General features: G+C 31.1%; 8 protein-coding genes across 11 annotated transcripts; 5 read left to right on the top strand and 3 right to left on the bottom strand.

Annotated features, from left to right (window-relative positions):
* Positions 1–373: 373 nt before the first annotated feature.
* Positions 374–45,231, top strand: LOC135952133 (uncharacterized). Of its 2 annotated transcripts, none has more exons than XM_065501937.1 (9): positions 374–703; positions 36,870–39,095; positions 41,627–41,904; positions 42,004–42,129; positions 42,207–42,351; positions 42,430–42,570; positions 42,638–42,857; positions 43,120–43,503; positions 43,575–45,231. In XM_065501937.1, the coding sequence occupies exons 2-9, from the start codon at positions 36,936–36,938 to the stop codon at positions 44,144–44,146; spliced, it is 4,026 nt and encodes a 1,341-aa protein (XP_065358009.1). In that variant the 5' UTR covers positions 374–703; positions 36,870–36,935; the 3' UTR covers positions 44,147–45,231. The 2 variants fall into 2 exon arrangements, with proteins under 2 accessions (XP_065358009.1, XP_065358008.1); XM_065501936.1 differs by having other exon boundaries at positions 375–703; positions 42,946–43,503.
* A 2,792-nt stretch (positions 45,232–48,023) lies between these two features.
* Positions 48,024–58,427, top strand: Alg7 (Alg7 dolichyl-phosphate N-acetylglucosaminephosphotransferase). The gene is made up of 4 exons (XM_065502042.1): positions 48,024–48,294; positions 48,363–48,718; positions 48,795–49,029; positions 57,739–58,427. The coding sequence occupies exons 1-4, from the start codon at positions 48,149–48,151 to the stop codon at positions 58,226–58,228; spliced, it is 1,227 nt and encodes a 408-aa protein (XP_065358114.1). The 5' UTR covers positions 48,024–48,148; the 3' UTR covers positions 58,229–58,427.
* Mgat3 (beta-1,4-mannosyl-glycoprotein 4-beta-N-acetylglucosaminyltransferase) lies at positions 50,682–52,986 on the top strand. Its single transcript, XM_065500499.1, has one exon. It carries the CDS (start codon positions 51,051–51,053, stop codon positions 52,710–52,712), a length of 1,662 nt encoding a protein of 553 aa, XP_065356571.1. The 5' UTR covers positions 50,682–51,050; the 3' UTR covers positions 52,713–52,986.
* On the bottom strand, positions 58,334–59,679 carry Rsph1 (Radial spoke head protein 1). Its single transcript, XM_065502043.1, has 3 exons — positions 59,552–59,679; positions 59,333–59,498; positions 58,334–59,271 (listed from the first exon to the last, which is right to left on the bottom strand). Exons 1-3 carry the CDS (start codon positions 59,621–59,623, stop codon positions 58,460–58,462), a joined length of 1,050 nt encoding a protein of 349 aa, XP_065358115.1. The 5' UTR covers positions 59,624–59,679; the 3' UTR covers positions 58,334–58,459.
* An 8,549-nt stretch (positions 59,680–68,228) lies between these two features.
* Positions 68,229–79,264, bottom strand: Sfmbt (Scm-related gene containing four mbt domains). 3 transcript variants are annotated; one of them, XM_065502040.1, is made up of 10 exons: positions 79,129–79,264; positions 76,455–76,708; positions 74,983–75,922; positions 72,545–73,480; positions 71,395–71,838; positions 71,071–71,320; positions 70,816–71,005; positions 70,417–70,756; positions 69,920–70,326; positions 68,229–68,886 (listed from the first exon to the last, which is right to left on the bottom strand). In XM_065502040.1, exons 2-10 carry the CDS (start codon positions 76,590–76,592, stop codon positions 68,560–68,562), a joined length of 3,972 nt encoding a protein of 1,323 aa, XP_065358112.1. In that variant the 5' UTR covers positions 76,593–76,708; positions 79,129–79,264; the 3' UTR covers positions 68,229–68,559. The 3 variants fall into 3 exon arrangements, with proteins under 3 accessions (XP_065358112.1, XP_065358111.1, XP_065358113.1); XM_065502039.1 differs by having other exon boundaries at positions 69,920–70,344; positions 79,129–79,262; XM_065502041.1 differs by having other exon boundaries at positions 70,016–70,344; positions 79,129–79,262.
* A 2,837-nt stretch (positions 79,265–82,101) lies between these two features.
* IntS14 (integrator complex subunit 14) lies at positions 82,102–84,306 on the top strand. Its single transcript, XM_065500945.1, has 2 exons — positions 82,102–82,687; positions 82,750–84,306. Exons 1-2 carry the CDS (start codon positions 82,135–82,137, stop codon positions 83,985–83,987), a joined length of 1,791 nt encoding a protein of 596 aa, XP_065357017.1. The 5' UTR covers positions 82,102–82,134; the 3' UTR covers positions 83,988–84,306.
* Positions 84,307–85,243: 937 nt separating this feature from the next.
* Positions 85,244–86,292, top strand: LOC135950040 (uncharacterized). Its single transcript, XM_065499528.1, has 2 exons — positions 85,244–85,715; positions 85,852–86,292. The coding sequence occupies exons 1-2, from the start codon at positions 85,311–85,313 to the stop codon at positions 86,014–86,016; spliced, it is 570 nt and encodes a 189-aa protein (XP_065355600.1). The 5' UTR covers positions 85,244–85,310; the 3' UTR covers positions 86,017–86,292.
* Positions 86,176–89,468, bottom strand: Plap (phospholipase A2 activator protein). The gene is made up of 7 exons (XM_065499527.1): positions 88,348–89,468; positions 88,090–88,276; positions 87,812–88,014; positions 87,460–87,623; positions 87,315–87,390; positions 87,038–87,180; positions 86,176–86,920 (listed from the first exon to the last, which is right to left on the bottom strand). The coding sequence occupies exons 1-7, from the start codon at positions 89,373–89,375 to the stop codon at positions 86,355–86,357; spliced, it is 2,367 nt and encodes a 788-aa protein (XP_065355599.1). The 5' UTR covers positions 89,376–89,468; the 3' UTR covers positions 86,176–86,354.
* Positions 89,469–121,896: the final 32,428 nt, after the last annotated feature.

Raw genomic sequence — 121,896 nt, 5'->3', positions numbered from 1 at the left:
TTCAATAAATATTTGTTTCCATTTTTTTAAATTTTAGTTTTAGTTATTTTTAGTTTTACTTTTATTCATTATTTAATTTTAAAATTATTGTATTAATCGTATATGGCCCAATGGGCTCGATTATTTAAATAAAGAATGAAATGGAATTATTTTGTGTTGTTTTGTAACAAAAAGTTATACATATTGCTAATTTAATGACTTTCGGGAGAAAAAATAACAAGAAACCCTATTTCTATAATTTGAAAAATACAAGCCTGCAGTGTTTATCGATAATACTCCAACAAGAATATTATGTTATCGATAGTATTTACTTTGGCCAGTAATCAACAAATTACCTTAACAAATTTTTTCATTTCTCCTTCACACAATAATTTTCATTTTCATCGCTTAAATTTCTTGAGTTTTTGTGCTGCTGCTAGAAAATTTGTGAAAAATATTATACAAAAAAAAAAGAAAATAGGAAAAAATTTAAAAAATACATAAAATTATTAAAGAAAATAACAACAGCATAAATCAAACCAAAAAATAAAATCATAAGAAAAATTTATAAAGCAAAGCTTAAAAATTTTAAATCAATTTTTAATTTTTCTTATACATAACACAAATTGTGCAAATAATAAGCAAAAAAATAAAAATAACTGGAAAGAAAAAATAATAAAGCAACTTGAACAGCAAAAAAATCGTAGTGATGGCGAAAAAATTGGTAAGTAGTTTAATGCAAAAAATGTGTAAAATAAAAATAAAGTAACAGAACGAAAAATTCCAAGATATAAACATTTTTAGACTTTTACGTTAAGTATAAGTATATATTTTTTAAGTTAAGATACTTTAAAAACTTAAGAAGTTGCCAAGGATACAAAGGTTTCCATAAGGTTTCTTTATAAATTTATTGTATGTGTTTGCAAACGAGGCACTTGGAAAAAAACAAGAACAAGACATGTACATATAATTTTTTTTTATTATAATTAAGAAAATATGAAAAAGAAATCACAGTAATACCACCAACCAACCATTGCAATGGTTATACTACAAAGTTAATGGAGTAAGAGGAGAAGAAGGAGGCAGATTTTTATTCTTGTGTAAATTTGTGCTGTCTGAGAAGTGTCTGTATGTAGGTACATATATTTTTTTTCAGCTTCATTCTTTTTTATTGGTTCATGATGTTTTGCACTCTGCTTTTATCAGTTTTATATACATATATGTATGTATATAATTTGTTGTTGTTGATTATTATTATGCCGATGTGTTTGCTGACGGGGTCTGTCTGCAAAAAAAAACTACAAAAAATTTGCAAATATTTCTACAATGTTCCAAATAACAATTAACTTAACTCTTACATATGTCAAATTCATATGGGTGGCTCTGGTTAATACCTATTTAAAGTGTTATTTTTAGTTTATACCTAACAATCTCACAATTATAAGTAAATTGAAATTAAATTTTACATTTTCATGAGTTTGCTACTTAAAAATTCATATCAAGTAGAATTTTTAATATTTTTAAATTCTGAAATCGTGACACATTTCACTCTTTTGGTTTTACAAACTAGTTTCGAGCATTGTAGAATAAGCAAGGTACAATTATTAGATAGTATGTTCTCAATTATACATTCCCTATAACGTCAAACAAAAGAAAATTAAAAAATATAAAAAGGAAATGCCAAAAAAAAATAATTGAATTAAAATTTTTATTACAAAAATTTACTAACAATTGAAGAAAAACTATATTTTTTTAATAAGTGTTTATAATTTCAGTTAAAACGTAACAAATTTAAAAAATATCGCGGTAACAAATTAAAAAAAGTGAAGTGATTAAATACATAGTTTGACGTTTTAGGGGTGAACATTGGAAACTCTCTCTAATAATTGTACCTGGTAACTGATTGTACCATGGTTTCGAGTAAAATTATATTTTAATCTTGTTTGTTTAACAAAACCTATTCATAATTATAGAAATTTATAATTTATTTACTTATTTGCATACCTATTAGTTTTACTATTTTCCAATATTTTGTTTATGTTTTGAATTAAAAATTTCCACAAATAGTAAAAACTAGCAAAAAAGAAGAGTATGATGGTACTAAGTGCATCAAATAGTATTCGGACGGGGAAGTTCTGGGGCCGAATTTCCTCATTCGATATCGAGTAAATTCGATCGTAATTTTCTTATTTGAGATTACGGCATTCGATATATTTAGTACATTTTTTTTTTTTTTGTTATAATTACGATATCGAAATTATTTTTCGATACGATAGTTCATTCGATCACGAATGCGGTAATTCGGCCCTTGGAGTATAAGGCTCCACTTCATTCTAAGTACTTTTTAACAGGTACTGCAACATGTGTCCGAGCGTTGTCATGATGGAATATTACGGTTTTATGTCTGGCCTCTTTCATATTCTGGGCGTTTTTCGGCCAATGCTCGCTTCAATCATAGCAGTTGCGTTCCGTACAGATTGCCTGTGATAGTCTGGTCAGCTCCCGCCAAATACTGAGAATTACCTTACGCTTCGGGTTATCGTAATGAATCGATTCGGCTGGTTGGCCGGGCTTCACATAAGATCTCTTACGCTTCGGGTTATCGAAATGGATCCATTTCATCGCAAGTAATGATTCGGTGGAAAAAATTATTTTCTTTTTTAGAGTTCAATCATTATTACGGACATGTAAAATCGCCTTACAAGGTCTCTCTGCTTCAATTATTACGCACCCATAATTTTGAGTCCGTATTGATCTAAAATTTCCCATGGATTTTCTATGGAGTACACCTATAGGGTGTGCTCAGGGTTTTTGTCGAGCTGGAATGTCCTAACAAGGGCCATATTTTCCTCAGCATATGGATACATAATTTCGTTTCAAATGGATGTGTACCAAATCCATTCATACTATCTTTTATGAAATTTATTGGACACATACATACCTCGTTGAAAAAGAGGCTACACACCATAATAATGCCACCGCCCAACTTTACTGTCTTATTTGTGTACTTGGTCTCTTTCCTTTCGGCCATCTTACGAATGTAAGATTGGATTTGACGTGCGTCTAACAGTTCGATAACTAATTTCCAATTTTAAATTATTGTTAACCTACCGGGGATGTAATTTTTGGGAATTTATTATTGGGCGATTATGGATGGCAATGGCAATTTCATTTGCGTTGTCAGAGGGCAACCAGTAATTAGTGGCAACAGAAAATGATAGCTGTAAGTTGCCATCTGTAATAGCATTTTGAAATTGACAACGTAACTTCAGTTCGATTTCCATCCATAATAGAACCATTAAATTCTCTTACTATGTCTTGGAGTAGTACGTGTGTAAAATATTCCATCTTTTAATTATTTATTGACCTATCATAATCCTAACTAAAACTATATTTAATATGTAGTTATATTCACGCAAAATATAAACACAAAACATGAACTTAATATAAATAAACAAATTTTCATTCATTAAAAACAAAAAGTTCATTGAACTCTAGTATACCATGTTCAATCTATTATCAATAGTAAATGTTTTTATTAATATTTTATTTATTTTGAAAATATAAAAATATACTACAAAATTATTTAGTATTCCTCAAAACTTGTGTAATAATTTTTAAATATTATTTTAATTAATATAGGCAAAACAATAGTAAAACACCATTTATTGTAAAAATTTTTAAATATTGCAATAAAACAAAGATAATTCTGTTTTGAAATAAATGATAAAATAACCATGTCTTGCATTCTATTCCCCCAACATTGCAAGGTCTAGGTACCCAGAACTGTTTTACTTTATTGTTTTTCCATCTTACAGCTAGGATTGATCATGTGGCAATTGAGAGCCTTTAACGCCGCCTGATTATCAACACAAGACCACCAGAAAGTGTCCATCTACACTATGTAAATATCAGAGCTGGTGCCTTTTTCTATATTTGATCCCTTAGTAAATACTAGGTATGTCATTCGAATAAAATTTATTTGAATAATCGGGGAACAAATATATTTTTTATTCGAATGAATACATTTTTTGAATTTCAATAATTGTCGGATAAATTTATTTTCAATTTAAAATTAAAAAAAATTTATTATTTAAATTAAAAAAATGACAAATCTATTTCAATTCCAAGTTGGACATTGGAAAATTAATGTATTTCTACCCTTCCTTGACATATTCTGGTAAATGGCCAACTTTATCAAGGCGAATGTCACGCGGCGGCATCGGAGCAGACATTGGGCGATGACGTTTCTCAACAATTTCAACTTCGAGACCTTTCGTTGTGACTTTATGTGGATATGACTACGGCCGAGTGACAAATTTAAAAGGTCAACACCTCCCATGTATTTGTTATGTTCCTGAAGTATGTTTGGATATGGAATGCATTCCATTACCTTTTTATTTTTATTATATCGCTCAATGGTTGGTGCATTCTCAGGCGTTTGACTATCGGCCAAAATATATGGCTTCATTCCAACCATTGTTTATGCCATATTTACAATCTTATTGTCATTCCATGAAACTGTTGTGACGTCGATTTCATGAAACATTCCCACGCATTCTTCGCAATCACCTCTATTGGGAATTTCTGTGGCCGGAATAAATTTCAAACGAATAGCAAAATCCAGAATCATCGCACATAAGAAACAATTTGTCAACCCATGGGTTCAGTGTATTGTTTCATATAGTGTTTAATCTTTGTCTCACAATTTTTTTCATCAACACACAATCTTGCTCGTTTTGCTACATTGTGAAAGTAACCGTTCAATGCCGCAATTATCGTACGTATTTTGTACAGACGATCGTAGCCTGGATCGTATAGCTGCATCAATATCGAAATCTGGGTCATAATCACTGTCGTCAGAAGAAAAATCATAATCATCTTCACATTCCGACCACGCAACAGAATTAACAAACTCGCAAAGCTCTTCTGTTCTAAAATCACGAATTTTAATCGACATTTCTAATCGATAAAAATTCGTAAGGGACCAACCTAAAATTTTAAAAAATCCACTAAAATAAAATAAAAATTATTATTTTAAACACTCACAATAGCTTCTAGGCACTATAAAGATCTCGGAAATATTTTTTAAAATTAAATTTTACGTATTTAACACCAAATTATTTTTCTGAAAGTACGCAATTTCGCAAAAGTTGTTTTTTTCGAGGTTCCGACACCTTACTGAACATGAGTCAAATAAAGTCTGTTTCAAGTGGCAATCGGCGCAAACTGTGGCGCTCGTATCAAGAAATATCCTTAAAGTCTCAGTGGGAAGTTTAGACAAAAATCGTTGAACAAAATTTTAATTTTTTTGGTTGGGTCCTGGCGGTACCAGTGGGATATTAAGGGTTAAGAAACTTGCAGGCACCATACTGCTGAAACTACATGTCTGTATTACTACTGACTTCCAATTGAGGCACGAAAAAGTTAGTAACCATGTCTCTATACCGCTCACCATTGTTATTTGTAAAGACATATGGACCAATGAATCCACTGGCCCATAAAGCATATCAAACAATGAGTTTATCTGGATGTAATGGTGTTTCGACAATGGCTTGAGGATAATCATCGCTCCAAATGCGACAATTTCCAAATCACTCCATACTGAACAAATTTTTAAAATTAAATTCTGGGGCGTTGTTTCCTTCGGCCCATTTACAAAATGTAAAGGTAGGGTCACACATGACAAATATTTGACGAAAAAGACGGAAATAAAATATATTTGAATTCTTTTATTTCAAAAACTTATTTTACTTAGGATGATTCAAAACAATAAATTTAGTTTTATTTCATTTGATGCTGTTTGATCTTACAAATCACTTGTAAGAGTAAACACGTCAAACAAAATTTGTGCAAAAAAGGGGTTACGCTTTTTTGAGTAAATATTTGACATGTATCCCCTACCTTAAGGCTTGAACGATGATCGAGAGACTTCAATTTATGTACGATTTGAAGCACGCAAACCAATATCCTTATTCAAAATCTTCCATAAAGTGGATGGACACAAGTTTAATTGTGGGGCATAATACCGATTCACACATTTGGATCATCATCAACACTACGCGGCACATCATCAATCGCTTGTTCTGTGCGCATGTAAGGCATCTTTTGAAATGCAAATTATCGTTAAGAGTAGACATATTGCTAAAACGATCCTTTGTTTATTGACCTAATATCTCCGATGGACGATTATGAGCGCCATAAAATGCATGTGATCCCCGATGTGTTTGTCAAATTGAAAGAGAATTTTCAAAATAAATTTGAACAATCTGAAAACGTTGCTATGGGTATGGGTCGTAAGTCTATTAATGACAAATTACCAGAAGAAAACAAGTGAGAACTATCACAGAAAACAGTGCTGTCAATTTATTCATATACCCGAGGTACCCCTGGTGATTAAAATACAAATTGAAAATTTAAACTCAACGAAACCTGCTCTATAGCGATGGGAAATTCTATGTGAGCTGATGCTATATAAAATTAAAAAAATAATTTTGTAAACCGCAATAACTTTTGGACCACCTACACGCCAACAAATTTTACCCGCTAAAATACTTCTTTTTGTATATACTTGATGAGCTAAGAAAAAAATGTACTCAAGTTTAAACAAAATTGTGTTTTTGTCCATATCTAAGATTTTGCAAAAACTTTTTGAATTTAGCCCTTATGACGTTTATAAACAGCTGTTTATTTTTTTTATAGTTTGTTGACAATCACATAATTATCTATTATTTTGCATAAATAATCTTAATATGTCGTCATAGTTTGGCAGAAAGGCTCTGTTTTGCCATTTCTAAAATTTCTGCCAGTCTGTTACTTAAAATATTATTGTAGTTAAACAAATTTACTATTGATTGTATAACAGTTAGTTGTACATACTCTGTATGTATATATTACTTTTGTTGTCATATGTTTAATGTATGTTTGTATGTATGAATCTTGTATTTTGTTTGAGATGCTTTTCTTAATCAAAGTAAATTGTCTTTTTTATTTTCAATCTAAATGTGTACTTTTAAGCTTTTATTTTATTTTTTTGAATATACTGAATTGCTCCCTATATGCTGAGCCCAACAATGTTTGTTCATAGAGACCATTTAAATTCAATGTCACCTACCAAACCAAACCACCCAGCAGCTAAGTACTGCAAAAAAAATCTTTATATTGCTGTTGAGGAAGGTTGCATAACACATTGTATTTTTATGGTGGTTTTTATATTTTCATTCATAATATTTTTTCTCTATCTTTCCTTCTCTCTCGTTCAGTCTTAATTTTTGTTTGTTTGTTATAACAAAAACTAGTGCTTAACTTTGTCTCAAAAAAATATGTTAGTAAAAACTATGAAAACAAATATGTAGTAATAATAAAATAAAGTTTGATTGTACTTGTACTTTTGCTCCTATCAGTTTAGTCATTGCGTACGTTTAGATTAATTGGAAGATAGCAATATATGTATTGCCATATAGTATATGTATGAACATTAGGATGGCCTCTTTTGTATGGAGGAAAAATAAGCTGTCGATGTTCCCAACTAAAATGAAAGTTTAGTTTGTTTGAGGAGATCATTTCACAAAATGTTTGTCCTGGGTTCAGTATTTGGTGAGCTGGACTCTAGGAAACATATGAAATATATATTGAAACTCATACAAAATCTTAGAAAAAATCTCAACTTTTATTTGAATTTTTCGAAACTTTTTTTCTCTCCTATCTGATGTTAGTAGCTATACGTTCAAGAAAATCACAATATGGATAATAAAATAAGCGTATATTCAGTCAGAGCTTCGAATTATTGGGCGTATGACTTAAAAATGCGGGGCAATGCTCACTTCAAACGAATCAGTTGCGTTCGGTAAAGGTTCGCTGTGTTGGTCTGGTCAGTTTTTAGTAGCTCATAATAGATAGGACCCTATTCCCTATTTTTCTAAACGACCTTCTTCGTCAGACTTCCAATCCTATCTATTCTTTTGCAGATGAAAGCAATATTTACCATTCATATTCATTCAATTACAGACCAAGCCTGTCGGAGATTGGAGGCAAAACATGAATGATTCCCTTAATCTGACAATCTATGAATCGTGCGAATAGGGTCGCTTTCAAGGTTGCATGTTGACACGAAAACGAACGATATACCATGTCGCTTCATCTGTATTTATGGGTGGTGTAAATATTGTGGAATCAGACGCTCTTTATGTTCTGGACATGAGAATACAATGTGATGTCCGCTGGTCTAAAGTGTGTCGAAAGAAGCATTCAAGTGTCTCGGATTTCTGAAATGGTGTTGGAATTACTTTATTCCATCTGATCTCCTCACGCCTTACACCACCTATATCGATATGCCACACTACAGAGAATTTCGTGCTTTAGCCGTACTGTACGTATGTGGAACAAACTTTCCGCTGAAGTCTTTCCTATCATTTTCAATTTAGAAAAGTTCAAATAGAATGTCCACAAACACTATTTCCTCTTTCCTCCCTTCCATAACCTATATTCCTAGTTACAACACAATGCTTTGCATAAGTAGCGGTCATCCCCTGAGTGCTGATGCAAGAAGAAAAAAATACAGAGCATTACCTTAGCGCCGGCTGGTTGGTCTGGCTTCACATACTCTCTCTTACGTTTCGGGTTATCGTAATGGATCCATTTTTCATCGCAAGTAATGATTCGGTGGAAAAAAATGTTTTCTTTTATAGCGTTCAAGCAACATTTCGGACATGCAAAATCTTCTTTCAAGGTATCCCCGTTTTACTTTTGGATGAATTCTGCTGCTCGCAAATGTTTTGAAATTGCTGCTCAGGTTGCTCCCAATAATTTTGCAAGCGTTGGTTGAGTTTTACAACAATCTTCATGGAGTAATGCCTCTAATTCTTGGTCTTCAAACTTTTTTGGCTGGCCTGGGCGATCTTTGTCTTCCGTGTCAAAATCATCACTTCTGAACCTCACAAACCATCTCTCGCATGTTGAAACCGATGGAACACTTTCACCATAAGCTTTGGTTTGCAATCGGTGTTTTTTTTTCAAATTAAACTTCCTGCTTATGACGCTTTGTTGGTACAAAATTCGACATTTTCGAAGCAAAAAAAACATTGTTGTTTGCACTATAATGTTCAATAACTAAGTGAGAATAAATGACAGATAAGCAATTTAAGTCATACACCCAAAAATAAAATTCGAACTAGATTGAATTTCGAAAAACAGAAAACACGTTTCGATGAAATTTTATGAGGTTTATAACATATTAATTTAAACTAATTATTTTAAATAGACGACTTAGAAGAGAATTTCTTCAGATACGGAATTGAAAGCGCAGTTCAAATACCTTCCATATGATACCAATATTTCATGTTCACTTTGCTAGAAATATGAAAAACTACAGAAACCAGGACGAACATTTTGAGAAACGGTATCTTAAAATGAAAATTGTGAAAACATATACAAACATTTGTTGGGTCTACCCTAATGTACCTATGTATGTATTTCAACGACGTTGCTGTGACGCCTGATTTGGCTTACAAACATACACAACTTTTAAACCGCACTACATACTTATTTGTTTTGTTATTATTTATTTTTTTTTTACGGAGATAAAGAAATCGTATTTGTAGTTTTTTTATAGCAAAATATTCGATGCTGATAATGTTGGCACTTAAATTTAATTTAGAATATACTTATGATAATGTTGTGTGGAAAAAGGCTTTAACATTTTGTAGTGAATAAAAAAACTAGACTTTAATTACGTATGAGGCATAGTACACATTAAACGGAAGTTTATTTTTTTTCTTCTATTTAACCCTTTTCTCTTATTTGGGTTAAACTAATTAAAGTTTTGGAAGAGGCACAAAATGGTGACATAGTTACAGATTTGTATCAGTTAATTTTTGTAAAAATAATAATTCAACTTCCAAAAATAATAAATCCTTCCCCAACCGATCTTTCCACTGCACAATAACCTCTATAAGCTATGATGGAAAATTCGATGTTCTGAAATGCACCAAATGTTTTGTAATTTCTACGGTCCATGAAACAATCCAGATCTTGGACCATTACAACGCTAATTGTTGCTGACTTGTCCAAAGCCTTTGACACAGTCGTTCACTTCATGTTGATATACGACATCATGAATTCTACTCTTCCCAGATCCGAATTGAACGATTTTCGAATATTTAAAATGCAATAAAATGTTTGTTTCTGAATCCTTTTTAATATAATTGAATTTTTTTTTTAAAATCTCACAAATTAGATTTTTTAAATTTTTATAAAATGCTGTTGATGTCCGGGCATGATAATTCAGACTGATTGAAGTCCGTTGGACTAAACTAATATTTCAAGTGTTGAAAGCAGCATACAAATATCTTGGATTTTGTAAAACCGAGCTACCGAATACATTTTCTGTTGGATTCCATGCTACAGTTTTGTTGGTCAACCACAACATTGATATTTAATTTTTTTTAATCTGCAATGTACGTACGTCAAGGACATTTCTCATTTAAATGACGTATAAATGTCAATTATTGAAGATGTCGTGTTTACTTTCAGTTGCTTGTTTTTAGTAAACATAAGATAGTTATTGCTGTTGTGGCAGCAGCTGCAAAGTTGTAAATTAGTTAGCAATCAAAATAATTAACCGAGTCAATTACTTATTAAACTTGTTGCAACAGCTGTTGAAAGTTTGGCAGAAACTGGTAAAATTTCTGAGAACTTTTGATTGTGCTAGCAAGTTCGACATGAAAGAAAAAATGCTTTAACTTTAAGAAAATATTCATTTAGGGATAACGCACAATTTGACAATCAAAGATACTCACTTCCAATGGAATTATTCTAAAAAAAAACCGTATAAATAGTCATTGATGTGAGCATAAGCTAGATTCTACATAGTAAAGATTTTATAAACAAATATAAATCATTGTCTTCCGCGAAAGTGAGAGCATACACAATTTGATTGAAGTGCCAGAGGCATTTTGAATAAACATAGATGACAACTAGATATATACCCAGCAGTTAAGCAAGTAGTCAATGTATCCCTTATATACAGTAATTGTCACTAATGTCTGATCATTTCGTTAACTCCAATTTAAATATTTTGGGTCATTTGACACATAGTATGTGTTCTTTGTAGTGCAGAGATATGTCAATTAGTTACTTTATACATCCCAAGTAATCTTTAAATGTTTATTTTGTACTGCACTTTTTTGTGAGTAATTCGTACAAACTGGTTTTATATAAATTGTATGATATACAGTGGTTGACAAAACAATGGAAACTTTTCCAAATATTTCATTAGAGGCCTAAAATCTGAAATAATTTTTTAAAAAAATTTAAAATTTTTGTAGTATTTTATTTGTATACTTTTATTAACTTAATTTAACAAAAAACAAAGGACATAATTAATTAAATTCTAAAAATGAGAAAACAAAATTAAAAGATTTCTTTATTACGGCATTGACAAAACAATGGAAACTTAGGTATTATTTTAACAAATATGGTCTAAACTTTGCAATAACTCAATATTTTGTTGGGTATCCTTTTTTTTATAACTGCTACACATCGACGATGCATTGAACCAATTAAAGAGTCAATGGTCTCCTTTGAAATATTTTGCCATTCCCTTATAACCGCCTCCGATAAATCTTCCTTCCTGGTGTAATTTTGGGTCCTTATTTTACGATCTACAATTTCCAATAGATTTTCTATGGGATTGAGATCTGGCAATTGGGCAGGCCACTTCAAAACACGTACCTCGTTGGATTGTAACCACTCGGTTACAACCCTAGAGGTGTGTTTCGGGTCGTTGTAGTGTTGGAATCTCCAAACTAGGGGCATATTTTCCTCAGCGTATGGATACATAACATCGTTAAATATGGTTCTGTCATGGTATCTTTTATAATATGAATTGGGCCCATACCTTGCCCTGAAAAACATCCCCATACCATAAACTTTACAGTCTTATTTGTGTACTTTGGATCTAATTTTTTTCCCTTTGGTCGTCTTACAAATGTTCTCCATCACTGCCTCTTAAATTGTATTTGGATTCGTCGGAAAAGAGGACAGTATTCCATTTCGGTATCGACCAGTTTAAATGATCCCTAGCAAATTGTAGACGAGCAGAACGGTTCTTTTTAGAAATGATTGTTTTTTTCGCAGGACGATAGCAACCAAGACCAGCCTCATTTGCCCTGCGATTAACTGTTCGGGTACTTATTACTAATTTTAGGCTATTAACAACCTCTCGAGGATTTATTTTTGGGAATTTCTTGAACTCTCTCGCTATTAAATTATCTTGACTAGAAGTAGTCTTACGAGGTCTTCCACCTAAATGTTGAGGTTTTACAGAACAGGTCTCACGAAATTTCTTTATAATTTTTGAAAATGCTGATTTATTTATTGAATATTTGTCACAGATACTTTTTTGTTTTAAACCAGCTTTAAAATCGTTAATTATTTTATTTTTTAAGTCTTCACAAATCTTAACTTTAGCCATTTTCGTTAATTTTGAAGAAAAGCAATTATGAGAAAAACTTAGAAAAAGAAATTGTGAAAAATTACCAGAATTTAAAAATAAAATAACTGTAAACAGGATGCTTTTTACATCGTTCTTTTAAAAATTATTTTCGTTCTACACTTCCTTCTTGCAGAAGTTTAAAAGTTTGCATTGTTTTGTCAGTAGCGAAATAGTGAATATTTTTAATTTTGTTCCCTTTTTTCAGAATATAATTAATTATGTTGTTTGTTTTTCAGTTAATTTATATAAATAAAATTATACAAATAAAATACTAAAAAAAAATTTTATTTTAAAAAAAATATTTTAAATTTTGGGCTACATATGGAATATTTGGAAAAGTTTCCATTGTTTTGTCAACCACTGTAATTCTCATACAGTTTATTTTCGTCTTGCTTAAGTATACTGACATCCCTTGAAACCTAAGTCTTAGTCAATTGTCACTTTAGTGTCTCTAAGTAACCTAGAGTGTAGCCATTTTAACATTTATTTTGTACAGCACATTATAATGTAGTTATTTTACCCACCAGAAGTAATCCATTGGAGAGTTGTCGGAGGAAGGATTCTTTACAAGCAATCGGTTATTGGACTTTTTATGATATGTCTTTTTAAATGACAATTAGCACCCGTACATTTTAATACAACTCGTTCTATAGCTGCTCAAGTAACCAGTTAGGTAGCTAGTAAAGTAACTGACTCTATATAACCGGTATGTGAATCCAATGGGTTGACTACTTTGGTTCAGCTATCATACATTCTCATTGTAATTAATAAGGGTCAATTGACTCCCTGCTTAGGACATGCACGTGTTAAAATAACTAGTCACGTAACTACTTATGTAAGTGATAGATAAAATCACTATTTCGGGACAGTCTCCAAGAACTGCTGGGTAGGTAGGTAACTGAGAGCCAAAAACCTAATTCATGCGAATGTATTGGCATGTATGAAAATAAAGTAATTTTGTTTTATTTTTTATTGACATTTCTCTCTCCTTCCCTTATATGTATTTATTCTATGACACAAAACAACGAACTAATGCCGTCAAACTGTGTTTTATTTTTTTAATATTTTAATTTTTCTTTTTGAATACATTTTTCATATGACTACATTTTCTGGATTTTCCTGAGTTTTATTAAAATCGCAGAAAATTGTTACACATAGAGAAAACAGTCTTGATTGTGATAACCGAATCATTCAGTCTTTATGACCGAATTTTTCTGTTGTCATCACAACGTTTTCTCTGTGTAGTTTCCATTTTATTTATCTAAATTTTATTAAAACTTTTTAACACTTTGTTGTTAAATGTACTGCTATTATTGAAAATCATGCATATTTATTTGTTAATTATTGTAGATTTATACATAATATAATACTTAAATATGTATTGCAATAAATGGTTTTGTTTACATTTTTATCTGTGTATTTTTTGTATTTATATAAATGGGAGAAGAAAGGGAAATCACTTAAATTGTTAACAGACAAATAAATAATCAACATTTATTAATAAAGAAACCTGTTCCATATTAGAAGTTATTTATTATTCATATAACCAAAAGAAAAAGAAGAATATACACATATTATAAATTCGTCATTGTGTAGAAATGTAGATTTGCTATGTCTTGTATTGTCTGTATGCTTGCCGGTAGTACAAGTACGATTTCTACAATTGAAAATGTTTTTTTTTATGACTGGATTTGACTTGTCCTAAGGCTAAATATTAAGATCCAACACAACGGGACTCCAAAAGCAATTTGTTCTGTTAAGGAAAAATAAAAATATTAACCGAATGATAAACATGCGGGTAGAATCAGATTCCCCTTCAATGAGTATTATCCCGATTTTCAGGATGTGAAATGATCATGTCAATGCAATAAGGAATATAGTTGGAAATGTAATTCATCAATGATTCGTTTTAAATATCCCTTTTGGTGGAATTATTTGACCTTGTATTATTCATAATGAATTTACAAATTAGGACTTTTTTTTTCTCCATATTTCCCATGTAAGATTGCACTCCTTGTTATTGGAGTATCGTGGCTCTTCATGTACTACAGACTGTTGTAATTTTTGTATCAGTTTCGTTAAACGGTTGTTGTTCTTGCTGAGTAAATGATTGGTATGATGTAGCGGGTCCAAGGATACATGTAGGATGTTGCCATAAGATCCAGCCTATTGTTATTTTTGCATTGTGTCAGTTTCGTTAATCGGTTGTTGTTCCAACTAAGTAGATGATTGGTCTGCTGTAGCTGGTCTAGGATAATGGTGCTGCCATCTGTCGTTGCCTAGAAACAACGCCCTCTTTGTATTTGGTGTACTGGTGGGGAACCTTGCTAATTTAATTCTTCGATTCCTTTTCTCAGGGGGTGGCGGGTTGCCTGACCTTTATCATGATGTTATCCTCTTTTCCAGGGGGAGGGGTGGTCAGTTGTCTTCTTGGATGGATTGTTTTAGAGGGGGGTTAATTTTAAAAACTCGAAAACCATGATGAAAATTTTTCGTCTCTGCCAGGGATCGAACCTGGGGTGCTTGGTTTTGTAGGCAAGCACTTTAACCACTACACCATGCCGCCACACAATTAGGACTTATGCCTAGAATAAGTCTCATCATGAACTGTCAGGTCGATTTTGGAAGTCTGAACACCCGAACTCAACTCGAAATAAAACATTTTCGAAATTCAACGATTTATAATATAAACCCCTGAGTTTTATACAATGAATACACGACCGCACGATCCTGTAATAGGAGGTGAAACAAACGTCTTGATTTTTGTAGCACTGCTCTAAATATTTCCAAGGAGCTCCAAAGTGTCTTGCACTTCTTTCAAAACTTATTCCATTTAGTTTTGGTAATAACTTCTCTTGATGTATTATATACACAGAAAGAAAAAAGCACTTCTAAATTTAAGTTTATTTTACTCAAATTTAGCCAGAATTGTACTTAAAAATTTAAGTACGATTCATACTCATTTGTACTTAGAATACGTATAAACGGGATTGATTAAAAAAATCAAGCGGAAATTTTCTTAAAACAAGAACGAAATTCTTGAATTAAGTAAGAAAATATTGTTTTAAGTACAAGTGAGAAGTTAAATCAAGTAGTTAATTCTTAAACTTCAAATTAAGAGTAAGATAACTAGAAATAAGAAAAAAATTCTTATATTGATCCATAATAGAAAAAGAGCGGTATAAAATTTACTCTCTGAGCTGTTCTCAAAGTAATTTTCTACTCGCACTGTAGGTTAGTTGCATGAATTAACAAGCAATTTTATTAGTCTGTGTTGTGCGTTCCGTGAAAAAATATGAGTGAGGCAGAAATGGTTCCGGACAAAGAAGACACCCTCCTGCTCCAGCTTCTACTCTATAGAGTATTGTCAGAGTAGATATAGATGGAATATCATAGAACAAGTTTAGGTTTGATTCAGGGATATCGCAATTCCAACCTCAATATTTGCCATTCTCATTTATTCAATTATAAGCCAGTCATTTAGAGATTGGGGAAAAGATTGTTGTGGATGGGATATCATAGAGCAAGTTTAAGATTGATTTAGGGATATCGCAATCTTCCAACCTCAAGTATTCTTTTGCAGATGACTGCAACATTTGCCATTCCCATTCAATCAATTATAAGCCATTCTTTGGGGAAGAACAAAAATGAAAGATTAAGCCTATTAGAATCTTGTGAGAATTTATGAATAGAGACAATTATAAAGCTCATGACATCCATTTACACGATGTCTGGTTAGGTGCTAACTAATAGTTATACTGTCGTTTAAAATTATTTTTGTATGAAAACTGTCAGTATAACTATTAGTTAACACATAACCAGTCTTCGTGTTACTGGGGGTGAGTGGTATAAAGTAATCAGAAGCTCTTGGTATGAGAATTCAGGGTCCAAGTTACGTAAAAACCATATGATCTTCTTAGTATTTAGACCATCTTTATCGGACCAAAAATTAAAAAGAACTCTTAGGTATGGGAGAGTGCTTTAAAATCTATTTCAAAGATTCTTGCTAGCGTATAATAAAAGTTAAAGGTGGGGTATTGTACTTCATTGATATATTTCAACATCGTCGCAATGTGGGTTGTGTTTCACTATTATCAATACTATGAGTATAATAGATAGACCATCGCTATTTGGTTTCTATGTTCATAATTCTTTCAATACTATAATGGAATATGCTCTGCTTAAGTTAGGAAACATGTGGCCGATACCCACAATCGTCAACAAGATCTCACATTTTTGAGGTCGGCTACACAACGTATATGGATGAAAATTCCTTTCAAAAAATGCTCTGCTTGAGTTGAGATCACTCCTTCAGAGATGGTCCAAGAAAAATGTTTGTGCATTTGAATTTGACTTCCAAGAATTTATCTGTTACGATAGAATAACTGTTGGGGTGTGGTTTCGAACCTGAGTGAAAGTCTAGCCTTTGTGTTTCAAATATTTGACAACATATATAAACTTCCTTATAGTTTCCAGTTCCAGAAGCTAGCCAGCTTATAAACCTACATACTTTATTATTTTTTTTAAACTAACTAAGACTGCGAAGCTTTTAGCTTGTCTCTAGATCAGTGGTGCCCGAACACATACCATCAAAGCTTTGGTTGTGTTGGTAAAACAGCGGAGAATTTGATTTGATTTTGTTCTGTGAGATGAAATCAAAGCAATAAACACATGATCATTATAAGAACAGCGGAGAATTTGATTTGATTTTGTTCTCTGAGATGAAAACAAAGCAACAAACACATGATCATTATAAGAAAACGCACAGGTAAGCTTATAGTGTATGTGTATCAAAGTAACGTCAGCAGAATTTTCTTGCCCTATTACGCGTGCTAGGGAATTGTGATTTTGGGCACCACTGCTCTAGATACACCCAGAGTCTCTGGCGAGAATCGAACCAGCAACCCACAGATTGATAACGGGGCACCCAAACTGGATTACTGAACGAAGAACCAGAAAATTGTTCTAAAACAACAAGTAATGCAAATAGTAGCGAGCATGATTATTAAGTACTACATACAGAAAGTTGTTCAAATTAAACATGTAATTAAAGTTTTTCTTTAAAACCGTCAACATAAGTTTTGTAACCAAATTCTTCGATTGAACAATAGTTTCTCTTTTTACCAATAAATATTAATTTACAAAACTTTAAAATAAATTCCTTTTAGACATTTTTCAATTTATTTAAATTTAGTTCATATTACTCTTTAAAATAACAATTAATTTAAAACTCATACAATGTTCAAAGCTATGTGAAAAAAATAATAGTTTTTTAAGCAAACAAAATACTAAAAATATACAAATTAAACAAATATATATAAATAAATAATAGTAATTATAAAACTATCACTCCATATAAAGTGCACTTGTATGTAGAAATGTAGCTACAATGTATTCAACCCATAATTAATGCAAGATACCAATACTCTTGCCGCTGACTGCCTTCCAAAAACAAACAAGTATTTGAAAAAAATAAAGCAGACAAAAAGTAGATAAATAAAAATAAACAAAAACTACAAAAAAAAGGTGCGACAAAAATAAGTCAATAATTAAATTAGTTTGAAAGCTTTAAAAACTACAAAATAAAATACAAAATATAAAGAATAAAGAATAACAAACACCACAGCAACCAAGAATCATTCATACAAAATATTGAATGTTGTTTTTATGTGTAAATGAAATGACGTGCTATATGCCGAATGTCTTTTTAACTGTCAGTCAGTCAGCCACTCAGCCTTCGTGTCCTTTAGCAGCCAGTCTTGTGTATAATTTAACTAAAAACCTAGTAACTAACCAAAGTACAAATCTATCCATCCATTTAGCCCATTCATACGTCCGTCATTCTGCTGTTTGGTAGTCATCAATTTGAACGTGGTAATACCAATAAACGTAAAATGGCAATTACTACTCGTACCCCCATAATACAATACATACGTTTGAGTACAACTTTGGTGATGTGGCGTTATTCCATCACCATTATTTGTTAAAGGAAAATAATACATAAAAATAATAGAAAAACATGCATGAGAAATTAAATACTAAATATGAAACGTGGTTGGTCTAATAAGTTTCAAAGCAATTGAAATTTGTGGAATAAATACAATGAAAACAGAATATGCAGCGGCACGAATAAATCTAAGCATACAAATAAACAATTTGAAAATAAAACGCAACAGTTGCATTCAATGATGACCCGTTTGTTGCGCTCTCTAAGCTATTTCAATTTCTAGGATGTTGTCATTTCCTGGAAACCATAATCAGTGTTATTGTGTAAGGCTTTCGCGTTTTACGACATACACAGTTTCGTAATAGATTAAAGAAACAGGGGGGTTACTCTCTATTGCGATGCGAAAGAAAAATGGTATAAGTTTTGATATTTCATTTTGTCATTCTTCACTATTGTTTATTTTGTGGTGCCTGTGTTGCTTCTTTATGCGAAATCGTTTACGTAGATGACTCAGAGTACCAAATTGTATTCTTATCGCATTTACATTTCGTATCGAAATTGCTTTCGCACCGCAATAGAGAGCAACCCCCCAGTTTGCATATTGTTTTAATCTAGTACGAAACTGTCGATGTCGTAAAACGCCAATACCTTACGCAATAAAAGGCTGCTTATTAGACAAGGTGGGTTAGTAAATAAATGCATTCGAGAAGCCATATCGATCTTATTAGGTTGGAGTTGAGATCCTTGATTGATGAAAGGCTTTCCACGTAGATATTAATTGTCGACGTTTGGAGATCTAATTCTCAGATTCTTGACCTAAAGGGCAAGTTCATCAGAGAAAATTACCGTGCCCGTTTACGTCTTGAGACGTCGGTGTAGATTTAGATCACGTGCCGATGAAGCACACCGAGCTTATGGTGAATGTGTTTCATGCTTTTTAAAGTGGTGATTTTGACACGGAAGACAAAGACCGCCCAGGCCAGCCAAAAAAGTTTGAAGACCAAGAATTGTAGACATTTCACCATGAAGATTATTGTCAAACTCAACAAGAGCATGCAAAATCATTGGAAGCTACTCAATCAGCAATTTCAAAACTTTTGCAAGCAGCAGGATTCATCCAAAAGCATGGACATTGAGTTCCATACGATTTGAAACTGAGAGACCTTGAAAGACGATTTTGTATGTCTGTAATGTTGCTTGAACGCTATAAAAGAAAATTATTTTTACACCGAAACTTTACTTGCGATGATAAATGAATGCATTACGATAACCCGAAGCGTAAGAGATCGTATGTGACATCAAAGCCAAATATCCATGGCGCTAAGGTAATGCTCAATATTCCATCATGACAACGCTCGATCACATTTTGCAATACCTTTTAAAAAGTATTTAGAATGAAGTGGTTGGGAATTTTTGCCTCATCCGCTTTATAGTCCAGACCTTGCCCAGTCCAAATACTATTTGTTTCGATCGATGCAGAACGCTTTGGAACAGAGTATCCGATAGTGGCTTGATTCGTTCTGAGCAAAAATGAGCAAAGCCATATATCCATGGCGCAAAGGTAATTCTCTCTGTATTTGGAACATATCTATATATCAGCTGCTGAAATCTTGCCAGACCATCACAGGGAACCTATACCGAACACAACTGATTCGTTAAAGCGAGCATTGGCCGAAAAACGCCCAAAACATGAACCCGTAATATTCCATCATGACAACGCTAGGCCAATTGTTGCAATATCTGTTAAAAACTATTTAGAAATAAGTTGTTGGGAAGTTTTTCCTCAACCAATTTATAGTCCAGGCCGTGCCTTGTCCGACTAATATTTGTTTAGATCAATGCAGAACACTCTCTCAGGAATACGCTTCACTTTGGAACACAGTATCCGAAATGGGCTTGATTCGTTCTTGGCCTCAGAAGATGAGCAGTTCTTTTGGCTCGGAATCCATATGTTGCCAGAAAGATGGGAGAAGGTCACATCTAATGGCCAATACTTTGAATAAATTTATGTTGTACAAATGTTTCAAAATAAAAGCTAAAATATATTTTTTAAAATCGACTTCACTCTAGATTACTTGATTCACTAAACTATAAAATCATTTTCGAAGTCAATTTTAAGAGTAATATGTAAATTAACTTTGTCAGATAATATTAGTGGTTAGTAAAGTGGCTATAAATGTAATTAGGCTTTTGAAATGACTATTTGATCTAATGATAATACACCACCATTATATATTTTTTAATGAGTAAAATGGTTTATCACTAAATTGAAATGATAATAAAAAATTTGAACATATTACACTTCACACTACAAAGAGACTCTTAAGTGATAATTCACTCTTCAATAGATAACTTATAGAAGGCTAAAAAACTACTTTCTAAAGTACAGTAAACTTCAACCTAGATTACTTAGAGACACTAAAGTGCCGAGTGTCTTCAAACTAGATTACCTGGGATGTATAAAGTAACCTATTTACATACTCTGCACTATAAAGATTAGCTAAGTATCAAATATGTAATCCTAAATTACATAAATTAGAGTCAGCCAAGTGATCACACATTAGAGACAATTACTGTCTATAAGGGATACATTGACTACTTGTATAACTGCTGAAATTTTCAAACATTTAACACCCTACCTACGGATAATCGAGTGTCTATGTGTCTACTACTATGTTGTTTTCTATTAATTTTATTGTTTATAGTGCGTTTGTGGGCGTTTTTTTTATCGTGAAGCTAGATTTGTTGAAAATAGAGGAAGAAAAAACACGATATATCAAACAAACGTATATTCTTTTTGTGTACGTTTGTATGTATGTACACCTAACGACGGCAAAAAGTTTCCTTCCACTTAAGTATTTATTGTATTTATAATGAATTGTATTATACAAGTTTCATTTCATAAAAATCAATTTCTTTTATAACATTTTGTTTACTTTATTGTACATAACACAGGTTTTTTTTTCAAAATAAAAGTTAAACAATTAAAAAAATACTACATTTAATTAAATGAGCAATTGTAACAATGTGCTACATAGTTATAGTTATGTATGCAAAATACGATGGTTACTATGAAAGTTTTTGCAAACATTTAACAAACATTTGGAAGTTTATAAACTGTAAACAAATTACCATATTTGCTAGATTCTTACATTGAAATGTTATCGGCATACGTTATAAGTCCAAACAAAGTTGTTCATATCCTTTTTACCGGTTTGTGCCCATTTTCAATACCAAACATTTGTGATTAGCGGAGAATATTTGGGGAAAATGTCATCACCCTAGGCACTTCAACAGAGAGACGGACGATCATGGCTAGATATTCTTAGAATATTCCAGAATATATTGGGTGTATGACTTAAAAGTGAGCATTTTTTTCAAATTGTTAGACCGCTTTCACACTAGGCAATTTAGTTGCGCAAGTCTCTTGTGTTTGTAGATGCCAGAGGTAATGTCGGGTTAAGGAGAAGAACATTTTACATGCTGTTTTGTTGTTGGGCAAGAGAATTTCGATCCAAAAGAACTGCTCATCTTTTGAGGCCAAGATCGAATCAAGCCAATATCGGATACTCTGTTCCGAAGTGAAGCGTATCCAAGAGAGAGCGTTCTGCTTCGATAGAAACAAATGGTATTCTGACGGGGCATGGTCTGGTCTATAAAGCGGTTGAGGCAAAACTTCCCAACCACTTCATTCTAAATACTGTGTAAAAGATATTGCAGAATGTGGTAGAACGTTGTAATGATGGAATAATACGGTTTCATGTCTGGGCGCATATTTTGGGCGTTTTTCGGTCGAAGTTCGCTTCAAACTAATCAGTTGCGTTCGGTATAGGTTCCCTGTGATGGTCTGGCCAGATTTCAGCAGCTCATAAGAGATCCCTTTTGCTCCCACCAAATACAGAGCATTAACTTAGCTCCATGGATATTTTGCTTTGATGTCGCATACGATCTCTTATGCTTCGGGTTATTGTAATGAATCCATTTTTCATCGCATGTAATGATTCGGTGCAAAAATGATTTTCTTTTATAGCGTTCAAGCATCATTTCGGACATGCAAAATCGTCTTTCAAAGTCTCTGAGCTTCAATTCGTTTGGTATCCAATTTACCTGCTTTTGTATGAATCCTGCTGCTTGCAAACGTTTTGAAATTGCTGATTGAGTAGCTCCCAATGATTTTGCAAGATCTTGTTGAGTTTGACAATACTCTTCATGTAATAATGCCTCCAATTCTTGGTCTTAAAACCTTTTTGGCCGACCTGGGCGATCTTTGTCTTCCATGTTAAGATCGGCTGGTTGGCCGGACATCACATACGATCTCTTACGCTTCGGGTTATTGTAATGGATCTATTTTTCATCGCAAGTAATGATTCAGTGCAAAAATGGTTTTCTTTTATAGCGTTCAAGCAGCATTTCAGACATACAAAATTGTCTTTCAAGGTTTCACGGCTTCAATTCGTTTGGTAAACAATTTCCCTGCTTTTGGATAAATCCTACTGTTTGCAAACGTTTTGAAATTGCTGATTGAGTTTGACAATAATCTTCATGTAGAAATGCCTCCAATTCTGGGTCTTAAAACCTTTTTGGCTGACCTGGGCTATCTTTGTCTTCTATGTTAAGATCGCCAATGCTAAGCCGCACAAACTATCGCACGTTGAAACCGATAAAACACATTCGCCGTAAGCTTCGGTGTGCTTCAGCGGCACTTTTTTCAATTTAAAGAAGTAAAGCAAATCTTCCCGCATATAACGCTTTGTTGGTTCAAAATTCGACATTTTCGAAGCAAATAAAAACTTTGGTTTACACTATAATTTTCAATAACTAATGGTGTTTTCTTTTCTGACACAAAATGTTGCCTATTTATTTTGTACCATTTATTAAATGTTACCCATACCCTCATAATGTGTTGCATTTTTAACGATCACAATAGAACAAAAATCATTACCATTTATGCACTTCTCTTTTATGTAGCATCTAAATATTATAAAACTATACTTTTTGCTTACATAAAAAGTGGTGCATTTCTAACCCTTTGATAAAATTGAGGGTGAAATATGTTGCATATATTCAGGGTTTTAGGGTAACATTGTTAGAAAAGAACACGACCAAACTACATTTTTTCAGAAAAGAACACAATGAAGGGTAAAAGGCAGAATAAATGCATCATTTATGCCAGAAAAGAAAACACCATAAGTGGGAATAAATGAAACATATGTACCCTTTAAAATTGCATATAAGTTATTAAAAACAACCTGCCCTGGTTATAAATGATAATTCGTTATAACCGGTGTATGTAAGTTATCAGCGAACTCCACCATATTTAATCATTCTATTCCCCTCCCCAGCTCTCATTTTCCGCCATTAATAGCAATAGTTAAAAGTACATTTTCTAAAATGCAATTACTTTTTCCTGTCGTTGATTGTCTCGTCCGAATGTTTATAAATCTCTTCTCAATTGTAATTAGAGCAACGAATAAAGTAATTATAATTATGTGTTCACATTGATGAAGCAAATTCCTTATTGTTTTCAAAATAAATTAGCTTTTTTTTGTAATTATATATTTGCAGTTAATTAAAAGTTCATTTGTTCACTGTCTGAGTTGTATATACCCACTGCTAGTGGGTACAAACATTTATGCATAGTCTATGATGGTCTTGTGTGCAGCATCTCAAAGTTGTAAACACTCGTTGGTACATTTCCCTCAAGTATTGTTTTTAATTTGTTATGGAATTTATAGAATATTTTAATACTCATAGTTTGTTAGTTAGTTTCATTATGGTGTATTAAAGTTTGTGCATTATTTTAGTGGCATTGAAATACATACTACGAGTATTTGATTTAGCAATTAAATACTTTAACCTTCAGCAATGAGGTGTGAATAGTATGAGTTTCTATGTGTTATTTAAAGAGAAAATTTAAAAATTACTTCAAAATTCTATTCTAAAATATATAATTTCAAATAGAATTAATTGAAAGCTACTTACTAGTTTACAATATGTTCTTATTTAATAGTGTCTTATCATTTTGCATGTCTCAACATTTATAATTAAATGGAATTGTATTATCATTTCTCAAAATGACTAGCATTTTTATCGAAAAAGTAATAAATTGATTAAAATATATAAAAATAGTGAAGGCTGACGTTAACAGACATGGAAATGGAGAAATACATGATTACATCAGAAACATCGATCGATTTCAAAATCAATTTTGATCAATCTCCAAAAAATTTACAACCCAATGAAGACAAATCAAAAATAGTTTAAAATAATAGATACTTATTTCCAATTTTTGAGATAAATATTTGTTTTCACTCTTTCCCAGTTTAATGTTAATTACGACCCAATACCATTCGATATGGGAGACCTTTGATATAGTCCTTGAATATAGTTGTATTTTCGTTAAGTTCCTTCCCAGGTTTATATCTAATTCTATACGCATAGAGCATTGCGTATAGAATTAAAAGCTGGAAAATCTTCTCCCTTAATTCATTATTATTTATTCACCTGGTCTAGATTTTGTTTGATGTCTATTTTTAGTAAAAGAACACACTTTCTGTTTTACGTTTCCTAAGGATTTCTAATCTTCTTTTCTACTTATTCACTCCTATCGGCAGTAACATGTGAAATTTTTCCATTTCCCTCGAAGGGAAAATTGCTATCGTGATATTCCCATGAACTTTTCACTCACAATAGTTAATTTTGTTCGTAACAGCTGTTTATTTTTTTTTTACAAAATTCCATATAAAATTTCATAACATGGGGAATTTTTTCACGTGAACAAAGTTCATGAACAAAAAATGGGAAAAGGGAACATATTTCATGTGAAATATTCACCCCCATCGTTAAAAAACATGTGAAATTTATATTCCCATGAAATATCCATTTCCCACGAAGGCAAAATTGCTATCGTAATATTCCCCTGAACTTTTCATTCACAATAGTTGATTTTGTTCTCAACAGATGTTTTTATACACTTCGCCTTCGTGAGAAGGGTATATATAAGTTTGTCATTCCGTTTCTAATTTCCACAATATAATTTTCCGACCCTATGAAGTATATTCTGGATCCTTATAGATATCGGAGTCGATTAAGCCATGTCTGTCTGCCTGTTGAAATCAATTTTCTGAAGACCCCAGAAATCTTCAATAATTCTGTCATACATGCTTTCGAGAAGTTTCCTATTTAAAATCAGCAAAATCGGTCCACAAATGGCTGAGATATAAGGAAAAAACCAGGACAACCTCGATTTTTTTTTTACCTATTTTTGACCTATATCTGGATTACTAATACATTAATTAAAGACCTTTGCAACGACGTATAAGACCATTGCAAGTTGGACCTACAATGGGTCAAAATCGGGAAAAATATTTTTTAACCCAAAAAAAAAAATTTTTAATTTTTTTAAATTTAAAAAAAAAAAATTTAAATTTTTTTAAATTTAAAAAAAAAATTTTAAATTTTTTTAAATTTAAAAAAAAAAATTTTTTTATTTACAATTTTTATTTTGAAGTATAATTTGTTGAAGGGTATAAAGATTTGGCACAGCCTAAAAATATTTATAATTTTTATTTTGAAGTATAATTTGGTGAAAGGTGTAAAGATTGGGTACAGCCGAATATAGCTCTCTTACTTGCTTGTCCATCTTAAAATTTCACAACATGGTGAATTTTTTCACGTGAACAAAATTTATGAACGAAAAATGGAAAAAGGGAACATATTTCATGTGAAATATTGATTCGCGATAGGGGTGATTATGTTCTCTATATGCTTAGATTTTTTCGTTCAGTGTACATATATTAAAAAAAATTAAACACAAAAGTTGTCACTAACATATTATTAAGTACAATAAACATGTACATAATGTTATGATGATTCACCATAAATTCATTTCAAATACATAGTAGTTTTGAACTTAATATTTAACTTTAAAATTAGTTTTTTTAAAAAACAAATATGTCCACTTAGTCTGCAAAAAAATGTAGCCATGTACGTGTGTATTTTTGTAATTAAAACTTCTAATTTTCACACATTTTATAAATGGATGGAAGTTGTTTTCCATTTGTTTTCATTTTCGTTTTCAAAGTTATTTATGTTTTCTTAGTTTTGAACTTTTTCCAAATTTATTGTTTCTTTTAACGGTTCTGCTTAAAAGCAAACAAAGTTTTGCCATTTCACTTTAAATACACATTTGCAGAAGTATTTTCTAATTTTGCAAATTATTTCGACATTCACCTGCATCTACGTCATAGTATTATTTCCGTTTATTTTATTATTGTTATTTTTTGTTTCTGGGTACTTACTTTTTTTTTTTAACATTTCTTTTAAAGCTCTTAAAATAAATATATTTGAGCAGTGGATAGTTTTTATTCTTTTTTATTTTGTTTACTAAAATAAAACAAAATAGTTTTTCTTTGTTTTCTTTAATTTTTTGTTTACAATTCGTTACTCGTTACTGCTCTTTATTGGGAAATGAAAAACATGAAAGTAAATGTTTTGTTAAGCATTAAATATAAACAGAATTTTCGATATCCTTAATATTAAGAAGTTAAAATAATCGATTTGACTCGTGTTAACTGAGACACGTGTTAACTATAGCGGGGACAGCAATACACATGATTATTGTGGGATGTGTGGAATGTGGAGGAGCTAGAGACAATAGAGCATATTTTATGCAGCTGTCCTAGATTACACTGTCATAAAGAAAGTGGCTAGGTGATAGATTCTACTATGAACTAGAGGACCAGGCTTTATCAGGGAATAGGTTGGCTATTAAAAGACAGTCTAATGAAAATTCCTATCTATTACCTATTTTGATTTATGGTCTTTACTTCAGATTGGAATTTTGTTTCGTTTTCAAACCTTACTTTTTATACCCTTCACCTTCGTGAGAAGGGTATATATAAGTTTATCATTCAGTTTGTAATTTCTACATTTTTCATTTCCGACCCTATAAAATATATATATTCTGGATCCTTATAGATAGCGGAGTCAATTAAGCCATGTCTGTCTCTTGAAATCAACTTTTCGAAGCCCCCAAATAACTTACATACACGATTCATACATCAATCACCCCTATCGCGAATCAATATTCCACATGAAATATGTTCCCTTTTCCTTTTTTCGTTCATCAACTTTGTTCAAGTGAAAAAATTCCCCATGTTGTGGAATTTTTAGATGGAATTTTGTAAACAATAAACAGCTGTTACGAACAAAATCAACTATTGTGAATGAAGAGTTCATGGGGATTTCACGATAGCAATTTTCCCTTGGAGGGAAATAGATATTTCATATGAACAAAATTTCACATGTTATTGCCGATAGGGGTGAATATCTCCGGAATTCTTCCGGCTCGGTTGCTAGTTAAAATCGAGAAAATCCACAAATGGCTGAGATATAAGGGACAACCTCGATTTTTGACCTATATCTGGATTACTAAGTCATTAATATAGACAATAGGCATATCTAATGATAGATATTTCAAAGACCTTTGCAATGACGTATATAAGACCATAGTAAGTTGGACCTACAATGAGTCAAAATCGGAAAAAATATTTTTTAACCCGAATTTTTTTTTTCAGAAAAATTTTTGTTCGCTAAATTTAAAAAACTAAATTTAAAAAACAAAAAAAAATTTAAAAAATTTTAAAAAAGAACTCAAAAAAAATTTTTTTACAAAAAATTTAAAAAAATTAATTTTGTTTACCTAAAAATATTTAAAAATTTTATTTTCAAGTATAATTTGATGAAGGGTATGTAAGATTCGGCACAGCCGAATATAGCTCTCTTAATTAATGATGACTTGAATGATATAATAAAGAATTAATTCTATAAAGAATGAATTATCAAAGGAATGAATACAATAAGTTTGAAGTAATAAAGAATTAAGCCTATGAATTAATTCGCAATGAATTCTTTAATAGAATGGTTAAGAGATAAAATTATCAGCCCAATTATGAATAAAAATTCCCTGGGAGTTTTTTCCCTTTTCTCATTTTTCCTATTCAAATTCAATGGGAAAAAACTCCCGGGGAACAAACCCCCGCGGAATTTTTTATTAATAATTGGGCTGTATATTTGTTTTTTAAATATTCATTATCAAATCTGAAATGAAATATGTCCTCCTCTACGATTCGTTCATACATCATTTTGCAATTGGACCACCAGTTTAGAAGATTCAGATTTTTAAGATTGACCGCACTGTGCGATAGCCGGTTCTATGCACCGGAATGACTCAAGTTCACTCAACTTAGCAACCACTGCTGCTACAACAACGAACCTTAATATTATGTGGAACCGCGCAAATTACATTAGTTTTTGTCACAAAATCTGTTTATTTTTTTCTTCCAGAGCCAAGAACAATGTATACATTTTATGGATTTGTAAACTTTTAAATTACCGCAAATAAATTTCAATAAAAAATAGAGGAAAAAAAAAACCAAACGTTTGCAATTTCTAAATGATTTAATTTGCCATTTTGTGTTTTGTTTGTTTTCCAAGAAGATCCACTTACGTTTCTAGATGAATTGATATCTTTAACGTTTATAACAAGTATCGTAACAAGTGTCGTAATAGAACAAATTCTCAATATTTTTTTTCTCTTGTGGTTGAATAATAAATATAAAACAACTTAAATCACTGCCAATTGGAATTGTTTAATAGCCTTCGCCGTGATAATGAACAAAATGTTGATGTACGCGAGTGTTTATTATTTTAGTGTTTTTTATTCTTGTGTAGATTTGTATGTTTTTTTGAGATTTTTTTTTTGTCTGTTATTTTATACAGTTTTATATCTTTTCTCACTTGGACGAGTCCGTTGGGATTTTTGTTTTTTCGTACTTTATTTGATTGTTTTTTATTTTTTTTTGTTTGAGACAGTCCATCCCATCTGTCTTTATTTGTGGTTAGTATTTTTGTTTGTTTGTTATATGTTGAATGAATTTGTTTTAATTTGAATAAGTTGTTTTCATTTTGGGTTGGCAATTTAAGTTTGTAAAGTCATCGTATGTTTTTCTGGTAGTTCAGCTAAAGAATAGTATTAGTTCAGAATTTGTCATATAAGTAAGATTTACTACTTTACAGGTCTAGTTTAAGGAACTTTATTTTGTCTTTAAATACAAAATTGAGGAAACAATTTAAAAATTATAGATTTTTTGCTTTTAAAATACATATGGCAATTCTGTACGATCCCGGGAATTTTTTGCTTTTCAAAAATCATGAAAATATACATATTGTTACGAAATTGCACTATCAATTTGAATTTAACAATTTTAACACGGGTTTCACATCCACCAGCTTTTGTATATATTGTCATAAGTGGATACTTGGCACCACAGTGCTGTCAACATTAACTGTTAAAGCAGCTAACATTAAGACTGCTAAAAACTCTAGAAATAGAACATTCTAGTTTTGTCCGTTAGATAATTCATGAAACTTCTAGAAGATGGCAGTGTGTATATAAATAGGTACGGAGTATTGTGAGTGAGACAACATCAAGCGAATAAATAATTTAAGTAGGTTCTAAAACCGTATTTGAAGTGTGTGTATTCCTTTCAATTAGAAGAGTATATTTGTATAAAAACACAGAGTGACTATTTAAACTGTTGTTGTGTAAATTTGAATAATAAATAAAGAATTGTTACAATTTAAAACTACTAAACTGCTTTTATTTACAATTAGAAGAATAAGGTTTATTTAAAGTAAATAAACCACCGTTTTTAAAAGGTAAAAACGTAACAATATTTACAAAATTTTTCCTTTAAAAGCTCTTTAGCTTAGAAATCTTAGCCTACCTTCCCCGTAAAATTTTATAAATCTCATTTTAAACTATCACTTAAGAAAATTTCCTTAAGAAATACAAATACATACTACCGTTTATAGTCGAATGAACATACGACTTTTAACATTTTATTTTATAAGTTTCTGTAGTTCATAAATCACTTAAATGTAGACATTTTTAAGTTCACTTGAACTCACAATGAAATACAATTTTGTGGTATTGTAATGAATGAATGAATGGTAAGTTACATTTGTACATATATATTTTTTAAATGATTTGTAGTTATCAAAATTTTCATTCAAGCAATAAAAACAAAAACACTTGTATAAATTGTTGTGTAAATTTATACACACGTGATATTTATAAAAACGAAAAAAAATACATGCATTCGTACAAATGTACTTAATTAATATTACTTTTTGTTGGTGTATGAAATTAGGGCATTAGAGAAAATATATACACCTCTCAAACGTTTTACAAATTATGCATTAATTAGAATAGCCATCCCCATAGTGATAAGAGTACATATACAGTAGTTCAAAATATAATGGAAACTCTTTCAAATATTCAATTAATGGTCAAAATTAAATTGATATTAACAACAAAAAAAAGTTACAACACATAACTGTTCAAAAAATACTTATTCCGCCTAATTATGAAATAAAAATTCCCCCGGAGGTTTTTTCCCTTTTCTCATTTTTCGTATTCAAATTCAATGGGAAAAACTCCGGGGGAACAAACTCCCGCGGAATTTTGTATTAATAATTGGGCTGATTATTGGCTATTGTGAATTTATATCAACTAATTTGACTTTTCGAATTTATTTATTTTAATAGGTACGAGGGTGGGTCAAGAAGTCCGTGCCTTTTTGAATGAAACACAGGTTTTTGGGCCTACGTACTTTGTACAATGTTTCTCCAATTGTTAATCCCTTCCAAAAAATAATATTTGATGAGTTCATCAAAATTAGTATTTTTTGTGAGATGATTTCATGTTTGTACGGCCACAATGAAATTCAGTAAACCAATATTTTAGCATTAAATTTTATGGTGCAGATTTCCCATAGAGTATTTGAGTGCCCCGTTAGACTGGACGATAGTGTGCTTGACTATCAATCTGGGGGTTGCGGGTTCGATTCCCGCCAGAGACTCTGGGTGTATCTGCAGACAAGCAAAACGCTTCGCAGTTTGTGTTTGTTTTCAAAAAAAAAAAAAAAAAAAAAAAAAAGATTAGACTTGGTTTGAGTCAATGCTCAATGGCTGTCAAATACAAACTAAATGACGCAGATTGTTCAAATTTGACGGAGTCCACTGACAGATGCCTGTTGACAGGAGCCGTCTTGTACTTCCAGTTAAGAGGCGGGCAATTTAAAAAGTTTCAGACTTATTGACCTATCTTCGTACATATACCCAAAAATAATCATCATGTTTCAAATCTATTGTATTTTTAGTTTTTTCTTTTAAATAAAATATGTATAAATAATATAAAACGTCAAATTATTTGAAATGTAATAATTCACAATAATCACCGAGTACATTTTATCGAATTGTTTAAATTTAGTAATTTAAATCAACAAAATTCGATTGAAAACAAATTCGGTTGTGAGTACGACTCTGTTTTCTCTGTGTACTTAAATTCGATTAGAGTATGAAAACCCCTTTTCGATATTCCCAACCGACAAACCAGGAAATTCAATTAACAATTTGTTAAAATTATTTGAAATTTTTAACAAATTGTTAAAATTGTTTGAAATTTTTTGGGAAATAATCCTAAAAGTATTAGATAAATTTTTGTCATGATAAACGTCAAAATTGTTGTCAAGATAAAAAATTATCAGGTATGGTCTCCATTTATTAGTATTATTGTTTCGTTATGACAAAATTGTTGGTGCTTTTGCTCAATTTTATCTTGATAACAAACGTTGTTTATTGTTATGCTAAATATTTGTCAAGTATAGACAGGAGGTAAAACCTATAAAAATAAAGTATAAAAAATTAACAAATAAATAGATGTTAATCAAGACACTTTTTTATCATAAAATTAGAAATGGAAATGTGCATTATTTATACTCGTATACATATATTGTTTCATTTTATTCTTTATGTCACTAGATATTTTTCAAACCATCAAATCAATTTTGTTTTCATCTCAACGAAATCTTCGGCTCACATCAACAGGCATTGGTCCATATTTATACCGCTTTGGATTCCTTATTATAGTATTCCTATGTTGAGATGATCCTGCTAATTGTTAATTTAGTAGAGGATATTTTTCGATGTTACTTTTCTTTAAAAATAAAGATTTGTGTGTTATAAATAAACAAATTCCTAATAAATTCAATAATATTATTTTTATTTAAATGCATTGCATCTGTTAATAGTTTCAGCTCCTCTAATCGAATTATTTATTTAATTTGGTTGCGATCACCAATATGTAATGAGGCATTCAGCTACCAAACAAATTTGATTGGCGAAAAATTCGTGTGTGACAATTAATTTGTTTTCTCAGTGTATGAAAACTGCTTATTTGAAAAAAAAATTTGGACTAAAGGAAAGAACAGATTTTTTTAATATTTCCCGGTAATGGATAATGTCCGGGAAATTAGGTACCCGATTCGGTTATCCAACAAATTTGTTAAATACATTACTAATTAGTCAAGGTAACCACTTTTCACAGCACTAATACAGATAGTGCCATAAATGTCTACATAATATCGCTGAAGATAAAAATGAATAATGAGAAACCCATCAGTTAATGTAATAAACATTCGTTATCCGAAAACATGAACCAACTGATATCAAATGTAGAATGGAGATAAAGAAGATATTATAAAAAAGTTTTCTAGAATTGAGTTTATAGTAATCCCATTCAACGAATATTTAACTATTTAATAGAGATATTCTCGTCACAATTTTTACCCTTGCGAAAATGGTAACATTCCCATAATCACAACAACAACATACATGATACGTATGCTTGCTGTGATTGTGCGAAATTTAGCATTTTCGTAAGGAGACGTGAATTATTTAAATATAAAGAAAATATAAACTGTTTTTATACCATTTTCCAAATTATATTCAAATTAAATGACTTTGGGGTAAAATTGTTTTCTTTAACAACTTAATAACAGCAGTTATTTTTAAATTATACACAAACTTAAATAGTTTTCTTTTTTCCTACAAAACTACAAACTGCCAAAACCCCCCAAAAAAGGATACCATAAACAAATTTAATGAAATGTCAACATTAGAAATAAAACTGAACTATACCAAACAAAAAAGTAATTTAGTTGGAAAAATATAATTCATACAAATTATAACTAAATTATATTTACCCACATTTGTGCATTCATTCATTATATTATGAGAAATTGATTTATATGTATATTTTTGTTTATTACTATTTTGTTGGTCATATAGTACATACATATAGAAGGAGGAAGGATGGGTATAATAAATTATAGCAGTAATATGGCTGAACAGAATATAAATACAAACTGAAAATAATTCTACTACATGCTACTAGCCTAGAAACACTTAACAATTCCCAGCAATGTGTGTCATAAAATACAAATGTTGAAACAGAATTTAAACGTAAACTTTTAACCCTTAAAAATATGTACTATAAAGCAAACAGAGATTTGAGAGTTAAAACTAGTACGTGCATGCAACCTAAAACTAAGCAACCAAACCAATTCAACACCTGATCCAAAATTGGATAGTAAAAAAAAAATAAAATGAAATAAAAGAATACAAAAATGTAATTTATATATATTATTTTTTTGTTTTTCAAAACTTTGTCCTTCGAGGATTATAGCGCTAAATTGGCCTTGAACTTTAAATTGAAAGTCATAAAGAAAACACACAGCAACATACTATTGCAACAGAGATACTGTGGCTGTTACATACTACTGCCACTGCATACTCTTTTACTACTTCCTTTATGTAATATGTACAACATTATACAGTGTGGCAAATGTTAAGGGAATTCAGGAAATATTTTTACTATCATACTTAAACCAATTATTTGTTTGCACTCTATTCATCAGAATGTATATTACAACCGGTCTGTCTATTGGACAGTTAAAGGATTTTAAAGTTATTACGACGATTTCGAGTGGATTTCGAGTCCCACCAACCGGTAAAAAGCGAACCACCACTGTATAAACGAATTACTTGAACTTCCTTTCAGGACTGTCAAGACATTCAATGAAGAGACGGTTGGTGAAATCTCTGATTCCATTAATGTCAAGATAGGAAAGGAAATACAATATATAGGAATTACTTATATTAATTGCAATGAAATTAGCTTTAAATATTTAAAAAAAAATCAATTGCAATTTTTGCTAGAATATGATTTCTGTCATATGACCTGCAGCTCGTTTCGGAAGGTTAAATTTTTGATATATTTGAAGCAGTAACACAACTTTACACCGGATGTAGCTGGATCTCAACAATGATTTGAAGATCCATGTTTAATTGATGAGCCATTCAACAAAAAAATCATTACTGAATGCAATTTCTTTTAAATATCGAGATCCATAGCAATCTATTTGTTGGGTCTAATCAAAACAATTTACATGTTTAGCGCAGGCATAATTTTATTCATAATGAAATGACAAAAACTATCCATATTTAAACATTCCCAAGACAGCCGGTTCTACGCACCGGAATGACGAGAGTTCACCCGGCCAAGGACTCAACTCAGCAACCATTGCTGTTACAACAACTCATAAAAGTTCTTTGACTTTAAAAACAGCTGGATTTAACAATATTCTAAAGCTCTAACCCGGTTTCTCTTAATCTGACTGAAATATTTGGACTTCCAGATATATGATTCTAGTGTTATGGCCAAGAAAAAGAGATTAATGAGATAATATTCAAATCTGAGTAAAATCAATTACTGGATCGCTTAAAAAACAATTTTTATGCTTTTTGCAGCGTTTCTATAATCTTTTAAAGATATCTCTGTAAGCAGTTTCTGTTGCATCCGAATCAGATAAAATATTGTTGCATTTAACTACTAGCATGTGGATTACAACGACGAAAACAGAAAACCTATCTTTTCCCAAAACGTTTGCCATGTTATTCATACACAAACTATCTAGTATTTGTAAATGAAAAGAAAAATCTAATCTATACAATTTCACTTTATCTTTGACCACCGTTCTTTTGTGGTGGCTTTGGTAGCAGCAGTTGTACAAAAAAAAGTAAATAAAGAAACGATTTATAGCTTTTAAAAGACAGAATTTTTGCAGTGCAGTGCCAAAGTAAAATAAAATTCAGTATGTTGTGTGGCAAGAAAAGTTGTCAAATTAGTTTAACAAAAAAAAATTTAAATTTTTAAATGACACACATACCAGCCAGCCCTACTTTAAGAATTGTTAACGTTTTTTAAATAAATAATGGCACCATTCAGTTGTGGTTCTTTCTATAACGTTGTGAATCTCTGTTATATTGCTAAACGAATTTTATTTAAATCGATATGATAGTTTAAAAATTTTTTCCATAACAAACAAATAAACCATTAAATTTAAATGAAATTGTTTTTTTTTAAAAAAAGGCTTTAAACCTAAATGGTAGTTAACATGCAGCCTGTAGTAAATAGTCTTGTATTATATATTTTATCTTTTAATAGAACATTTTTTATTGTTTCCATGCACGCCATAGTTACCAAAATGTTCAAAAAGAAATGGAAATAAATTGTGTCTGTAGTTCTTGAATATTTTAAAAGATGTTATTTAAAAAAATAGGGGGTGTTTTGGTGCATAGAGTTTGTTACTTATGTAATAAATCGATTTAAACTTAAAATTGCTATAGAAAATTATAGTAAACTTATATAAGATCGATCCTTAAGTTATCTGTCAATGCAATTATACATATGTTCGCAAATTCGAAATTAAATTCATAGTTATGTTCGAAAAATGTTTAAAGCTGTTAAACAAATCTCTAGATCATGTATAAACCTGAAAACATAGAGAACATAGAGCGGAAACTCGAAAAAAACTCAAACAAAAAAATTACTCAAAAAAGTTACACATACGAGTGTTGTTTTTGTTTTCACATAGTTTTTTTTTACTAATACATTCTCACCACTTAGGTTTTTGACAACTGAGTTAGGTCTTTGACAGGATAGTTTCCGCTCTATGTGTTTTCTCTATGCCTGAAAACAATATTCCTTATGTATTTCCGAAAATTCGAACATATGTTGGAAAATTTTCTAAAGCTGTAGAAATAGTCTCTAAATCTTGAGGATTCTTAAAAAAGATAATATTAGATTTATTTGACGCCAATTTCGTACTTTTTCCAATTTCGAACATTAATTTTTTTTTAAAAAAAAATTAAAAATTTTCCGGAATTTTTAAAGTGTTTTCAATGTCGTTTTAGAATATGTATAAGCTTTTTAAAATATGTTCGAAATTTTAAATTATAATTTTAAATATCTGCTCTAAAAAGAAGAAAATAAATTTATAGTAAAAATGAAGAAAATGAACTTTAAATTAAATCAAAATATTTATCAGAATCACAGAATCACTCACGTATTAGAAGTGAATACTATACAACTGAAGTAAAAAATTAAATTCTATAAATACATTATTTTAATATTTTCTTTCATATAAAACAAAAAAAAACTGAAAACTAATAACAATTTCCCTATTCCTTGTTTATTTTCAGATATAATATGCCACTTAGGAATGACAATATAATGCCATATAAATTTTTAAAATTACACACAGAAAAATGGAAACAATATCCAAGATTTCCCTGATATTGGTTCTATTCCTAATTGTTGACTTCAGTCGTTTAACAAATTATAGATCATCATCGTCGTCATCATCATCGTTTGTGGTACAAGCGTCCACCACTAAATTAGAGTTACAACAACAAGAACAGCAGCAACAAACACAAATACAGCACACGAAAAATCATGAAATTAATAAGAATGATTTAAAAACAACATCATGTATTTCAACACTGGCTAATGATCCGTCGAGCCTACTAAAGCAGCAACAACTACACCACAAGCAGCAGCACCAACAGCAACTACAACACACTAAAGAGAGTTTGGGATTTTTAGAGAAATTTTTCCAACATCCTTTGGCTGCTATTGGTATAGGCAAAGATGACGGCGGCTCATCGGCCGACACCATAACTGATGATATAGAAGATAGAGATATTTTATCTGATTATCAAGATGATATTATAGGTTTCAATACACCCCCAGCGGGTGTGGCTGAAAAAGACAATGTCTTTAAATTATTTTGTGAAAACACTTCGATACCCAACGTAAATGAAGAGCTAAAAGCTAAAAAATACATTAAATACGCTCACATAACACTGCACCATTGCTACGAAGGTTCCCAGTCAGCCGGCCAGCAGGATGTCTATTTGCAAATCCAACAATTGGAAAGTGTGCACAGCTTACATTGGACTTCATCAAGGGTAAAAGATCATCAAATACAAGATCTCTTTAATAATTATGAAACAAATTTCGATAATTTGGAATCTTTGGACTTGACGGGCAATGAATTAGTTTGCATAGAATGGGTGCGGCCGCGGGTGGTAAGGCGTCTAAAGGTACTTAAGCTAACGGGCAATGACATCAATACGGAATTGTGTGACTTTTCACCACTGCACCATGCTAACCATTTGATTGAATTACGCTTGGATAATAATCGTATGCACGTATTTAATGGCAAATTTCTAAGTAATTTAAGTGAACTGAAAGTTTTAAACATGACGCAAAATGTCCTGACCGATCTTCCGCGCAATAGTTTCGATGGGGTCTTCAAACTGCAAAGATTACATGTGGCCCACAACAGACTAAAGGCGTTGCCCTTTCAACTGTTTCGCTCTATGGGCGATTTACAGATACTCAATTTGGCCGACAATCAACTGTTGTCTTTTCCCGATAATTTCTTTGCCTCGAATGGCGAAATGCGCATACTGCAGTTGCAAAGAAATCAACTGCAAATGATCAATAGAAATTCCTTTTATAATTTACAAAAATTGTTACATTTAGATTTGTCGGAAAATCAAATCGCCACTATTGATCGAAAGTCATTCGATTCGTTAAGTAATTTAATAACCCTGAATTTATCCTCGAATTCTTTAACTACAATCTCCTCCATACTGTTCCACCCGCTACAGCGTCTGCAACATTTGGACCTGAGCAATAATCGATTTACCCAACTGCCAAGTGGTGTATTTATGCATCAGAGAAATTTAATTTCATTGCGTCTCGAACATACGCCCATTGAAAAGATAAACAATTGGTTATCACGCAATGACAACACATACGTTGATCCCTCGGTCCTAAAACATTTAACTTATCTGTCGCTGCAACACAATCACCAATTGAAAACGTTGTCCAAGACTTTGTTCTTGAATGCGCCCAATTTGAAAATACTGCTCTTGGCCCACAATGCTCTGCAACAACTGCCGGCGGAGGTATCGTCCCTGCATCAACTGGAACGTCTCAATGTTGGCCATAATAATCTTTCCTTTTTACCTGAAACTCTAAGTTATTTGCCTAATTTACGTAACATCAATATTTTAAATAATGATTATATATGTGACTGTAAACTCTACTGGTTGGCTTCGTGGTTGACATCCACCAACACTAGTCTCCGGATGCACAGACGTTCGGTGAACTCTTTCTCCCTGATTGAAAATCACAATGAGTTTTCGTCGTCCGAAAAATCGGAGGACCTGGACTTGTTGATTTCATCGTTGAAATGTCTGCACGGCTATCCGGGTGACATGATAACGGTGTTGAAAAGTTTAAATTGTACAACGCCGCGTCTGCAAAGTTCGACGTCTGTTAAAATGCATGAATTACATTCGACTGCCAAGTTGGACTGTTTATTTTCGGGCAGTCCTTCACCAGATGTTATATGGGTAAGTTAGACGTATTATTTGAATATTTTTCTTTTTTCACGATAAACTACAATTATTATATATAGCATACACATAATTTGTTTCTATTGTAATTTATTTTTTAAATAGTATTTTTGATAAAATGCTGCATAGGATATTAATGGAATACATACCTGTTTAACGGAGTTTGGTTAAATATAATAATTGTTTATCAATATTGTTCTTTATATATACATATATACTAGCTGCAGCCAGCAAACTTTAAAGATTTTTTAGTTTTATTAGAAACTTTATATATTTATACAATACTATATAAATACATAACATCCTGCCGGACCCATTCATTGATAACAAATTTTCTCATGATAAAATTTACATTTAGAATTTCTGTCAAATCCCAATGAAGATAATTTTGTTTAACCCTAACTTGACCTAAGAGTTTAATGATGTAAATCTAAGCACAATAGCTTTTATTGTTCCGAAGATCGGTAGCTAATTCGTACTGGATAAGGGATCGAATATTATTAGCCCTTCGCCATGAGTGGCAAGGGTATATATAAGTTTGTCATTCCATTTGCAATTTCTGTATTTATCATTTGCAATCACACAAAGTACATATATTCTGGATAGTTACAGATAGCGAAGTCGATATAGCCATGTACGTTTGTATGTTGAAATCAACTTTCCGCAGCCCCCATACAACTTACATACATGATTCATACATCAATATATCCGCTATAAACCCTGTTCGGTTGCTATTTAAAATCGAAAAATGGCTGAGATGTAAGAAAACACCAGGACAACATCGATTTTTGACTTATTTTTTATCTTTATCCCCTTATGGTTTCCACAAAGCATCTCCATCTTATACGATTTGTTTGCAGTTGCCATTAGAACTAGTCTATTGTATCAATTTCGTTAAACGGTTGTTGTTCCTGCTAAGTAGATGATTGGACTGCTGAAGCGTGTCCAAGGATACAGGTACGATGTTGCCATAAGATCCAGTCTATTGTTATTTTTTGCCTTGTGTCAGTTTCGTTAATCGGTTGTTGTTCCAACTAAGTAGATAATTGGTCTGCTGTAGCTGGTCTAGGATAATGGGGCTGCCATCTGTTGTTGCCTAGAAACAACAACAAAGACAATATGGATATATAATAATAGATATTTCAAAGACCTTTGCAACGTCACAGTAAGTCGGACCTGCATAGGGTCAAAATCGGGAAAATATTTTTTAACCCGAATTTTTTTAACCAAAAATATTATTATCATAAACTTTGTTTCACTAATAAATTTAAAAAAAAAATTAAAAATTAAAAAATAACATTAAAAAGTAAATTTTAAAAAAAATTTCCCCTAATATTTTTTTCATTAAAATTTAAAAAAAAAACAATTTAGAAATAAAAATTAAAAAAAAAATTTTGGGTTTACCAACAAATATATAAACTTTTTATTTTAAATTACAATTTCGTGCAGTATATATAAGATTCGGCACAGCAGGGTATATAAGATTCATTTTGATAAGAAAATCATTAAGAAAAAAACATTAATGTAAGAAAATTGTAAATAAGTGGATGAAAGAATGACAGCAGTAAGCAATATGTCAAAATGAAAAAGTATGTCCTTCGTGAAAGAGGGGGACATGAAGAAAAGAATGAAAAAGAAAGGTAGTGTCTTAGAGAGCCAGCAACACTCCCCAATTTACAGCCAGCAACACTCCCAAGTTCATCTAAAAATCTGTTACCTAGCGATTTAAATCTATAACTGTAGTCTCGGACAGTTACACTGCACGAGACTCTACATCCCCACACACCCTACAAAAATCCTGTGTGCTATTATCCCATTTTCCTATGAAGGCCCCAATTGAGCAGTGTCCGGTTATCACTCCTACTAGAATTCTAAAACTACACCTATCCAACCCAAAAAAGGCATTTGACACTTGACAATCCGTCCTATTATTCCAGGATTGTTTGGTGGAGTCACGAAATCTTTACAATATTAGCCTGTAGTATTGACAAATCGGAGGTCTAACTCCCCGTTCCCTAGTACTATGCCATCTAGATTAACATAGACTATATGGATATCTAATGATAGACATATTAAATATCTTACGAGAAGTTTATTTTTCTTCAGCCATTTGATATCTTCATTAGAAATTATCTGCCACATTCCTTAAATCATTTGCCTTAACGCCTCATTGTAACATATTTCTGAATTGATTTCTGAAGTCATTAACGGTATTCAATCTCCAAGTTCCCCATTAACATATTTATACCTTCTATTTACCCAAGGATTCTTTGAGATTCATGATTTTATAGCACGACCGTATGTGAAATTTATTTCTCTTCAACCATTTGAAGTTTCTCTTTTAAAAATTCCATTTTATGCGATAGAAGATCAACTTAAAATCTCAAATTTTACTCAATTTAAATGATTCCATTCCATAATCGAATTTGTGTTTCTAAGAAAAGTTTAAGTCTTGAACTTGTTTGAATCTTAAACTTAAAGCTTTGACTATAATATATTCATAATGGGATAATGATTCTGTTTTTCAGGTAACGCCAACAAATAAAATTCTACGTTATCATGCCGATCCCGATAAACGTCCAATAATAATCAATCACAACGACAAAGAATTGGGTAAATTTCAATTTAACAAACTGACCGGAGATGAGACAACACTGAATGTTAGTCTGCAACGGCCAGATGCCAAAGAGCGTGTGGCATTGATAGAGAATGGTTCGCTGTTGGTCAGCAACATAACGAGACGTGATAGTGGCCTTTATACATGTTATGCTTACAATGTTATGGGAAATGCTTCAGCATTTATAAGGTAAATCATAAATAAACACTTTATACTGTAATATAAATTTTAAATTACCAAATATGTAAATAATATTGAATGTGTTATTTTTTCTCTCCATTATTTTAGACTACAAATAGATCCTATTGTTTTTTATCGCGTTAAAATTGGTAGTTTATTATCGGGTATAGCGGCGGCTACATCATTTTTATTATTAACCTTAATTGTGCAAGGATTAAGAGCCATAATCAATAAGTTGGTGACATTAAACATAAAATCCAACAAAAATCATTAATAACTTATTAATATCATATTGTTTGTTAAATTTGTAGATATCGTTTTTGTGATAAATTCTTCTGTTGTGCATCTCGTAGCAAACGTTCACCTAGATCGAAACAAATTTACGCTATGCTCGACAGCATAGAGACCTATAAGAGTCAACAGTTGGAAAAGCTCAGAGAAAATTACGCCCAACAAGTAAGTTAATTAAAATCAAAAAAATATTACTTTACTTTAAAATGTATTAATATTAAAATGTTTTCTTTAAACTTGTAGGTTCATCGTATACGTGAAAATTGCACACAACAAGTGGAATGGATACAAAGTAGTTACACATCTCAGGCGAAACATTTAAAAGAATTCCGTGATATTGGTTCAAATCATTTAACATCACTTAAAGATCAGTATTATGATCAGGTTTGTGTTTTCTTAATTATATTGTATTAAATTTAACACTAATTATTTAAATTTAATTAATTTAAAGGTGAAAAAGGTTCGTGACTACTCGACTGGCCAATTGAATTGGGTACGTGAGAATTATGTCTTCCAACGCAATAAAATACGTAAATTTAGTACCCATCAAGTGTTGCGTTTGCGCGAAGGCTACAAATATCAACAACAAAGCCTTAATAAAGTTTTAGAAAATTTACCCAGCTTTTATTTTGAAAATTGTCGTGGCCGTGGCGAAGAAGATTTTGCGGAAGGTAAGCTTTGAATATATCAGTTTTAATGAAAAAAACCAAATTTTGTTATTAATCTTTGTTTTATTTTTCAATACATGTCTGTTTTCAGACATTGATTTTTACTTCAAACAAAAAATGGCGTCCACAGATCCACACCTGCACTATCATTTCCGCTATGCGAATCATAGTCATCCCCTTGCGTCCTTACACAATTCATTCAATTCCAAAGATGTCAAAGATTTACAACTACTTAAAACCAAACTAATGGCAGCCAATAATTCAGCAAGCAAAGCTTCCATATACTATACACCACCGGAGGAAGAAGACAGCCTAAGACACTCCCAATTGAATTTACAAACATCTCCCATACACATCAACTACATCAATGAGAATCTCGAACATAAAAAACTAGAAATGCTGGACTTTAAAATGCATCCCAGATCGTTTTTACTCAATACTCCCATACATTTGGAAAGTCCCACCACCATTAATAACTTGGAAAGTATGGATGATACGACACAAGCTTTGAATCAATTGAAAATCACAGCAGAACATCCAATTGGTGCCGGCAGTATAGAGGATAATCATTATGCAGCTACAATGGCAGATAAATTTGCGTCAGCAAGTGGCAGTAATAGCAAACAAAGACATTCATCATTTTACGAAGGTAGGTACAAATAAAAAATATCAATCACGTTGAAGTAATTGATGATTTTTATCTACCCCTCCCCCTTTTAGATTGTGCAACTGGTGATAGTAATATAGAACTAAATGAAATTCATGATTACAAGGATACAAATGATGTTAAAAATTCCAAATCCTGTCCGGTCATTTATAAAGTTTCTAAACAAAACGATGGCACTACCGTTCATGAACTACTCAGTGAAGATTTGCGTTTGCGTTTAAATAAACCCTCTCAAGAGACCCAGCAACAAGAGACACCTTTACACCATAAACCCCTAAAAGAAACAGAAAAACTCAATATAATTTTAGATGAAAATGGTAAATCTAAATTATATGATGTCTCGGTGGCAGCTGCATCAAAATCTGAAAACAATAAAAAAGACATGACGACAACATCTAATGCCAGCAACAAATTTGATTTGTCACTGCAGCCATTATCTACTTTGACAACAGCAGCAGCAGCGTATGATCATCCCCTTAGAAAAGATTATGATAGTTTCAACTATAGAGATGATTTACCCTCAACTTCGGCCTCAGCATCTGCCTCCATTGCCTCATCCCTAACATCCCCCTCGTCTCCATCAGCACCCTCATCGCCCACTTCAACGTCTTGTAATGAAGATTAGTGTAGCTGTTTAGTATAATTTTTGCAGATTACAGTAAGATTAGAGAGATTTTTTCGGTTTTTTTGTTGTGTTGTCTTTTAAATCATTATTTTTTCAAACTATCTTTAAGAGAAATGCAAGTAAAAGATTTTTTAAAACCAATGGACATTAATGGAAATATACACACATATAAAAAAATATATTGTTTAAAAATTATTAAAAGTATAAAAAATAAAACTTAGTGAATGAAAACAAAAAACAAATCAAACAATACTAAAAATATATACCTACATTATTATCTTTTATGCTGCATATAAAATAAATAAATAAATATAAAAACGGCAAGTAAAATAAATGTTTTAACTTCCTGTGTCGTATTTAAAACAGTACATTAATTAGTTTTGAAAGTAGATTTTAATAATCACAAGTATAAAACAAAAAAACATCAGCTGTTAACCCAAACAAATTAATTTGGAAAATTAACTAAAATTAAACTAGAAGAAAAACCAAAATTTGTTAGTAATTCTTTCTTGGCACGTAGCCTTGGCAAAGAAAGTTAGTTACACCTACATACATGCATATAAAACAAAATATTTATAAAATATAATAATTTTGTTAGATATTTCCATTTAGTAATGGAAATTGCTGCAGGTTCATTTATTAAAACAACAAACATTTTTTAACAAAAAAAAAATTAATAAATAAAAAAATCAACATTATGGAAAACAATCTCATAATCATTAAACAAAATATATCATTGTGATTTTTAAATAAACCTCCCCTGTTTTAAAGTAAAATACAAAAAATTAATAAAAAAAAACCTTATAAACATACATAAGTACATAAATAAGTGATGTGTTTAATGAATTAAAAAATAAAAAACCTAAATAAATCAATACAAAAATTATATAAAACGAATAGAATTCATTGAAAATTTATAAAGGCAAATTAAATATTCTAACGAAGCTAAATATTAAAAAAAATGGCAAAAGAACATTATTAATACAAAAAGAAATGTATAACATGTGTCTGATAAGAAATTTAAAACAACAATAAAGAAAGTAAATTATTTCACATTTCAAAAAACATTTTAAAAACAATCAAAAGGTGTTTTAATTTAAATAAAGTCCTCTACTCGGTATCTCACATTGGTTCATATTACATAGTTAAATTTGTTTAAATGAAACAAACCAGAACATTAGGCGGGAAATTAACCCACAAACATTTTTGTTTATAAAAAACAAATATCGAAATCGTGGTATATGAACAGTACTAAGTTCTATACCGGGTATAGGCAACAGTCTTTACAAAAACGAATAGTCATGTGTCCATAGAATATCTGTGTAATTCGATTCGAAGGAATATATTTTCGAAATACAGTGCACTCGCGATAATATGAACTAATTAAAACCAGGCCAGTTTACTTTTGCAAGATTGTTCGTTCATATTTGCGAATGGCATCTAATTTCAATCTACAAACATTTTTCCAATAAAAATAAAAGTTTCTTATGTTAAATGTTTTATTTACTGTTTATTGGATTTAAAAAAACAATTTATTTTGAAAAGAGAAAAAAAACTTAAAGTTATGCTATTTCTTTTGTTCAATAATCACCTTTAAAACGGCAGACAATTTAAAGGCAAACAAGTAGGGAAATCCCCAAATTATTATGCAGTGCAATTAGAATTTAACCACTACCCTGTTGATTTAGATTTCAACTGTGTGTAGATAGATAAAATCCGTTAAAAAAACAAAAATAAGCTGTTCACATTTTAAAGCTTTTGCACTAAGTTCATATTGTATAGTAGCCAATGGAAGTAAAAAAGTGTTCATATTTTGGAGTCTGTACAATGCCTAAAAAACGGTTTTCTTTTAGAATCGAATTACAAAAAAACCCCATGGACGCTACGCATAACGCATTTCAACCAACACACTGACGTCGTTATGGATCCAGATACATTAACAGCCCAATTATGAATAAAAATTCCCCGGGAGTTTTTTCCATTTTCTCATTTTTCCTATTCAAATTCAATGCGAAAAAACTCCCGGGGAACAAACTCCCGCGGAATTTTTTATTCATAATTGGGCTGTAAATGAAAAAATATACAGCAAAATTATGAAAAAAATTCCGCGGGAGTTTTTTCCCTTTACTAATTTTTCCTATTCAAATTCTATGTCAAAAAAACGAAAAGGAAAAAACTCCCGGGGATTTTTTTTTCATAATTGGGCTGATAGTAAATTTTAGCATTTTAAAGTATTCAGGTTTAACAAAAATACATTTATAGAAAGTGATTATTGACATTGGCGAAACAATGGAAACTTTTAAATTTCTCTAAGAAAGAAGTCTAAAACAAAAGGGAAAATAAAGAAAATGATGTAAAATGCGTCATGCGTTATTTCAATATTAGTTTTATTTTGATATATTTTTTTTATTTTTATTCGCACAATAAGATTTTTAAATTAATTTAATTGCAAGAGAGTTTTGGAGGTTGTCAATAATCTTAAATTTAAAAAAGTACTGAAACTGTTAGCATTAGGGAAATGAGTTGCTTTATTCCCTCGAAAACCCTCTTATTTCTAAAAAAAACGAAATACTGTTCACTTTTCTGATGAATTCAAATACAATATAAGAGGCAGTGATGGGAGCAAATGGATGGGAGACGGCCGAAGTGAAGGTGGTTTGACCCTAGTGAGTACACAAATAAGACATTAAACTTTGTCGGTGGCAATATTGTGATGTGGGTTTGTTTTCAGGACAAGTTATGGGTCCAATTCATGTCATACAATAGACTATGACTGGAGATAAATACAGATCTATTTTAAACTACGTTTTGTATCCATGCGATGAGGAAAATATGTCCCTAGTTTAGAGATTCCAACTCGACAATGATCCCAAACACACCTTTAGGGTTGTTATCGAGTGGTTACAATCCAATGAGGTATGTAACTGTTTTGAAATGGCCTGCCCAATCGCCAAATCTCAATCCAATTGAAAACCTGTGGTTAATTGTAGATCGGAAAAATACGGAATCAAAATATATACGAAGTAAGGGAATGTCAAAGTATTTTAAAGGACACCATTGATTCTTTAAGTGGTTCAATGTATCGTCGCTGTGAAGCAGTAATAAAAAATAAAATTCTGAGTCACTAATTAATCAAAAATAGCTCATCGATTATTTTCTGAAACTCGTCTTTCTATTAATTTTATTGCTGAATTCAATTGATTTTTTTTCATTTACATTTTATATGCTTTTATTTCTTAAGTTGAATTCTTGAAGAAAAAAAAATAAGGAAAAATAAGCTGAACATTTTGGGCTATTAATAAATTGAGATTGAATTATGAGAATGTCAAAAATTCGTAAATTTTCCCAAAAAATCACAAAAAATATGGCGGCACTCAAAAATAAAAATAAATGGAACATATAAAATTTCCACCCAAAGTACTCGCATGTATAATAAAAACAGCACATAAAATTTTTTAATGAAAAACACTCAAAATTATTTAAAAACTCAGTGATTTTCATACAAAAATTTTAATTTTTTTCTTTCGTATTTCTGAATCAGGCCCTTAAAAAATATCAGGTTATGCTTCTGAATCAGATGATTAATATTTAAAAACGGCTTTTTAAGCAATATCGATTTTGTTGTAAACCGGTTAATTTAAAATATTGATCGGTTAACCTATTTTTTAAATTATCCTTCAATTAATTTTATATTTTCAAACCCTGACTACCATATTATAAAAAAATCCAAAAAATTAATTTGAGATACGGCAACTCTGCTAACAACCGGTCACAGCTGTTTGTGACATTTGTCTTATCAGTAATTTTTTCATTCCTTTAATACACTCTTTCTTCGGCACTTCTTTTTCTGTTGGCCTTTTATTATTGGTTGTTGTTTGTATTCGTATCTCTGAATCAGTAGTGACTTGGAAATGCATTTCATAATTTAATTAGTAATTAATAAATTAGTGAAAATAATTTTTATAAATAGTTGAGTGTAAATATAATAATAAAAGTGGTAATATGAATTACCTTTGTTTAGTCTTAAATGGCGTAATATCGGCGGGCGCCTATTTGATGGCCATACGCATAATTCCACGATTCCGGGAAATGTTCATCAAGGCTAATCTCTATGGTAAAGATTTGTGCAAAAAAGACCAAACTCAAGTGTAAGTATAATTAGGTAACTTAAAATGAATGCAGATAAAGTAACAAATTAAAAATATTTATTTTCTAGACCCGAATCCTTGGGTGTTTTAATTGGTTGCGTTTTTTTGGTGGCCATGTTTTTATTTATACCAGTGCCATTTACACTGGAAGATACTGCCGCCATGGATGTCAACACGGGTGGCAAACCTTCAACATTTCCTCATGAAGAATTTGTTGAGCTTATTGTTGCATTACTGTCAATTTGCTGTATGATATTACTGGGTTTCGCTGATGACGTATTGGATTTGAGATGGCGCCATAAATTAATGTTACCCACCATGGCCACACTACCTTTACTCATGGTCTATTATGTAAATTATAATTCCACCACCGTAATAATGCCAAAATTTGTACGTTCCTTTTTGGGAGAATCTTTAGATATAGGTGGGTTTGTTAACAATCAAAATGCCCAGCTTAAATGTGTAATGTGAATGTTTGTTTTCTTAAAATTTATTTTCAGGTGTCTTGTACTATATTTATATGGGTATGCTGGCGGTGTTTTGCACAAATGCTATTAATATATTGGCTGGTATAAACGGCTTGGAGGTGGGCCAATCTATAATTATAGCTGGTTCAATATTGATTTTCAATGGCATAGAATTATTTTTGGGCCATCAAATTGATAGTCACAAATTCAGCATTTACCTAATGCTACCATTCTTTGCAGTTTCGCTAGCCTTGTGGAAATACAACAAGTAAGTAGAATTTTTTGTTGTAGTGATTATTACACAGATATAGTAGTTATCTTATCAATATGGATTGATATTTTTATTTTTAAATTGGTTGAAAATAATTTGAAACTTATGCTGCAAAATAGGTTCCAAGAACTTCTAAGTTTTGTATATTTTTAAAAGTGTATGAAAGAGTAATTGCGATACTTATTTGATTATTAAAAGCTGGACAAACCAGCTACAAATAAGGACATATTCGAGCGGAAGTTTGGCTATAACCAATTTGTTTGAATGAATTATTTTCCTTATATAAGAAGTTCTTCATATAAAACTTTTTGAAGGGACATAGAAATGAATTCGTTACAAGCGGAAGGCCTTCTGACAGGTAATCCACATTCCTGAGATTACTCGGCCAAGGGCTGCCAACTCAGCAACCACTGCTGCAACAACAAAAGATAATACCTCACATGAGTGTTTGAAATAAAGTTTCTACTTTATGTCAATGAATGGACTGTTAAAAATTTTATTGGCACAAAAGTTGTTATTGAATTAAAAAAGGACGAACATCGAAAATTCTAGTCATATTAATCTCATTAACACTACCTTGACATCATGACTTGATACACCAACGATTAGATACTGAAGTAGGATATATTGCTTCAAAATATACGGATACCGTAAGGGCTTATGGTATGGTGCTGTATATAGTAGACAATATATTCCTTTGTAAGCATTTACTCATACTTAATCAACTTTAAAATAATTAAGAATTAGTTGGTACAACTAATTTTTTGGTTGCTGTCCTGGTCCTTACATTTCAACTATCAATACAAAAGTAGGGTAACGTTTTGGTATTCAAAAGCAAACGGAGCTGAAAAAAGTAAGAAAGCTATATTCGGCTGTGCCGAATCTTACCCTTCACCAAATTATACTTCAAAATAAAAATTTTAAATATTTTTAGGTAAACAAAATTTATTTTTTTTTTCCAAAGTAGTTGTTTTTAATTTTTTTGAAAAAAAATTTGTCCAATAATGTTTTTAAATTTAATTTTTTTTTTTAATTTAACCTTTTTTTTGGTTTTTTAAATTTTTTTAATATGTTTTCAGCAAAAAAAAAATTCGGGTTAAAAAATATTTCCGATTTTGACCCATTGTAGGTCCAACTTACTCGTTGATCGTTGTAAAGGTCTTTTATCTCTCATTAGATATCTATATTGTCTATATTAATAACTTATATATAGGTCAAAAATTTAAGTTTTTCCTTATATCTCAGCCATTTGTGGACCGATTTTCTCGATTTTAAATAGCAACCGAGCCGACTTTTCAAGAAGGTGAAGGGTATAAAAATATAATAAATGTAGCAAAAGTGGTGTAAGTTGAATATACCACTAAGTAAATAGTTTGAGGTTACACCACTTTTGCGCTGATAGCCTCAATTATTCTAAACAAATCCTAGATAGAGCCTTGGGGTATTTATAAGTGAAACTTGTATGTTAAAATATAAATTTCAAGTTAAAAGTGTATCAATCGAATCTACAAATATTAAATATTTTTATAAATTTTATAAGTTTACCCGTTACACTGTGTACATTCTAACACTAACGCCGGTTGCAGTAAATAATAAAAACGAATAAACAATGTAGTAAACAGAAATAAAAAGAAAAATTTAAGGGAAGTAAAATCAGCTGATCAGAAAACAAAAACACAGCTGTAAAACATAAAGTAAAAAAATTAACCCCCACAGACACCACCACAACCGACATCATCAACACTACCTCCGCCAACAACATCAAGTCAAGATACTCAGACTAAAAAAAAACAACAAAAACAATGACAACAAACAGACGGTGAATACAACAACGTAGAACAAGGCACATACAAGCAGCAAAGTATTCTAAAGAAAAGGCATACAAAACGTAAAATGTATAAAGTTTTTTTGTAGTATCTTTACATGGGTGTGTGCTGGAAAAATTAAAATTTTATCGAAAAAAATCTGTATGGGATAAGATGAAAAATTAAATAATAAAACAATTGGATCACAGACAAATGCATTTACGTTTAAGTTCAACGCTGCACAATGGAAGAGATTTGCATGATGTTTCCAAGGAGATGATGCAGTTACTAAAACCTGCTACGCCAACGAATATTAATCAGCAGGTGCATCAGCAGCTGCTGCTGCAAAATCAACACAATCACCAACACCACCACCAGCAGACATTTACAAAAGGGACCTGGACTAAGAGATTTATATTATGGTCGATATTATTAATACAATTTGGATTCATTTTATGTTTTTGGTTGATGCAATTGGGCTTAAGTGATAAACTCAATGAAACAACTGCCACAAACCATGAATTGGAGGAGAATAGAATTAACTTTGTTCAGTCGGAGGCATTGAAAGCTTCAAAGAAGTCAAATGCAGAGGGTAACGTACTAAGGGTAGCAAATTTCCAATGGCCTTCCAGAGATCTGAAATTTCAAAATGAATTTTTGTTACATCAAAACACTTACAATCTTTCGGAAGCTGAAAAGATTATGTTTGGAGAAACATCGCTGTGGTGCTTTAAGGAGGGTACTGTGAATGACACCAGACTGAAAGGTATGGAATGGGATGATTCTAATCCCTGGCAAGAAAATTGCGAATGTTTGCCGGAGTGGCATGGTAGAGATTGTGGACAACCCGAGGTTATTTGGAGAGCCTTATTGACGGCCAAAATGCCGTTTAAAGTAAAAGATCCTACTAGGGAGGAAGCTCACCGTTTGGTATATATGTTGGAAGGTGCTTTTTTGAATTTAGATTTGATGGAATTGCAAATTAAAGCTGTCTCTAAGGTTGTGGACTATTTTATAGTATATTTAAAAACTCATCCTATAAATAACAAGGATCTGAAATCAATTAAATTTAGATTAAAACAAATGTTACCTATGAAAAATTATTTTTTATATCACTGTAAATTACCCTCATATAATAATTGCTCTTCGGCTGAGGCCTATCGTTTGTTTAGGCAACAGCAGCTGCCCACAAATGCTATAAAACCCACGGATATTTTCATTCTTAGCGACGACAAAACCATTTTAGGTCATCGAGCTTTGAATTTTCTTAAATACTATGGCTCTGATATAGCACCTGTCATACAATTTCGTTTGAAATTTACCGTCTATGGATTTTATTGGCAACATCCTCAACAAACACATCTTAATGGTCTCATAAGTTCCTTTCAAAATATCGATAATGCTGATGCAAATCCAACACTATTGCTAACACAAATTACCTCACAACACCATCAACAACAGCCATCTTTGGTAATAGGAGATTTAAATCATTTTGGCGGTTGGTTCTGTAAATACTGCCAAGAACCCGATGAAATTATTGCTGAATTACAACTTTCACAGAGTTCCTCTTATCACAAATTAACCTCAAACCCAACAGTCTCACCCTCCAAGTCAATTCAAAATTCTGTGGTATTTCCTGTAGATCAAAAACATTCTTCTCATATAGATGCAGCATATGTTCAGCAACTTATCTCAACGGGTATTTATCTAAAGGATGGTAAAACACAATTACAAAAGGTACGTCGATTTTCAGATAAATACTATGCCCCTCACTATGCCTCCGAACAAAGCTGGAAGTATGGTCACTTGTTAATAAATATTTATGAATCTCTGGAAGACTTGCTGGCCAGTGATAATGAAGACGAAATGTTTTAAAGTAAGAAATGTAAATATTAATTATTATTTGTTAAAATTAATAACAATCAGTCGTTTCTGTTACTATTGTAACTATTTTGTTATATTTTTTATTAGGATGGCAAACTTTCAATAAGAAGACACAAACAAGAAATTCGTTACTCCGAAATTTGATTCAAATCAAAACACTTTGGTATTATCTAATCGAATTTTTTGTTTGTGTTATTGGAAAAAGTCCTAAATAAAATATAGCTAAATAGTAATAACAATTTAACGAAAATCTTTAGAAAAGATTTAAAATTTATTCAATTAAGCCAAATTATTTAATCGTACAAAAACGATTGAAATTAATTTATTTAAGTGGAATAATTAAGTATTGTAACAAAACATCACTGCAGAATACAGTTTTCGAATTGTATGTGGTAAATTTTAGATACACTTTGAGTATTTTAAACGAATTAGATTTGGACAATACATATTTACTTTTCGCAATTAATATGTATGTATTTAAAGTAGAAAGTTTCAAAAAACGGTTTTCGATAAAAAATAAAATTCAAAATTTTTTTCAATAATAATAAAATTACGATAAAATTTGTTATCTGTTCGATTCGGAATAAATTCTTTTCTTCAATTAAAAATACGTTTTTTTTTGGTGAATATGTCCAAATTTAATTTAAACGTTTTAAGGTCTTAAAGTTTTACCAACCAATTATTATTTCATACTTAATTGAAATAATAATTTCCTGCTGATATGTAACCTACAGCCGTACCTAAATAAAAGCGTTGAGTTTTTTGTCGCTCAGTGTTAACGCTAAAGGGTCATACGTAAACACGAGTGTCAACAATGAAAATTGTAGTTTGTATGTATAAAGAAAATAATAAAAAACGAAAAACCAGAAAATAAGCAAGGACTTCAGTATCGGCAGTTTCTTAATCTGCTGCGGCCAACTTTACTACCTGTCATTCGTTATCGAATGAGCTATCGTATAGATAAATGTTTTCGATATCGAAAATATATAAATGTACTAAATTTATTGATCGATATCGAACGCTATAATCTCAAATAAGAAAATTACGATCAGTTTTAATAGATATCGAATGCGGTAATACGATACCAGCTCTTATTTAGGTATAGCTGTACTCTCAACTGCAAAAACATTATGAAAATTATTGTTTTCTTAAAGAAAATAAAGTAAATGTTCCTTAAACGAATTTTGTAATTAAAAAAATCACAGAAATAATTTATCTCATGTCATCATTAATTGTAATTTATTAATTGTGCCTGCTCTAATTCAATTTATTAATACCTTAATAATCAACCAAAAGTAAGAATTCATATATTTATATAAAAAAATATAAAAATATAGGTCTGTTTTACGATGTCGAAAGAAAAATTAGTCGAAAAAATGTGTTTGAAAAACACTCAGTTTTAAAATTCTTTCGAATAGTTTTCATACAAATTTCGACATCGTGAAACAGGCCTTATATTTGAAATTGTGAGAGCTGAATGGTATCCAAAATTGTCAGTATTAAATATAATTTTTAAACTATGTATCTTCATTTGTCATCAGATATTATAAAGCTAATGTCTTAATCAGTGAACGGCATAAAGAGAACATGTCAAATTTGTGAATAGATTTGTGTATTACACTATTAATATATACATTTTTCATATTTTATGACATTTGTATACAAATAAATAGCCAATCCCGTCTGGCCCCCAGATGAAATGAATGCTTATAACCAGAGCTGTTCGTCATTGCTTACATTTTCAGGATTTAAGTTTAGTCACCAAGTTTGGCTGACTATATATATATGCCTGGATTGCACAACGGGGCCAAATAGTGCAACATTTTTAATTAAGTCGTAATTATGTTCACTCTAAATGGCATGTTACTTTCGATAAAAAAAATTAATTTGTTCACTGCACAGACCTTCTTCTGACAAAGTGAACATGTCGCAACCAAATACTGATCATGCGAAATCAAAATTTTCTGACAGTGGGCATAAACAGTTTAGCATAAAATTGTCATATTTGAACTCATTACATTTTTGTCATTCATTTTCTTATTCCAATATCAATATGGTTCCATTACTTCTCTCACAAATACATATTAAAAACAAGGAATTTAAACAGCTTATATCGCTTTAATTCAAAATCTCAATTACATATCACATAAACAAGAAATATTTATAGTAATAAACCCCTTAAATTGATTCTCATACACAACATATTATTAATTAATCTCTCATGCAACACATAGTACATCATCACATTACCCTTTAAATATTTATAATTATTATTATAGACTTATTAAATGTTAATTGTATTCGTATAATAATAAAAACAAAATCATTGGAAATTAATTTAAATATACATACAAATACAAAATCCCCATGATCTGCCTTAAGTTATATGTATTATTATTATTATTAAACTTAACAATTATAAATTAAGTCTGTGTATAACAAATTTTTGTGTCCTTAGCCTCCCAAAATCTCTTTTTCTCAAACACACACTCAATATTCAAAAACCACACAAAATAAAAAAAAAACAAAACTCTTATAATTTCTTGAAAATAAACCGAATAATAAATGCTGTGATAACAACTAATAAAACAAACATATGTTTATAACATTAAACATACAATTATTTATGTGACTTCATTAATTGTAATTGCAATTATAAACCATTTAATTGGAATTTAAATTAAATATATATGTATTTTTTATTTGAAATAGTTCTGGTCATATTGCAAATATTTATTTCAATTGTGATATTTCTTTTAATTTAAAACAAAATCGAATTTAAATTTATTTTAATAAAAGCATTTGTTAATTTATACACACCGAAAGAAAAACGTAAGAGTAATTAGTAATTATTTGTAAATTTAGCAAATTATTTTAGTTTATAATAGTTTGTCATTTAAATTAAGTATTCTATGTATTTGTAAACCCTTTGTGTTGTTTAAATAAATTAAAAAAAAAATATGATAACATTTAGTTTAAAATGTAGTAGATTTTTTATTGACAGATTGTTTACAAACATTACATTGTTCATCTAAGTATTTACCGTGCTCTTCATCGGCACCAGACCTCTCGAAGAAACACAATGTTCTTTTATACCCAACTGATCAGTTAGACCACTTTCACATGTCAGAGGTAAGGACGGTTTAAGGAGAATTTTTTGTTTTCAAATTTGAGTACTGACTTGCTTGTACACGGCAAGTTGGTTTGGTATTTCATTCTTATTTTTGAAAATATAAAATGTTGAAAATGTAACAACGTATTTCAAAGGCATTCGCAGATGCTGTCACTGAACAGCAGAATAAATGAAGTATGTTACATGGACCTTCACCATAGTCGACACACAATATTGTATACGAGTGATGTAGGTAAGTTAGGAGGGGTAGTGTTCGACAATACCGTTTCCACTCGTCGAATACTGGGATCCATTGTGATTCCCTTCAAAATTATTAAAATTCTAAAAGAAAAGACAATAAAAGCAATTATGGGAATAGGGTGATGTAAGAAACAAGAGTTATCCAAATTCTCGTTCTTCCTTCTTTAAGCTATCTGATTCCCGTACGATATCCCCCAGTCTACAACCAGTAATGTCCCACAGACCATCGTATAAAAATCCCAGCCATTTAATTCTGTGACATTATATCCTTGGGCAAGGACAGATGACGGACAGTATCGATCTCATCGCTTAGTCTACTTAATCCCAGCCCTTATTAAACAGAGACCCATAATCACCGTCACAAACTTCCTCAAACCACTGCACTTGTCCAACATTAACAGCAATCTTGTTCCAGCTTGAGATATGCAGTTACAGCTTGAGATATGCAGTTCCTTCTTGTGTCCCAGTAATGGTTTATGTCATCCAAGTACCTCTCAGATAAAAGTTATAATAAAGTGCTAGATCGGAAGTTTTACCCCCATCTCCTTCACATCTATGTACGTTACAATTCCTCGGTTCCCAGGATATCCTTTAATTATTCAGATACATTAGCCCACATAGAGTTACTTTACAGTCTCCCACTACCTTCGAGTTGACTACATGGCACTTCAAAGCCTTCCAACCGCTTGATAGTCCAATCTAACCCGCTAGTGACGTTCGCCATTACCAAATTCGATGTCGAGATCTTAGCCTGGATCGTATATCCACCTTAGATCTGTGAATACTGCACACTCTCCAAACAGTTTGTTGGATCCATCCGGAAGTACGGAAATCGTTTACCGTACGATGTAGTACTGATTCCTGGAAGAATAGTTAGGTCCAAGACACCGAATTTCGTACATTTCGTTACATGGGCTTCACTAAATCAGGCTGATAGAGTAGTACTAAGCTTCTTGTTGCATCTCTAGCTATATATAGCTTAATTATGTATAGAATGATATCCAAATCTCCCTGAGATCTGCTTCTAATGGCACACAGTACAACCATATCCATGTATAGGTCCGACAAACTGAATTTTGGTTTCATTAAAATTCGGTTATATCGTTAATATCCTCGGGCTGTTGGTTAAAATGGTTATGTAGTGGGAAGAAATCGTGGATAACTTTGATAAGATAAGCACTTCTACTTGCGGAGGATCAAACAGTTAAAAATATATAAATTAAACAAAAGTGTCGACCGAACGACGATTTGATGAATGCCTTTTTAAATTTAGAGTTCATTGGCTATAATAAACGAAATGTTTCAATTTTTTCGTCATAAACTTAACATCCGGCTCATCAAAACATCAGCATTTTCACGGATGTACTCTACTACAATACTTCCATAGTTGTGATTGGTAGTTGATTAGCGACTGGAAGTAAAGGAAATAACTAAATGGAAAAAATGTTTATGAAGCGACCTATTTAATCACATCACACCGTTTGTTAACTATAAACCATTTTGGTTTGGAAACCAAGATTTTTTTTATCACACATTTCATTTCTGCGTTTCATATTTTCAACTCATTACCTTGTTTAGCATAAAAAAAGTTTGTTGATTAAACCGTTTTTTCATTATACATCTCAACTTTCTGTTTATTTTCAGATATCCCTCACAGGTTTTCGTCGGTGATACCTTTTGCTATTTTGCCGGCATGACATTCGCCGTTGTTGGCATTATTGGTCACTTCAGTAAAACCTTAATACTCTTCTTTTTACCACAAATCATCAATTTCCTCTACTCCATACCACAACTGTTTAAATTTGTACCCTGTCCGAGACATCGTCTACCAAAATATGATCCTAAATCAGATCTCCTGCACATAAGTACAACGGAATTCCATAAAAATGAACTCAACATTTTGGGCAAAATAATGGTAACTGTCTTTAAGGCCTTAAAACTAATCACCTGGCAAGAAATGCCCGATGGTCGAGTGATAACGAATAACTTTACGTTGATTAATTTTGTGCTGGTGGTGTTTGGGCCAGTACATGAAAAAGTAGTAACACAAATGCTGATGGCTGTACAAGTGTGTTGTACGTTAGTGGCATTTGTGATACGTTATCCGTTGGCAAGTTATTTCTATGATTCGTAGTGAGAGGCGGACATTGAAGCGGTAAGGATGTTTTGCTAATGAAATTAAATGATTTTCCTCCTTCTATTTTGATTAATTGTAAAAAAAAACAAACCAAAATTATAGTTTTGTAAGTATTTAAAGTATTGATATTTATTTAGATAATTGATAAAAACTATTACGTAAATAAATTTCGATATAAATTTTTTAAAAATAAAAATTGTGTTAAAAAAACCATGAATAATACATAATTTAACAGTTTTTTTGTGGGCAAATCTCAATGGCACACGGATTGCCAGAGGGAGCACATACCTGACTAGAAGATTCAACACCACTAGACGAACATTCGCAGGCTACACATTCCATGTCACCTTCTTCTACAGCTTCACCTTCACCCTCTCCTACATAGGTTAAGGGTTTTTCAATAGATCTTTCTGTTGCCTCAGTTGATAGCGAGCACACAGAAATATCAGAATCTGATATAGGCAATGGCACTGGTTCCTGTGGTAGCAAAGACATATCATAAGCACACATATCTTGAGCATACCATAAAGAAGATTCATCCGACCAAATGTCCTGCTCATTATTATTTGTTTCCTCCAAAGCAGTATTTTCTTCCATAAAATCATTGGCTTGTTCACTTCTTTCATTCTTAGCCTGCAAGGCCAACCAGGCTTCACGACCAGGAGTTTGAAAGTAACCCATAAGCAGATATCTATTGTTGAAACTAAACACACAGGGTCCTTGGGGATACAAATTGTCCCAGGTTCCATGTAAAGTGGCACTTTTGTCTTCGCTACCAAAATTCAATTGAAACGGTCCAACTCTTACACCCTGGCGCCAAGTACCGGTAAAACTTACAGTGCCATATATGTTATTAGACGATAAAGTTTTACTGGTATAAATACCAACGCCATGCCTTTGGCCACGATACCAACTACCACAATACGAATCACCATTTGAATAACAATAACGTCCTTTGCCATGTTTGAGATTTTTACGCCAGGCACCCTCATAATAACTGCCATCGGGATATATGAAAATTCCTCGACCCGAACGTATACCTTTAAGAAAATATATGTTAAATGAGTAGTGAATTTAGAAAATTTTTAATATTCAAATTACCACAACGATATTGACCATAATATCTAGAACCATCTTTGAATACATATACCCCAATGCCATGTCGTTGGCCTTTACGATATTGGCCATCATATTGATCACCATTTGGCAATATGGCCCATCCCCGTCCATTGCGCTCTCCCTTACTATTGCGTCCGCCTATGTAAAGCTGAATTTTTGTTCAATTATATGGAATTTTATTAACAAGTGACATGAACTCACTCCAATGTTAATCGTTTCTTCTTCCTCAACAAAGCTTTTCTCTTCATCAGTTATTTCACTAGCGGTACTCATGCTATATTTCCAGTTTATTCTTTGTTTATTTATGTATTTTTTAAAATAAATTGAAATATCAGTAGTGAGTTTTAGAAATGATATATTACAATGTGATATAGTGATTATACTCAAATTCCCAGGTGAGATGTTACAAAAGTAAAGACAACAATTAAGAGTGTTATATTCGGCTGTGGCGAATCTCGTATACCCACCATCAATATGACTAACCAACAGCAGAATTAATAGAATCACCAAACTGGTGACTATGCAAGTAGGCTTAGATTATGTTACGATATGTCGCCATCAATCGGAAGAGATCAGAATTCCTTTACAGTTCAGTTCCTTTACAGTAAAATATCCTTAAGACCGAATAAAAGTTCGAATACCAAGCATAAATTATATGAACTGATGTAGAACGAATCCAAAACGCATTATAAGAGTGAAATTTTTAAATGATCGAACCTTACCGGCAATATATCTCGGAGAATGAGCTGTAGTTGTTCTAATATAATCGATCGTACTTCTAAGAGAGCTCCTGTAAAATCCTATTGAAATATGAGTTCAAGACCACCTCTAATACTTTTTAAGCAGTTGAGTAGGTCGTCCGAATATGAACCATCTCGCAAAGCAAAGTCGTAATCTTTTTTATACCCCCACCATAGGGTATAATGCGTTTTTGCAGATGTTTGATGTTCGCCCAAAAATATTAGTCTAACACCCATCTTAAAGTACACTGATCGACTCAGAATCACTTTCTGAGTCGATTAACCTTGTGCGCAAAGTACAGGCCGTACATAATTACAATGTATTTAACATACGAATTCGAGTATCGAGTTACTGATAGAAATACGCAACCTTGGTCTTCCGAACATTGAAGGTCAGTTTAGCACACCTCTGTAGTCCCTAAACTTCAAAATCTTTCAACACAGATTGTTAACAGCATTTTGATTTTATTCGTTCAACAAATTACAACCCACTTACGAATGTCCAGAGGGGCACCACTTTTTATCATCATCTCACACGGATTTCAAAAGAAAAATTCGGTAATACAAATAGAAGCCGATAAATTCTTCGAATAGGAAGCAATACATTCTCTCAATACTGTCTATCATCATCTCACACGGAGTACCAACATTGACGGAGTCGTGGGCACTTGCAGCAACAACCTTGAAACCTGGAGATTTCAAAAGAAAAATTCGTTAATACAAAAAGAAGCCGATAAATTCTTCGAATAGGAAGCAATACATTCTCTCAATAAAGTCGAATGGATTTATATATCCAGGAAGGTCTTGTCACGCAATTACAATAATAACTATTCCAATCAAATAATAAGTTTTATCTAAGGATAAGTTGCATGATCCCAGCAGCATGCTGATTCGATTTCCAACTATCAAGAACAGGGGCCGATCAAGTTACCGCATTCGCTATTGTGTTAAATTTATCGTAATCTTCTCATTTGAGATTATGGCATTCAATATCGAGCAAGAATAAGTTTGACATTCCGTTTGTAATTTCACCAATATAATTTTCCGACCCTATAACCTATATATATTCTGGATCCTAATAGATAGTAGAGTCGATTAAGCCATATCCGTCTGTCTGTCCGTCTGTTGAAAACAACTTTCCGAAGCCACCAAATAACTTACATACACGATTCATACATCAATATCTTCGGAATTCTTCCGGCTCGGTTGCTATTTAAAGTCGAGAAAATCGGTCCAAAAATGTCTGAGATATACATGCCTGTCACAGAATCCCATTCCAATCGAAAGTGGAATTAATTCCGCATTTTGCTTCTTCAGAAAAAGTAAAACGAAAATTTCTTTCGGAATGAAACCACTTTCGTTTTCAAAGTGGAATTGATATTTCTTTGTAATTATTTATTTATCTAAAATTTTTAATCAGTTTCTGTACCAAAAATTTCACTTTTGTTTTAAAATTAAAAACGTCAAATTAAAATCAGAAATATAGAATTAATAAATATTTTTTGAATTAATAAGTTTCACGGAATCTGAATAACCTAAAACGAAATCGATCGGAATAAAAATTACGGAATTGAAACCATTCCGAACAAAATGTGTGACAGGCCTGATAAGGAAAAAACCAGGACAACCTCGATTTTTGACGTATATCCGGATTACTAAGTCATTACTATAGTCAATATGATAGATATTTCAATGACAGATATTTTAATGATAGATATTTCAAAGACCTTTGCAACGACGTTTATAAGACCATAGTAAGTTGGACCTACAATGGGTCAAAAGCGGAAAAAATATTTTTTAACCCGATTTTTTTTCCACCAAACTTTTTTTTCGCTAAATATTAAAAACAATTCGAAAAACCAAAAAAAAATTATAGTTACAAATAAAAAAATTTAAAAAAACAATTCGAACAAATTTTTACAAAAAATTAAAAAAACAACTGGAGAAAATAAATTTTGTTTACCTAAAAATTTTATTTCCAAATCCAACACTAGCACTGTGGTTCCAAATCAAAATCTAGGTGGACAAAAATATTTGACACTCTTTCTATATAGAATTGGTGACTACGATTCCAAAAAAAAAAAATGTTAAAAGATCAACATAAATTTTTTTTAAGTTACAGTAGGGTCTAGATATATAAAAATCATTAATAAAAAAAATTAAAAAAATACGTTTTCATATGTTTCTGAAACTAAACTTTTAGAAAGATCTGTATTTACTATATTTCAAGTTACATTAGGGTCTAGATATATAAAAATCAATAATAAAAAAAAATATTTCTAAAAATTCCATTCCGTAAAAATTAAAAAAAAAGTATTTTGGCGGGTACAATTTTTTTACAAGGACATTCCCCATAAGTTTCTTTAGATGATGTATATAGTCATTGGACGGGCTTCGACGGTTTTTTTTGGCAATCTATATAACATTCTTAGAAAAAAAAAATATCTGTATATTTGAGACCAAAGTTTAAAGGACTATAACAGGAAAATGGAGAGGCCCACAAATATAAGATATCCACTTAATAAAAGTCTATATCAATGTTTATCTATGTTTTGAAGTATGAATTTCTATATGGTAAAACAATTGTGATATATGTAATTTAGTAAAGCAGTAAAATATAAAAAAAAATTAACGAACATATGATTCAAAATTGTTTGAAATTCTGGCGCTTCTATCGAGAAAACGAAATGTCCAATTGAAAAACCCATTTGTATTGGTGGAGAGCAGATTGTCAGCTTCCGAAAAAACTTCGTTTTTCCTTATTCTGAAGATACCGATTTTCATAATTTGGAACCACAGTGACTAGCTCAGATATCATAATTTTATACAAAAAAAAATAATTTTTTAATGTGTTTTTATCATTACTTAAGTGTTAACAAGATGGTTCGATTGACAGCTATATTTTTGACCATTCAATTTAAATATATCTGTGAACTTTTTACAAAACAACTTAAGTGGAATTTTCAAATTTTTCAGGAGAGCGCAAAAACTGTTGAATTTATCGATCAATATTTTATTATTTGACCTTGAAGAACTTTATTATTTGTCTCAAAGAATTATACAAAGGATAAATAATAAATTAATTATCGATAAATTCAACAGTTTTTGCGAATTAAGTTGTTGTGTCAAAAACAAATCAACAACAACTACAAATAAGTTGATTTGTTTTTTTATGATATCTCAGAAACTAATATTCGTAAGAAGAAGCAGATTAGTGTAAATCGTTTACAAAAAAACTAAGATATTTTCTTGTCTTGACTTAAGATGTTTTGTCCAAACTCCAAAGATATACATATCGTTAGCTTAGAGTGCAAACGTGTTAAGTCCACTTTTTATGAAAATGTAATTCTATGTTTGTTATTGATTTCGAGGAAAAAAGTATTTTATGAATCGAAACGCTAATAACATCGATTTGAAAAGTAAATAGATTTTTCAAATTCTACTTAGTGGAAAAGCTCGCTATTAATTTGAAAGTTTTTCATAACAAACTTATAATTTTTTTTGTTTTTGTAAATAAAACACATTATTATAACTTTTAATAACTCATTCTATATTAGTGTTTTATTTATTTTAAAGTATTTATTTTTGTTTTCTTGTAATAAATATATGTAATTATCTTATAGTTATCTTTATATATTTTATTATGTTTATGAATCTGTACTTATTATATTATATATTTTATAATTTTTTCTTTTAAATATTAAAGAGGTTCTAATTTACTCGTATATTTGTAGGTATGCATTTATATTGTAGGTATTTATATGTTTATTTTTCTTTAAAAGCTTAGTTATTGTAGGCGGTATTTTCAAAGTAATTTAATTCAAACATGTATAGTAAACTAATATTTGCATTTCAATAAAAATAGTGTGGAAAATGTAAATTCTAAAAAATAACTTAAGTTTTCATTAAAATCAAGAGGAAATATTTAACATCTACATAAATTCTTTAATATTTGTTTACACTATCAAACAAGTTAAAATTAATACAAAAAAGGACTAAATCCTAATATAAATCCCAAGTGATTTTTTATATGGGAAACAAAATCAAAATTTTGATATTCAATACAAATAAAAAATGAAATCAAATGAAATAAACAATCACTTGGCGCCGGGTTTCTGAATATATGGCCCTAATTTTATGTACATACATGGTAAATATTTTATTAGGTTCCATTTTTTTAATAACATGATAATATATAATAGATAATGATTGGTAATATGATCTATTTTAGTTGGTGTATTTAGCATTTAGTGTATTTTGTAAAATCAATAACAATTTTTGTATTTTAAATAAAATTTTTAAAGAAGTGTGCTCTATTATCATATAGAAATTGATAAATTGTAGCATTCGAAATAAATTTCGAATGCTTCTTAGCTATTTAGTAAAAACTCGCTCGTTATCGAATTCCAAAAGGAATAATAGGGTATTTGGAGGTTTATTTATCGAGAAGTATGGGATAAAATCCTACTTCTGCACTGCTCTTCAGTAGGAAATTACTGTCATAAAACGTGCATCCAACTGGCCGAGGTATTATCGAATATCTGGTGGGTTACTCCTTAATTCGATTCGAAAGGTAATCGTTTCGAATTACAATGTATTTATTACACAATTTCGAACATTTCCGTTTTCGGATTGAGTTACGCAGTAACCCCCCTGGAGATATCTGATTATTTGCTGATAGCAAGGCTGCCGTTAACGGAATAGTTGGTGTCTTTAATACATCTGGAAATCAGGGTAATTGTATACCAGACGAATTGTTCAGAATGGGAACGATGATAGCTGAGGATGATCCCTTTTCTGACATTTCCCTTGCAAAATGTAAGATGGTTGCACAGCAGAAACTATATGAGACATCAGAGAACAGGTGGACTAATTAATCCACCTGTGTTATCGCGAGGTCGACCTGGCCCGTATTCGATGTAGAATATCGTCGTGGACAAATAAGGCTAATTGTTTCTTTTATTACAGGACACTGCATTATTGGAACACATGCTATAAGAATGGGCTTACAAGTTTATCGACTGCTGTAGAAGCTGTCGAAACGAAGAAGAGGAGTATACTGTGTCCTATCATTCTGTCATTTCCCGGCTATAATTGGAACACACTTCGTCTCGTGTTTAGATGAATTATCAAGGATAAATATGAGACGCATCCATTCCTTCATCTGAGAATCATGTTGGTTCAAGTTGGAAACAACGGATGTCGAATAAGTATCCTGCTGTTTTCTTCTTGGGTATCACAATGGGATCACTTTTGAATGGACCCAAGTGAGCTGCTTGATGAGTGACTGCCCATGGAACCTAACCTATGGGAATAAAAAAACCTCGCACGTTCGAATAAGTATTCGCACGTATACAAAAGCGAGAATTTTCTTAACTCCTTGTGGACCAAGGCTTTAAATCGTTGAAAAAGGTTTAATTTTTATATTAAATATTAAAAATAAGGACTTCAGGAAGTTATTTACCAAAATTTTATTTTTGTGGAGGACCTGCATGGATTCGAAAGGGACCTGGTACCGTTGGGTCAGCATTTTGTAACTTTTATAACATTTTCTATTACAAGTCAATTTTATGGTATTTTACGAAACAGTATTTTTGGTCATTACAACATAAATAAACACTACAATGAGAACTCGAAATAATTCACCATTATTCTTGATAAGCGAGATAAGCCAATAGGCAAACAAAATATATTATTCCAAAGATGATAGTGTACTTTAAAGTACTATTGGGTAAAAAGTGTCAAAATATGTTTTGTTTTCATTTTGTAAGCTTATTATTGATATGGTACTTATAAGTACCGTCGGTCGACAAAGGGTTAAAATGTTATCATTGTTAAAAACTAGGTACTTTATAGGCTTTAATTAAATACTATATGAAATAATATTTCTTATTTGATGTTGTTTAGTATTGAATTTTTTTAGAAATTGTTTAACAAAAATATGAGCGATACTTTGTTAAATTTCTCGCTCTTCCCTTATGAAAACCAAACAACCAATTAAAAAACAATTTCACATTGTACGAGAGCAAGTTGTTAGCTATTGTAATATATTTCGCTTTATTACTATCTAATTTCAAATCGATATATCTCGATAACTTTTTTTACCGATCTAACATTTCTAAGTGGGATATTTAAAATCAATAATGTAGCATATAAAAATGTATATAAAAATTAAATGCTCCATGTATGTAATGGCATCACATGAGAACAGATGGAGCGATTTGGCAGATTTTTTTTATTCGGTTCGAAATTTTCAGGAGAAAGTTTGTGAAGAAATAATAAATTAAAAAATTCGGAAATTTTAAGTTTTTAATATATTGCCTCCTTTTCACTTCTCATTTTTTCATAATAAAATAAATTTTTTGGAGAAACTTGAAAAACTAACATTATAAATAGCTACCGAGCGAAGCCGGGCGGTCAGCTTGTAATTAATAAAAAAAAATTAATATATTGTATTCAAGAAGCCATAAACAACTGTTTTTATAAAAACTTGTTCCGAAACCAAAAATTTCAAACAAAAATGCATGAATAACAAGTTCACAGCCGTTCCATAAAAGCTCCATAATGCATCCATTAAAATTGTTCCGAAGTAACAATTTCATCATTGGTCAACAAATTTGAAAATGAAAAAATAAATATTAGCTTGACAAATTCAGTTTTAGCTTGAATAGTTTACTATCGTGTAAGAACACGACATGTGATGAAAATCGATTTCGAAAACGAAACGATTTGAAAACAAACAAGTAGAAGATCTATTCGGCTATGCAGAATCTTATATACCCTTCACCAAAGTAAACTTCAAGATAAAGATTGAAAATATTTTTTGTTTTATTTTTTTTTTTTTAATTTTATTAATGAAAAAACAAGGTTGAAAATAATTGTATGGTATAAAATAAATTTATGAAAGAACTCGAGTTAAAAAATATTTTTTCCCATTTTGACCCATTGTTAGTCCGAATTATTATGGCTTTCAACAATTTACCCAGAGTAAACCTTTTCGTTGTGTTTACCGAATTTGTTGCCAAACGAATGATTCAGGCAAATTTATCAGTTGTGACTGCAAAATGTAAATTAAATAAAATGGGTATTAAAAGGTATACTGCTGATTGATGTCAATAAAGCAAATCAAATAATATCGGCCAGTTCTTTGACAGTTCTAACTTAGGTTTAACTGGCCAATTATACTCAGTTAAACCTAGATTATAAACTAAATAAACACCAAGGGCAGGTTTTTTACTAGAAGATTAAATTAAGTTTAATCTACGAGTATTGTTTTTGTCTCGTCGATTATTGTTTTATTTGCTAGTTTAAGGGTGGGTTTTTGACTTTAAGAATGGGGATTAAATTGTTGTAAAAACGGCTGACAAAAAAATATTTGTTTAGGAAAACATAAAATATAATTTTTTTTTAGATAAGACTTGGAAATATTTTAATTGAATAGATTTTTTGTTTTAATTTGATTTTCCGGAATTTGTCAAATTTATTTTTTTTTAACAATTACAGTCAGCTGCATCTTTTTTCTTCTTATTCATAAATTACTCACTGTTTTGATAACAAAGTATGACATTTTCTGACGTTGTGTATGACAATACTACAAAGTTTAAACTAGAACCCAAACTAATTAACTAATCTGATTTTAATTGACATTTGAAATAAAAATCCCGCCCTAAATGAAAAACAAACATTTCAGTTTAAGCTACGTTTAAACAAAGAATGTTATTCACCCTTATCGTGGTTGGCGTAAGCGTCATACGCCTACGACTGTTTCGTACTAGATTAAAGATATAAACAGAAACTTAGATTATATTATGTTGTGTTATAAACTTTCATTATCTGTTGTAATCTATCCAGCTCTTATTATGATCCTTTTTCGATAATTTGTAAGAACTACATTGGCAGAATTATTTTCCATCAAAGTTCGGTTTAAAACAGTAGTCACAGAAAATTAATTTCTACATTTCCCGATAAACGGTAACAAAATTCTTTCAGATTCTTCGCAAATATTAATTTTGGTAACCAATTAGAAACTTCTGAAATACAAATGGAAATGGTGTAGAGCAGTTATGAAAATTGATCTCATTAATTAAATGTCCTTTGACACACCTTTACTTAAAGTTTTCCCCGAAACAGCATTGAAATTTGTGTGTTGTTTTGTATTCAATTTTTAATGGTAATTGGAAATTGTTTTAATTTTTCTTCTTGTTTTTTTTTCTTCTTTTCAATGTTTTCCTTATACACTTCATATCGAATAATAAAATAATGTTTAAAATATATCTTAATGTAACATTATAATTAACTTAAACTAGAAAAAAATATGTATATATACTATATATAAAAAAAAGCAAATATTTTTTAACAAATCTATTTTATAAACAATTTCCAATTAAGTTTAATCATTGTTGTGTTTGTTGTATTTGTAGCTGTCGCTGCAGTTGTATTAATGATATTGTTATTGCTCTGCTCTGTAGACTATAAGTATTTATTCTTATTATGCATACGCGATTTTCCAGGATTCACTTTGCACTTAAGTTGTTGTATTAAATCGTAGATTTTCAATGCCGGACCCACTTTCATACCCAACAGGGTAATAATTTCATCTTTTGACAATTGCAACAAACGTTTACCGTCGATTTTATTACGACTCAGCGTGTCACAGTGTGCCGTACAGTCGTTTACCCGTAGAAATTGTGAAACATCGTAGACATTCCAGGTGTCTGGCATAAGTTCAGCAATATTATCACTGTCCGTACAATCACTTAAACGTGGTATATATTTAGTACTGCTAACGGAGGAATTCTAAAAGAAATTGTATATAGATTGGTTTATGTTGTAGTTGAAATGAGTATTATTTATGAAAGTTTGGAATAAATGTTTAGAATTGATGACAGATTAATAATGATTGGGAGGTGTTTGGTGGTAATGATCCAATAACAGTGCGTTAAATATACATTTAAAAAATAATAAATTACTTAAAATGAATGTTAACAATTACATATGTACAAATATGGCTATTGGTTTTATTAAGAATTGAAAACAACAAAAAAAATTTATGTGGTAAAATTTTTTTTCTGAAATAAAAACTCTTTAAAAACCTCATTGCTTTTCTGTCGAACCAGATTACACAGGACGGACCTAATTAAACTGGAATAGAATGGAAAAATCTTGAATTAAAACCTGATGGCTTTTCTGGATATCTTAAGTAGAAGGAGCATTAATTAATGCCAAATCAGATTACATCAATATAGCCCTGTTGAAACTGGGATTCAACGATTTTGTTATGAAACTGTTTAACAATGTGAACAGACAATTGTCTTCAAACAAGTAAGAGTGCTATATTCGGCTGTGCCGAAAGAAAACACAAGTTTTTGACTTTGGGTTTTCCCATTTAGTCCAATTTGATTATATAACCAGAACTATACCAAATATATTGATGTATCAATCATGTTTGGATGTTACTTGAAGGCTTCGGAAAGTAGATGGACAGTTAGATCAACTCCGCTATCTATAATGGACCGGAATATATATTTATTTACAAACGGAATGGCAAACTTATATATATGAACCTGTCCCACTACTAATGGCATAAAAATAAGAATGGTATAAAAATGATGACTACAATTTGCAAAATTTCCTTTCAACGTTATTGAAAATTAAGAGTAAAACGAATAAACCAAAAATTAAAAAAAGAAAAACATCTAACAAATATTTGTTTACTGAAATGGGGGAAATAGAAAATGAAATTTAATTTTAATGGATATTTATAGTTTTGATATTTGATGACGCTGGGAGGGAGTTATACGCACTATTACAGGGTTAGACTACCACTTACCCCAATGTAACTAGTTGCTTTACGTGTAGCTATAGGTGGAGCAGGTGATTGTGTTTTCTTAACGGTAGTTTTGTTAGATTTGTTAGATTTACGTACTTTATCATTTGTAGACGCAGCCACTGCTGCTGCAGCCGCCGGATTTACCAAGAGAGACGTGGAAGCCGTTAACGATGCTGTACCAGTCGCATTACCAGCAACTAAGGGATCATTTTGTAGGCAAGAGGATTGATTCGATAAAAGACTATTGCTGTCCTCATCGTATTCTTCACAGTCGTCAGCATCATCGTCGGCTAAGACTTCCGTTGTGTGCGAGACGTTTGTGTTTTCATAAAAGGCAGGATTATGATGCTCGGGTTTCAATTCCAATTTTATGCTAAGCTTAGGCAGATGGGGTGTTGTCTTTAAAGCTATTGTACGAGATTTTACTGGAATGTTGAAGAATTAAATTGACACTTTTCTTTTGTTTTATTTGTAATGTTAATAATTGTTTAAAGTACCTTGAGGTTGAGTGTCTTGAGGTGATGAGGTTTGATTATTTTTATTAGCGGCCGCTGGTGTGTTTGGTCCCTTCTTTTTACGTTTCTTCTGAGGTTTGGGTTTAGCTGCTGCTTTTGTGGGGGCCGGTACCGGCGCTGGTGGTCCTTCCAATTTATGATTAACTAGCACGCACCAACCTACTGGATAAATATCAGCAGATTCACAATCTAGCCATTGATCATATTCATCGGTCCAACCATCAAAGTGTATTTTCAACAGACGTCCCACTATACGTGACACAGTGGCCACGCACACTAAACGTGGGTCCATGAGATCAGCACATTCTAAACTCATGCCCACCTAACAATAAATATAAACAGTTTTAAATATCTGACATATTTATATTGTTTAAATAATACCTCGAAACCATGATTAGGCACATCACGATGAAACAAGTGTTCACCAGCTGGCATGGCATTTGTATCACGTAAATAAGTTTCCCAGGTGAAATTATTTACATTATAGCCATTGGGAGGTGTTAAGGTGATATTATTAGCTGCACAAAAACCCACTGGAAAAATGTTGGGTGATTTTTCATGGTAACAAAACCTGAAAAGTAAGTATAAATTTAACATAATTAAATTGTTTTGAAACTATTCTATGTAGTCACTTACCAATCGGAACCTGTAGCATCTGGTTGATATGAATCAATACGTATCATCATATAACCAAATTTTAAAACAGCCATCACCGTGGCCACGCATATAGAGGAGAGATTCAGGGGATCCACAGCTTCCAGTTTCATCCCTTCAATAAAAGTCTTTGTTTTGCCTTCAATGAAATATTCTTCGAATGTAAAATTCATTTTAAACAATTCTATAGTTGCATCATCTTCATGTACTTCAATCATGGCTTCTCGGCCCGCTAATTTATGTGATTAGAAAAATAATTATTGTGAAGTTGCTTAATTTTTCATATAGTATATTTATATTATTTACCCAACATTCTTTCCAAATAGTCTTGTGGTGCTGCCAGGTTATGTCCCACCGTTGTGGCCCAACCCACCGGATGTATAATTGGCGAATCTTCGTGACACCAAAAACCATCATCCGAATCGAAATATCGTAGAAATAAACGTTTTCCTACAATTTTTGTGACCGTTGCTAAGCGTACTTGTGATATGCGATCCTTATCGACACATTCCAGATTCAGACCCAGGCGAAAACGTGACTGCATACTTTCATTGACTTTATTGTAGAAACTAGATGGTAACGTTCTTGCACCCGACAAACGACTCACTAAGAAATCTTTCCAATCTTTGTATTTATTTTCAATTGAACGTGGGGGTATTAAAGGTTTACCGCGTGTTGCACACCAGCCAACCGCATGAACTTCTGCGTTACAGAGATTCACCCAAAAATCATGGCTTTCGTCGTCAAAACCTTTATTGAAATAAAAAATATATTTTTTTTTGTAAAAATAATATTAGAAAATTAATAATAAAAAAAACCTTTTATTTATTAAAATGATATAACAAGACGAAAATAAACATTAACTCTGTACTTGCAATCCATGTAAATTTTGATTTTTTTTTTAAATTTTTAAGTTCAAAAATGGAAAATGTAAGAAATTTAAGAAATAAAATACTTAAATTTATAACTTCGAAAATGGAAAATTCTTACATTGGCCTCAAATAAAAGTATTTTTTTTTTTAACAATGCATAAAATTTAAAGATTACTTTAAACAATTTTAAGAAGTTTGAAAATTCGAATTTTCGGACATAATATTCTAGGGATTATTTTAAGAGTTTTAAAAAATTTTCGAACATAAATACGAATATTTTAATTTTTGGTAAAACGAATTGGAAAACATTTTTTGGTGAAAAAAATATAGGCAATCGCGGTTTTCTGATATATCTCTGCCATTTATAGGCCCATTTTGTGGTGTAAACCGATTTTAAATGGCAAGATAATTTGGACTACAGCTGATATATTGAATATCAATCATGTATGCGAGTTATTTTGGGGATTCGAAAGTTGATTTCAACATATTTGGGGACTTCGGAAAGTTTATGGGGTTGCAAATGAAAAATGTAAAAATTACCACTCCTGCTGATGGGTATAATGAGGATGAAATAAAAATATTACCTTCATATCTCATGAGCGCCTTGTAACCCTGTATATCCAATATGGTGGCCACCCAAAACGAATGCGGCGTTTGACCCGGCTGTATCACCTCTAGCTGATCACAATCTGTATTCTCCACCTCCACCTTCATGTCAATGCCCAAATTATCCCACACATCATAGCCGGGTGAGTGGTGAAAACATGTAACAGGTGCCGCATAAAAATCATCACGACACAGACGAGGCGTCCAATCGTAAGAATGTGTTGGATCGTACAATTTTCTGCGTATACTAATGATTTTCTCCATTTGCGGACAAGACGAAGTAAGACGTTCGTATTTTGGTATTTGAGGCAATTCATCTTGAGGCATAACATCACGATACATACGCAGAGCTTTGGGTGTTTGTGTCATTTCGGTCAATTGTTGATTATCTGTCGTATATATGCCACTGGTTAATGTTAGGGTTGTTGTATTTGCTGATGCTCCCTCTAATGTTTCGGCATTTGTAAGGGCTGTATCATTTCCATCTACACCTACACTACCACCACCATTGGCCATTAGATTATTATCGTTATTATTATTGTTATTTATGGGTTCTCCGAAACCATTTATTTGTGTTATTTTGGATTGATCGGTTATACGAAAACGATAATTTGAATTTTTGATATGTGCTACACGTAGTGCTAATTCTATATCGTTTTGTTGCTGCTGCTGTTGTTGTGCTTGTTGTTGCTGCTGTTGCAGTAGATTTTCATTTAAATTGTTTTCCATATTTTCAATCTGTTGCTGCTGTTGTTGATTCTGCTGTTGCTGCTGCAGACTCGTAGCTCCTGTTGCCTTATTATTCACCACTAAAGAATACAGCTCACCACGAGCACATGCCATACTACAGAAACGACGAGATTTTGTATAAAACGTATGTTTTACACCTATTGCTCCACAACGCTCACATACGGCTAAAATTTGTAGAATGTAGGAGAAAATTTCAAAAAATTTATTTAATGATTTTAACAATTTGTAATATTTTAGTTAAAGAAAGTTAGGGTTTTTTTAATATTTCAAATTCTTCCATATCCGTTTGATAACTGCATCTAATCTGTTTGAGAAAAGAATAATTTGTTTTACAGGAACTTTGTACAAATGGGTGGTCCTATAAAAGACAAATATACATAAGGTAGGTATAATAAACTGTAAACCGCCAGAAATGTAAACTAAACTGTAAAACAGATTTTCAAAGAAGTTGTAATAATCGGACCCATACCAAATTTACGAAAATAAAAAGGACCTTCTTTAAGGTTTATATATCATGTTCTCGCAAAGAAAAGGTATGAAATATTGATATAACGTGAAAGGTATTCGAAAGTCGCTTTTAAAGCCGTATTCACGTGCAAATCAAAAATAGTTTGTAATTTTTGGTAATTAATTTAAATAATTCTATGACAAAATTCAAAGAACAATTTTTTAAAAAAAATTACAAAAGTTCGAATACTTTTAGGCTTACACGATAATTCCATACAATATATCTTGATATTGCAAGAGCCTTTCAAAGACCTTTCACATATTTCATAAGTTTCCTTTGCATGAAATATGAATAAAATAATAAAAATCTTAAAAAGAACCTTTTAATCCTTTGATCCAGCTCACCAAATAATGAACCCAGGACAAACATTTTGAGAAACAGTATCTTATAATGAATTAAACTATTATTTTAGTTGGAACATTCACAAAGTTTTTATGGGGGCCCACCCTAACGTATATACATTATGGAATTTTGTATGATTATTTGAAAAATAACATTGGTTTTTAGTTTAATTTAGTATTAAAAAATTCCCGGGAATGAACAAATTTTTTAATATTTTTTGGAAGTGGAAAAAGACCGGAAAATTAGGAACACTAAATTTATTAAAACACTTCTGGAAAATCATAAATATAAAATAACAAAAGTCAACGTTGCCCATGTGATTTCACAAATGAGCAATATCTGATGTGTTTTATTTTAAGATCGCCACAATTTAAAATGTTTGAAATGGGCGCTAAAAAATAACTAACTAAATAAATAGAATGACATTGAAAGTAATTTACACGTAACTGTAAAAACATGAGTTGTAACGGTCATGTATTAAGTGATTCGCAATATGTATTTATTTATTTATTATTATAATACAAACTGCTAATTTTTGAGAAAATTATTCTGCTATATTTGCACTTCATTCCTCGGTACACTTTCCAATCAAAAAAAACAATTCTAATTCTAGATTTCTTCTACTATTTAAATCCGCTTTGAAAAGTCATTTCCTTTTAATATTTAGAAAATATATTAGTTTAGAAGATGTGTGTAATAAGTATTTATCAATAATAATTTTGTATAAAATTAATAATTTTAAATGATAAACATAATAAAGTAATTTAATTGAATTGAATGAAATAAAATAAAGAAATAAATAAAAACAAAACCTACCCATGCCATCTTTTTGTATTGGTATAACAGATGGATCAATATTGCCCCTGTAGGCAATTGGTGTTTTCAACACTAAACCAGGACGATTGACTGGTTCAATTTTACGTGTTTTACGTTGAGAACGTAAATTACCACCACCACTGTGAGTACTTGTACCAACACCACCACCAAGACCACCACCACCACGAGAAGATAAAGAATTAGCGGATGTTGAGGCTGCTTGAGCAGCAGCTAAAAGGTTGCAATTTGCTGCAGCAGCAGCTTCACTTAATATTTTGTGTTCATCACTCATTGGCACTAGAAGATCTTGGTCAGCAACCTCATGTGGCTGAGTAATATCGATACCAGTTGCTGACTTATCGTCACTGTTAATGAAATCGGTGCCGTCGTATGAATTCGAATCGGTCATCATAACAAAATCATCGATATTAATGATTTCCTGTTTGGGCGTTAATCCCGATATACCATCTTCATAGCTATCATCCATTTGATCATACATTTGCTGATGATGCTGTTGCTGTAGATGATAATGATGCTGTTGCCCATCATCGGTTGTTAAGAACTGTGCTGATGTAATAGGTTTACCATTACTATTGACCAATATGCCACCAGCAGCTGCAGCAGCATTTAGGGCATTATTCAGATTCGTGGTGCCGCCATCATCATCCATTGATGCGTAATTTTGAAATACTGCTGTTGCGGATTGCTGTAACAGTTGTTGATGCAAACCACCCATATGGGCCAAACCATAAATGTCATTTGCATTTGTTGCCAATAGTGTTGTAGGTTGTACACCTAATGCAACAGCAGCTGATGAGGCTGCACATGCTGCTGCTGCAGCAGCGGCCGCTGAAGCGTTTGAAGCTGCTACTGCAGCGGCTGCAGCCGCAGCCTGATTATTGAAATCCCCCCCAACTAAACTCATCATTGGATTTAAATCCTGTTTTAGTAGTAATATTTAGTGTGTATATTTTGATTGTAAATAGTCCAATACATTAATGAAATTTGTATTTGTAAGTTAGTTTATTGATTATGAAATCATAAAGTTAAATTTTGTTTTTTTTTGGTGGGGGAAAGAATATATATTTTTTATTTGTTTATACATTAATAAAACAGCCAAGTTGAAATAAACGTAGATATGTATATTTTGAACCGAATATGAAAAGAAAAAAGAAAAAAACATAGAGAAATAAAATTTTGAAATAAAAGTCTTTTTAAAACTATACATACATACAATATTTGCAATTTTAATTATATTTAGTAAAGATAAAAAATCAATTGAAAATTTAAATAATATGTAAATGAAAATAATAGTGTACAAAATTTAAAATTAATAAAAAAAGTGTTCTAAAACTACTGCAACTATATACTGCATTTGTACTTGCAGAGATAGAGTGTTAAATAGATATCAAGAGTGGGATTTTTATTAATTTATTTAATTGTATATTTAATAAATTTCTTTTGTCACTTACCATAGTTTGTTGTTGTGTTAAATCATCCATTACTGAAAGACCAACGGTAGGGTGAAAAAATGATGTTGCATCCTCAAGAGAGATACGTTCTGGATTGTATTGACTCATCCACATCATTCTTAATTCTGAGGGGTTCATTTTATATTTGAATACCCTCTCTTAAAACTGTCATTTATTTCTTATTTATTCTTAGTTAACTAGATACCAATGGAAATGTAAAACAATAACTTAGGATTAACTTGATTATTATAAATCTGGAACAAAATTAAAATAAAATTTAAATTATTAAATTAGAGAATTGCATTAAATTTGAAGGAAATAAGCATAGAGAATAATACATAGAGAACAGACACTCCGTTTTGTCAAACAAAAATAAAATAAATCATATGTTTGATACAACAAATACATGCTTGTCAATGTATTTAGTTTTTATTTACATGGAGACAATTTCCTGCGACTAATTTGATACTCTAAATTTTTAAAAAACAAATTCTCATATACTCGGAGTAATTTGTTGTATATTTTTTGGTTTTGATACATTTTGTTTATTACTGTATTTTTAAAAGAAAACTTCTTGTATAACAGTTTTGTTATTTTGAGTATGACCGATTTTTCTGTAGCTAATTTTTATTGGAAAAGTTAATTTTTGTTTATTTGTAAATCTGAATAACAGTATTTTATTTCTTCTCTTTCTGCATAAAAGTATTTTCTATAGGAAACTTCGTGAATTTATGCCAAAACATTTTGTATAGCTAATTTGTATTGAAAAATATGTGTATTACAGTATTTTCTATAGGAAATTTCGTGTATAACAGTTTTTCTACAGAAAAATTTCTGTATAACTGTGATTTCTATAGAAAAATTGTGTATAAAACTTTCATCTATATTTCGTATAACAGTTTTTTCTATAGAAAATATTGTGTTTAACAAATTTTACAATTGAAAAAAGTACTATTTAATAATTATTTTCAAATCAATTCCTCTACGTCATATTACTTCAGATTTTCTGTGGGAGGTAATAGGAATGGAGGTATTCACCTACGCGGACGACTGCACTATCTTAGCGACAGATCACAACGTTTATGAGCTTTGCTGTATTGTAAATGGTTATCTTAACGGAATCCACAATTGCTTCACTGAATGGAAGTTATCGGCAACACTCTTCACCACATGGACGAAGGAGGTAAGACTCAACTTAGGCATCATGAACGACGGCGTACAAAATTTTGGTTGTCACAGCACACACTACTGCAATCAAGCATTAACTGCCAAATGAGAACAAGGTCCTCAAGGCACTAGAAACATTGCTAGTTACCTACAAGGTGATTGATCGGCAAGTGGTCAACTATGCAGCTCCAGTTGAGTGATACTCAGTGGAGAAATATTAAAAGCTGTCAAAATGCAGCCTTAAAGGCCATTACAGGCTACCTTCAAATTACCTGCCAACACCACCTTCACCAGGAAACTAAGGTTCTACCCGTCAAGGAATACAACGTCATGTTGACGCAACAGTTCTGTCTGAAATGTCACCGGATAAGTCATCCAAGCTGAGACATCACACAGTTAGAGTCTCCATCGAGGCATGTCAGACAGGACCTACGTATATACAAGGAGAGCATACAGAGGTAGGTGCAGGATCCATTTGATAGCAGCTCGTATATAACAGCTTTGAACGTCATTCATAGAGAAGCCATCAACTCCGCGGTAGCAGGATAATGTATGAGTGTTGTACTTGGAAGTAGTCCACCACCGACAGCAGACGCGGGGAAGATTCTGCCTCGTAAAATAAGAGTCGTTATTTGCCCAAAGTCCCGCTTAATGCCCAAAGACTCGTGACACCCCCACATATATAATTGTCCAGCCAGTTAAGCCAGCTTAGTTATACTTTTTGCGAGTAAATTTATTCCAACAAATTTATTCCTTATCGACCATAGAAAAATAAGTTTCCTAAAACTCAAAACGAAAAGTTTTATTTGTTCTAACATTTTGGAATTCATACCTCAAGTTTGGATAAACTAGATTTAAGCTCAAAGCCGCTTGACTTCGCCCTCTGCAATATTCATATTCTACATTGAGCTAATAAAATTTGTGACAAACAAATGTTTGCTGGGCAATTCAAAACATATAACAACTCTGTGTTTTGGCAGTGAAAACAAAAAGAAAAACAAAGAATAGAGAATGCGAAAATATGGTAGTTGTAAAAATGAATAAACAAAAAATTAAAATTAAAAAATTTTAAAAACGATAATTAAAAACAAAATTTACCAACAGCAAAACTAAACACAAACATATGATGTACGTACGCATTAAAATACATATTTTTTGCACAAACTTTTTTTTTTGTCTCTCCTTTTACTAAAAACAACACAACACACAGCTCACAGAGTTTTTTTTTCGTATGAACTTTGACATACGGTATTTTTAATTTATTTATAAATTATTATTTTCTGAACATTCTACCAAAATTCATAACAAATTTCCAAAACGAAATTTGCTCGCAGAGCACACTTATTTTTATTCGTTTTGGCTAAAAAACATCTACTTAACCACAGAACACTCGTGTATGTTGTATACCTCAACAGGAAAAAAATTCACACATTTGCAACGACACAATTGAACAAGACGACCATAAGAAAACAAAATTTTTTCGTGCAATTTTTAACGCCGTACTCACCAATTTCACTTTAAAACTATATAAAATATTATAAATTAAACATTTTTTTACATATTTCAATAGGTTTTATTAATTTTAATAACAATTTTATGGGAAAAATATTATTTTGAAAATTTTTAATAACCCGAATATAAAATCAAGCAATTTGCTTTTGCCAGCCACAAACTTGTAATTTAATGTTGGTGTTTAAGGCTACCAGATCCGTAAAAAGTAAATGTTAATATTAAATATTTCAGACAATAAAATTAAAATCAATTAAAATTTTAACATTTGTAATAACTGATATATATGAATTTATAAAATAATATAGTAATTCTGAAAATATATAAAGTTTTAATTAATAATATAAGAATAACAGTATGTTATGAAATCTGGTAGCATTGTGAACAGTTCCACTTCAACTCACCACTAGAGTTCTATAAAACTGTGTTTAGACGATGATTTTAACGACGTTGTTTTTCTTAATTTCCGTTTAAAGTTACTTCCAAAAACCGATGAATTTTGGTTGCATGTCTATTTTGCAGCCTGGGTTGAATTTTATTATTTAATCGGTTAATCTTCTTTATTAAACTTCTAAATAAGAAAAAGAATAAAACATAAGAAGATGAATAGAAATTAGTGTAAAGAGAAATATGAAAAAAAAAGAAAAACTCAAATCGAGTGTATTTGTTTACCACTCTTGCTTCTCTAAACCGTTTGCCAACAAACAAAAACAGAAGTCATAAAAATCATCATCTAAAACTAGTAAAGTCAATTATTCGAACAATCTCAAAAAGTCGATAAAATTCGAATAGCCGATAAAAGTCGACCTTCGACATTGTGAAGAAAAACATTTTATTGAAAGTTCGAAAGGTCTACTTTTTATTCAACTATAGAACCCTACTTACCACTGTGTCGTTTACAACTAGGTTTGCCACATACTTTTCTTTGCTAGCCTAGAAGTAATTAAAAAAATCTCTCTAGATATGGTAAAAAAATTAAGTCGAAAAAAGTATGTACATATATTTAAATAAAAAAAGTCGAAAGTTTGAAATGTCGACTTTTCATAAAATACCAGAAGTCGAAGTTCGAAAAGACGACCTTAAAATTGAAAAAAGTCAACTATAGAACCCTACTTACCACAATGTTTTTACAACTAGGTATGCCACATACTTTTCTTTGCTATCCCTAGAAGTTATTGAAAATATCTCCCATAATCCCCAAATATTGTTTTTTCTTTAAATTTTTTCAGTAAAAATTGATTTGTTCACAATATATTTAGTTTTTGATTTTTTTAATTATTGATGCTATGATTATTAAACAGTTGACCATGAAGACTTTTATGTATTGAAATGAATAAGTACACAAAATTAAACTAATAAATTTATTTGCAATTTTTGAAAACATAAATCATTACAAAGAAGTGTTAAATCTATAATGATTGTTGATACCAGAGGTAATATCGGTTTAAGGAGAAGAAATTTTTGCTGTTTTGTTGTTGGACAAGAGACTTGCGCAACTAAATTGCCTAGTGTGAAAGTAATCTAATTCTTGATTTTGTAAACATCTTTTTTCGAAAATATGTAGTATTTCTAATTTTTTAAAGAGAATTTATGGCATTGGATCTAGTACACGCCTTAAACTCCCAAATATGTCATTGAATTTGAGAAAACAAATCAATAAAAATACTTCCGCTTGGAAACTACTTACAAATTGTATTGTATAAGTTCTCCACTTCTGGAAGATTAAATAAGTTACAGTAATTGTTATTTTGTTAGTAATTCTGTATAAAAAAACAATGTTCTAAATATTTTATCCCCATAAAATCTACGAAATATTTTTTGCATCTTTCACAAATTCTCAAGTCTGGCAAGCTTGTTTTCAAAAGAATGTCATATTAATTCACCATAGCGGGCAACTAATGGCGTTATTACACTAAAGCGTTTTTACAGAGTTAATAAACAAAAAAGCGTTTTTTACAAACTATAAGCGTGTGCCAAACGGTGGCAAAGTACTATGGAAAATTAAAAATTTCCTATAATGAGCAATTTTTGTTTAATTTTGCTGTTCCAAATGAAATAATTTCTGACTACATAATTTCAACAACAAATTATATATTTTCCAGTCATTTTATAAATATTTTTTATTTTATTGTGGATTTTAAAAAAATAATCATTATTAAGTTTGTCAATTATTTCTATTCATTTGTCAAAAATTTATGTAGCTCCATGGGCTAATGAAATTTCTAGGAAAATACGGATGTCAGCAGCGTCTGCCAATAATCACCCCTATTATGCAAAAAAGTGGTATATGTTTCGCCGATATCGATAACAATTGGTTACTTATGACAGTATTTTTTAATTTCATAAGTAGTCGGGTTAAAGTACAAAACACTATCAATAGTTTCCAATTCATTAAAAAATTTCTAAAAGTTTGTTTTCGGTATGTTTTGTTCGCCGGTGTCGAACCGTATGCTTATTTTGACGGTCTACAAAAATTTGCCAATGGTTGTGGCAAGGCGAATTCATTATAAAGGCACTGATACACGTTCAATATATGCATATTGACCCCGATCCAGTATAGAGATTTTGATGGATCGCGATCCATATCGCAAAATTGCCGAATATTTTGAAATCTAGATCGAGGATCACGCGATAAATATTGAACGTGTAGAATACTTCGTGATATCAAGTCGCGATACGTTGGTAAGAAGTGGATAATAATAATAAACAAATAAAAATATATTAATATAATATATTTTAATAAGTATTTATACTTTTAAAAATCGATAAAAAGTAAAAATATTATAAAAATACTCTTTTTTTGTAAGAAAAAATACTTAATTTTATATTTTTTAGTAATTATGCTTAAAGACGTTCTGGTAACACTGGAGTAGTCAGCTGTAGTTAATATTTACGATATTTTTCTCATTGTTGTTGTAGAAGAACTGAATTCACCTCATATTAATTCGCTGTTGTTTGTTTTTATATTTATTATTTTAAAACTATTAAAATTTGTTAAACAATCATGCCAACAATCATAGCTTTAGATACATCTTTATCTATGCAACGTACCATACCCGGTCGCAGTGAAGAGAATGCCTTAACCTACCATCAATTGGCTATAAAAGGCATCTCACAACTGTTGGAGCATTTGTCAGCCACTTCCAAATTGGAATTTGCTGCACTGCTGACGTTCAGCAGTACTTGCGAACTAAAAGTTGATTTTACCCGTGATTATGATCAAATTAAACAGACGGTGAAAAAAGTCGAGTCCGGCGATAAACTGTGTCTGATGTCGTTGATGAAAAGTGTTGCTACAATATTTACCACCAATTGGGGTACACAATCCCAGTGTCAAGTGGTGGTGTTCACCGATTGTGGTTTAGGCTTTGGATCAACATCATTGATGTCGTTTCTACAGAAATATGTGGGCAAAGAGCATGACCCGGAATATTCGTGGGTAAAAGTATTGAAGCCGGTCAAGTGGAATTTTATTTGCTTGGGTGTACATGGAGATGCATATTTTACAAGGGCGGTCACTGTATATCAGCAATTGTTGGATTTTACTGGTATAAAAGGTAAATAAATTTAAATAAAGTTGTTTATATTGAAATTAATTTATTTATGGTTAATTTTCTAGGCCAACTTTATATGACCAAAGCTCCTAAGGATAATGATAATGAATCTATACTCAATGAACAACAAAAAACTTCTATGCCGGGTCATAAAAGTGAATTAGGTCGTACGGCCATGTTTGAAATGATTGAAAAATTATGTGATGCCAATTTTAAACCCTATGAAGTAATACTAAAATGTGGTGGCTACTTTCGTTTGGAATGTCCCGTTTTACTATGGCCTCCGCCACAGCCTTATCAATTACCAGTCAGTGAAAGCGAAAAAACATCAGCTACAAGCCCTTTAACTTTAGCTAGTAAACTGGAAATTTGTGGTTATTTAGCCTTGACGGACATTGGATCACCCTCTTCTCTAAGTCGTCATCTTATTATACCCAAAGTGGAAAGAGAGAAGCCAAGTCGTCGTTCTTCGGACAAATCGGGTGCCGCTACGAAATTGTCATCAGAAAAATCTACAAAACTAGATGTTAATAATGTTAATTATGAATTTGAGAAATTAGAACAAGATATCCGTGACTTCTATACCAAAGATGTGAAAGATGTTGAGGGCGAAGTAACAAACGAAGAAAATGATAAGACACCTTCAGTGGCACCGACAGTTTTAAATGAAATGCAAAAGGAATCCATGTGTGTGCTACTACATGGAGCTTTGAAAGTGGAAAACTTGGCTGCTTTAGTTTTGCTTAATGATAATTGGTACGGATTCATTTATTCGTATGCCGATACCAAAAAGAAATCAAATTTAATGTTAAATATCTTACCACCCGGCAATAATGTCATTCCTTGGTTGGGTGATTTACAAATGTTGGCCTTCGCTGAGGATCTACAGCCCGGCGAGACTGCCGCCTTTCCTGTCAAGGCCGATAAACGTTCATATTCGCAAAGTTGTGTGGTTTGGATAAACCGCATTAGTTTACAATCGGACATACAAAAAGTTCTAAGGCATGCCAAGAAAATGCCCGAAAAGACCCAACATTTCTATAAGGAATTAAATCGTATACGTAGAGCAGCCTTATCTATAGGTTTTATAGAACTTTTAGAAGCTATGGCAACATTGTTCGACAAAGAGGCCATCAATTTGGCTTCGGTAAATGCTAATCCAGAATGTACCATACAATTAAAGCATGCATCCTTGGAGTTGAGAAAACCTTCCAACAGGGATTTGAAAATATCTATAGTTCCTGTTTCAGTGCAGACGGTAAATCCCGTAATACCTTCTTTGGCGCCTACAATTTATCTATAGTATTAAGTTTTAAGACATTTTGCACGAAGTTCTTATCTGAGTTGAACGTCTGCGGCTTGTGCAGGTAGTGTATGCCAGCGGTTTTACAACAGCTTCTTAGATGTTGACTCAAACGAATCAGATAAAATATGCTATCCGCATACTCATATCACTTTAAATGAAATTTTTAAACATTCAACTCAGATCAGAATTCAGATAGTATAAACATAGCTTTAGATCCATTATATGAGGAAATTTAAGTATATCCGATTAAAGAAAATTCCCTTGTATGCAAGCATATTTATTAAGAATAAATTAACCTATTTAGGCTTGTCATCAATTTTCGTTTCGTTTCAATGCATTACATTTTTATGTTAAAAACTTGAACTTTAAAAAACTGGTTTCGAATGCGGGTTTAGCTAAAACAAATACGAGTGCTATATCCGGCTGTGCTGAATCGTATATACCCCAACCTAAATATTTAAAACACAGCCCAATTATGAATAAAAAATTCCGCGTGAGTTTGTTCCCCGGGAGTTTTTTCCCATTGAATTTGAATAGGAAAAATGAGAAAAGGGGAAAAACTCCCGGAGAATTTTTATTCATAATTGGGCTGACAATTTTTTGTAAAAAAAAATTTAAAATAAAATGGAAAAAATCGAGATATTCGCAGTTTTTTGCTAATATCTCAATCATTTGTGGGTTAATTTTCTCGATTTTAAATGGTAACCTAAGTTGGATTATAGCGGTTAGATTGATGTACCAATCATCAGGGAATGCGGAGAGTTGATTTCAGTAGACGGACATTTCTATATCGTCTCCGCTAACTATAACGATCCAGACTATATATACTCGCAAATGAAAAATGTGGAAATTATCGAATTATACAATAACCCACCTGTTGTTCAATTGGTATTATGACACTTATAATAAGGAGCAATATCTTCGGACGAATCACAGTCTTAAATGGCTTATATGTGTGTTTCTGCCATGGAGTAGGGCATTATTTATTTGAAAAGAAAAACTTGTATCTCAGACCAAAATTATGTCAACCAATTTGGAATGTTTGAACAATTTTTGGTATTTTATGTATTTTTATGGTATTATGGTATTTTTTATAAAAATCTTTATAATTTTATTTTTTTAAAATCCCAAGTTTAACTGCTATTACGGTTTTCTTTATATATTGAATTTGGCAATGCTTTAGTTATTTAATGTCACCACTCCTCAGTGAATGCCACACGCAAACGAGAAGAATTATCATAACAAAAAAGAACTTTTCCAATCTGTGATTAATTTTTACGAAAAAATAAAAAAACTCCCTTTAATACATTTAATTAAAATATGGGAGCTCCTGAATTACCAAATGATCCTGGAGAGGAAGATTTACGCACAACTCATATTGTCCATCATCCCCCAGCACCCAGTGACGATAGTGACAATGAATCACTACAAGATGCAGGTGCCTATGAGGGTTATCAGCCCTTGTCAATGGATGAAAATCATATTGATTATGGCCATATGCGGTTAGATGAAGACGATGATAATGATGCTTATCATAATAGAGAAGGCTTTACTAGGATACAAGAGAACAGAGACTTGGATGAAAATGAGCCAGTAGAAGTGGTTCATGGTGATCCCCATATGCCGCAGATAGAAACTGTAGATGCTGAAATTGTAAGAGAAATTTGGAGTCAACCACGTCCTCAAGAATTACAGATTGAATTGGATGGGAATAAAACTGAACAGGTAGGTGGAGTGTGTCTTTTTGAGGGGTATATTTGACTAATTTAGGGGATTTCAAAAATTTTTAGGGGAACACCTTAGAAAGTTTTTCTTGTTACTTGGCTGATTCAAATGGATTTTTTTTTCTAATTTATTGCAGATTTTAAATGCCATGGCCAATTTTCAATTACCGAATTTAGCTGTGCCTGATTGGGCTGCTGGTGTCCCGGAAGAACGCTGGAAGGAGGAACTACTACAACGTATAAGGCAAAGAAAGCCCTCTGATGATAGCTCACAAATGGAAGTGGACACAGAATCAAAATAGATAATAACATTCCATGTTGAGATTCAAATAAACATAAATTAGTTATTATATCATAGGTTTAAAATTAATCCAACTATATAATCGTATTATATTTATCTAATAATATATATAAACACAATGTTAACCAAAAGAAATTTAACACAAACCTAGAAAACTGAATGTATTTTAATTTGTTTTTATTTAATTTAAACCAAGTTAATAAGATGATTATATTATAATGTTGATGTTTAATATGGGCATAAAATGATTATTGGAAAAAAATTATTCAAAAAGCTATTTATTATTAGTTTTATTATTATTTTCTCATTTTCTTTTATTTTTTATAGAGAGAGCTGCATTTAGAATGCCGCTAATAATGCTGTGCCAGCAGAATTGATTTTAGCAAATACACCAGCCTGTGGTGTGTTCGTTAGTTCTCGTAATTTGTCCATAACATAGTCCACCGATATGACTAAAGCAGAGGACTCCTGGCCAAAAGGTGTGGTAGTTAAATTGCCTATAGCCTGCATAGATCGATAGCAGGCCTCCAAATCGATGGCCCACTTTAGAAACTCCACCAAACCCTCGGTGACCATGCGACACTTTTCACCATTTGCCACTGATGTGGTCTGAGTTATGGTTAGATTTAAATAGAATGTTGCTATAGCGATTTGTAAATTATTACTGCCCGCTTTTATGCCATTAATGTGCTCGATTAATGCTACCAAACGTTTGTCGACTTGTTGCCTGCCCGTCTCATGTTTCATAATGTTGGCCAGACAACGTATAATCATCAGTTGATTGGGTGCCGAAGTTGTTAAGTGTTGAAGTAGAGGGTCTATAAAATTCATAGAATTCAAAACGGAAAACACCGCTTCACTGCGTACGGCCAGACGGACAATGTCAATGACGGGGAAAAGTAATTCTGAAATGAAAATGAAAAGAAAATTGTTGAAACATTTAATATTTCTACAAAATAACTAACAAATAAGCCACAAAGTGTGGGATATTAAAATTAATCTGTGCCTGTAACATTTCTTACCACTTGGCCATCTTAACAGTATTAGCAACGCCTCTATAGCAATTTGATCAACATCCGGTGTGGCGTCAGCTAATCTTATTACAGATTCTAATAGATTATCAGATACTTTTTCGTTGGTTGCTGGCAGTTTATTATTAAATTCTCTGAAAGAAATATAAAAAATACATTTTTATTAAGTGATCGACTATTTTGCTTATTATAATCAGCACAAAATCATTAAAAATCATGGTTGGCGACCTTTACCCCTAAAATACCCTTTCAGCTGAACTGTACTTACTTGAGTTTTTCCAAAACTTTAGAAGCATCACAATTATCGAATGTTAAATATACTCTAACGGGAAAATGTTTATCGCCTAAAAAACAAGACAAACACAATTAAAATTTATTGAAATTAACAAAAAATAAATAAAATTAAAAAATACCTTTAACAAAATTCACATCCACTTTTGGTGTTGCTTGATTAGCGGCTGCGGTGGTATAACTAGAACCTCCGGTGAATGGATCAGTATTGCCCAGCGATTGGAAGTTGCTATTGCTTGAGCCGGGCACATAACGATTGCCACCAGTAAATGGATCTTGAAAGCCTCTAAATAAATTATAATTAGCGGTTTAAAAAAATTTAATATGGAAAAAAAGTAAAAATACATTAATGGCAACACATAAGAGACAATATTTAGAGAATACGAAAGGAAATAAACAAATATTTATGCGTTTTTTTTAATTATCTATAAAAAATACTGGGACGTACAATAGCAAACATATTTCTACACTTACGTAGTTGTAGCTGTAGGTTGTACAGGAGCATTGCTGGAATTTTTGACAATGAAATTTGCCACCTGGTCTAAATAAGCCTGAGGTAAATTGTTGCGATGTATAAAAGCTTGAGCAGCAATCCAAGGATCTTCACCGCTATTATAGGGTAGCTTTAATGGAGGCTCTGTATCCGAAATATCCACAGAGAATACATAATCATACTCCTAATATAAAATCAAATTTTAATCTATAAAATACTTTTCTTTTTTTTTTTTTTAAATAAATTTCAATAAACCAACCTTTCCCTCGTATAGGGTTTTACCAGATGAAGCTTGGGATCCTCCCGAAGCTCCCGTAACATCACCCACTAAATTCCATTTTCCTAATTCCCAACTATAACATTTAACCGAACCATCCGCATGTCTAACCATTTTAGTTTGACCCTCTCGTGTGCCATTGGTAAGTAAAGCTTCAGGTCCCGGAAGACTAAATAATGTAAAACAATGTTGAGTTTAGTAAAAACTAATTTCCAAGCTCCCTTTAAATCTTATTTATACTCAGTCTTTTTTACACCGCCAAGTTCTTCAGACATTTGTTGTTTTCTCGTTTCCACGGCCAACTGATAGGCTTTCAGCACTGGTTCGCTGGCCATACGTTTGGGATTTTTGGTAAACACTCTAACCACACCATCACTGCTGCCCGTAACTAAATCCCCATTCTGGAGACAAGCCACCGACCACACAGATTGAGCTGGGTGCACTAGAGGGGCTCCTACTTCTTGTCCTGTTGTTATATTCCACATGCGTAAGGTACTATCTTCGCCACAGGATACTATACAATCGCTGTAAAATTTATGTTGTTGAGCAACAGCATAAATATAATTGGTATGACCACTCAATTGCTTTACACAATCACCATCTTCATCCCACACACGGATAATGGCATCATTGGAACATGATATAAGGCCACCAGTGCATAAAGGTATTAAGCCTCTAACACAATCTGTGTGACCTTTGAGCATGCGTAACTTTTCTCCTTTCTTATTCCAGTAGATTATGTTCTTGTCGGCCGATGCGGTGACAAACCGTTTACTTTCGGTCAAAGAAGTAACGGCCCACACAGCTGCTTCATGGCCCTTTAACTCAATAAACTTAATACCTCCATTTTCTATATCTATAGACCAAACTCGTGCGGTTTTATCCCAACTGCCGGTAATCAAAGTCTGCTCATGAATTCCGTCCGATATAGAGCACACAGTCGATTCATGGCCTTTTAAGGTCAGCATGGGTACCAAACTGTCCTCCTTATAAATACACACTGTGGCATCATTGCTGCCCGTGCACAACCAACCTTCCCGTGTGAGGTAATACACACAGGATACAAAGTTTTTATGATCCTGCAATGTAACCCCTTCAATGTAGCTTTCATCTAAAGGCTTCCATATTTTTGTAGTTTTATCTCTGGAACCCGATATAATTGGTTGACCAACTTCGGGGTAAAATTCTCCAGTGGCTACTGAACGTACATCCATACTGTGACCCACTAGCTCACAGCTTAATTTGTATTCGTCTAGTGAATAAGACATTTTGTAATTTAAATGGTATAACTTTCAGCTGTAGTAGTAAGTATTAATGTATAGAACACACACAAAGTTTTCCCTTTTAATTGCAATCTCTAAAATAATTATAAAGAAATTGTAATTTGCGAATTTAGCAAAAACAGAAAGAGTTTCTGCAAGAATGATGCAGCGGCAAATTGCAAATGTCAAAATTTTTTTGAGACAATAAAATGCTGCCAGATTGTTCAACTTTATACTCCGGCTCACGTCAAACAAAGTACTCACACACACACTGTGCATTTTTTATGAGACTGATTGATTTGAAGACCCTCCATTTCTCATCATTGTGAAAAACTTGATATAAAAAAAAATATTTTTGCTCATATGAGCGGCTCACGACGTGGGCAGCGCAGGGGCAGCGGCCCACAGTGTTGCCATCATTTGTTACAACGTTGCTAGTGTTAATAATTTAGCTATTTTTTTTAATATCAACTTAGCGGGAAAAAACATTTTACTGCAACTGACAACTACGCATTGATGAAGCAAAAGTAGCACAATAAGAGCGTTTCTTATCAATTTTCTTACTTTTTATACGTCAAAGATAAACACCAAAATTTTGCTTATTTGTAAATATTAACATAACAAAAAAAATAATCTCATTTCTAGTTATTTTTTGCATATTTAGCATTACTGGTAAAACCTTTGTTTCGCAATTTAATGAATAGTATTGCCAGGAGAAAATTATGGTAATGTCAACGAAACAGGGTGTTTATAAATTAATTGTTTCTGTAACGAATTCACAATAGAGTTTTGAATTTAATTGGCGGTTAATATACATATGTATATAGTTGAAAAGCAAACAAATTTAACATGATATTTAATTACAACAGTAGTCAGCACATTAGGACGCTTTAAAAAGAAGCATTGTTTACTATTTAGAACTTATGCGCTCTAATTGGTAATTATGTTAACTAATAGCAGTACCACTACTAAAATTTTTAGAAACGGCGTACAACGTTTTAAAAAAATTTAAAATGAGAAATTAGTTTAGTGTGTATAATATTAGTTTTATAGAGTTTATTGTGAAAAAAAACAATGACAAGGAACAAGTACTCCAGTGAATTTAAATGTAAAGTTATTGAAAACTGGAAGACGGGCTTATCACGACATGAACCGAGTAAAAAATATTCAATTAACATATCAGTTATTTCCAGGCTCATTTCAAAGTTTTTGCAAATTGGTCGCATATCGCCGGTGCATTCTGGAGAACGTCTTCGTAAAACCACACGATTTGATGATTCATTGATCAAAAGAGCAATAAAAAAGATGCTACAGCATCAGCTAGGAAAGTAAAAACAAGTTTAAGATTATGCGTTAGCGAAAGAACAATCTGTAGAAGAGTCGTAGAAGGCGGATTATTCAGCCGACGACCAGCAAAAAAACCATTTCTATCAGCTAAGAATAAGAAAGCTAGACTGAAGTTTGCCAAAGCCAACATCTGACGAATCCAAATACAACTTAAAAATTTCCAATGGAATAAGGCGTATTCGCAGACCAAAAGGAGAAAGATTGAATCATAAGTATTGCATAGGAATAATTAAACATGGAGGAGGCAATGTAATGGTCTGGGGTTGCTTTTCTGGTCAAGGATTCGGGCCAATTCATAAAATTGATGTATTGAAAGATGTAATGTTGCCTTATGCCAGTGAAGAGATGCCACTTATAGGGAGCTTCCAACAGGTTAACGATCTTAAGCACACCTCCAAAGTTTGTAAGACTTGGCCACAGATCAATAAGGTTCAAGTTCTTCATTGGCCTGGTCAATCTCCCGATCTCAGTCCTATTGAGAACTTGTGGCACATTGTTAACCCATTCCCAGCCATTGTACCTGCTTGAGTACAGAAAAAAGGTAATATTCAAATATTCATAAATTTTTTAACAAGATAAATTTGATAACTTTTTTGTGATTTTGCATTCAACACACTGTGCTTTTAAACATCACACATAAAAATTTTAAAAAAATAATACCCTTAAGGTATATTTTGTCCTGTTTTTATAACGCTATATAATTTTTTGGAATATTACTGAGGTTAGTAGCAATTGAGCTGCGGAGAGCAAACACAGTTTTACGAAAGGAAGAGTTTTTTATAATTTTGTGAAGTAGAGTGATTATGTGTACATTTTATAAAAATGTATAAGAAAAATAATTTTTTGGCGCAAAGTTGTTAGATTAGGAAAATCGATGTACCCAATTGGGTACAGTGGCTTGATATGTATTATTTTTTTTTAAGATTTTTCTTACGCTAAAATAGAATTTCAGACCATCAAAACGTGAAGTTTTTAATGCAAATGTTTTAAAAACTAGATTTTTTGGAAAAATATGAGCACCACAATTTTGATAGCTATTATTTTATCAGATCCGGATTGTAATATGGATGAAGATGAAGGTGTTGCTGACGACTTTGTTAGAGATCGCATGTAATAAGTGAAATATAAGAATTTTGTGACAGTGATAGCGACGATGATGTTCCACTTGAGATGTTCTGACAGAAAATAATGCCCTCAAGATCAAGCAAAACAAATTCTATTTGGATAATAAGACCATGCGATGTTCAAATGTCTCAAACTATTTTTTTTGGACAATGAGTTCAATATTATTTCATACTTGAATGGGAAAAGGTTATTAGTTTAACCATTTAGCTGACTTGCATTTATGCATCGCAAGCTAATAAACACAATTTATCCTTTAACACAGAAGATTTGAATATATTCTTGAGTATTTTGCTTTACAGTGGATTTCCCTCTATGCCAAAAGAAGGTACGTATTGGGTGCTCTGCGAGGATACTCGCACTCCAAAATTTCCGAAATTATATCACGGAACAGATTCAATGAAATAAAACGTTTTGTTAATTTGGCTGATAACACTAATTTAGATGCGACTGACAAGGTGAGACCCATATACAAATTACACTGGCTTCTGGTGTCGCAACTACTCCTGGAAACCAATTTCCTTAAAGGATAAAAAATCCCCTACGATGGGGCGAATGCCATAACAGAATAAGATGGTTGTCTGAACAATGCGATATTGCGTTGTGTTGAAAAAGTAATGTTTTAAAAATTTTCACACATTATAAAAATAGCATACACTTTACGCCATTGTACCCATTCAGGTACAGCCCCAAAACCACGTTTCCTAAAATTTTTTTTAATTTTTTTTTAATTTTCTATTTTCTTTGACCGTATTTTAGTTAAAATAAATTTAAAAATTTTTCATTTTAAATGGTCTTGGTTTTTAATGGGTTAATATGAAAATATATCGTGAAAATTGCCGAAATAAGGATCTGCAATTTTCACGATTTACTTCATGCCGTTCAAATAGCCTGGGAAGGAATACCGCGAGACGCCATAAAAACATAATATCTTCTATGCCTAAGAGATGTGCTTGTGTCATCCAAAACAAAGGATATGTAACAAACAATTACATAATTAATTTTTTTTTATATTATATCTTTAAAGGGGTGCTTTAGTTTTGTCCGTTTCATTTTGTACCTTAAATTATTTTTATAACCTACATTACCATAGTGGGGAGGGTATAATGCGTTTGTAACGTCCAACAATATTGGTCTAACACCCACCTTAACCCTCCGTACTCGCAACTGATCTGGTTGATACAGGCTAACATTTTTTTATTGTAAATTTTATTAAACACCCTAAATTAAAATAAAATAATATTTTTAATGCATTTTGTTTGTATTACTCTTTTAAATAAAATGCATTTAATATTGTTTTTTAGTCTCAATTGAAACTGGCTAAAATCTGTCCATTATTTCACCTAGCCCCCATCGTATATTCGAATTCGAATATTCGAGTTTTGACAGTTAATGAACATTGTAGAAAGTTCACCAGAGATGGCGTGTGTATTCGAAAGATCTAGGCTTCGAATATACGAGCTTTGACAGTTAAAGAACAATCTAGAGTGCAGATGGCAGTGTTATAAATAGTGGCAGAGGTTGCAGTCCTTGGAGAGTTTATCAGAGACGCTGTTCGAATAAACATCAACTGAGTGCCTTAAAGTGTGCTGTAGTTTCAAGTGAATTCGTGTACATTATAAAGTGTGTCTGTATTTCTGCGAATTTATTAAAAAATTCTGAGTGACTATTTAATTCTGTGGTTGTTGTACATTTTAAATAAATAAAGAGTTGTTACAATTTTTAAACTACTAAACGGCTTTTATTTGCAATCAAAAGTATCCGGTTTATTTAAAGGAAGTAAACCAACGTTTCGAAAAGGTTAAAACGTAACAATATTTAAGTTAACTAGAAAGTAAATTTGTAATTAGGCTTAAGTTAATTTATTATAATTAATCTGTAATAATTCAAAGAATATCACTGACAAATTATTTATACAATTGGCAAATTGGAATGCATTATCTACCCTGCGAAGTCCGTCATCAACAATTTTTATCGTCAAGGTATATTGTAAATAAGGAGTGAGATCGAAAAATTCTTAACACACGTTTTTCATTACATTTTTTAACCCAAGTATTATTTGAATTTTTTTTTGATCAAGTTACCTTTGAAAAACATGTCAGTTATTATGTGTAATGTCAATTATATTAATTTTTTTGTTAATCTGATTAAAATGAGTGACCAGAAAAAAGTGCGTACTGAAATTATTAAATATTTTCAACAAAACCCAACTTGGTCTTACAAAAAGTTGGCCAAGCATACAAAGGTCTGCCGTCAAACTGTTTCCAATGTTATTAAACAGTACCGGGAGAACTTGTCAGTTGATAGAAAACCTGGTTCAGGTAGAAGGAATGGTCCACATGATGTTTCTAAAGCCAAAAAAATAGAACGCATTTTCAAAAGAGCTCCCAACACATCCGGTAGGAAAGCAGCCCGGTTAGCTCAGTGCTCGGACTATTTGGTACGAAAAGTTAAAGCTAATGCAGGTTTAAAAACATACAAGGCTCAAAAAGTTCCTGACAGGAACGCTACTAAAAATTTAGAGGCCAAAAACAGAGCACGGAAATTGAAGTCAAGTTTTATAAAAAAAATATTCTTGCTGCATAATGGATGACGAAACGTATGTTCTGGCAGATTTTTCGCAACTTCCAGGTCAAAAATTTTATGTTGCTGATGCTCGAGGGAATGTTGAAGAAAAGTTTAGGACCCAAAAGCAGACAAAATTTCCCAGAAAGTTCTTGGTATGGCAAGCAATATGCAGTTGCGGCAAAAGAAGCCACTCATTTGTTACAACGGGCTCTATAAATACCGAAATTTACATCAAGGAATGTTTACAAAAAAGGCTGCTTCCATTCATAAGACTTCATAATGTGTCCACTTATTTTTGGCCTGACTTGGCATCCTGTCACTATGGCAAACAAGCCCTTGAGTGGTACAAGAACAATAATGTGGTATTTGTACCAAGAGAGGCAAATCCTCCAAACTGCCCGGAGCTAAGGCCAGTGGAGAGATATTGGGCTCTTGTTAAAAGAGAATTGAAGAGTACAAAAAAGGTGTCCAAAAGTGTGGTAGATTTTAAACGGAGATGGACTACATGTTCGAGCAAAGTGACAGAAAGCACTATAAAAACGTTAATGGAAGGGTTTCCGAAAAAGGTTCAAAATTTCATCACTAGTGATTAAAACTATAAAAATAATTTTTTTTGTAAATTGTAATAATAATTTCAATCAAATAAAAAAAAAATTAAAGCTGTAAGTTTAGTGGTTTCTTTTTTATAAACATATATGTATGTTAAGAATTTTTCGATCTCACTCCTTATTATCTATTTAACTTACTATTATTAGGAATTGGAATTTGGGAAGCCAAATTCATATACATATATTTTATTTATGTATAAGTTAGACGAAATTTTACTTATTTTTATTATATACTAGCTTCGCTCGGTAGCTACTTAAATAATTTTAAATTATGAAAATACAAATTTCAGATTTCAATAATTGAGATTTTTTGAAATACAGAGAATTTAATATGTAAAATCAGGGACCCGAAATAACTGTTATTTTTTTTAAATAAGCAATTGGTTATAGAAAAAATAACTGCAAAAAAATAGGTCCCGTAATAACAATTAAAAATAACTCAAAAAAATTTTAGTCTATGATAAACATTATGAAAAATTTTAATTTTTTTAGGTCTTTGATAACCATTATAAACGATTTTTATTTCATTTGGTCTTCAATAACCATTATGAAAGATTTTTATTTTTTTAGGTCTTTAATAACCATTATAAAAGATTTTTATTTTTTTTGGTCTTCAATAACCATTATAAAATATTTTTATTTTTTTGGTCTTTGATAACCATTATAAAAAAATTTTATTTTTTTGGTCTTCGATAGACTACAGCCATTACAAATATTTATACCCTACACCACCATAGTGATATAGCGTATAGTGCCCCAAGAACGAAGTCTATTGAATTTGGTTAAAATCGGTCTATTATTTCTCCTAGCCCCCAAACGATTGTCCTATCTGAAAATAGATAATCCCTCATAAATATCTTAGTTATATAGATATCCAAACCAAATTCAGCACAAATAAGTTTTATATAAGCCGAACTCTCACTACTAAATTTTGTGACGATTGGTCCATAATTAGTCATAGCTCCCATATAAGGCCCACTTCCGAAAAGCATTTTAACGAGTATAGATTTCTTAAAAATGTTGGTATTCAAATAAAATTTAGCACAAATAACATTCATATATACAGAAGACATGTCACTTAATTTTATGCCGATTGGTCCATAATTAGTCATAGCTATCACATATTGCACATTTTAAAAGAAAACTGTTTATAATCATAAATATTCTTGATTCTTATGAAATTATGGAACAATTTATCTTTCTCTGTCTATTTAAAAATACAAGAAAACCAGGTCCATGCGACCAAAAAACTTTGTTGGTACTCATAATGTTTACGGAAGACCAAAAAAAATAAAAACCTTTAATAATAGTTATCAAAGACCTAAAAAATAAAAATATTTTATAATGGTTATTGAAGACCAAATGAAATAAAAATCGTTTATAATGGTTACCAAAGACCAAAATAATATTGGTTATTTTTAACAGTTATTCAGGGACCATTTTTCAAAAATTCTTGATAAACAATTATTTCAGGATTTTTTCCAATATTGGTTATAACAGTTATGTCCCTGTGTAAAATCTATCACCTTATTTTTAATTTTTGTAAATTTTATTAAAAATTTAATTCAGATCGAAATTACCCTAAGCTACCATTACCGAAATAATCCAAATTAGCGTTACCATTAACCGTTTCGAATCGGCAGACAACCTTGCATGTTTCTAAAATATTACTTTACAAAAAAGTTTCCATTGTACGTGTACTTTCATGCACTGTAAATCTCTATATTTGAAATTTCACTGTAAAAAACAACTTAATTATAAATTATATTTATATTTACTAATGAACCACATAATAATGTAGCTGCAATTATAAATGCATACAATAATTTTGAATCATTGGTCTTGTGGCAAATTTTTGGCACCTCTTTATCACTGCCATTAATATTTATGGACCATATTTATTGCAAAAGAAATTAGAAATGTGTTTTTTTTTGCTACAAACAAAAAATTTTAGCGCCGGCTAATTAAACTTGAATGTCATTCTGACAAACTGCCAGTGGTCAAGAGAAAAATTAAAAAAATAATTTTAACATTGATATTAAATTGAGCAAGGGTTTTTAAAAATGTATATCAAAATGGGGTCAAGTTGACAGAAATCATAGCCATGTGTTTTAGATATTTTTTAAAATAATTTTGAAGAATTATTTATTTAACAATCTTTAAAATCCTTTTCCATGCTAAATTATTTGAGCCAACCAATATAACCAACCACCAAAGTAGTTTAAATATAACGTTGACAGTTGTTTCCAGCTAAAGTAATAATAACTAACAATTGTTATTGTTATATGGAGTAGTTTTTTTGGTCCCCAATCAAATCACCAGCAATATAATAGAAAAGAGCAGAAAAATAACTTTCCCATACTTATATGAAACATGCATAAACATGCACCAGGGATACAAATTGTTGCTACAATTGTAGTTACTACAATTTAAACTTGAGAAGTAGTTTCAACTCTTTTTAGAAAGTCGTAAAAACTTAATGGTAAAATTGAACTTAAACCTCTCCTTTTCAAAAATATGTGAACCGATTTTCAGCTTATAAATATTTAAGTTATGTATTTAGTTTTGGTATTAATATATCTAACAATTTTGGAGTACAATATAGAGCATTTTCAAATTCATTGCTGCTGCTCTTTGTAAATATTTAATTCGCATCCCTGACATACATACACACATTCCACTATGTATTGTAGTGCAACAGCAACTATTTAAACTTTTTTTAAAAGTTCTCGAGGGTAAAATTGCTGAAACAAAAAACACAAAAACACATCGAATAAAAAAACTGCATAGAAAAACATAAAAGTTAATCAAAAAATGCAATTGACTGATCTAAAAAACAAAAACACTTAAACATGCATAGAAAAAGAAATTTTGTATGATACAATGAACAAAATCGAAAAAAGAAATAAACAAAAGCATGCTTTTGCTATTGCAATAGTCTATTCTCTATTGCAATAGTATTTTCGATGATTTGTATTATAAAAGTACAAACCCATCAGATCTAGTAGACTGTCCCGAGCTACGTGACTAGTTGACCCATTTGCATTACAATGAGACTGTCTGGTAGCTGGTCCAATTACATATATTTCAGAATTTTCTAATTCAATGTCAGAATATTCCATTTATATTTCAGAAATTTTTAATTGTATTTCAGAAACTTTAATTTGCATTTTAGAATTTTTCAATTGTATTTCAGAAATGTCCATTTGTATTTCAGAAAATTCTTATACCAATGGAAATTTCTGAAATACAAATTGAAATTTCTGAAAAACAATTGGAAAATTCTGAAATACTATTAGAAACTTTTTAAGTATAAAATAGAAAGTCTGAAATACAAATGGAAACTTATGAAATTCAATTGGAAAATTCTGAAATAAAATTAGAAATTTCTGAAATACAAATGGATACTTCTGGAATATATTTGGAATATTCTGAAATACAATTACAGAATTCTGAAATATATTTAGAAATTTCTGATATATAAAAGGACAATTCTGAAATATAATTAGTCCGATTTGAATGAAATTTGACGTGTACAAAGAAGAAGTATTGTAGAGTTTATGTTTTGAATTTGGACCTTTTGGGCCAGCTATCAATTATCTCTTATAGCTTAGGAGATATTCGAATAATATCTCCTAAGCTATAAATAAAATGTTCAACATTTTTACCCACCCTACTCCAGTTTTTTGAAAACAGAGGGTCCAAATACTTCCCGATTTTCTTCATTATTATTGTACTAACTACAAATGTAGTATCTTATATACCCTTCACCAAATTATACTTCAAAATACAAATTTTAAATATTTTTAGGTAAACAAAATTTTTTTTTTAATTTTATTTAAATTTTTTAATTTTTTAAATTTTAAAATTTTGTTTTTTTAAATTATTTTTTTTTTAATTTTTTTGTTGGTGAAAAAAAAAATTCAGGTTAAAAAATATTTTTTCCGATTTTGACTATAAGTTAAATGACTACTTTTTCTGTGCTAAATTAATAACGACTACAAAATCATGGTATTCAAACCAAAACCTTAAAGAATTTCGAAAGTAAGAATAATTCTATTAAAAAAATGGAATTTAACCCACTAACGACCAAAAATTAACCCATTTGCAATCATTAATGCAAACTTAATACATTAATTTATTTTAATTATACTAAAACTTTTATTAATTGCTTAAATCTAAATCATTTTGTAAATTTAAGTCAAAAAGGTCCTCTTCGCTTTCATTAGTTTCATTGTCTTGGTGGCTAAAGTGAAATTCTTCCATGGGTTCAACATAACAGTTGAATTACTTCTGGTAGAAGTGTGGAACATTTCCGGTTTTGTAAGCGCCTATCTAAAAATGATGTGGAAATTAATGGATCTGAGGTACAGCTTAATATTAATATTAATTCGGAGCTTAAAAAATATGTCTTCTCCGCTTCCATTACAGCTTCTTTTTGCATCTCAAAACTTTTTCAGCAATATGAAGTAAAATAGATTGCAAGGAAACTTTGGCTAGAGTCTCATTTGCTTTTAAAATTTCAATAATTTATATTCGTGAGTGATTTTCGGAAGTGGGTTATATGGGAGCTATGATCAATTATGGACCGATCGTCATGAAATTAGGACGTGTGATTATTTTCTTTATGAGAGTTGAATTTTCTGTTGTTTTAAGAGATTTATGCACGTTGAAGTTATTTTCGGAAGCGGGTATTATATGGGAGCTATGACTAATGAAGGACCGATCATCATAAAATTAGCTGACATGAATTCCGTATATATAAAATTAGTTTGGAGCAAAATTTGTGTAGATACCTATATAAATTAAACATTTATGACCGATAAAGTCCAATTACGGGAGGAAATTTGTATGGGGGCTAGGTGGTATAATGGACCGATTTTACCCAATTTAAATAGGATTCATCCTTGGGCCGAAAAAATTATATGTACCATATTAAGGTGGGTGTTAGACTAAAATTCTTGGACATTACAAACATCTGCACAAACGCATTATACCCTCCCGACTATGGTGGTGTAGGGTATAACAAATTTATTGTTTTCGTTATATGCTTCTCCACTTCATCTGAAAATACGTTTACTTCAATTTTGTCCACTACATGTTTTAAAACGGCATACAATTTTTCTTTTTTTGAATTTTCGTTAAGCCAAATTTCAAACAATAACCTAAAAAAGATAGTATTATTCGAAAACGGCTAAAAATGGCTATTATATGTAAATGAAAATTGGTTTATAACATTTCAATATATTCATTTCTGATTTCATTTAATCTGCCGAACTTTGCCGAAATTTTAAAAGCTTCCACGAAGTTACATTTTGAAAACAATCGCAGCACTTTTAAGGTTATGTTAAAAAAGTGGATTTATTTCAAGCAAGTTAAACAATTTTATCACATTTTTTTGTTCTTCATTTTCACTTTCTTGTTTATAACTCGCGAAATTATTTAAACATGCAATTGAAAATTTGAAAGCAATACAGGCTTTTCAACAAAATTTATTAAGTAATTACGATGCTATGTCTTTGACTGCTTGTTGTCCAATGGAATTTAATATTTACCAAAAACAAAAAGCTGACTTAGTTAATTTGGAGTATTGGTTACAAAATGGCATTAAAAAAGTGCAATATTTGCATTTGAAAAATTGGACTTTAGCACAGTTTTGCTAGCCGTTTAACCTATAGTGCATTGTAGGTCCACGTCGTTGCAAAGGTCTTTGAAATATCTATCATTAGATATCCATATTGTCTATATTAATGACTTAGTAATCCAGATATAGGTAAAAATCGATGTTGTCCTGGTATTTTTCCTCATATATCAGCCATTTGTGGACCGATTTTGCTGATTTTAAATAAGAAACTTCTCGAAAGCATGTCTGACAGAATTATTGAATATTTGGATCCCGAAGATACCTGGGGTCTTCAGAAAATTGATTTCAACAAACAGACATACAGACGGACATGGCTTAATCGACTCCGCTATCTATAAGGATCCAGAATATATATACTTTATAGGGTCGGCATTTGAATTTAAAAAATGCTACCCATAAGTAGCATTTCGAAAAAGTACCAAACAACTGTTTGCTAATTTTTTAAGTACATAAATTTTGTTGTCGGATTTTCCCGTTGTTACCCTCTAAACCTTCGAATGTCCAAAAATCTCTTCTTAATGGATCCACTACATTGAGAGAGGGTAACCTATAGTCCAAGTTTCATGTCTCTATTTTTTGGCGTTGGGGCTGGGTGATGTTGAATAAGTATGAGGGATTTCATGTCAAGTGAACCAACTTTTAAAATCGATGTCTTCCGATCGGGATGAAATTTGCAACAAGGTTAGATAGGTGGATAGTAAATCAGACACAATTTTTACAAGATCGGTCAAGAAATCTCTTAGTTAGAGGGGGTAAAAATTTGACATTTTGTCCAAACAGGTGTTTTTTCTCATTCATTTAACTTATTACCTATAATTCTTAGCAAAATGTGTCCCAAATAGTTTACATAGCTATTTCTTCAATCTTTCGAAAAAAAAATATTTAAAAAAAAGTAAAATTTTTTTTCCGAAATCAAAAACTTTTTTGACTTTTTTTTTCCAAATGGGCCCTTTTTACAAAATATTTATTTTAATAGTTATCACACTAAGCGACGATGAGGTCTTCAAGGAAAAAACCTAAGCTTTCTTTTGTGCAAAAAAATTAAAAAAATTTTGATTTTGCAAAAAAAGGCGCATATTGTATATTTTGAGTTACAAAACATTTATTTTGATAGATATCGAACTCGCATCCCACTAAGCGAATATATAGGTCTTCAAGGAAAATATCTAAGCTTTCTTTTGAGAAAAAAGGTAAAATTTTTAAAAAAAAGTAAAAAAAGTTTTTGATTTCGGAAAAAAATATGTCAACATTTTTTTTAATTTTTTTTAATATTTTTTTAATATTTTTTTTTCGAAATATTGAAGAAATATAGAGAAACTATTTGGGACACATTTTGCTAAGAACAATAGGTAATAAGTTACATTTGGGCGCCTCGTTCTTGAGATTTCACGAAGCTGGACTATTTTCTCTGGGGCCATTTGAAAGACGGATTATACTACAAACAACTGATGCTCTGAAAGATGAAACTTAGCGCTGATTCGGGCAGAATCGAAATTTATTGGAAATAAATTTGGCATTTCCAAATGGGATAAAATTATAAACTAAAAAATTTTTATAAATTTTCTCAATATTTTATTCAACACAAGTCTGGTTCTGACTCAGTCACATTAAGAAAATTTATACAAATTTTTTAGTATGAAAAAGTGCAATATTTTTGAGGGACGAAGTTTTAAAATGGCATATTTTTGAATCTAATTGAGATATTGACTTGAAATTTTGTTTGTAATACCAAAAAATAACTTATTTAAATAAATATGGATCAAATTGTTCCTATTAAAATTTTGATATAAATTTTAGTTTATTTATTAACGAAACTAAATGAAATTTTCAATGTTTTTTAAGTTTGTCATTCTAAATAACAAGGTGTAAAAAAACTTGTCAAAAAACTTGTCCCAAAAATGGTATTTTTTACAATTTTACCTATAGGGTCCACATTTTCTTCGGGGCTGGGAAAATACTTTGGCGATAAATAGGGAACACATCAAGGTTTCCAAAGCAGTTTTTGGTTTTCTGATCCAAGCTTTGGGATTTTAGGACATGTGGCCCAAAATTGAATTTTTGATAAAAAATAGGTCAAATTCCGAAGGGCGTAAAGGCACATATTCGAAGAATAGGACATATTTTTTATATCAAAATGTTTATCTTTCAGATAAACACAAAAATTGTTATATGTTCTTATAAAAAGTTTTTTTATACCCTTCAACTTCGTTAGAAGGGTATATATAAGTTTGTCATTCCGTTTGTAATTTCTACATTTTTCATTTCCGACCCTATAAAGTATATATATTCTGGATCCTTATAGATATCGGAGTCGATTAAGCCATGTCCGTCTGTCTGTCTGTCTGTCCGTCACCTGTTGAAATCAATTTTCTGAAGACCCCAGATATCTCCGGGATCCAAATCTTCAATAATTCTGTCAGACATGCATTCGATAAGTTTTCTATTTAAAATCAGCAAAATCGGTCCACAAATGGCTGAGATATGAGGAAAAAACCAGGACAACCTCGATTTTTGACCTATTTTTTACCTATATCTGGATTACTAAGACATTAACATAGACAATATGGATATCTAATGATAGATATTTCGAAGACATTTGCAACGACGTATATAAGACCATAATAGTAAGTTGGACCTACAATGGGTCAAAATCGTAAGAAAAAAATTTTGAACCCGAATTTTTTTTTTCACCAAAAATAAAAAAACAAAAAAAAAAAATTTTAAATTTAAAAAAAAAAAATTTTAAAAAATTTAAAATAACAATGAGAAAAATTTTTTTCCAAAAAATTAAACAACTTTGGAAAAAATATAAATTTTGTTTACCTAAAAATATTTAAAATTTTTATTTTTAAGTATAATTTGCTGAAGGGTATATAAGATTCGGCACAGCACTCACTCTACTTGTTTTAATTAAAAAAGAGTTAAGTCACCTTTCGCCCAAAAAAACAGCAAAAATCAACTATTTTTTGAATATTTAAATTGAAAATCGTATATTTTTGGATCCATAATTGATATTGCTCTGAAATCTTTTGTATGTTATTTGTAATTTAGTTGTCTAACTAACAAGTCTATTCGGTTCAAAAGTACGACCCATATTTTTAAAAAAGCGGACCAAGGTATGGAAAAATTTTAAAATTTCAATTTTAAAACGGAAATTATTATAGATAAATAGCACACGCATGCATGTTTTTTCAAGACCTAGCGTTTTCCAAAAATATAACAATCTTTGAAATCGGATAGGAAACAAAAAAATGGCACGTGTTTAAAAATTTTACATGTCGAAGTAGGGTTACTTTGAGCTCCCATAGCGCTGCCCCTGGATCATTTGTATAGCCCATTTTAATATCCTAAACTCGAATACTCCTTGGCTACGCCCACGTCAAATTTTATATCGATCGGAGCAGCCGTTTAGAAATACCAGATTTATTTCCAAACAATTTTGATTCTGCCCCACTGTGCGCAGCATTGGCGAGATGTGGTTAAAAATTTTGCACAAAGAGTGTACGTCTGACGTCATGCTAGAGCTGGACATTTGTCAAAAAGGAGTGTGTTTTTAAGCCAATTTATTTCCTAACCTCAAATGTTGCCACCCTGTAAATAGAAAATCTGACTGGAGAGAAATGTTTAGAAATTGAATTATTATTCTTAAATTGCAATAGTTTTTTTTCAGTAAACAAAAATATTTATAGTTTTTTTATAATTGAGTACGCACCACACCCACATGCCAATGTGTATGAAGTATGTATCAAAAATATTTGCAACATCTTGTTGTTTACAAATCATGTCGTATATAAAAACATACATACATAAATGTGAGTGAGTCAGTTGCATGCCCCACTAAGTGCACGCAACGTAATAAATGCAATTTATGTTTGAGATAAATTTAGAATAAATAGAAAAAAAAGAGGCGTGAAAAAATTGTTTTATAAATATCTACTCTTGTTTATAAATGTGTGCTATGTAGTTTTATTTATAAAATATTATGATTTTTTATTAAAAATTGTTTTTCTTTTAAGTATAAAACGAAATACGAAATAAAAAAAATAACGACAACCTTGTAACACTTGTGAGGCATCATCGTTGGCTGAAGAAATAACAAATCTGTTTTTTACAGATGAGCAAAGAAATTCCTTTTGAAATTAAAATAAGCCATTTAGTAAACTGTTTTAATTTGTTGCAAATTAAAAAATAAAATATCTAATTAATGTGATGACACCATGGATTTTTTAATTATCTTCTCTCGAAATTTGTCATTGGGTGTCAAAACAATATTTAAAAATTCATCATTCTGCATCTTAATTATACTTAAAAGCCTTTTGTACAGAATATTTATTTGAAAAAATAACTAATTCTGTTTAACTTGTTATGTTGAGTTCAATAAATAATATTTAATATCCTTAAAGTATGCTTTACAATAACTTAGTGAATTTCACATTAAATGTATGCTTTAAAATTTAGGTTTTAAGTTTAAATATACATTTTCCTTTCGACAGTAATGAAGGTTCATCAATATTTAAGACTTCAATTACCAAACATGACAGATGGTTTTTGTTTATTCTCTCTTCTCCTTTTTTGGGAACATTTTTCAGCTTCAATCAATCTTTGTTATTTAAGCATAAATCTAATAACACTTAATTTATCTTGATACAAAAAAGAACAATGGAAAATATTATAAAATAGACAATATAAGTTTGTAACCAGATTTTTGTTGTTGTTTTAATATGAAAATAAAAAATACACCATAAATTATTGACGCGCCTAATTTGCCTTGAACTACACTGTGAATAAGTCAAAAGCAGAATACCCGATAATCACAAACACACATTTCTAATAAAAATGTTCTATATAAAAGAACAAATGGGTACAGTGAAAAACCTTTGACACTGTGCTGGTAAATTTGGTGGGTTGTAGTTAATTAATAATACGTGTCAAAAGAAATACTTTGAAAAAAACACTGTGTCCTTTTTATCTTGCAAAACAGTGAACATTTTTAAAAATACTAATTAATTTACTGTTTTTGTTTTTTAAATAGCCTTTATAATAGGAAATATATATTGTTGTATGCGAGTTTTTTAAAATTTTTATTAAAAATATTGGCCATTGTTAGCTATGACATTTTCCCATCAATCTGGCAACATATGAAACCTTTGACACTGCTCATCTTTTGAGGTCAAGAACGTATCAGGCCAATTTCGGATACTCTGTTCTGAAGTGTAGCGTATCCCTGAGAGAGCGTTCTGCATCGATCGAAACAAATAGTAGTCGGACGGAGCAAGGTCTGGACTATAAGTGAGGCAAAACTTCCCAACCACTTCTTTCTAACAAGATTTTAACAGGAATTGCAACATATGGCCTAGCGTTGTTTCTGGCCAATGCTCGCTTCAAACGAATCAGTTGGGTTCGGTAAAGGTTCCCTGTGATAGTCTGTTTAGATTTCAGGACCCTTTTGGTCCCACCTAAAATGGAGCATTACCTTAGCGCAATGGACATTTGGCTTTAGTGTCGATTCGGCTGGTTGGATCCATTTTTCATCACAAGTAATGATTCGCTGACATACAACATCGTATTTCAAGGTCTCTCGACTTCAATACGTATGGTACCTAATTTCCCTGCTTTTAGATTAATCCTGCTGCTCGCAAACGCTTTGAAATTTCTGCTTGAGTAGCTCCCAATGATTTTTGGAAGCTCATGTTGAGTTTGACAACAATCTTCATGGAATAATTCCTTCAATTCGATTTTTGACCTTTTTTCCCCTGTTCAGGTCTATAGGTAGCAAACAATCAACTACATATATGTACATAAGATCTCAAGAACTCTCTAGAAGAACTCTCTAGAACATAAGAACTTCCTAGGAATGATTCTTAACACCGTTTAGGTAAGTCAATATAAGCAAGTAAGAAAAAAACTAAAGGAATTTAGTATTTTTTTAGTATAAACTATTAAATTATTATAAAATAAAGCATACTTTTAGGCAGCTTTAAAAAAATGTATTTCTAAATTTATTTCGATTTTTTTTTACGTTTTTTGCGATTTTGAAGATGAAGTGTTTTTGATTTTATTATGACAAGGGCTACAACTTTGCCTCAGAGAGTAAATCAAAATTCCGAACTGTTTACAAGATATGAGCCCTCGTTGTCATTTTTGCAAAAAGTGATAATTTTCTCAGGCTCATATCTTGCAAACCGTTCGGAATTTTGATTTACTCTCTGAGGCAAAGTTGTAGCTTTTGTCGTAAAGAACCGTTGTGAACATATAAATTCAAAAATTAATCTTCAAGATCAAAATCGCAAAAAATTTAAAAAATTCGAAATAAATTTAGAAATAAATTTTTTTAAAGCTCCCTAAAAGTATGCTTTAGTTTATAATTCCTTTAGGTTATTCTTACTAATTTATATTGACCCACCTAGAATCATTCCTAGGAAGTTCATATGTTCTAGAAAGTTGTTCATTAAGATCTTAGGTACATTTTTGTAGTTGATTGTTTCCTTGAATTTTGAACGGTTTGCTACCTAGGGACCTGAACAGGGGAAAAAAGGTAAAAAAAATTGAATTTTTTAAGTTTTTGTGATTTTGATCTTGAAGATGAAGTTTTTTTGATTTTATATGTTCACAATTTTTGTTCTTTATGGCAATGGCTACAATTTTGCCTCAGAGAGTAAATCAAAATTCCGAACCGTTTGCAAGATATGAGCCTGAGAAAATTATCACTTTTTTTTGGCAAAAAAAAGGCCAAAAATAAAAAAACAAAGTGAAAAGTTTGTCACCAAATGTGTCATCACTATTTCTTATAAAAACAAGGTTTTAATATTTATAGTTGTTTTTGTTTTATTCCAACTATACTCTTCAAGAATAGTTTCAAAAGTGAGAGCATGTTGACAGTTGGTTTTTGCAGAGTGAAAAAGTGGAAAATTAAGCGCAACTTTAAGTTAATTAAAACCATATAAAAAAATGTTTTTTGAAAAAAATCAAAATGAATATAGAATTGGAAGGTATTAACTTAATTTTAAGATAATTACAATGTGTTTAGCTTCTTGTGTATTTTTTATAAAATTAATATTTGCTCAGTGTCATTTTTAGTGTTCGTTCGTCCATATATTTCAATTTCAACTAGAGTTTTAGTTGTGTTTCCCCCTGAAGTCTCCAATGGGATTTTTTCTGGTTTATTAGTTAATATTCCAGGATTCTAAAATTGGAAATTTCAGCTGCATCCTTTTGCATCTCTTTGATTTATATCCCATACACCAAAGCGGCCTCGTTGTTTTTGATGTCCAACTTTGAATTTTTGTGAGGTGTTTTGTTAGTTTATGTTCGCGTTGCTTTGTTATTGTTATGCATGTAAAGAATTGTGTTTGTTTTTTTTTCTTTTCCACGGACTTGTAATATTTTTACTTTATGAATTTGGTCCTTATTATAAATCGTTTTTGCAATAGTCACATCTTATAATTGCAAACGTTCGCGCTCACATATTTTTGATATTTGGTGCTTAGAATGCTGATAAAGCTCGAAAAGTGAAGGATGTCGTGAAAAACTATATTAAAAATGAGGGCTACACATTTAAAGAAAGTCATTTAGAAACACGCTTAAATTATAATTGCAAAAAAATTTCAAAATTTGCACTGAGTCATCAGTTTTGCTGAAGATGGTCGGGATTGAATTAGTGGGCGTGGCACCTCCCATACAAACTAAGTAGTTAATTTCGAATATCTGGAGAGCTATAATTCTAAAAGCATTGCTAACGTGTTTTGAATATTGAATATTTCTCTTTTAATGATTTAGGTAGAAGTTGTTTTGATAAGGAAGATGATGAATTTGTGGAACACCTCATTTGTTTTAAAGCTGTTCTCTCGGGTCTCAGTTCATTTCTGTACAATCTAATGGATCAGTCGGGGCGGATATTTAGAAGATAGAATCGTTTATTCGTGCTACATCACTATATATTAATGGTGAACAAATTAGAAAAACCTGAGCTGATTTAAAAAGTTCAATTATTTAAAGGCCAAAATCGTTCTGGGCATTAAAGGCAGTTGCAAGAAACAAGAAATATTATGAAATAACTGCAATATTACCAACCTCTAGCTTCATTGCTTCATAACCTTTAATAACAAATTTCTTTGTGTTAAACAAATATTATGGAAAGTAATTTTGGCATAGACCGCCTTTATATGATGAATAAAAAAACTTAAAAATAAAAAACAAGCAATTGGCAATAGTATGCCAAAAATAAAATGATTATATGTTTGTTCATATAATATCCTTTTTCTATAAATCCATACTGTTAGCTACTAGTATTATAGTAAACATGGTGTTGTTTTTTCTTCCTTTTTTTATTTAACCATAAAATTTATGGTTATTGAAACATAAAATTTTCGTTCGCTAACATCATAAATAACAAAATTCGGACAGTTTAATATCGCACATTTTTTATCTACGAAACAAATTATCAACTAGTGGCTTTAAATGTAAATAAAATTGCGAAAAAAAAACAAGAACTTTAATACGAGGGAGTTTAATGCAGTTGTTAAAGGGATAAGGAAACATTTTAAAATTAGTTTGAATTGGTTAATATTTAACTGCAGACTTTGCAAAAGCACCCTCGTTTTATTTATTTAGTATCTGTTTTAGTATGTACATTTGTTATGCTAGTTTAAGTGCTTAATACCGCAAAAAAGTGGTTAAAATAGATTAAAACAAACAACAAATTTTCATGAGAAATATAAATTTGTAAGTGGTTTTTTATTTGTACAAAAAAATAAAATAGATTGTTTCAAGGTTGCTAAAATATTGTATTTAGCAAGACAGTCTGATTGGTTTTAGAAATTGTTGCCAAGAAATATTATGGTTTAAAACTTTAATAAAAGTTATGATATTGAGAATATTTTGCTTAAATATTAATTTCTTACTGTCATCTTAATATCCTTATACAAAAACTCCCACTTATTTATGTATCTGTCTCAAAAACGTATTATTATACATATATCTATATTGTATCTATATTGACAGCTCAACAAAGTTGTCATCATTTCGTTTTTGACATGCGTGAACTGAAACTAGGTAAAAATTGTTTACAAATACTTCAAGTGTGCACTTCAAATCAAATGACACCGTAACAACAATAATAAACAAGTAAGAGTACTAGAATCGGCTGTGACGAATCGTATATACCCACCATCAATATGTGTCAAGAAAATATTTTATATGGGGGTTGGGTCAATTATGGACCGATCCTCTCAACAGTTGGTAGAAAGAGTTAGGTTCATATTGTTACGAAATTGTACTTGAATTCAAATATAACGATTTTCACGGCTGATTTAAAGTTGCATAATGCTATTTGAAAGCAGTGCCTCTCAAACTGTAACATATCTGTGGGCATTATTAACATTAAATAAAAGCTTTGAGTTGATCATTGATCGTAAGTATGGCAACACTGAATGTTTGCTGCGACTCGTATATTCGAATTCGAATATTCGAGTTTTGCCAGTTAAAGAACATTGTAGAAAGTTCACCAGAGATGGCGTGTGTATTCGAAAGCTCTAGGCTTCGAATATACGAGCTGTGACAGTTAAAGAACAATCTAGAGTGCAGATGGCAGTGTTATAAATAGTGGCAGAGGTTGCAGTCTTGAGTTCAGTTTATCAGAGACGCTATTCGAATAAACATCAACTGAGTTCCTTAAAGTGTGCTGTTTTTTCAAGTGAATTCGTGTACATTATAAAGTGTGTCTGTATTTCTGCAAATTAATAAACGTGTATAAAAAACACACTGAGCGACTATTTAATTCTGTTGTTGTACATTTTAAATAAATAAAGAGTTGTTACAATTTTTAAACTACTAAACGGGGGAGATTCGTATGGGGTATAGGTGAAATAATTTACCGATATTGCTCATTTTCAATACCAAACAAACCTTATCAATAGGGAGTATTTGTGGAAAATTCCTTTCGTTTAGGACCTATCGGGTTTTAAACAGACAGATAGACGAGCAGACATAGCTAAATCGTTTTAGAATCTCATGTGGTCCCTGAATATATATACTAACATGGGTTTGTGGCAACTATTTTGATGTGTTACAAACGCAATGATAAAATCCAATATACCTCCCTTTTATTGGTGGATATAAAAAGGATTTTAACCTTTTCAGAATTTCACACAACTACAATACTTGTTCAACTGATACTATTTGAGGATTTAGAAAAAAAATAGAAAGAAAATTTATTGACAATCATGTTTTGCGGTAAATTCAAATATTTACTTATGTTTTGTTGTAAAACTAAATAGAATTGTGTAAAATGATTTATTGTAGATGAATGAATTAGGTTTAAGGACAGTTTTTATGGAAATTTTAAAATTTCTTTTGTGGTTTTTAATCAATAGAAAAATGAGGTGTTTCTAGGCCGTTTGTAAAAACGTGAAAACATAGAAGGCATCTCTGAAACCTTTCCAAAATTCTTTGCACATTGAATACTCGTTAATGCTGTGTAGACTAAGTCTGCTTTTACACAGGGCAAGTTTTCTTGCGCAAGTCTAGAGTTTATAGGAGAGAGAGGCAAGAAGAACGAAGAGGGGTACACACTTGCTTGTACTGGCAAGTCTCTTCAATTCTCTTTTGTTTTCTCATTTTCACTATGGCGTCTATTAGGTTTTGACATATAAAATTGAACACAGACTTGCTGTGTGTAAACAGACGAGCAAGTTTAAAAGGGAATAGAAGAGACTTGCTTCAAGTAAACTTGCCCTGTGTAAAAGCAGACTATTAAACTGTATTTTTTGTTTCTGTATTTTTGTTATATCTTTGTTGTTCCCATCCAAATGCAAAATTTAACTTTTTTAATAAGAGACAACATAACGGTACTTTTTGAAAGTAATTAAGTTTTTTTTCTTATTCTGGTTGTTTGCCTTAATTATGCGATCAAATGTTCTTGGTGCTATTTTAAGTCGAAGATTCGTATAAACGAAGACGTGAAATTTGTTTTTAAAAAAGTTACCAAAAATAAAATATTATCAATTTTAGTTTTTTTTTTCAACCAAAGATACGTTTCTAATAGTAACATCTCAATTTACTGCAACTTTTTCTATTTGAATCAATAAATTTCATCACTTTTAAATATGCCCAAGGAATTTTTTTGTCCGATCAAGAAAAGATTCAAATTAAATTTTTCCAACGATGTTCCATAGAGAAATTGGACGTAAAATCGATCGTTCGGAAAGTGTGGTGCAAAATTATGGAGTTCGCAAACCTACAAAGGGAAATACAAAACTAACAAGAAGACAACTTAATCTAATAAAACAAGCAGCAACTCGCAACAAATTGAATTCCACACAAATAAAGAATAAATTGAATCTTCCAGTGACTTCCAAACACGTTGCACACATTTTACGAAACGATGAATACATAAAATGGAAAAAGCCGAAATGTAAACCAATGCTAAAAAAGCACCATAAAGAATACCGTCTAAAATTCGCAAGAAAATACATGAAATGGACAGATGAGTGGAAAAAAGTAATTTTCTCTGACGAAAAAAAATTAAATTTAGACGGTCCATAGATAGAAATAAATCTGTAACTTATAAACCCTTACGCCGATTTGAATGAAATTTCACATGCGCAAAGAGGAAGTGTAGTCGAGCTAAAGTTTTGAATTTGGACCTCATGAGCCCACCAGGAGCGGGCCAGGGGTTCCCAAAATAGGACACCTCGGGTATGTTAAATTTTTAAAATGATCCTATTTCTTCGTTTGTGTTCCGATTTAAAAAAAATTACACAAATAGAATTTCGTCGAGAACTACATAAAACCTCGTCGTAGATATCAATTATCTCTTATAGCTTAGGAGATATTCGCATTTGAAAATTTAATTTTCAACATTTTTACCCCACCCTATTTTTGCCCTAAAATTTAATTTTACATAAAAAATAGACATTTTTTGAATGGATCTGGTCCCCTCGGTATCAAAACTTATAATTTTTTTTTTCATTTAAAATATTTGATGTAAAGTTAGCTTTTCAAAAAGTACAAATTCATTATACATCCTCTTAGAAATTTTTTAGATAACTTAAAAAGAATAAAAGTACTTTTTTCTCCAAAAAATAGCGAAAAATCGCCTTTTTTATTTTTGTTAAATTCAAATGCATGTAACTTTGGACTCAGCCATGATTTTTAAACACTTCTTCCTTTATTTGATATATATATCTATTGTTAATCCTATAAAAGTAAAAGAAAAATGGATAAAATCGGGGAATATTTGGAACCGCGGTCACCAAAAAACTGGAGTAGGGAGGTTAAAAATGTTGAAAATTAAATTTTCAATGCGAATATCTCCTAAGCTATAAGAGATAATTGATAGCTACGACGAGGTTTCCAAATTCAAAACTTAAACTCGACTACACTTCCTCTTTGCGCATGTGAAATTTCATTCAAATCGGCGTAAGGGTTTAGAAGTTACAGATTTATTTCCCTCTTTTTTTTATTCTCATACCACTGTGCGGTCCTGACTCATACTTATGCTATTGGCACGATTTGAGATCAAACGATGTTCGGATGTCAAAAAGTAATTTCGGTGGTGGCAGTGTTATGGTTTGGTCAGCGTTTTCTGCAGTTTGTTACGACAAAAATGTATAGTGCGATTTATAACGAACTGTTGGAAGATGCTCTTCTCTCATTTATGGATGAAAAAATGGATGAAGATTGTATATTCCAACAAGATAATGCTTCAATCCATTTTTCTAAGCAATCAAAATATTGGTTTAATAAACATAGCCTTCCTCTGTTGGACTGGCCGGCTTGTAGTCCGGACTTAAACCCAATGGAGAACTTGTGGGGATACATGGCCCGTAAAGTTTATGCAAATAATGCCCAGAATGAAACAAGTCTGGAAGGAAATTGATTCCAATCTGCTTTAAAAATTAGTGGAATCAATGCCAGGCCGTATTTTTGAAACAATCCATACCAAATGATCATCCACACATTATTAATAATGTTACAGTGGCCCATAAATTAAAGTGCGTTTATAGGAAAATACACTTAAAAATAACTGTTAATCTCGAAATTTAAGTAAAAAAAAATAAATAAAGTACAAAAGAATTTTTTTCGTAAACAATTGGTCAATTCACAAGGTCTCTTATCAGTCATAATGTCCTAATATATCTCGACTCGACAGCTCGGCTTAACCGACTCTTAGGCATTCGGCGCAGGTCTCCGCCGAAATGACAAAATTTACACTTTTTGATACCGAAGGTACCAGGTACATCCAAAAAACGCCTATTATTACCTTCGTGAGAAGGTTATATATAAGTTTGTCATTCCGTTTGTAATTGCCACAATATAATTTTCCGACTCTATAAAGTATATATATTCCGTATCCTTGTAGATAGCGAAGTCGATTCAACTTTCCGAAGCCCCCAAATAATTTACATCACGATTCATACATCAATATAAAACCATAGTAAGATGGACCTACAATGGGTCAAAATCGGAAAATTATTTTTTAGCCCGAATTTTTTTTTTCATCAAAAGTTTTTTTTCGCTAAATATTAAAAAAAAAATTTAAAATTTTAAAAAAACAATTCGAAATTTTTTTTAAAAAATTAAATAAACAACTTTGAAAAAAAAAATGTTTGTGTACCTAAAAATATTTAAATTTTTTTTGAAGTATAATTTGGTGAAGTGTATAAAAGAAAAATGTTTAAAATTTTCTTAATACCTTCTTTTAACAATGTATACAAACAAAAAGACAAAAAATTTCAAAAAATGTGTGTATCTCATGTCTCTTGTACTCTTCCAAATAATACAAACATGCCTGAGTGTCCTTTCTGTCATTGTTTCCCAAAACAGATAATAACTGAAATATAATGCTTTCAATTTAAGTACATTAGAGCAACTCAATTAACATGGAGAAGAAAAAACTAAAAAAAAATATTTTTTAAACTATACAGCTCATGAAATATTATAACTAAACCCAAATTTTTTTGAAAATCATCATAAAACAAAGCATTATTTATTTAACAAAATCACAAATTCTGTGAGTCGATCTAATGTACATAAACGTATAAAAATACTTCGAGTATAAAGTGCAATATCATTTCCAAAAATTGCGGTTATTTTTTTAAAACTCACAACGAGTATACGATTAAATAAAGTCGGCTGACAGGTAAAAGATTGAATAAATGATGAGACATTTATTTCGTAAGTATGTAGCAGATGAATGTAAAAGATATTAAAATGAAATGATTGTATAAGACATTTTCAATATTTTTGTGGTTTCCATATATAAATTACGAAAGAAATAATATTGAGTTCTGTAATAAAGTATTATTAAGAGTTGAATGTTATTGGTAGAGGGTTGAATAAAACATTTCTATCGTTCCCCGGAATTTACGGGGAATTTATTAAATATTTAATTAACACGAAAACAAATGGATTTCATGCTGCATAAATATTGAAAAGTGAAATTTACTACTGATATTTTCTAGTAATAGCCATTAAAAAGTATTTAGAATGAAGTGGTCTCAAAAGATGAGCAGTTCTATTGGCTCGGAATCCATATGTTGCCAGAAAGATGGGAAAAGGTCATAACTAGAGTGATCAAATATTCAACATATACAAAAACCGGTTTTCGAATAATTCGAAAAAGCGTAATTTTTAAAAACCGGTTTTCGGGTTTTTCTATCAAAAACCGGTTCGAATAACCGGTTTTAGCGTTTTTTTTTTGTAAATTTATGAATTGAGGTATGAATTAAGCATAAACAATTTGTTTTATTAAAACTATGTAATTAAAAAATCATAATATTAATATTATTATTAAATATTAAATATTAATTTAACATAACTTTATATTTAATCAAATTTACTCAATAAACATACAAATGAATATTATTAATACATACTATTAGATAATACTAATAGTTAGTTGTATTTTTTAAAATATTATTTCAAGAAGAGAATACAATTTAAATGATTTGAAGATATACGATTCTTTAATTTATTTTTCACTTATAGTTGAAGTGGGATTAACTGCTAAAATTGCATTGTATAAAAGACTTAATTTATTTTAACTCTTTGAACATTTTTCCAAATACTCAAAATCTTGTTTTAAGTCGCTAGTTGTTGCAATATTAGTTCTTATGTGTGGATTTTGAACTTCATTTAATGTTAAACTGATGGCATTTAACATGAAATCATAACATAAAAGTGTTGTTTACATAATCGCTAGTTATTAAAGTTCATCGCAAAATCTTAAAATAAATAAAAAAATATTCGATTTTGTCGAATAATTCGAGACAAAAAACACGGTTTGTCGAATAACTCGAAAACCGTCCTATTGTAAAACCCGGTTTAAAAAAACCGGAAAATTGGAAAAAGTCCGGTTTTTCGAATAATTCGAAAACCGGCTTGACCACTCTAGTCATAACTAACAATGGTGAAAAATAGTTTGTAACAAAAATCGCGGCGCTCTTCTTTTTTCAATTACAAAACTTGTCTCTGTTAAAGTAGTATAGATTCTTTTCGTAGTACATGTAGAACACTATATTCATAGAATAAACGCATAGAATGGAAGGAGATACAAAAACAAAATACATGCAATACATTCTCATGAATTAGGTTTCTGACAACAGACTTAGGTTTTTGGCTCTCAGTTACCTATCTAGTTGTTGTCTATGATTAGATTTTTGTACACTGATCTTTTTAAGTATAATTGTTTCTATTTCTACGGCGACCACTCATAATTTCGTATTCCATTAATAAAAATTAGTTTGATGTCACGAGTTCAAAGGTTTTAAAAATAATAATAATTGTAATCCAATTCGAATGATATTAAAGGTATTTATAGACGGCAATACTGAGTATTAACACTTTTAAAATTTAAAATATTATTGAAATCTTTCGGTATGTCAAGAAATCGTTTCGAAAAATATATTTCTTGTTTACACGATAGTATTACAAATATTTTATTTCTTTGTTCATTGATATTTTTCTGCTAACTTTATTTTTATTTTATATTTTCTTTACATTTTTGTTTACCTTATTTGTTTTTATAAATACATACCCGATACATATGAAAATAAAAAGTTTTTGAATTGTTTTAAAAAAATTTTCAATTCCGACCGTAAATCAAAGAAATCATTTGTATTTTTTGAAAATATAATACAAATTTTGTTTAGACCATGGTAGAACCAACCAGGTACAATTATTAGGGAGAGTTTTCAATATTCACCCCTACAACGTCAAATAACGCATTTACTCTAATCACTTTTTATTTTGTTTTCTCAATGTTTTGCAAGTTATATTAAAACTAACACATATTTATTTGGGAAAAATTTAATTTGAATTGAATATTTTAGAAAAAAAAGTAAATACACAAAAATTTTTTTAATAATTTTTTTTTTGTCTTAGACATTTCGTTTTGTTTTTTTCTAATTTTCTTTTGTTTGACGTTATAGGGAATGTATAATTGAGAACGTACTTTCTAATAATTGTACCTTGCTTGTTCTGCTATGGTTTAGACGATGAAATTGTATTATGATACTTCAGTTTTTGACAAATATTAATACTCAGTATTGCTGTCTATAAATACCTTAAGTAGCATCAAGAATATTTTAAGTCAATCCTAATGGTTTTTAGTTGTAACAAAAGTTAAAACTCTTAAAAATTTGTCAACAAATAATTTTTATGAAAATTAAATAATAATCCCCAAATAAAATGAAATGAAGCACAAAAATATTTTTTACGAAATAAATTCCAATTTTTTTGTTTTTAATTTGGGACTTATTTCATAATGAAATAACTGCCAATTTTAAAATGAAATAACGCCCAATTTTAATTTTTTTTATATTTTATTGGGGTTTATTTCATTTTCATAATTGGGTGTTATTTCATTGGGAGTTATTTCGTGTCGCCCAGTTTGATTAATTGTATTTTCTAAGATTACTGTGACGTATGAGTAATATGATTGTGAGTATAACAAAGTAAATATTACTCATACGCGGTGTTGTTCCAAATTGAATTCCACTAAATTAGTATGGTAATTGGAATTAATATTTTTAAGCTTACGAATTTGTTATATATTAATTAATTCAAATAATTTATATCACTGTCCAACAGCATTTTTGGAACAGAATAGAGACCCTATAATTCTAAAAGGGCATGTTGAGTAAATCATTTTTGTAGAATAAAATTATAGTCCAGCTTGCCTGAGTTTTTTTTTGCAGTCGATCAAAGTCTTAATTTTTTTATCGAAGGGAGCATTATACTAAATGAAAAAAAAATGTTGTAAGTTAATGTCTGAGAGAATTCTTATTGCAGAATTAAAAAAAAAATCAAAAAAATGCTTTCAAAGAGAACATTAAAGGAATAAAATATTCTACGAAAATTTTTGCCCGAAAATTTTAGTGGGGGTCACCAAAGATTTTCTACATTTTTCATTTGCGACCCCACAAAGTTTATACATATATTCTGGATCGTTATAGATAGCGAAGTCGATATAGCCATGTCCGTCTGTATGTTGAAATCAACTATCCGTAGCCCCCAAATAACTTACAAACATGATTGATACATCAACATATCGGGAATTCTCCCTGCTCGCTTGCTGTTTAAAATCGAGAAAACCGGCCCTCAAATGGCTGAGATATAAGGAAAAAACCGGGACAACCTAGATTTTTGGCCTATTTTTGATCTATATCTGGATTACTAAGTCATTAATATAGACAATATGGATATCTAATGATAGATATTTCAAATACCTTTACAACAACGTATATAAGACCATAGTAAGTTGGACCTACAGTGGGTCAAAATCGCAAAATTTTTTAACCGGATTTTTTTCATCAAAAAAATTTTTTTGTCATACATTTTTTTTTTCACTAAATAAGTATTCCCGTATAACTTTTTGATAAAAAAATGGTTTTGAAAATTTAAAAAATTTAAAAAAACAATTTTGAAAAAAAAAACATTTTTTAAATTTTGTTTACCTAAAAATATTTGTATTTTAAAGTATAGTTTGGTTAAGGGTATATAAGATTCGACATAGCCGCTACAAAGCAGTATAAAAACTCCGTTTTCGACCGTTTTGTCCCTTTAATAGTTGGGTTTTTGTTGCTAGCTTTATTAGTTCCTCATATTGACCCCTTTTTAAAAATTCCTTCATAGTGTAGATCACATCGCGAGAGGTACCTACATACAAATTATCAAATTGTCAAAAGTGGAAGGGTGCTGGGCTTAATTGGTTTGCGCGTTTGATCATTAAGCATGATATGGTATTTGCGACCTGGGTTCGATTCCCAGCCGCTGCCAATCAACAACATCAGTTTATAATTATTACACTGTTCTCGAAATTTACCCTTTTTTCTGTCAAGAAGGGCACCCAGTGGTTTAAACTAATTCGGGTACGCTGAATTCAATGGTGCTAACCGTTTTTTTAGGTTAGCTCGTATTTTCGAGATATGCCGTTATTTCGAAAATGGAGGAGGTTGCATAACATATATTAGCGTAATTCAAAAACGGTTTAGTTTCCTGAATATACTGTAAAAAACGAAACCGAACCGTTTTAGAAATATAAATTTTTTTGGGCAAAAAAAAATAATTTTTTAGAAAAATTTCGGAATTTGTGGTTTTTAAAACGGCATTAAAAATTGGAAAATTCATAATTTTTTTCACACATATAGAAAACGAAGTTCCAAATAAAAAATTCCAAATGATTAAAATCTGTGCACAACTTTTAATTTTCACAAAAGATAACTCGTTGTAATTACAACTCGTTGCAATAGTCGGCAATGCAGTGCTGTTTTTACAAAACGGCAAGATTCTGTATCTTTTCTGTTTGTTGTTGATTTTGAATCCATAAATTTGACTAGTGAAAAAGATAAAATATATATATTACTAGCTGTCCCGGCAAACGTTGTTCTGCCATAGCACACACAAAGTTTGAAGACTCCCACTATAATTGTACTTCAAATATGTAATAATAATTGTTTACTTTGTATGGGAGGTGCCATGCCCATTGTCCCTATATAGGTCAATTGTGAATCTAAACCATCCAGGGACCCACTCAAACACACACAACAAATTTCATCGAAATCGGCCCAGTCGTTAAGAAGGAGTTTAGTTACTAACACACGTACAGAAGAATTATATATATAAAGATATATATCAACATATAGGAAATTGTGTCTTCTTTTGAAAAATGTATATAATTTTTAAAAATTGAAAAATTTATAGAAGACCTTTTGTAAAAATTTAGGAAAAAATTTTAAAATGTTATTAGGGAATATTTGCTTTATCTTTTGTTTATAAAATCAAAAGTTGTGGACAGATTTTAATCATTTAGAGTTTGTTTTGTTTAGAACTTTGTTTTCTATTTGCCTGTGCTTCATTTTCCAATTTTGCATGACGTTTTAAAAAACAAACATTTCGAAATCTTGCTAAAAAAATTATTTTTTGTTTGCCAAAAAAATTTATATTTCTAAAACAACTGAGAAGATTAAAAACATATTAAGTCTTTCTAAAAGGTAATTTTATTGCGGAATTTCGGTTTTTTAATTTTTGACAGTAAACTAAACCGTTTTTGAGTTACGCGAATATATGTTATGCAACCTCCTCCATTTTCGAAATAACGGTATATCTCGAAAATACGAGCAAACTTAAAAAAAGGTCAGGACCACTGAATTCAGCGTACCCGAGTTAGTTTAACCCACCGGGTGCTCCGCTTGACAGTTTTTTAAACTAATACAATGTTATTAGTTTACTAAAAAAAAGTGGAAACAATTTTTATATGGGAAAATTCTAAAATGGAGCTAATGCAGTCTTGTAGGTGTCTAAAACTATCTTGAAAACGGTTTGTACAATATCGGTTGGTGGTTTCGGAGTCTATAACGGACATAGGTAGAAACATGTCTTGTATTTTATATCGATGGCGTAATATAAAAAGGCCCTAACTCGTGTTTTTTTGGTAAGTCCAGATTTTCGTTTATTTCGATAAATGGTTCGATCATATATCATAATTAGCCAAAAAAATCTCTACTTAAAAAAACACGAGTTAGGGCCATCGATATGTGTTTTTCGATTATTAAAATTTATGTATTTTAGGTCAGGTGCAGTTTGACTTGTATTTCCTAAGATTACTATGACGTATGCGTAATATTATTTTGAGTACAATAAAGTAAATATTATTCATACGCTGTGTTGTTCGAAATTGAATTCACCTTGAATTTGTTAGGAAATTTACAAGACAAAACACTTCTAAGTATTTTAATGCCAATTCTCTTACTTGACTGCAATAACATTATCTTTGTTCAACACATAATATATTTCTTATCACAAAAACAATTTGCTTTACAAGTAAATGATTTAATTCAATGATTTGATTTCTTTACTACAAATTGAAAAAATCTTGGTTATTTTTTCAAAATTGGTTTCACTTGGTTTGTGTTTGTTGTCAATTGATTGTCTTTATCATTTGAGTTGAGCTTAATTATATTGTTCATTGGTTTTTTTTCTTATTACAGTATAAGTAGCAATAATACCTCAATAAGTAACTTGGTAAGTAAATAATAATGTTATTTCGATGAACTACAAGTGCCTCATCTAACCTCATCTAAACATACAAGTGTTTTCTGTACAATGATACAAATTGAGCATTTTTATAATAAATTGATATTTTATATGTCTAAACACTTGACTAAATCCAACAGCCGTCTGATACTGAGGTTCATGAACTTTTATTTTTGTGTGTGTTTTTTTTTAAGCAAAACTCATGTGCATTTTGCTAGACTGCTGCTGATAATAGGCTGATTTTTTGCGTCGTTTTGATGGTTGTTTTGCTTTGTCAAGTTTAAGGTAATCAAATAATTTTGCCATCAATACTTTTACAGGGGACTATATAAAAATATACAAAATATAAATTTCAGTTTACTTTAAAATACAGACTTATTGAGTCGTTTGCTGTTTGGCGTTAGTTTAATCTACCTAATGTTTAATTTATGTGAGTTAAGTGATGAGGGTACTGCTTTATATATGCAGATATCGATAATAACTGCAATTAGTTTAGTTTGGCCAAGTTTAAATAATGTACGCTACAATTTATAACTGCTGTATAGTTAATTGTACATTAGGGTGGATGTTTACTCAATACAGATTCAAAATAAACTAACTGGTTGTAGCTACCGCTACAACTATTTATACAGCAGCGTCGTCTTCTAGCAATTTCTAGTATTATCTAGCGGATATAATCGAATGTTCTATTTTCACAATTAAA

The sequence above is a fragment of the Calliphora vicina genome, chromosome 2 (assembly GCF_958450345.1).
Source record: "Calliphora vicina chromosome 2, idCalVici1.1, whole genome shotgun sequence".
In the NCBI taxonomy this organism is placed as follows: domain Eukaryota; kingdom Metazoa; phylum Arthropoda; class Insecta; order Diptera; family Calliphoridae; genus Calliphora; species Calliphora vicina.
Note: the sequence above shows the minus strand (reverse complement) of the source record. Positions and strands in the feature narration are given on the sequence as shown.

Bases quoted from the DNA above. Each gene is read 5' to 3' on its own strand.
- Alg7 (XM_065502042.1), top strand. From the start codon at position 48,149: ATGAATTACCTTTGTTTAGTCTTAAATGGCGTAATATCGGCGGGCGCC. The intron at 48,295-48,362 runs GTAAGTATAATT...TTTATTTTCTAG, and splicing joins AAAAAAGACCAAACTCAAGT to ACCCGAATCCTTGGGTGTTT. The intron at 48,719-48,794 runs GTGGGTTTGTTA...ATTTATTTTCAG, and splicing joins GGGAGAATCTTTAGATATAG to GTGTCTTGTACTATATTTAT.
- IntS14 (XM_065500945.1), top strand. From the start codon at position 82,135: ATGCCAACAATCATAGCTTTAGATACATCTTTATCTATGCAACGTACC. The intron at 82,688-82,749 runs GTAAATAAATTT...TTAATTTTCTAG, and splicing joins GGATTTTACTGGTATAAAAG to GCCAACTTTATATGACCAAA.
- LOC135950040 (XM_065499528.1), top strand. From the start codon at position 85,311: ATGGGAGCTCCTGAATTACCAAATGATCCTGGAGAGGAAGATTTACGC. The intron at 85,716-85,851 runs GTAGGTGGAGTG...AATTTATTGCAG, and splicing joins ATGGGAATAAAACTGAACAG to ATTTTAAATGCCATGGCCAA.
- LOC135952133 (XM_065501936.1), top strand. From the start codon at position 36,936: ATGGAAACAATATCCAAGATTTCCCTGATATTGGTTCTATTCCTAATT. The intron at 42,352-42,429 runs GTAAGTTAATTA...TTAAACTTGTAG, and splicing joins GAGAAAATTACGCCCAACAA to GTTCATCGTATACGTGAAAA. The intron at 42,858-42,945 runs GTAAGCTTTGAA...GTCTGTTTTCAG, and splicing joins CGAAGAAGATTTTGCGGAAG to ACATTGATTTTTACTTCAAA.
- Plap (XM_065499527.1), bottom strand. From the start codon at position 89,375: ATGTCTTATTCACTAGACGAATACAAATTAAGCTGTGAGCTAGTGGGT. The intron at 88,015-88,089 runs GTTGGTTTATTG...ATTTTATATTAG, and splicing joins AAACCCTATACGAGGGAAAG to GAGTATGATTATGTATTCTC. The intron at 87,181-87,314 runs GTAAGTACAGTT...TATTTCTTTCAG, and splicing joins AAAGTTTTGGAAAAACTCAA to AGAATTTAATAATAAACTGC.
- Mgat3 (XM_065500499.1), top strand. From the start codon at position 51,051: ATGCATTTACGTTTAAGTTCAACGCTGCACAATGGAAGAGATTTGCAT.
- Sfmbt (XM_065502039.1), bottom strand. From the start codon at position 76,592: ATGAACCCCTCAGAATTAAGAATGATGTGGATGAGTCAATACAATCCA. The intron at 71,321-71,394 runs GTAAATAATATA...CACATAAATTAG, and splicing joins CTATTTGGAAAGAATGTTGG to CGGGCCGAGAAGCCATGATT. The intron at 71,006-71,070 runs GTAAGTGACTAC...CTTACTTTTCAG, and splicing joins GATGCTACAGGTTCCGATTG to GTTTTGTTACCATGAAAAAT.
- Rsph1 (XM_065502043.1), bottom strand. From the start codon at position 59,623: ATGAGTACCGCTAGTGAAATAACTGATGAAGAGAAAAGCTTTGTTGAG. The intron at 59,499-59,551 runs GTGAGTTCATGT...ACAAAAATTCAG, and splicing joins AAGAAACGATTAACATTGGA to CTTTACATAGGCGGACGCAA. The intron at 59,272-59,332 runs GTAATTTGAATA...ATTTTCTTAAAG, and splicing joins TTATGGTCAATATCGTTGTG to GTATACGTTCGGGTCGAGGA.